At 42.7% G+C, this 144,179-nt stretch overlaps 2 protein-coding genes across 10 annotated transcripts; one reads left to right on the plus strand and one right to left on the minus strand.

The window, feature by feature from the left end:
* The first annotated feature begins 2,419 nt into the window (after positions 1 to 2,419).
* On the plus strand, positions 2,420 to 32,901 carry CNN3 (calponin 3). The gene is made up of 7 exons (XM_002810589.6): positions 2,420 to 2,891; positions 26,300 to 26,421; positions 26,638 to 26,704; positions 27,566 to 27,703; positions 28,039 to 28,155; positions 30,338 to 30,484; positions 31,775 to 32,901. Exons 1-7 carry the CDS (start codon positions 2,835 to 2,837, stop codon positions 32,114 to 32,116), a joined length of 990 nt encoding a protein of 329 aa, XP_002810635.2. The 5' UTR covers positions 2,420 to 2,834; the 3' UTR covers positions 32,117 to 32,901.
* On the minus strand, positions 32,635 to 120,756 carry SLC44A3 (solute carrier family 44 member 3). Of its 9 annotated transcripts, none has more exons than XM_024245701.3 (15): positions 109,230 to 109,378; positions 108,631 to 108,738; positions 105,022 to 105,164; positions 102,000 to 102,136; positions 101,057 to 101,150; positions 91,775 to 91,935; positions 89,608 to 89,697; positions 87,513 to 87,637; positions 84,172 to 84,358; positions 72,117 to 72,282; positions 64,739 to 64,895; positions 62,232 to 62,318; positions 38,623 to 38,760; positions 37,374 to 37,610; positions 32,635 to 35,038 (listed from the first exon to the last, which is right to left on the minus strand). In XM_024245701.3, exons 1-15 carry the CDS (start codon positions 109,254 to 109,256, stop codon positions 34,934 to 34,936), a joined length of 1,962 nt encoding a protein of 653 aa, XP_024101469.2. In that variant the 5' UTR covers positions 109,257 to 109,378; the 3' UTR covers positions 32,635 to 34,933. The 9 variants fall into 9 exon arrangements, with proteins under 9 accessions (XP_024101469.2, XP_024101471.2, XP_024101473.2 ...); XM_024245703.3 differs by having other exon boundaries at positions 62,232 to 62,315; positions 109,230 to 109,374; XM_024245705.3 differs by having other exon boundaries at positions 62,232 to 62,315; positions 102,096 to 102,136; positions 109,230 to 109,360.
* Between the last annotated feature and the right edge of the window lie 23,423 nt (positions 120,757 to 144,179).

Below are 144,179 nucleotides of genomic sequence, written 5' to 3' on the forward strand. Positions count from 1 at the left end.
GGGACACAACCCCCTAGAACCATGCCAATGTATAAAACCCTAAGTCAAAGGTCAAGCAGCGCACTTGAATCTCTCAAGTTGCCCGCTTGGCCGTCTTCCAAGTGTACATTACTTCATTTCATTCTTGCTCTAAATCTTTTCTATAAACTTTCACTCCGCTCTAAAACTTGCCTTGGTCTCTCCCTCTGCCTTATGCCTCTTGGTAGAATTCTTTCTTTGGAGAAGGCAAGAATTGAGGTTGCTGCAGACCCATACAGATTTGCTGCTGCTTTGGTGCATGCGACTTTGGTGCATGCGACTCAGATACGTTCCCTAGTGCTAACAACAGCATTACGTATTCTTACACAATGAGTTAAATTAGAAATGAAGGAAGCCTCTGGAGTACTGATGGAATCCAAGAGGACCAACAATATTTAAATAGTAAGTTCCAGTGGCAATGTCAGAAAGAACTTCAAGTACCTTACGGAGGATAACAGTTGATCAAACAAACAAAGGTAGAAAATTTCACGTTTACTTTAAAGCCATGTAAGTGTACAATGGCATTAAGTACATTTACAATGTTGTGTGACCACTGTCACTACCTATCTTCAAAACTTTTTCATCATCCAAAACTGAAATCCTGTACTCCTTAAAAAATAACTCCCCATAAACAAAATTGATAGTTTTCAAGACAAAATACAATTCTTGAACATTTTGCAATGAATAAGCTAAAGTAGATTAAAATGACTTTGACCATACAACAGGAGCAGTCAGGCTTAGATTGCTGCAAAAAGGCTTTGCGGGCTGGACACCATGATTTGTATCTCAAATCTGGCTGCTATTTCCCACACTCCTATGTCCCAAAGAAATGTGGGTGAGGTCCTGGGGTTGACACACCGTCACTGTCACACTACTGGAAAAACAGCCCAAACTGCTTGCCTCAATGATATTGGGTCAATTGTGTCATCTTTGTGTGGGAAGAATGCCCTAATTATCATTACTCCCTTTGGACAAAATTAGCAAGTCATTTATAAATCATTTCGCTTTCCTCCCTATTTGCCTCCTCCCCCTTCCTTCAGGTTCCATCCCTCAAAGTCATCGGGAAAAGCCTTGGAAACTTGATAGCAGTTTTGTGCACTTCCGGTTCAACTGCCTTACTCACTTTTTTTTTTTTAATTTAAAAAAAACTTTGGATTTTTTATAGAGACAGGATCTTGCTATGTTGCCCAGGATGTTCTTGAACTCCAGGCCTCAAGCAATCCTCCCACCTCGGTCTCCCAAAGTGCTGGGATTACAGGCATAAGCCACCACACCTGGTTCACCTTACTCACTTCTATTCCAGGACGGTTCAACTATGATGTTTTGGCTCCTCTTCTCAAGCAGGTTGCCACACCTGCTTCCATGATCTCTTCTGGCACAGTAGCTGGTATTTGGCAAACATAGGTTTCATCCTGGGATCTCAGGGATTGAAATCTGTCGTAGGTGTGCACCAGAAAGTGGTGGCAAGAGATGAAGCTTCGGAGGAGGCTGACCTCGGCCAGGATTCTTAAGTCTCAAAGTTTCAGCTTTCTCATCCCTCAACGGACATGAAATCTACCTATTTGTAACTCCAGGGAAGTAAATGAGATAATGTTTGGAAGATATCTAGTCTACCAGGCGCTCAGGCGGGGGGGCGAAAGTTCTGTTCCCTGCCCCTTCTCTACCAAATGGCTTTAAAATCAGAATTACGGGTAGGAAATGGGACTGCGAAAACAATGGAGGCTGATTCTGGCCTAAAGGATACTTATCTCTATACAAAGGGCTTCTGATTCAAAGAGGCCCCTGGATTCAAAAACACAAGCAGAGCAACACCACGTGGAGTTTGGGACGAGTTGAATTCCGGATAAAGATGCCTGTAAAGAGGAGTTGATGAGAATCCAGAAAAGCACTTGAAATGCCCAGGGTTTGCATGGCACATTCCCCAGGATTTTTTCGCACCGCATTTAGAGGTTTAGACGGAGTGAGCTCGAATCAGGCCAAAAGCCTTAGGTTACTCCTTGGCGGCGGCGGGGCAGAGGTCAGATCAACAGGTGTGGGAGGCTGCGAGGTGAGGGAAGAAGCAGGTGTCGGTGGAGGCCCCAGTTCCTCTGGCCCAGAGGCTCCAAGACTGCTATTGGTGTTCCAGCAGCGGGCGGAGGAGTCCTGCCCGGCATCTGGGCGCGTTGGGCCTAGAGCCCGGGAAGAGGCAGACGGAGGCGGCGGGTCAGCGGCGGGCCAGCACCGGTGGGCTTCCGCTCCCCTCCGCCGGCCCGGCCCAGCCCGCCGCGGAGGATGCCTGGTGGTTGACGTGAACGGCCTGTGGCTGGGAAGCCCCCAGGCGCCCTGCCTAGCCCGGGGGCGGGGCCGCCTAGCCGCCGGCCCCGGTGGCGTGAGGGCTGGGGCGGGGGCCGGGGACCGCGCGGGGAGGGAGCGGGAGGGAGCGGGAGGGAAAGCGGCCCTCGCGGCCCTTCAATTGGCCGCGCCGCCCCTCGGCGCAGAGGCGGGAGGAGGCGGCCCTCCATTGGTCGGGCCCAGCGGCCAATCCCCGAAGGCCCAGGCGGAGGCGGAGGCGGGGGCGGCCTGTGGGGAACCGAGGTGCGGGCGGCGAGCGAGGCAGCCAGGCGCTTCGGAGCGGACCTCGAGGCTGTGTAGCAGCCAGTTGGACGCAGTCGCCCAGGCACCGCCCGCGCTCCACGGCCGCGACCGTCTCCTGCGCCTCCCAGAGGAGGGAGTTCGAGCATCCCCCGCGGCGGCCACTCCTCGGGGCCAGGAGCGGGGAAGCGAAGTGCGAGAGACCCCGGACCCCAGCGCAGCCTCTTCCCGCCGCCTGAACCACCATGACCCACTTCAACAAGGGCCCTTCCTACGGGCTCTCGGCCGAGGTCAAGAACAAGGTACCCCTGGCTCGGGCGGGCGCGGGGGCCCCCGGGACGAGGGGTGCAAGGCGCGCCCGGGGGCACCCTTGGGCTGGCCTGGCGCTGGGCCGTGCTTCGTTCGCCCCTCGCACTGTGGCTCACCGTTTTCCTGGAGAGGGGACGTCGAGGCGGCGCGAGCTTCTCTGCCTGTCCTGGTCGCGTCCCGTCCCCGGGCTTGCGGGGCCGGCTCCCGGGCACCAGCCTGGCTTTGTTCCCGCGCCGTGGGACAGGACTAGTGGCTGGCGGTGGGTTCCCGGGCGCCTGGAGTCCCGCGGCGCCGGCCTTTCCGGCTGCGGGGGTCTCAGGGGCCGTTTGGTGACTGCAGGACGCGCCCTCCGGGAAGGGGGCGCTTCTGCGTGGCCACTCGCCCTTAGGCGGAGCCCGTCCGCGCGGCCAGGGACCCGGCGAGCCGCTGCCGTAGCCCCCACCATCTGCCCGGGCCCCGGGTGCTGGCGGACCCCGCGCCTCCCCACGGGTAGAGAGACCGCCTAGTGTCCCGCCGACCCCACGGGCCCCGAGGAACGGAAGCCGGTCCGGGACCCATCACAGTCTCCGATCTCGGTGCCTGGGAGGCATTTGGAGGCAGATTGCTGCTGCTGCTTCTGCTGCTGCCGCCGCTGCTTCTGCTGTTGCTTTTGCGGGAAATGGAGACAAAGCCTGAGCGCGCCACTGTGCGAGTGATATCTGCTTAGGCTTGAGACTTTTTATGAAACATTGAGAAGTTTGAAGTACATTAGACTTTCACGACATAAAGGAGTATTTTTGTGGGTTGCTTTTGTTTGAGGCTTGTTTGCTGAGGCGGCTTATAGTTTGGAGTGGTTGGGATTTGGTGACGCTCAGCTTTGCCACTGAGCCCAAGAATGCGTTAGGTTTATCTTTAGGCTTTTTGGCCTGGGAAAGAGATGAGAGGCGTCCCCCTCCCCAAATCCTCTCCTTCCTTCCTCCCTCCCTGCATTCCAAGCCCATGACATCAGGGGTTTCTGGGGGGAGAGACCAGCCAATCGGCGCGGAACTGCGCACAGAACGCTCATTGTCTCCTTTCTGCTGTTCTGGCCAAAGCGCCACAAAGGAGGGCTGCTGTGGTTTAATTCCCATTAACGTCCCGGGAGCCCAGGCATGTCAGGATTGCCACCGCACCGTCCGACCGCTGGTGGAAGGCACTGGCATTGTCAGAGCTGGAACATCCCGGGGCTGCGGGGGGTAGGCGGTGTGAAGCGAATTATGTAAAGAGGTAATGAAGCGCACCGTTGTCAAACCCCAAGGGAGAGTTGTGGCTCTTGTCTCCCGCTGTTAGTCTGCACATCATACTGTCTTTGAAGCAAGGAGTTGATTTTAGTCTGCGTATCTGAAGTTGAAATATTTAGGTCCTTTACCTTTTCAAACTTGTTGCCCGTGTTAGACAACAGTTTGCTAACAATTTTTTTAGAGAGCAGAAAGGTGAGTGGTTTGTGTGTGATTGAGTGCAAACCTCACCAACTGAAAAGTTTGTAACAAGTTACTGTTTCCTTCCTTCCAGGATTTACAAACCGAACTTTAGGAAACTTTTCAGAGGAATGGGCATGTCCAAAATGTTGGACGTGATGTGATACTTTGGCCTGGTTGTGCACATTCATTGTAATTCCCCCCAGTGATTCTTGGCTGGCAGCAGTTGAGTCTCTACTACCTTTTGCATTGTAAATGAGGTACTGATAACGTTGGCAGCCCTTCAAGTGACTTACTTTACTTGGATGTTAATAATATCCATGCTAATTTATTTTTTGCTGACTAATGTAGCAGCTTTTGCCCTTTTCCTGCTTAATACTGAGCAGATCCAAGGAAATGCATACACAGGCTAGGTCGCTGTAATTATTGTAAATGTTTAAAAACAGTAAAACCTCAGTTTTTAGAACCTTTGGAAAGTTAGTTATGAAGGCTGTGGATTTATCCCTTTAAGCACCAAACCCATTTTTTAATAACCCGTTTCATTTTTGTAGTCCTTTCAGACAGTATTCTTTCATAGGAAGTCTTTTGATCTTGACAGCAGAGCAGTCCTGTAAGGTGAGGAGGATTGCTGGGATTATCCAACATCGTTTACAGATCAGTACACTGAAGCTCGGAAAGATTTGCCCAAGGTCACAGAAGTTGGACTGTTCTAAGAATTTTAACTCTAAAAGCGATGTCTTAGTTGAGTGAAGTACTTAGGGATGTTCTACACAAGACTCTGCTGTCTGTCGCCTTCCCCCCATTTTTTTTTCTTTTTTTTTTTTTTTTTTTTTTGAGACAGTCTTGCTCTATCGCCCAGGCTGGAGTGCAGTGGCGGGATCTCAGCTCACTGCAACCTTTGCCTCCCGGGTTCAAGCGATTCTCCTGCCTCAGCACCCCCCCCCCCCCCCCCCCCCCCCCCCCCCGAGTAGCTGGGATTACAGGCGCCTGCCACACGCCCGGCTGATGTTTGTATTATTTAGTAGAGACAGGGTTTTGCCGTGTTGGCCAGGCTGGTCTCCAACTCCTGACCTGACCTCAGATAATTCCCCCTGCCTTGGCCTTCCAAAATGCTGGGACAGGCTTGAGCCATGGCGCCCAGCGCTTCCCCCCATTTTTGCTACCCACATGTCACTTCTTGACATTGTGATTATTTATGTGATACTGTTTCTGATCTGTTCTGGGCCTGGGAATCAAATAGCCATGTTTGCTAGGCCTTTGTATGAGATGCTGCATTTTGACTGAGGCCTCAGGACTCCCAGGTGAAAGGTGGGTATGTGCAAAAGTGACATTGTGTGGTTTGACACCTTTTAATTCCTTCCTGCTTTTTCTTTATTGCATAATTGATACATTGCTTGCATGCTAGATTCTCCCCATCTACCCCCAAATCTCATTTAACAAAGAAGTGTAGAAACATCCTGGGGAGACAGTGTGGAGTGGACCTGGGAGTCTAGCATATGTGAGTTCTAGTCCCCGTTCTGCCAATTCCTGCCTTCTGTGATGCTGGGCAAGCTACTTGACATCTCTCTCCTAGTTTCTGTTCTGTAGAATGGGGGAAAACAATAGTTGCCACCCCCAAACACCATGTTGTGGAGATGTGTCTGGGTCTGGCTTATACCCAGTACTCAGTGACTGTATTGTAGCTATTAGCTCTTAGTAACAGAAAATTAGTTTTTGGTATTATATTTCTAAGATTTGTATGTCCCTGCCTCTTTAAGTATTTGGTTTGTATTAATACCTTTTGGTCTTGTTATATAATATGCTAGCTGTAAAAGCAGTTCATCAATGAATTGAGGAAGTCTCTGATTTTAAATACTTTAATCAGTAAAATTTCAGGGAAAAATCTTTAAGACATTTGATTGGTAAGATGATAATACATGGCAGAACACACAAGGTTACTTTTTTTAATAGGCAAGAAGATGTGTGAAAACAGCCTAAAAAAAAAGCCTAAGAATTCCAGTCTTTCAGTCTGGAATACGAACAAAGTTTCTTTAATAACAAAGAAAAAAGTGACACCAAATGATCAATAACTTGCAGTTTACAAAAACCATCAGAGAGTAAAAGGGCCAGGGAAAATGCGGGCACTGGTAGGGATGGTTTGGTGGAGGATGGAAACACTCATAAAATAATGGGCCCTACAGGTATTCTACAGGTTGAACCAGGCCCTTGAATGCATCTTGGGAACCAAAATGAAAAGTGAAACAACTCTGTGCCTCATAAACCATGAAAAAATATAACAGGTACTCAAGGGAAGCACAGCATTTCCTGGCAAAATGTTGGAGTTGGGGTAGTTTCCTGTAAAGTTGGACGGGAAAAGAGGACGCAGTGAAGCGTGTCTTCATCAGGCTTGGAGCAAATGCCGCAGGAACCTTTCTTACAGGTCTCAGGGAAAGTGGAAAAAATAAATTGACGAATGGGGAGCTGAAATAATCTTACCTCAGTATGTTTTTTTGGGAAGAGGCTAACTGGAATATTAAGAAGCATGGAATTGGAATGCACATTCTTCCAGTCTTCTGCCCCCTTGGAATGTCTGATTTGAGCAAAGCAGCTTCCCACAGGATCTTCTTGGTTACAAAATGGTATTTCTCAACAACTAAAAACCATCTTGAAAGGCTTATTACCAAAATCTTTGGTTGTTGAAGTTAAACAATCATATAGTAATAATTAGATAGGACCAGTGTCTGTGAAGTCCTCCCAGCCTGTTGGCCGGGTGCGCTTTAGACGCACAGCTGCTCTGAGGGTACTTCTGATCAGAGTAACTCAGGATGACCCAGCTATAAATTATACCCGAAGGTGGTTTGCCTTGTCTTGCTGGTAGAGCACCAGAATCTTGGTAAAAATGTGTTGGTGGGCTTAGCTTTTTTCTTTTTAAACTTGAAAGTTCAGAAATTGGTTTTTAATTAAAATCTTTTTTTGTTGGCTTATTATCTGTCTCTTCCCACCAGAGATAAAGCTCTCTTATTCACGGTGTGTCTCAAGATTGATATTTTACAATATAGTTTAGCACATAGCATATGCTCAATAAATATTTGAATATTTGTTGATTTAATTTATTCATCGGGAATAGATTTTGCTATCTCTAGACATAAGAAGTTAGAAATTAACTCTGTAGTCTAAATAAGATAATTCTATAGTGCAAGTGTGGTGATTTTGAAGGGTGTGGTTAAAAAGAAAATATTCTAAAAAATATTTTATTTTTTGATCTCGCTATGTTGCCCAGGTTGGTCTTGAACTTCTGGCCTCAAGTGATCCTACTGCCTTGGCCTGTTAAAGCACTGGGATTACAGGTGTGAGCCACCATTCCTAGCCTTGTTTTTCTTAAGTAGTTAAATAGTTAATATTATATTGAAAATTTTCATCTTTGCTGCTGATTTTGGGATTATTTCTTAAGATAGATATTTTGACTGGGCTCTTTCTTAGACTTCCAAGTTAGGAATGGTAGAGGTGTCCTCTGCAAGGATTTGTCCAGTGCCTGCATTTTCCTGAATACTGCTGGAGAAGGGGCCATTCAGCCAGGCCAGGGACTTTGCTCCTGGTAGGAACCAGCCGTTGCTGTTGGTCTGCTTTAGTTTTTGTTTTCCTGTCTTGACCAAAACAGATAAATAAGATACACTTTGCTGAAGTGACAAGAGGTACCATGCTTCCTCTTTAAAATTCTCAGCCTTATTTACTCTGGAGTTTTAATGAGGATTATTATCAAGCTCATTGATTTTTTACAGTCAAACATTTGTGGAAATTGTTCTGTCTCTAGCCACTCTTTTAGATTTCAGAGACAATCTTGACAATGATGACATTGCTAATACTACCATCAACAGAGGTATAGGCTTTTTTTTTTTTTTCCCTATGCCTGTTTCTCTTCCGGGTTGGGACATGAGGGTTAGTGTTTCCTGCCTCCTTTCCCTCTTTAACAGTGTATCCTTAAAGCCATAATGAATCTGCTCTGCGGCATAAAAAAGTAAGCACAATTGGATGGTTTTGGTTTTTCACCCATCATTACCATTGTATTCAGGAGAGTGAGGAAATGCATTTTCTTCTCTCTCTTTTTTATTTTTTTGAGATGGAGTCTCCCTCTGTTGCCCAGGCTGGAGTGAGGTTGTGCGCTCTCGGCTCACTGCAACCTCCACCTCCCAGGTTCAAGCAATTCTCCTGGCTTGGCCTCCCGAGTAGCTGGAATTACAGGCACCTGCCACCACATCTGACTAATTTTTGTGTTCTTAGTAGAGTTGGGGTTTCACCATGTTGGCCAGGCTGGTCTCAAACTCCTGACCTCAAGTGATACACCTGCCTTGGCCTCCCAAAGAGCTGGGATTACAGGTGTGAGCAACTGTGCCCAGCCCTGCATTTTCTTTCTCAGTGAAACTAGGTGGTGGTTGGAGAAAGCTTGTCCTTAGAATTTGTTGGCAAGTTCCATTTAAATCTAGGCATTACCCTCCTGTAGCATATACCATGTGTGCTGGCTCTCCTTAACTCTGAACTTATTTTATAGCCCAAATGGGCTCTTAACTGTTATTCATGTGTACTTGTACCCTCAGATTTTTGTTAAGGATTCTTGGAACTCATAGGTAGATCCAGGTTGTTTGTGGGGACGAAGTTTATACAATTTGGGGGTCCTCATTATGAAAAATATATAAATATCTTTTAAGTTTTACAAAAACCTATGGCCATGTGAACCCTTTTGAACTTGAAGACTTCCCCATACCTGTCATACAAGGTTCTTGTCAGAGGGATAGTAGAGCTTAGTGGTTAAGAACATGGACTGTGGGAACTGGGTTGGATACCTGGTTCTGCATCTTACTGTGAACTTTGGCAAGTGACTTAACCTGCCTGTCTTGTATGTAAAATGAGGATATCATAACACTCATCTTTATAGGGTTGTTGGGAGAAATCAGATAGATAATCCATGTAAAGTGTGTAGAATAATGCCTGGAATCAAAAGCCCACATTATATAAATTTCAGCCATGGTTTCATTTTGCTGACTGGTTCTCTGCTAATTAGGCTCAGTCTTGTGTTCTGAGCTGCTTTTCTCTTCTGGATGTTGATATTATGTCTAGAACTTTAATATTCATTCACGAATCTGTTTGTATCTGCCTGAGATTTCTGGTGGATAGGGGACCATGACATCAAGCAGTACTACTGTGTTTCATTTCTGTGTCAGGAATGTGATCTGCCCCAGAGTCCTTATCCAGGACTCCACCACCAGGCAGCCTGTGAGGCATTTCCACAGTGAAAGCACCAGGTCTGTAGATCTCCACCATTCTGTCCACATTGCCCTTGGGGCTGAGGACTTCTCTGTACAGCTAGAGGTCTTGCTTACTGGGCATGGTTGTATTCTGCTTTTTCTAACAGGTTGATTCCTTTTAAATAAGATGTATCTTTCCTTTCTTGGTTTCAGATAGGGCTTGTATTTCTCCACAGCTGGCTGGTTAACATATTTTCCTTCAAGTGTTTGAATTTGGTTTGCTTGAATCTGGAGGTTTTGAGTTTATGTGTTCTTATGAAGTTTCTACCTAGACCTGTGTGAAGCAAGTCCTTGAGTGGAGAAGACTAATTCTTAGTTTTCCCCCACAAGGTAGGGAGGGACCAGGAAACTTCAGGGTGTGGGCATGACTGTTAGGTGCTGTGTCTGCAGTGGGAAGGCCAGGGAATTGGAGGCATGAATGCAGAGAAAAGAGGAGGCCTTTTGTGCTTCGAAGGACTCTTCTGGGTCAGTTGTAACCTAAGCATTTATGGTTATTTCCCCTCTCCTGGATAATTTTCCAGGGAACTCTAGCTGTGGAGTGGCCACACTGGGCGGGCTATGGCTTCATTGCTTCTTCCTGCCTCCACTCCCAAATGTTTGGACACTGATCTTTCTCCATTATCTGCAGCTTCTCACCCTTAATGTTACCCAGGCTGTACGAATGGATAGTGTGTGCTTCATTAGTGCACATTTCCCGGTCTCCTTTTGTTTCTTGTGGGAGGAAATAGGAGAGAAAACAATCAATACCATGTGTAGCAAGTCTCTGTCCTGCTGTTGGTTAATTCAAACATGTGATTCCACTTTGAATGCAAAAATAGCAACAGCAATCATATTATGCTTCTAATTGAGTGTAGAAATTATACGTACATTAGGCATCATCTTGTGAGCTTGCTGTGGTCCTTGACCCTTAGCAGCTAAGCTGGAACCCTAGGGCTGCTCTTTAGAGTCCACCTATGGCTAGATGCCTTCCCCTGAATGGTCCCATTCTCTGCTCTGAATACTGGCGTGCATTTGTTTCTGGATTCTCCTTATCTTTCTTCAAAGAATTGGATGTTGTATTTTTAAAAAACCCCATCCCCACCTCTCCCCGCTTACACACACACAGACGCAGTCTTTGCCAGCCAGATTTTCATTTCAAGGTTTCTTCCTCTCTGAGCTTTCCCCTGCTTCTTTTTCTTCTTTAGTGCACCCTTTCCTGCAGCTGGTCTTACATCACCTTCAAAAACATGCATGTGGCAGGAGGTTAGTCTTCATATGGGCCAGCGGGAGAGTTAAAGTGTTTTTAGTCTGAAACAGCTCTGCCAAATCTTATGAACTTTTTTTTTTTTTTTTTTTTTGAGACAGTCTTGCTCTGTCACCTGGGCTGGAGTACAGTGGCACGATCTCGGCTCACTGCAACCTCTACCTCCTGGGTTCAAGCAATTCTCATGCCTCAGCCTCCTGAGAAGCTGGGATTACAGTCACGCACCACCATGTCCGGCTAATTTTTGTATTTTTAGTAGAGATGGGGTTTTACCATGTTGGCCAGGCTGGTCTTGAACTCCTGACCTTAAGTGATCCACTTGTCTCAGCTTCCCAAAGTGTTGGGATTACAGGTGTGAGCCACCGCGCCCGGCCTTATTATGAACTTTTGAACCATGCTGGCAACGCACTTTGGAACTAAGGATTCCTATGGGCTTGTTTAAATCAATTCCTCCCACCCCCTGCCGACTTTTTTTTTTTTTTTTTTTTTTTGAGACAGTCTCACTTTGTCGCCCAGGCTGGAGTACCGTGGTGTGATCTCGGCTCATTGTAACCTCTGCCTCTCGGGTTCGAGTGATTCTCCTGCCTCAGCCTCCTGAATAGCTGGGACTACAGGCCTGTGCCACCATGCCTGGCTAATTTTTTGTATTTTTAGTACAGATGGGGTTTCACTACGTTGGCCAGGCTGGTCTCGAACTTCTGACCTCAGGTGATCTGTCTGCCTTGGCCTCCCAAAGTGTTGGGATTACAGACATGAGCCACTGTGCCCGGCCCAATTAGTCCTTTCTACAACTGGGCAATATATTCATGTGCATTAGTCTGATACGATGATATTGGTGGTGGGTACATTTGGATATATTGTCATGTCTCCATGAGTTAAAAGGACTTTATGTTAAGCCAGAGTCTAAGCATCTTCAGGCAGATAGCATAGTTGCCTGTGCTAAGACTGTGTATAGTACAGAGAGTTCCTGTCTCTCAGCTTGGTTGTGGAGTAGGGATAGGGGAGCATCCAATGATGGAAAAGACTTAGACTTGGAGTCATATCTGGGTCCCAATCCCTGCTGAGCCCACAACCTTTGGACAAGTCATCTCTGCATGAAGACAGTACATCTACCTCAGGGTGCCATCTTCCTTGCTTATGAAAACCACTTGTCTGTATGCAAACAGTTCCAAAATAGAAAAGTAAATAAGCGAAAGTATCCTGTATACCTTACTCCTACTCTAGGTGCTTGTACTGCTTTGAATATTGTTCAGCCATTTTGGAAACTGAATTATAGTCTGTTGTATGGATTTCCACTGATTATTCACTGCTTCCCTACTGGTAGATATTTCCTTTAAAAGTATTTGTGTAGAAAAGTGTGTAACTTTTGACCTAACATTTAAATGTATTTAGGTATTTTCAAATTGCTCTCCAAAAAAATGAGTTCCTACCAATGGTAAGAAAAAGGAGGAGGATCTTTTGATGTTAAAAAAAGAAAAAAGTAACTTGCTTTAGTTTCTTTATTACCAAGTCATGAGTCACTGACATCTGTAATCCCTACTCCATCCCTCATCCCCAGCAGACTCAGGTGGGAGTTGGCAGTGGGATGGGATAAGGGCATCTCTTTCACAAATTATTTGATAATAGTTTTTTAAACAGGAAGCTTGGCCAGGCACGGTGGCTTATGCCTGTAATCCTAACACTTTTGGGAGGCTGAGGTGGGCGGATCACCTGAGGTCGGGAGTTCGAGACGAGCCTGACCAACATGGAGAAAACCCATCTCTACTAAAAACACAAAATTAGCCAGGCATGTTGGTGCAGGCCTGTAATCCCAGCTCCTCAGGAGACTGAGGCAGGAGAATCACTTGAACCTGGGAGGCAGAGGCTGCGGTGAGCCAAGATCGCGCCATTGCAATCCAGCCTGTGCAACAAGAGCGAAATTCCGTCTCAAAAACAAACCCAGGAAGCTTTAGGTAGCTTTAAAATGATATCTTATCAAAATGGCTATCAAATCACATCAAGTAAGTGGTTTTTAATGATATATTGAATTCAAAGGAAGAAATCTTTCCAGTGTCTTGATTGGAATGGCCAGCAAAGCATAGATGGAAGGATAAGTGTTGACATTCATTGAGTTCTTACAACTTATGTGAATTAACTCATTGATTCTTCCTAGTAACCTTCTGATGTAAGTGCTGTTAATGATCTCCGGTTGGCAGGGAAGAAAACTGAAGCAGAGGAAACTTGGTGCATGGTGGAAATGCGCTTCTAATTCAACCATTCAGTTTCCAGAGCCCTTGCTCCTAACCATTTTAATCTGAGGCCAGAGCTCAGGGAGAATTGACATCTTTCAAGACGAGAGGGTACTGAGTCCGGAGAGGGCAGACCAGAGCAAGAAATCCCAGGATAAAGTCCTTTAACAAGAAGCTGGAGGAGGAGAGCTTAGAGGGCCCTCCTGGAAAATACTAGGTGCTACAGAGAGGCCTAGAGGATGACTGGAGACAGGCCACTAGATTTGGCTACTGAGAAGTCACTGATGACCTTTTTTGTTTGAGACACGATCTTCCTCTGTTCCCCACTCCCTGCAACCCCCCTCCCCTGTTTCCCCCCAGGCTGGAGTGCAATGGCGTGATCTTGGCTCACTGCAGCCTTGACCTCCTGGGCTCAAGCAATCCTCCTGCCTCAGCCTCCCGAGTAGCTGGGACTACAGGCATGCACCACCATGCCTGGCTAATTTTTTGTATTTTTTGTAGAGACAGGGTTTTACCGTGTTGCCCAGGCTGCACTGGTGACCTTTAGAGAGATCGTCAGTAGAGCAAATTTCCAGGGGTTAGGAGAGAGTACTAAGTGAGGAAATGGGCAGGCTTGGCATGAAATAAATGACAAACAGGACGGTGTATGAGGCTGGCAGCAGGTTCAATTAAAAATTTGCCATTTCGGGGAAGACGGGGGTAGCCTGTGCCCATTGATGGACCAAGTAAAGGCAACAGCCCAAAACAGATGGTGGGTGGGGGCAAAGCAGAAGGGCAGGAGGGTCAGTGGGAATAAAGGGGCCCAGCTGGGAAGGGGAAGGGAAGAGGACCATGAAAACGCAGCACTGATGTGGAGAAGTCCTCTTTTCATCTGAAATAGGGGTGTCATTTTGCTCCTGACCTTATTATGCTGGAGCCACTGATGTCCGATGGGGAAGAGAGCAGGAATAGGAAGAGATGGCCCAGGCTAAGCCCTCCCTGTGAGTGCACTGCTGATTGGGCTGCCCCTTTGGAGCTTGGGCACTGGTTCACTCTCCTCTTTCCATTGGCCCTTGATTTGGAAGGGATGGGAAGTTGGGTTTATTTTGTTAGAGCCTGGTTGTCTGTAGCAAGCCTTTACTGTATTATCTCCAAGAGACCTTTGTGTCGGGGTGTAGCACTCTGATGGAAGATGTAATGCTTTCAGGGGAACTTATTTTCTCCCTCATCCATGCTCTCAGATTGCATTAAAATTATGTAAAATATGGAGTTCACCTTTACTGTCGATGTAGAGGGTCCCATGTGACTTCATCATAAGATCCTTGCAGACTTCAGGACTGGAAAGGGGAAACCATGTTCCGGCTGACTTTCTTTTAGAGGAACTCTGAATCTTGTAGTTGATTATGTCCCTCTTTGTCTTGGTGTTTAAGAAGCTTGGACTTCAGTTTGCGTCCAGCCTATCTTTGGGTGGCATTTGTGTAGGACTTGGTGGCATGCAGGTGTTTGAGCCTTGCCTCTGACTTCATCTTTTTTTCACACATCCTCATTAAAAGCAAAATGAACCTAATGGCTTTTTACTTAGGGTCTCAAAAAGTACAAAATACCTTTGTATGCTATTTCATAAGGCACAGTATGAATATTTTTAAAAGGAGGAAATGGGACCAGCCTGGGCAACATAGGGAGACCCCATCTCTACAAAACATTTTTAAAAAGGTAGCTGTGGTGGCACATGCCTGTAGTCCTAGCTACTTGGGAGGCTGAGGTGGGAGGATCGCTTGAGCCTTGGAGGTTGAGGCTTCAGTGAACTATGATCATGCCACTGCACTCCAGCCTGGGTGACAGAGCAAGACTGTCTCAAAAAAAAAGAGAAAATGGGAAATTCTATCCTACTTTTTAATGGAAATGTCATGTTTTCTCATTTTCATTGGGGAAAAAATGGTGCTGTTTTGCACAGTTAACATATCTGTAAGATTCCATCAGCATCTATCCCATGTTTAAAATTAGGTTTCCTCTCTGTTCATAGCTGGTTGTGTAAAGCCACCTTTCTCCAATGGACAGACGCCATTGTAGTAAGCAAAAAAGCATTTGCAATCTGAGATCTAGACCTGGATCTAGACTGCAAGAGGAGTTCCAGATTTACTAAGGCTGACCCAAAGGGCTGAGATCCCATTTCTCCTTGGCCCGCTTTCATGCCTTGTCCCAATAATAACCCTCAGTAAAGGAGCTGTGTGGTGTTTTGACTCAGTTTTGGGGTTGGCAGATGGGAGCATGAGGATGAGTGTGGTCAGTGATCTGTGAGATAAGGGTTCCGCAGGCTGGTTGAGACCAGTTCCTTCTCAGAACAATACAGCGAACTTTTGGGACAATGACGTTGAGGTGGATTTCATGCCTTCCTTGAGTCACAGTAGACTGTGAGGCTCGTCCTGTGGAGCGGGCTTGCTGAAGAGTTGATGAGGAGTGAGTGTACATTCTGAAACTGCAGAAAAGTTGCAAACATGTCATGTGCCTTGTCGTTATGGAAAGATAAATGACAGCTCTTCAGTGTTACCCATGCTCCTGACTCAAGAGTTATTTTGGAGGCATCTAGAGGTCCTGCTGAAGAGACAGTGCTTGACAATCTGGAGAGTGGCAAAGAGCTGATACCTACAAATGCGGGAATGAGTTTGTTAGACTCTTAAATATTCTAGTGGTGAGACAAAGAAAACAAAAACTTGAGGAACATCTCTATTTTCATCTCTTTTTACCTGTGGGGCTTCAGCTAAGATCCCCTTTCAGCAAAATCTCTACAGATCTCTAAAATTCAAGACTCGGCTGGCCTCCTTCCCAGTGAGAGAATGTTCTCCAACAAGCTTTCTTGGAGGTCATCTCTTCCTGCTTGTGCTTCATTGGCACTCAAAACATGGTATTTTTCCATGTCTGTTTGCTTCTAGTCCATCTCTCGGGAATTTCTCCATATATTTCCCTGGTCTGTCCTCTGTGTGTCACTCAGAATAAATCAACTCCCTCTTCTATATGACTTCCATCTGAATATTTAGATGGGAGCTAACCTGCCTGTCCTAAACTTCCAGGTCATATGTAGCCACTCCTGGCTAGCCAGTTTCTCATAATAGGCTATATATGGTTTTTTAAATCCTTTCACCACCTAGTTTACTCCTTCTAGAAACTGATGTCAGCTTATCAGTGTCCCCTTTCAGAATGCATCAATCAGAATTGATCATAGTATTGCCACAGATATGGTTTAACCTACCAGAGTACACTGGGATTGTTAACTGACTTCCTTTGATTACAAAGCTTTAGCTCCTTCTGTTTTAACCAGCAGAATCACTTGGCCAGGTAGACAAGGAAACTCTGTGTAGAAGGAGGATTCTAATCCTTGCTTTGTCAAATAGACTTTTCCTGTCTATAAAGTATGGTGATGATCACTCTGGGAGGTTTTATGGCTCACCTGAACTCCGTGCGCACCTGTTTCTTATAAATAATGCTTTCCTTGGTTACCTCATGGGGCTGTTTTGATTTAAACAAATAAGCAATAGTATTTTATAAAGAATTGTATAACTGTGCAGACCAAGATAGTGTTGGCTTTTTAACTTACTCAACTCACTGAGTAAGCATTACTAGTTCTAAAACTTTGGGCCAGGATTTTACATATATTTTGAATAAACTGTGTATTAATGTAAGAAAGATCCTTCTGATTCCCAGTTTCCTTAATAAGTATGCCAAGTAGTTTCCAAGTCATTAATGACCAAAACAGAAGAGAACACATCTAAATCCAAACATTGAGGTACACATCACCACGAGTTTCTTCTGCCATGACATAATCAGCACAGTGGGCATGGTGTTCCTTCTGACTGTACCCTCCTTCTAGGGTTACTAAACTGGACTTCAGGAGTGCCCTAGACATAAGGAACTTTTATCAGAAAGTAACACAATTATATCCCCTAGTGGGCCATCTAAGATTACCAGATTGGCAGATCAAGGAGATGTGACGCCCATAAAAGGTAGTGACATTCAAATGCAGATGCCTTTCCGAAACAAGATAGATCTTTAAATCTGAGGCATTTCCCTAGGCTGGTAATCCTGTCAGTGGGTGAAAATCATGGATTGAGTGCCCACTATGTATCAGGCATGGGCATGAGGGGTACTAAGATGAACAAGAGCCTGTCTTCCCCTCAAGGAGGGGACGTGGGCAGGTGTTCTTGGACACGCCTTGTGTGTCCATGCAGCCTTGATGATGGCTGCCCTTCCCCCCTAAGTGCTTGCACACTCTCTCCCCAAGAGTCCACTCTAGGAGGGCTCCTGCCAGGCTCTTCAGCCAGTAATAGATCCTTGCCCCCTGGGTGGGGATGGAGTGGGAGCAGGCTTCTCTCTAGGTTCTTGTTACTACCGTTTGCCAAGGCTTCTCTCACGGTGAGCTGCTTGATATGCACTTCTTTGTTACTTGTTATTTCTGAGTCTAGATTCTTCTGGGAATCCAGTGTCTATACTTGTTCCCTCCTTGTTTAGATTTGAACTTTCAAAAATCCACTTTAAACTATACGTGTTCTAAGCTTTGCAGTCTAAAGGTCATTTTCTAGACTGAGAAGACAAAATTGACATTCTGTTTGCGCTGCATCTTTCTACCGTTTGTTATACTCTTTGCTTTAGGCACTGGACCAGCTCCTCTTTAATTATATATATATATAAATTTTTTTTTTTTTTTTTTTGAGATGGAGTTTCACTCTTGTTGCCCAAGCTGGAGTGCAATGGCATGATCTTGGCTCACTGCAACCTCCACCTCCCAGGCTCAAGCGATTCTCCTGCCTCAGTAGCTGGGATTACAGGCACTACAGATGTGTGCCACCACGCCCAGCTAATTTTTTGTAGTAGAAATGGGGTTTCACCTTGTTAGCCAGGTTGATCTCCAACTCCTGACCTCAGGTGATCCATCTGCCTTGGCCTCCCAAAGTGCTGGGATTACAGGCGTGAGCCACTCTGCCTGGCTTATTTATATTTTTTTGTGACAGGGTCTCCCTCTATTACTCAGGCTGGAGTGTAGTAGCACGATCTCAGCTCACTGCAGCCTTGACCTCCCAGGCTCAAGTGATCCTCCCACCTCTGCCTCCCAGGTTGCTGGAACCACAGGTATGTGCCATCATGCCCAGCTAATTTTTGTGGTTCTTGTAGAGACAGGGTCTCACTATGTTGCCCAGGCTAGTCTCAGAGGACTCAAGTGATCCTCCAGCGTTGGCCTCCCAAATTGCTGGTGTGAGCCGCTGCACCCGTCCTAGTAGTTTTTGAAGGTTTAATTTCTTGTCAGTCTCACAATATTTGTATATTGAGTCATAATGTTTTTGTATTTACCTGATTATAGACATTTGGAGGGAAAAAATTTGTGCTGATTGGTGCCATATGCTGATACCTTGATCTGAAGATACAGTTGTACCTCTGAGAGGAGGACCTGGCTTTAAAATGCTCCTGGACTTTACTCCTGTTTACCTGAGGCGAGCATGATTTTCCACAGCTTTCAAATGTCTAGTTCCTCCGCATCAAATCTTTAGCACGTTCATGCCATGGAATGAGTCTTAGATTCTGTGGTGACCTCAAGAAAAGCATTCATTCTACCTTGACATCACTGTCCCAAATGTAAGATGTTTTTCTCTAGAATTCGCACTTCTATCCCCCATAAGATACATGCCTGATTTTGTAAGATAGTTCCTTTATCCTTTTTGTCAGCAACAATCTGAAAAAGAATAAGAATTTGGGATGCAAACACATTCTAAGCAGACAGATGAGCTTTAGCAAAGACAGGCAGGAACCAGCCTCAAGAAGAGTGGTAAAGGGAGTGGACAGTGGTGAAGGCTGGCATCCCAGGTGAGCCTGTCTGCAGTGGGGTTTTCTTTGCTATTGCAAACAATGGATTGAACAAGTTGCAGTGGGGTTTGGTTAATAGAATGCTTTGTACCTCGAGCTGATAAAATTGGAGGGTGTGCATGCTGATGTGTGTCAGATATTGCAGTAGGTTCCATTCCTGTTGAACAGGCTTCATCCTCACAGTGGCCCTGGAAGGAAGGAGTCTACCCACAAGAAATGGGGTGACTTGGGTTCAGTTACTTGCCAAGGTCACACTGGAATTGGGAACACAGGGTTTTGAAGTTTGACTTGAAAGCATGTGATCTTCGGTAAATGTTTATAGGATTAATTGTGGAGAGACAGGGTAGATGAAAATGTTGAAGCCTGTTCATTGTCCTTGCGTGAGATACCAAGAATGGCAAGTGATAGTGAGAAGGAAGGAGAGGAGGAATCTTGATACTTGAGATGGAAATCTATTTGGTTCCTATTTTGGGACCGTGGTAGCCCCCATTGTTCTCTATTTTAAACACCCTATTTTATATATATTTTTGTGAACTCTTTAACATGCCGTATTTAATATTTGTCTCTTTCTGCTAGAATGTAAGCTTTTAGGACAGGGACTTTGCCTTTGAACTGTGCCTGGTATGAACTAGCCATTTAGAGGAAGGACAGAAAGAAGGATTAATGGAGAAAGAAGATGAAAGAAGAATCTAAGGAACACAGGGAACACTTGAAAAACAGAAGCTAATGTTGAATACGAGTTTACTTAGAGAGTTTGGAGTAATGCAGGATTATCCTGGTGGCTCAAAACAGGGAGCCACAACTGAAATTAGGGAGACTGTTGTAATCACTGGGGACAATAACCTGGAATTGGCTGCTTCCAGGTTTGAACAAGCTCTGTGATGAGAACACATTGTGAGAAGGAATGCATGTGAAAAACAGTCTTCATTCTTCAGTAGATTCTGGAATGTCCTGGGTGTAATGGGGGCATCAGACAGTTCTTGTACATGAATATCATCACTCTCCCTCATGGCAGGTGTGCCCCCATCTTTTTTTCAAATTGCACTTGAGCTGAATGCTCTCGGCATACATGGAGAAGTACCATTCAACAGCGCAGGAATCGAGCTTTTGGGTCAGCTGTGGAGGTGCTTTTTGAAGCTAGGTCTCCCTTTACTCTTTCTCCCTTTCTGAGGGTTCTGAGGGGGAAGCTTCTCAAATCTCAGAGCCAGGGAGGGGCATGGCTGTTTCCCAGCAGCTGGTAGGCTTGTATCTGCTCTAATGTCTGCCTTCACTGTTAGGACACATAGGCCCTCGGGGTTGTGTTTCTGAAGGCGGTCTTAGTCCAGAGCTCTTGGACATATGATTAATAGTGATATGTGATATGTGTGCCTGTGGGCTGGAAGAATAATTGGCTGAAGGATAGGCACTTCCCTCTGGGAATGGAGTGTGATTTGCGGGAGAGAGACTTGTACATTTTAGTGTATCTCAGTGTTTCTTAACCTTGTTTTCATGATCACTTTCTCCAAGAGTTGTTTTAGACATTGTTCCTAGTTACCTCCTATCCCCTGCTAGATTTAGTACAAAGGAGTAAGATTTTGTTGGGTAGGGTTGAGCTTTGGAGGGTCCTAAGTTTTTGTATTGTCTAAGATTTTTTTCACCATCTACCACAAGAAACACTTTTCACCTCTTTGGGACACTACCCGCCCTGTTGAGAATGCATGTGCTACATACTTGTATGTCATTTAGTTATTTATTTTTGTTGTAAAGACAGAGTCTCACTTTGCCACCCAGGCTGTAGTGCAGTGACATGATCATCAGTCACTGCATCCTGGAACTCCTGGCTTCAAGCAGTCCTCCTGCCTTGGCCTCCCAAAGTGCTAGGATTACAGGCATGAGCCACCCACCTGGCCTATTTTTTTTTTTTTTTTAATAGAGACGGGGCTCCCTATATTGCCCTGGCTGGTCTCGAACTCCTGGACTCAAGGGGTCCTCCTGCCTCAGCCTCCCAAAGTTGCAGGATTACAGGCGTGAGTGACCATGCCTGGCCCAGCCTAATTTTTTTTAAAACAATTATTTTGGAATTGGCTGGGCGCGGTGGCTCACGCCTGTAATCCCAGCACTTTGGGAGGCTGAGGTGGGTGGATCACCTGAAGTCAGGAGTTCAAGACCAGCCTGACCAACATGGCAAAACCCCATCTCTACTAAAACTACAAAAATTAGCTGGATGTGGTGGTGGGCACCTGTAATCCCAACTACTCAGGAGGTTGAGGCAGGAGAGTCGCTGGAACCCGGGAGGTGGAGGTTGCAGTGAGCCGAGATTGTGCCATGGCACTCCAGCCTGGGTGACAGAGCGAGACTCCGTCTCAAAAAAACAAACAAACAACAACAAAAAACCAATTGTTATTTTAGAATTACAAAAGAAAATGAGGGCTAAAGAAAGGTCATGAAACAAGAAAGGACTGATCTGCATTGGAACTGAAGGGTGACTCCACACTGGTGCTCTTAGCTGTCCTGAGGAGAGAGCCGAGGGAAGCTCTAAGCGCTGAAGCTGCCACCACGACCACGACAGGATGAGCCCTGGACCCAGGCATAGGAAAATGAAGAGAAGCGGGTGAAGTTGTCGGAGGAGCGAGAGCGGAGCAGGCCAAGCGCTGAATGTAGGGAGGAGGATCAGCTGTATCTGATGGCCTGGGAGGCTTTTTTCTTGGTCTTCATTTTCTTCACATGTTGATTGTATCTGGCAAGAGGGATGTTGGAGGGTTTCGGGGAGGAGCCTCCAGCAGGTGTGCCTAGACAGTATTCTCCTCGGTCTCTGGATCATTTGCACGTGCGCCTTGACGCAAAGAAGGCTGTCAGGCACTGCTTGGAGAATTTGTGCATGTTTAAGAAAGGAAGGGTGGGCATATAAAAAGAGGGGCTGCTGTGGATTTGAAAGAGCCAGGCAGAAAGTCTGTGAAAGCATCTTGGGAAGGCCAAGAAAATAAATCTTGAAGAAGAATAAAGAAAAGGATGTTTATCAACAACTTGGGAGAGTAATTTTTATTTTATTTTTATTTTTTATTTTTGAGATGGAGTCTTGCTCTGTTGCCCAGGCTGCAGTGCAGTGGCACGATCTCAGCTCACTGTAAGCCCTGCCTCCCGGGTTCATGCCATTCTCCTGCCTCAGCCTCCCGAGTAGCTGGGACTACAGGCTCCTGCCACCACACCCGGCTAATTTTTTGTATTTTTAGCAGAGACGGGGTTTCACCGTGTTAGCCAGGATGGTCTCGATCTCCTGACCTCATGATCCACCCGCCTTGGCCTCCCAAAATGCTGGGATTACGTAGGCGTGAGCCACCACGCCCTGCCAGGAAGAGTAATTTTTAAGTAAATTAGAGTGAAATTTCCATGAAGTATTAATGAGGTAAGTTTAAGCAGTTATTTAAAGCTAACTTTCTTTTGTTGAGAGAAAGAAAATGTCAGCGTTTTTCTGCCAGATGTTGAGAAATTAAAGCTTTTTAGATGAAAATAGTAAATCATTTTTATTGGCCAAAGATTACTTTTTAAAATTGCTCTCAGTTCCTTGATTTTAAAAGATAATGCTGTTTAGCTGGCCTGACTGCATAAAGCTCGCTTACTAGAAAAATATTCGAAGTATTTGGATAGGAGAATCCTGTTGCTTCTTTACTTAAAGGAAACCCTTAGCCCAAACCAACAGTTATTTGATGTGGCTGCATTCCTAGTCTTAATTTTTAATTGATCATATGGGGCTTTAAGTTTTGCATGCATGTACTTAAGAATTTCTTCTGTGCACGTGGTCATATGGTAAGTCTCAAGGACAGCATCACCTGTCCAGAGCTCCCCCCCACAGCCACTCATTGGTAGAGCCAGGATTTGAACTGAGGTCCATCTGACTCCAGTGCTTGATTTTTCTATCTCATCACTTCCTTGACAAGAACTGTCAACAGAGAAGATGAAAACTTCTTACTGGGATCTACTAGGATATTTCAACTTAGGTCTGTAGTAATTTCGTGGTTTGGGGCATGGCACCAAATCTGTTGGACACATTTTGAACAAAAGACACATAAATATGCTTTTAATGTTTTTCTGCTTAAATATTAATTGATGTCATTTGGTATGAGAATTACCATCACCATCCTGTGAAATATCCCAAACTACTCTAACATAATTTTTCTCTACATTTGAAGAAACAAGAGAAAATACTTCTTCAGTTCTTTATTATTTGACCAAATTGTGTAGACAGCTGAGAGTAGGAACGGACCTAGTGCAGTCATCCAGTTGAGGCTTCCTCTTGGATCGAGAGAAGTTAGAGGAGCTAACCCAGGCCCATAGCAAAGATAGATGGAGCCAGGCATGGCGCCAAGGCAGAACTCCTCTCACCCTAGCATATTATGTTTTTCTTCAGATTGATCAAAATGTATCTCCTAGTTGAGAACGCTGTCACTTTTGGGGGAAAAAAAATCACCTTACAATTAGAATTTGCTTTCCATAGTTAATGCTTGAGGAGTACTCTTTTCTCCTTTTCTTCTTTGCCTATCCCCTTTCATACCACCACCTCCAGTTTATATAGCGAGAATTTATTTTTCTAGGCACCCAGAACAAGACCCCACTGTGAAAATATAGTCAAGACTTAAACGTGTCTGTCGGCTGGACGCAGTGGCTCACGCCTTTAATCTCAGCACTTTGGGAGGCCGAGGCAGACGGATCACCTGAGGTCAGGAGTTTAAGAACAGCCTGGCCAACATGGTAAAACCCCGTCTCTGCCAGAAACATGAAAATTAGCCTGGCCTGGTGGTGTGTGACTGTAATTCTAGCTACTCGGGAGGCCAAGGCAGGAGAATTGCTTGAACTCGGGAGGTGGAGGTTGCAGTGAGCTGAGTTCACGCCACTGCACTCCAGCCTGGGCGACAGAGCAAGACTCATCTCAAAAAAAATATTTTAAAAAAAAGTGTCTGCCAATTTTTGTTTTATTTTCTAAAAGTGCCATAAAAATGGGTTTATTTGATGCATTGGAGGAGATATATTATCCAAGAATATTTATCTGAGTTATAATAGGAGTAATGGAGGCAGGGGGTGGTGGCTCATGTCTGTAATCTCAGCACTTTGGGAGGCTGATGCGGGAGGATTGCGTGAAACCAGGAGTTTGAGACTAGCCTGGAAAACAAATTGTATTTAAGACTGTCTTTTATAAACTAACCTCCAGGCCAGACTTGATCCATGAAACACTGCACAGTTAGTTGTCTTAATATGAAAATATAAACTTATTGGATTTTCTTTTGTAATTCTGGTTAAGTAAATCTACAGTTTCCATTATTCTGTCAAAGCTGTAGAGCCATTTCTCCAACTTGGGTAAAGGGTGCAAAGGATCAAGAACTGCCATCTCCCTAATGCCACAGTAATTTAGTGAAATCATTTGCCCTCTCTCAGTCAAAGCAGAAGCTTCATGCCTTGGCGTGGTGGGGAGGGGAAAAGAGGCCCTGAAAACAGCCCAGGAGTGGTCCGATTATGTGCCAGGGGATCGCTCAGGCTCAGGTGCATGGTGAGCCTTCAAGAGGGGGACCTGGAATGTAGACATTTCCACTTACTTGACCTGGGAAACGGGATGTTTTTCCTACCTTGAGAAGTTAAAAGGCTGTTGTGGCTTTTGATGGACACAAAAAGGAACTGTGATCAAGTGTACACTTTGAGTCTGTGTTTTTTAAGACTCAGCATTGGTTTTCATTGTTGGGTGACTTACAGGTAAGCTGGCCAGGTTCGTAAATGTCTATACTGATCCTGGTGATCAGGCTCTCTCTCGGAAAGGACCTGAATGCAGCCCACAGTCCTATATGCTCTGGCACTAGGAACCTAGGGCATTTCCCACAGTTGTGCTTGGTTCCTCCGTGAGTGGTGTAGACTGGAACTTGTGGGACCTCTTTGTGACTAAAATGTCAAGATGCCACTTCATTTCTTGCAATAATTAAACCTCCCTATGTCTTATGGACACAGCAGACATTTCTACCTTCATTTCGATTTCCAGTGATGTAATTGATTCCCAAGCTCATGATCTCTATCTCCTGGGCATTTCCTATGTATACTTGGCATTTTCACCTGTGCTGAATGAGAAGACAAATGATACTGGATCTTTCCTTCTTCCCAGGTGTGGGTTTTTTCTTTTTTTTCTTTTTTTTTTTTTGGCGGTGGGGCAGGAGACAGGGTCTCACTCTGCTGCCCAGGCTGGAGTGCAGTGGCGTGATCATGGCTCACTATAGCCTCAATCTCGTGGGCTCAAGTGATCGTCCTACCTCAGCCTTCCAAGTCACTGGGATGACAGGTATGCACCATCAAGCCTAGCTGAATTTGTTATTTTTAGTAGAGACAAGGTCTGTCAATGTTGTGCAGGCTAGTCTCGAACTCCTGACTCAAGAGATCCACCCAGCTCTGTCCCAAAGTGCTGAGATTACACGTGTGAGCCACTGCGCCTGCCTCAGCTGTATTCTCCATAACACTGATTGACCAGCCCCTTTAAGGGGACTCCAGGACAAGGGATAGCTTAAGAACTTGGGCATGTGATTTTTTTCACAATATTTTGTTTAAATTTTATTTTTTCAATTATTTTAAATTGAGGTCTATGGTCTTATTAAAAGGGATCTTTTAAAACTTGTGTTTAGTAGTTTTACCATGTATAATAGCATAGCATTTGTGCTGGTAAGTTGGCCTTTATTTTTGAATTCTGCAAGTAAAAAGTTAAACTTTCTTTTAGTTTTATCAGATGTTTAGGTGTCAGGTTCAATTCTAGATACTAAGAATCTGAATGAACTGGATGCTTTTCCTTCCTGTAAGAAGTCTAATAGGATAGAGACTACATAAACAATTTAAATACTGTACAATAATTAGTACTGAGGAAAGTGTGTGTGTGTGTTTAGTATGTAGTGTGTATTTGGCTGAATAGAAGGCAAATACCAGGACTTTCCAGTCAACAAAACTATTGGAATGTTATGTATTGGCCAGGTGAGATACTCTGTAAAAAAACTGCATGTGTCAGAATCCTTTCCCCATCTTTTTTTGGAAAAGGGTGATTAATGACTTAAACCTTAAAGTTTGAGTGCCATATTGTAACATACCATTAAATCCTTGTCACTTCCTGTGGATCATGAAATCTGATGTCTCTTGATGGATGTTCTCTCCTTGTCAGTCCCAGTCTCTCCATGTGCTGTTCAAAATTTTGTATGACACTGTCTTCACCAAAAATTTGTTATTAGTTACTGAAGTTGTAACGGTTAAGTTTGCCAGTGAGCTCTATTGAGTGTCATTTACTACACTTCATAGCTGTGGTCTTAATGGCTAGTGAAAGCAGAGCGCGTTGTGAGTCGGCAGTTTCTGGTGCTTTTGTGAAATTCTTCTAAAGTGAGTTAACTTGTATTTCAGATTGCTTCCAAGTATGATCATCAGGCAGAAGAAGATCTTCGCAATTGGATAGAAGAGGTGACAGGCATGAGCATTGGCACCAACTTCCAGCTGGGCTTAAAGGATGGCATCATCCTCTGCGAGTGAGTTACAGCCCTCCAGAGTCTGTTTCTGCTCTTCCAGTTCTTTCCACGGCGTTCTTTCTTAACTCTCCTTCTCAGCCCAGGGTGTCAGACCTTGATATTCTACAGATATCTTTAATGCTTTCCCTTACTGATGCTAAAGGGAGCAACTTGATATTTCAATCCTTGTTTTTGTGTGACTAGTAAATAAGATGTCTCTCATATTTTTCTTTTCAGACTTATAAACAAGCTACAGCCAGGCTCAGTGAAGAAGGTCAACGAGTCCTCACTGAACTGGCCTCAGGTAACAGCCAAACCAACCACCTCTGGTATCTAGTTGGTTGCATTTTATGTAGTGAAAACTTGATTTCAGGTTTGGTTTTTTGGTTTTGTGTTTTTTTTTTTTTTTAACTTTTTGATTACAGTTTTTACATAGACATTGTAGCAGAAATTTGCACATATTTAATTTTTTGCCCTTTTGTAATTGTTCCGTAATTACTTATTTAACTAGTTCTGTAATTATTACGTTTAGCTTAGAAGTTTTCCTATATTTAGTCTGTGTACATTCAGAAATGACTTGACACAGCTTACACAGAGAAATGTAACCCAGACCTTAAGGATAAGGGAAAAAACAAGGCATTCCACATAACTAACAGTGGACTGCAGAACACTGTATCAAACATAATCTTAGTTCATGAGTGTGTATGAGTAAGGAAAATGGGATACTTACTGGTCTTGAACATGTGTTTTGAGATATGAGAGAATGAGTATTTAGTAACCACAAATTTATTCTGAAATTAAAATAACACAAAATGAATTATTTATTAGTATGATTAATTGTATACCTTTTGACAAAATTCCAGGCCTGGACAGCTCTGATACAGAATCCTTTTAAAATATATAAGGAAGATCTTGCCCATAAAAACTGAAAACATGTAACTGCTTAAAAATATTAAGACCATGATGTGACCCACAGTGAGACACACACACTCTTCTTGCTCTTTCCTGTTCCAGAGAGAGCTATGCTTAGTATGTATTTGGTTGAATCCTTGTCAAACAGCTTTCTGGGCAGCATCTTATAACTAGTTATGAAGACTTGGAATTCTTAGAAATTATGAATGTCAATATTTAGCTCCAGAAATTATAAAACTCTTCTTCTTTATAGTTGGAGAATATTGGCAACTTTATTAAAGCTATTCAGGCTTATGGTATGAAGCCACATGACATATTCGAAGCAAATGATCTTTTTGAGAATGGAAACATGACCCAGGTTCAGACTACTCTGGTGGCTCTAGCAGGTCTGGTACGTACATGTCTTTAATGGCTGCTTAACAGATTCACACCACATTGGTGATGAACTGCATCATTGCTCTTTCATGGGGGTTCAGACCAGGTGGGGCGGGGCCTGTCTCTTCTGTAATTAGTAGCTTTGTGGAAAGGCTGCTGACATCAGCTGCATCGTACTAGATAGCTTACTTAGAACACTCACATTTCAAATGATGCAGTATATTACTGAACAGCCTTAAATATTTTTTATCTCTAGTTTGGGCCCCTTTGTCTATGAACATATCATTTCTTTGTTGTTCCTTGTGTGAAACTCTGTTGGCCTTTTCAGTTAGTGTGCATGTTTCTGTCTAGGCTAAAACAAAAGGATTCCATACAACCATTGACATTGGAGTTAAGTATGCAGAAAAACAAACAAGACGTTTTGATGAAGGAAAATTAAAAGCTGGCCAAAGTGTAATTGGTCTGCAGGTAAGTAATGTGGTGTTGCTTATTCAATTACTTATTCAATATGATTAATTCTCACCATGTAAAATATTAAGCCTCTCCTAAGAATAGATAGAAGTACTATAGTACTGGGGGTGGGGTATAGTTTATACAATTTATATCTATTTATAAAGCCCATAAGACAATGATAATTTTTTAGAGGAAACCTCAGGTATGCCACCTGACTTTACAATTATTTCTCCAGGAAATGAAAATTTTTAATTGAATCATATTGTCTTTTTTTTTTTTTTTTTTAAAGAAAAATACACTTTTAAATTTTTTATTTTATCTTTTTTTTTTTTTTTTTTTTTTTTATTGTTATGAGACAGTCTCGCTCTTTTGCCCAGGCTGGAGTGCAGTGGCGCAATCTCGGTTCACTGCAACCTCCGCCTCCTGGGTTCAAGCAATTCTCCTGCCTCAGCCTCCCAAGTAGCTGGGATTATGGGAATGAGCCACCATGCCCGGCTAAGTTTTGTAGTTTTAGTAGAGATAGGGTTTCACCATGTTCTCCAGGCTGGTCTTGAACTCCTGACCTCAGGTGATCTGCCCGCCTCGGCCTCCCAAAGTGCTAGGATTACAGGCGTGAACCACTGCACCTGGCCTGTTTTATCTTTTATATATAGATGGGATCTCACTTTGTTGCCCAGGATAGTCTCAAACTCTGGAGCTCAAGCAATCCTCCTGCCTTGGCCTCCTGAACTGCTGAGATTACAGGCGTGAGCTACCACACCCAGCCAGAAATGTACTTTATAAACTCCTTAATGTTATTGACCAGATTAGGCAATTTTACACAACCTTAATGCCAAAGTCACTTATTTACAGTACCAAATCATGATGTAGCAGCCAAGCCCTGTTAGAATTTGTCAGTTTAAATTCTTCTGAAATACGTAGTTCAGATGTTTTCCTTCTCTTCATTGTTCTCTTCATTGGTCATGGAAACGTCATTGCTAATTCCCTAAATGCTGTTGGCTTTACTCTCCAAAAGCCACTGTACCTGCTTGATACAGTGCCCCTTTCTTGACTGAGTCTGTGCAAGTTAGATTTATTTTTACACAGTACAAAATTGTATTGGTGGTAAGAAACTGGAAACCTAAATTTCAGAACAATAGTCAGTTGGTTGAATTACAACTCCATAAAAGCAAAGTGTACTGTAAAATTATACACTGGAGTTTGAAAAGATAGGTTATGGGAGAAAAAATCAGATCATCAAATACTGTGGTCAGTATGGATTTTTAAAATTAAAAATGCACATACATGTTTTTGTATGTATTTGTATATATGTGCATCTATAGATATATACATAGACACATAGGTTAAAAAGCTAAAAGGATATTCACAAATGTTGACAGTGAATGGATGGTGGTATCATAATGATTTTTTCCCCCCTCCTTTTTGCTTATATGTGTTTTCTGAATTTTCTTCAATGAACAGATTTTATATTTAGTAATAAAGATTTTCTTTAATCTTATTTTTAAAGAAAAAAGATCCAACATCAGAAAAGTGTGCCTAACCAGTGGAACAGGGTGTAATGGTTGGTCCTGAAGCAATACTGTTCTCAGTGGGGAAGAAAAATTAATTATTGTTTCCCTGAACTTTGCTAAGTTCAAATTCCTCATTCCACCTTTCTGCAGCTCCGTCCAAGGACATGGAAGTTACAGGAATAAAATATGGTTCCTTTCTGGCAAAAACGTTGGTGATTTTGAAATTTAAAGAAGCCCTTGTTAAGCTCCCAGAGAAAACACCTGGCATTTGCTTTCACATTTTATGTAAAACATTCCTGGAGTAGAACAGCATATTGCTTGGCCTAGGATTGCTTCTGTTTAAATAACCGAAGCTGGTACCTCTTAATTTGGTTATCTGGGGAAAGAGTAGCAGAGGAAATTATTCTGCCACTGTAATGACTTTTGGTGTGTCAGTCCACCTGTTAAAGTGTGTTTAATTCTGCTATGTATGAGGTTTTATCTATAGTGACTTTCTTTAAAATTTTCTTTTTAAAGTTAGCACTTGAAATTTATTTGTAAACACATAGAACAGTTGGCTGGAGCCTCAGCTCAGTAACTTGTTGGTTTTGCCCCTTCTGTCTTTTTAGTAGCATGGAAAATTTTGTTTGTGTTGTGTATATTGTTGACGTCTGATAATTTGTGCAATTTTATTTTTAACTTAAAAGATGGGAACCAACAAATGTGCCAGCCAGGCAGGTATGACAGCTTATGGGACTAGGAGGCACCTTTATGATCCCAAAATGCAAACTGACAAACCTTTTGACCAGACCACAATTAGTCTGCAGATGGGCACTAATAAAGGAGCCAGCCAGGTAAGCAATACCTTTTTATACTTGTACAAGGTACACTTACCTTATTCTTATTAACCAGAAGTTTAAAGTAGGTATTTTTTTGTATAGTTTATTTAGAGTATATTCCTTCAGGAATGTGGACTTTTCTGGGAAAGCAAAATAATCAAAAGACCTTTTCGATAGCAGCAAAAGCATGATGTGTCTCGTGGTTTTTGTTGGCAGTTAGAACAGCTGGCCTTTCTACCTAGCCAGCAGAAAAAAAGATATGTTTATTACAGTGTTCTTGCTCCAAAATCCAAGTAAAATATTGCTCATTTAAATGCTTTTTTTTTTTCTTTTTTTTAAGGAGCCCTTAATAGGTAAAATTATCTGGTGTTCCACTAAGAAGGATTTAACTAGCATTTCTATTAGATGTGTCAATATAAGGAGATGGAAACGCAACATGGTGAAAATCCGAGTATACCACATCCAAGATAGAAATATTTCCTTGTTAAAAATAGATCACCAGCACCCCAGAAGGAAGTCCAACAACTATTTGAGAACAGACAGGTCTCACATCCAACAACAGCTGGGATAGCGTTTGAAAAACGTTTTCTTAGCGAGTCCAAGGGAGATTTATGAAACTTTGCCTTTATGGAACACATCCTGCCAGGTGTGGCATTATGTCTCTCATAGCTGCCACTCAACCTTTACTTTTCTACCCACTCTCAACCTGGAAGTGTGTGCCTGATGTAAGTAGAGAGATGAAGTATAAGTTACCGTACTCTGAAAAAGAGGGGAGTGGCTGTGAAGTGGCTGGCTCTTCTGTATCTCAGCCTTTTGAAAAGACTCAAGTCCTTAAGATCTGCTCAACATAGTTTCTGTTGAATATATTATAAACTTTTGAAATTGGTAACCCAGATAATGTATGTGGTCCCCATGGGCATTCACATGGAACTTTCTGGTGTGGAAGCATTATGATTTCACATTCTTTATATCTCATCCTCTCTTAAATCCAGAGTAGGTAGTAATGTCTCCATTTTGCAGTTTGAGAAATCTAAAGCTAAATTTACTTGTTTGAGGCCACATAGTAATTTTATAGCAGAGCAAGGATTTTGAAGAAAGGTCTCACCTAGCTCAAAAGCTAATGAATATTGCTTCATGGAAGTGATTCAGTATCAGGATATTTTGGTTAAGCTAGCTTTACCCCTGAACCAAATGAAAGTTCATGTATTACTGTTCATATTCAATGTGAATTATATAATTTATAAATTATTCACAAGAATAGAGTCTAGCTGCTGTTTTAACTTTTATACTATGTTCTAATACCAGGCAGGGATGTTAGCACCAGGTACCAGAAGAGACATCTATGATCAGAAGCTAACATTACAGCCGGTGGACAACTCGACAATTTCCCTACAGATGGGTACCAACAAAGTTGCTTCCCAGAAAGGAATGAGTGTGTATGGGCTTGGGCGGCAAGTATATGATCCCAAATACTGTGCTGCTCCTACAGAACCTGTCATTCACAACGGAAGCCAAGGAACAGGAACAAATGGTTCGGAAATCAGTGATAGTGATTATCAGGCAGAATACCCCGATGAGTATCATGGCGAGTACCAGGATGACTACCCCAGAGATTACCAATATAGCGACCAAGGCATTGATTATTAGATCCACACAGAAGGAGCTCAGTATTTAGTCCATTGTTTTTATTCAGTGAGAACCAAGCTAGCCTTGAGTAATTTTTATCTTGTCTTCCTAAAACACTATTAAGCTTATTGTACTTTTAAGAAAAATTGCCTTACATACATTCCTTTTTCCTTTTTCTGCCTCTTCCCTCAATAGTTGCCTTTTAGTGCTGTAATAGTTAAATCCTACAGCATAATCAATAACTCACATATGAAGTAAAAAGGAATACTGTGAAAGGGGAGTACTCTTGTACAGCCAGTTCTTTTATGCAAAAATCTATGCATTTTTACAATCTTATATTAAACTGGTATTTTCAAACAATAGGAAACTTTTTTTTTTTTTTTTTTTTTTTACAGTTTAGTGTATCTGGTTTCTACATGGAAGACTAAACTCATGCTTATTGCTAAATGTGGTCTTTGCCAACTAAATTTAAGATGCAGCATTTTAGAAATTTACATATCAATGTTTCTACAGTATTGTTTGCTAATTTTTAAATAAAGTCATGATCAGTGTGCATTTGTGATTATATGTGTACTCATTCTCTTACCTAGCGGACAAGATCTTTTCAGAGTGGTGTTTCTAAAGAAGCATGTACAAAAGTGGCCTGTGGACATTTAGGCCTGGGTGATGCATTTGCTCTTGCTGTTTGTGCCAATGTATCAATGTAGAGTTGCTCTGTTTTCTTCAACTGTATTTATTGCTGCATTTCTCAGCATAAACTTATCCCATTGTATTTTTTATAAATAAATATTTTTTTTGAACTTTCATATGAACCACAGGCTGATTATTTTCTGGCTAGCTTCTAGATAGGTAGGGTCAGATTTTTTTTTTTAAAGTACCTTTTTCCTAGGTACTGTTACAAAGTACATTAACATTTTATTTACTCCACACAACACTGCACTCTATGCTTAAGGAGATTGAGGCTTAGGAAAACATTACACATAGTAAATGACAGGATTCAAATCATTTTCTGACCCTTGCTTATTTCACTGTGACTTGGCTGGCCCAGATTCATCTTAAATTCAACTTGGAATAATCTTAAAATCTTTAGGAATACTGACAGGAGCAGTGGGGAATTTTCCTATCTTAGGGTAAATAAACATGAATAAGAAACATGCTAGGTCAGCCATAGGATGTGCTGCTTGATAATAAGCTAGGGTTTATAGTGAAACATAAACCTTCAGTCCTGACAGAGGGAAGGACAAACAATAGCTAGGTGTCATAGTGACAAAAATGCAGTCACTAAAAGAAAATTAGTAACTCACACCTTCCGACATTGTCTCAGCCAAGCCATGTCTTCTAATAGGATTGGCTCTATTAGGTTTGGGGGCGAAAACCGTCTGTTTTTTGCTGAGAGATGAGAAGTATATACACATGGTTTGACGAGCCCACAAAAGTGAAGCCTATTTGCTCATCATTCCACAATGACTAGGTTTAATGCTTCTGGGAAACTGCTTGTAAAGGAAACTATTGGAGTCAACCTAATTCAATGGTGGCATTTAAGAAAAAAGTCATTGCATTTAAAGTAGACCTGAGTTCTCAGGCTGTCCTTGTCATCTTTGACTCTTCAAAGTTTAGGGAAGGGAAGCCTTATATCACACTACCTGCCCTGCCGTTTAAGTCAAATTGATTCTCATGAGGCTGCCAATCAACATGTTAAAATGTTTCTGTTTGGTTAGAGTTTTAAAAACGAAAAGCTCTTCCCCTCACTCCCATCTACATAAATCTCTGAGGTCCAGGCAGAAGTATTTTTAAAAATCTGTCTCCAGGTAATTTCTCAGGTGGGGCTGTGGTTGAAAACCACTTCTTCCAGAATGTCTGCTGTAAGAGTGCTTGTGTATCAGGAGTTTGGATAAATTGTGTGTGCCATCATGGAATGTGATCTGGTGGAGACACATAACAAAAAGAAAGTGGATTCACAGTCATATCAGAGAAGAGCATGGAGGAAAAGGACAGAAGAGAGCGCAAGTAATGCTGCTCACTCAGAGGCATTGCAGAAGCATGATGCTATCAGAGCTGGGTTTTGAAGAATAGGAGTTTGCCATTAGCAAAGAGGAGGACGAGTATTCAGAAAAAAAAGGAAGAGCATGTGCACAGACTAAATCATTGGTTACATTCCTGCCTCTCCTGTACATGCCCAGTTCAGGTGGTAGTTCACGTTAGAGTATACAGTTTTGGCTTTTATTGTCACCAAATCTAAGAATTTTGTACTTTGAAAAGTTAATCCATTTAGCATATTTCCAGGATTGGATGAGTAGGGAAGTATCCTACTCTGTATAAGAGCAACGTTCCAAACTGGGCATGGTGGCATGCCTGTAGTCCCAGCTGCTTGGGAGGCTGAGGCAGGAGAATCACTTGAGCCTAAGAGTTGGAGGCCGCAGTGAGCTATGATGGCACCTGTGCATAACCACTGTACTCCAACCTTGGGAACATAGTGAGATGCTGTCCCTTTAAAAAAAAAAATTCCAGAGATTTCTGCTAACAAAATCCTTATCTTAAAAAGGTTTATTTATTGTGCACTTACAAACTTACCTCAGTTCTTATACAGTGTACTTTTTAAGTTGATGCATATCAACATGGTTTTAGAAGAGTTTTTCTGTCCTAATTTGTACAAAAAATAAACTAATATAGTTCCAGTATTGTTACCTGGCCCAACAATAATGACAAAGACAATGAGGAAAAATAGGGTTTATTAGGTCTTTAAAAAAAAAATTCCACTAACTTTTCTCTAGTGGTTTCTATCCTGTAAATGGCTCTTAGAAGGAAATGTTTTCCAGATACAAATACCTAAATGGGTATCTATCTCACAATGGCCTGGAGTTCTGTTCCTTCCTCATTCCTTAATGAGTGCTTGTCTTGCTGTGCCCTTGTATTGTTTAATTTGTTGCTCCTTTTTACGAAACTCTGAAAAACAAAAGAACAAGTTAGAATAGTATTATGTGTCTGTACTGTTGATAATGAGGGGCCGTAGGGGCCAAGGGAAAACTTCTCCTTTGCCCTCTGACGGTTTGCTGAAGAATTAACTTACAAAAGGCAGATTAACAGGAGAAATGGCATATAAATTAGAAAGCACAGGAGAATCACAGTGATTGTCTAAATGGGGTATAGATAGTTCTGTTTTTGGGAAAGGGAGATGGGGAAGTGTGGATGATTTTATGGGGGTGGTAAATTACTTTTAGGGGAGTTTAATGAGCTTGAAGAACACTTAATGGCCGGGAACAAAGTCTGTTGGGCCCGTAGGGCAGACAGTGGTTTGTGACAAAAGTCTGTCCAGGTGTGTTGACCGAATTTAGTCTTTGTTTCTGCTATATAAGTCCAGTTAATGGAAAACTCAGGGAAGGGGCCAGAGGTGGTTTTTTTCTTTAGTGGGTCTGGACTTTAGGCAGATAAGGGGATTTTATTCAGATGACAGCTTCATCTTGTGCTTTGGGAGAAGGTCAGAGAGACCTTGAGGCTTCTTCAGTTCAGCATGTCAAAGTGCCATATTCTGGAATATCAATTTCTGAGTCCCAGTGATAGCCATTTGCAAGTTCTTGGCCTTAAATTTCAGATAACTGGATCCTTAAGAAAGCTGCTTCTGTTGAAACAACTATTTTAAGGGGTAAATTTCAAGGTGGATTTTTTTTTTTTTTTTTTTTTTTGGGTGGGGGTGGAGACGGAGTCACCCTCCGTCATCCAGGCTGGAGTGCAGTGGCGCCATCTCAGCTCACTGCAACCTCCACCTCCCGGGTTCAAGCGATTCTCCTGTCTCAGCCTCCCAAGCAGCTGAGATTACAGGCGCCTGCCACTGCGCCTGGCTAATTTTTGTATTTTTAGTAGAGATAGGGTTTCACCATGTTGGCCAGGCTGGTCTCGAATTCCTGACCTCATGTGATCCACCTGCCTCGGCTTCCCAAAGTGCTGGGATTGCAGGCGTGAGCCACAGTGCCCGGACTTCAGAGTGGATTTTTAACTGGAAAAGTAAATCAGGGGATGGAGACCTGGCTAGCTACATACCACCATCATAAGCACTTTACTTAGAGTAAATACAAATAAGTCAATAAACAAGTAAAAAGTAAAAAGTGTATTTTGGCTGAGTGCGGTGTCTCACAACTGTAATCCCAGCACTTTGGGAGGCCGAGGCAGATGGATTACCTGAGGTCAGGAGTTCAAAACCAGCCTGACCAACATGGTGAAACCCCGTCTCTTCTAAAAATACAAAATTAGGCATGGTGGTGCACGCCTGTAATCCCAGCTACTTGGGAGGCTGAGGCAGGAGAATCGCTTGAACCTAGGAGATGGAGGTTGCAGTGAGCCGAGATTGCGCCATTGCACTCAAGCCTGGGCAACAAGAGCAAAACTCTGTCTCAAAAAAAAAAAAAAAAAAAAAAAGTAAAATTTGTAGTTTGTTTTATATGGAGAAGGATGAGGATACATTAATTATAAACTGTAGAAGTCGTTGTTAAAAAATTGAGTGCCTGCTGAACTAAAGAGTGCATTAAATGCTCTGTTTAAAGCTAAAAGGGCTTTAACACCTAATTTTTATGGCAACAGAATGAAAGAAAAGTATGAAAATATCATATAACTCAGACAAGGAAAAGAGATGAGACATCATTCAGCTGTTAAAATATCCCTGTCTACCCAGGATAAGGCTAATAAGCAACAACTGTGTTGCAAAGGCTGTTGCAAACAGCTGCCTGCTATTTCCAGATATAAGCAGTATGGGCGCTCCCCTGAGGGTGTGGCTTTTCTCACACTGGTGTGCCTGGGCTAATAAAGGGCCTGAGAATTGCAGATCTGTCAATACCGGCACAGAAGAGCACACAACTGTGCTCTGTCTAATATAGTGGGTATGAACATCATGCTTGGAGATGCAAAAATGCTTTAGAAAAAGAACAACTGTTAAACTTCTAGACCACCCAAAAGGCCAGATCATGCCATAAGCACCAAAGGGACCTGAACTACTGTGTTCAGGACACCTTCTGCCCAGGGTAAGAAGTGCTGCTGCTACTTAGGAATCCATCTGATCAGCATTCTTGTTCAGCTTCACTTCTCCAGGGAGAAGGTTCTCAGAAAGGGAGGTGGGTTCAGCCTTGGAGAGTTCAGCCCAAATCCCACTTTCAGGCCCTGGGGTGGTAGAAGTCTCAGAGCCCTCTAGAAGAGAGAGGCTGGGTATGAGCCTCTTTTGTGTGTGCAGCTTTACAAAACTTTCGAGATTGCAAACATGGAGATTGCAATTGGAAATGAAATGTTTGCTTACCAGAAATTCTTGGTCCATAAAGTAGGGCTTTTCTGACGATCCATCATTTGTTTCCAGATCAACAGCAAAACACAGGAAAAGTGCATCCAGCACGGTTTCAAACACAGATAAAAAACTATGGGCTACTAAGTAGGCAAAAAAAGCTACCAATAACAGAGGGACTGCCCACACCTGGAATGCCCGATTGTAGTTAAAAGCCATGAGTCCTCCAAAAACAGTGAAACACACCACTAACACCTGTGCAAAAGAAGAGTTTGTTGAAAATCTTTATGAATCAGTTGCTTAGATGTTTTTGTCAGTTACAACTAATGGTTTAATATACGTTCCTGTGTGCAACGTGTGTGTGCACTATTGTAAAGAATGCTTGTCAGAAATTTTGGCAGAATGAAATAGAGGAAAAAATGAAAAGCTGTATCAAAAGGAAACCCAGTTAATGGTGAGTAGGAAGGTTATATGTAATTTTATCTGTGCCTAGCTTTTGTATTTATATAAAGGTAATAATATCTCACAAACTTTTTATTCTGCTTTTTCATTTAACACCAAAATAAGCCTATTCACTTTAAAACTTTTTTAGAAACCATCCCTCTTTCTTTTGAGACAGAGTCTCGTTCTGTTTCCCAGGCTGGAGTACAGTGGTGTGATCTCGGCTCCCTGCAACCTCCGCCTCCCAGGTTCAAGTGATTCTCCTGCCTCAGCCTCCTGAGTAGCTGGGATTACAGGTGCCCGCCACCACACCCGGCTAATTTTTGTATTTTTAGTAGAGACAGGGTTTTCCCATGTTGGCCAGGCTGATCTGAAACTCCTGACCTCAAGTGATCTGCCTGCCTCGGTATCCCAAAATACTGGGATTACACGTGTGAGCCACCGTGCCCAGTCCAGGTTTCAATACTCTTTCCATATATTCTTAATGAGAAACCCACAAACGTTCATTTCCTGAGATTAGTAGCGTTTTCATTTTAGACCTGAAAAAGAGGGAATCAGAATGGTAGAACTGATCACAGGTAAGAGAGTAAGACTAGGATTAAAATTCTGGCTCTACCTATTGTAGTACCCTGGAAAGGTTATTAAACCTTCATTTTCTCTTCTGCAAAATAGGGATACCTCATGGGATTGAGGATTAAATGAGATAATGAAGCACAGCACCCACTATAGAGTAAGTACTCAAGAAATATATTTCCCTTTCAAACCAATTGTTGTATGGCTTAATTTTCAGAATCCCAGCCTCCTTTATTTAGTCAAGATATCTCACCTTTCCTAGAAAAATTATGAAGTCTCCAAAGCAGTTAATAGATGTAAAGTGACTTGAGTTCTTGGACAAGATTTTGAATGCATCTTTTGCTGATGTACAGAAATCTGTCCCATTAATAGCAGTCGTAGTATATGCATTCTGAAACAGAAGAGAATTTTTTAAAAGATAATTCTTATAACAATTGTTTTTAAGGCAATATATTAATACAGAGTGTTTGCAAACTAGAGTTGCAATAAACCTACTCTCTCTACCCATAACAAATACCACTTTCAAAGTCCTTTCCAGTCTGATTATATCCATATATATTTTCATATAGTTGCAGCAAATAGAAAAGATAAATAGGCACTTATGGTTAATATGAATGTCCCACTACAAACATGTGGAAATGATGGGTAAAGCATCATTTTTATTTGCTTGTTTTGAGACAGTCTCACACTGTTGACGAGGCTGGAGTGCAGTGGTGCCATCTTGGCTCACTGCAACCTCTGCCTCCTGGGCTCAAGCGATTCTTGTACCTCGGCCTCCTGAGTAGCTGGGATTACAGGCGAGAGCCACCACACCTGGCAATAAGTTATTTTTTAACACACAACAGAGTTTGAGGGCAGGAAAGGAAGTTTAGGTACCAGAAAGCAAGCAGGATCTAATGGTTTGTGAGAGCCGAACCCAAAGGTGCAACAGGCATGCAATTAGGCCCTTGCTAGGGAAGTGAGCTCCTTCAACAAATTCAGGATTTACTCAATTCAGCCTCAGTCAGCCATTCCAGGAAGGTGGTACAGAAATGCACTATGTGCCTGGGACTGTTAAAATTACTAGGGTTTTGCAAAGGCAAAGCAACATCGCCACCTCCCAGGCCAGGGAATAGAGGAGTCCTACAGATAACAAACTTGGAGAAGACGAGGAGCTCACAGGAAAATTTTACATAGGACCCATGGAAATGAATATCACAACAAACAGAATCTACCCTGAGAACAACCTGGAAAAAAAGTAGGGAGGTATGTTTAAGGTACTAAGAAAATAGTGAAAGAAACAGTGACCATAAGGAATAAACAGAACAGTATGAAAAATGAAGAGGCAGAGTAGAAAACAAACTGAATAGAAATTCTAGAAATAGGCCAGGCACCGTGGCTCATGCCTGGAATCCCAACACTTTAGGAGGCCGAGGCGGGAGGATGACCTGAGGTCAGGAGTTCAAGACCAGCCTGAGCAACATGGAGTAATCCCGTCTCTACTAAAAATACAAAATTAGCCAGGCATGGTGGTGCATGCCTATAATCCCAGCTACTCGGGAGGCTGAGGCAGGAGAATTGCTTGAACCCGGGAGGTGGAGTTTGCGGTGATCCAAGATCATGCCATTGCACTCCAGCCTGGGCAAGAAGAGCGAAACTCCATCTCCAAAAAAAAAAAAAAAAAAAAAAGCTAGAAATAAAAAATATACAGTGTAACTGGTATGGTGTCATGATTATATATGTGGCTTTTTTCTTTGTATAATAAGCATTTTTATGTTACTATATGGCTTGTATAATTTTAATTTTTAACGCATATTCTGGGATGTACATATGTGCATGTGTACGTGCATGTGTGTAGCTGGGACATGTTGACTGTTTCAAATGTTTTGCTGTTATAAACAACTATGCAATGAACTCTTGATTTCCTGATTTTAGATAATTTCTTAAGCATAAATTCTCAGAAACAAGATTACTATATCAAAGACTACAAATGTGTGTGTGTGTGTGTGTGTGATTATGTCACATGAGACGATTTCTCAGGTCATTTTTTCCAAAATACCTTCCCCTTATGACTACATTTCAAGACCATTTATGTCTCTTGAAATCTTTAAAAATGCTACTTGCATTGCAGATTACAACAAGAATTTATAACTTTCCTGGGAAGATACATGAGAATACTACCTGCTTGGGTTGTTGTCATTCCTTTTGGTTTGCGTAAAGGATGAAAGTTTTTTATTTCATGATATACAAATTAACCCTTTTGTACACCCCTTCAAACACATCGTAAGGAAATCAGTGTGGAGTGTACTGCAGTAATCAGCCTCCCATGGTGCGGGTATAGAGTAAGTGGAAGAGATGGAGCCCAGTGACAAGCACAGGGTTAAGGGAGCAGGATTAACTGACCCAATTTACCAAACTCCCTCCTCAAGGCCAGCAAGAGAAGAATGTTTGGTTCTTAAAGACAAAAGGCTGGGCCAGGCACGGTGGCTCATGCCTGTAATCCCAGCACTTTGGGAGGCCAGGGGTGGGAGCAGATCACAAGGTCAGGAGTTCAAGACCAGCCTGACCAACATGGTGAAACCCTATCTTTACTAAAAATACTATATATGTGTGTGTGTGTATATATATATATATACACATACATATATACATATATATATGTATACGTATATATGTGTGTGTGTGTGTGTGTATGTGTGTATATATATATATATATATATATATATATATATATATATATATAGCCAGTCGTGGTGGCACATGCACATGCCTATGATCCCAGCTACTGGGAAGGCTGAGGCAGGAGAAACGCTTGAACCCAGGAAGCAGAGGTTGCAGTGAGCCGAGATCGCACCACTGCACTCCAGCCTAGGTGACAGATCGAGACTCCGTCTCAAAAAAAAAAAAAAAAAAGACAAAAGGCTGGAAACCATATCCCTGATAGGGCACCATGCTTGCCTTAGAGATTTTCAGTCAGATGTCAGATGAATTTCCTGCAAAAAAAAAAAGTTCCTTAAGGAACTTTTGGTTTTGGACTTACACAGAATGTGCGTGAAATTTGCTTTGAAAATCTCAAACCAGCTGTTGCTGGAAAGCTGCTCCAGTTTGGGGGCCTGAGTCTTGTGCAGGGATGTGGAAACTCATTTACTCATATTATTTAACTAGGCATCTTCAATCATCTTGGGTTTTCAAAGCCCTGATGACCAATCTATTCATTCATCCTCAAAGCACATCTGTAGAATGGGTGGGTGAAGAATGGCATAATTGTTCTTTTATAGACTGGAAACCAAGACCAAGGGCATTTCCCCCAGGTCCCCTGGTGAATCCATGAGACAGAGACCGTTTTATTTTTATTTTTTTAATTCTAACCTTCTGGACATTACACTATCAATTTTCATTAGGAAAAATTGCTATTTAAAAGCATGGTGGTTACGGTAAGCACAGGCTCTGTAGCCAGACTGTCTCTGTGCTCAAATCCCAGTTCTACCACTGACTAGCTGTTGGTCTTGGGCAAATGATCTAACCTCTCTAAGACCTCAATTTCCTCATCTATAAAATGACTTACAGCACCTACCGCAAAGGGATGTTGGGAGGATTAAAGAACATACTCCCTGTAAAGCACACAGAAAATGTGTAATAAAGAGTGGTTATTATCATCCAGACATCACCAAAGATGATCTCATTTACAACTGGGAACACAGAGGCAACTCTTTAAGCACCTGAGGAGGTGTGGCAGGGGCCTGTGGTTGCTTTACCTATAGGCTTTAATCCCTCCCACCCACAGGGATCCAGGAAAGGGCTTTTTAGACCACATGCCAGCCCCCCGCATCGTCTTACTTTGTTACAGCAGCTCTACCATTGCCGCTCAGCCTCTCTCTGCCTCCTCTCTTCATTCAGGCTGTCTCCAGCCCACCACCCCATCACTTCCCCGCTCTAAACTTCCTAAAGTGCTTCTTGCTTCCCATGGGGAAGCACTGTTTTTGTGGGGACTTCTTTTTCTGCAGATCACTGCCTCGTATTTAGCACCATCTCTCATAAGCAGTAAAAACAGATTTCGCTCTTTGGCTAAAATGGTTAAAATTTAAAAAGGTATTATAATTTCTCATGCATGTGTTGACTCCAAAGAGTTTTGGGGCCCATAAGCATTTATCTTTTCTTATGTATCAGGCCCAATGAAAGAGGGCATTAAAACCACTCTGATAGAGAAATTATATATGCCTTCCTGCAGGCACCATACCACTAGCATTTTACCGGATTCAACCCCAAGTGCAACAGAGAGATCTAGAATTAACATCTGAATGAATAGCGGGAGAAGGGAGGAATCACTCAAGACAGAGGATGCGGATTAAACATTTCTGCAGCTTCAGCATTAGCTAATTTATACTTATTCTGTGTAGAAGCTGCTTGTCAGGCAGCTGGAAGATGGATTGCACTAACATTTTCATCATAAGTCCTTGTTCTGAGCATTTATATTTGCCTGGGATGACAGAACTCGGGATTAACACACCAAGGTAATCTGCAGACTAACAATATGTGGAAATGATTGACCATAATAAGGGTTAGGAAACACGTTTTATTGGTTGTGGAAGTTAAGAGATCCTAAAGGCTAACCTTTAAACAAGCAAGCAGGAGGTAGTGGCATTCGGCTTTTGATTTATTCCCAAAATTCAGTGTGCATACTTCTTTAGCGTCACAAACAGGTGGGTGGATATTTCTGTCTTGAAATTGAAGCTATAAACACACAAGATAGATAAGAGGAAGGATTCCCAAGTTGGCATTGGTAGTATCTCAATATTATGTCCCAATTCTCATTCCCTTGCTTGGGATTCAAGACTCCCTCCAGGTACAGGTGGATTAGTTTTCAGACTTTAATGGACTGGTCACCTGGGACTGCCCCGAGTGGCTAAGAAGCACTGGGGGAAGAACACAATGAGGATGGCCTGTGTGGCTGTGAGGGCTTCAAAACAATGAAATACATAGCACAAGTGCACAAGTGAGGGCCATAAAGAGCAGAGCCACAAGCTGGAGGGAGAGGGGAAGAGAGGGCGCAGAAGGAGGGATCAGGGAAGGCTTCATGGAAGTGGCATGTGAGCTGGCCCCAGTGTTGCCTGTCTCCAGCAGGGTAGGAGGCAGCAGCAGGAGCCAGCAACGTGAGCCACAGACGTGAGCATACCAGCAGGCTACTGGGGGGCCCCAGCAGAGGAGAAATGGGAAACAGGTCTGGAAGAGTCGGGGGTCAGCCCTCGGTGGGTGGGGCTGACGCAGAGTGTGGAGCAAGGGCAGTGAAAGGAAGTTTCAGGAGGACTCATGATTTTCAGCCTATGCCTCTGGAAGCTCTCCCAGGCTGCCCTGGGGAAGTTCAGGTCAGATCTCCCTCATCACCATCTTCTGCTGAGCCACGAAGCTCTGCACCTTCCAAGGCTCATTCCTATTCAAGCCTAGGAGACTCCCCAAGCACCTCCACAATGCCTACGGGGCTCTGCTGGAGTTGGGTGGAAATGCTGTGTGGCCATATGGCCATTGAGCACACCGACCTGCCAGCAGTCATAAGCCAGGGGCTAGGCCCAAAGACTGTGAGTTCTTCTCGGGAGAAAATAGGAGTATTAGGAATAGTAACTCCTCCAGGCACTCTGGCTCCCCTCCACCCCCACCTCGGTGGATGCCTTAGTGATATATCCCAAATGCCTTGGCACAGACCTAATGGTAGCTACAACTTTCTAATTTCCATCTGTGGGCTTTTTCTTTTCCAGTCAGTAGGCAGGTGTGCAACTTCTGTGTGTAAATAAATAACAATGCTAATAATAAATAACAATGGCATTAATCTTGCATGTACTATGTGCCAGGCTCTATGCTACCTCTCCCCGAACACATTCACTCATTTAGTCCTCTTAACTCCAACCCGATGAGGTAGTTAAGGAAACTAAAGCACAGAGAGGTAAAGTAGTGTGCACCTGGTCCCACGCGTGTCATAGATGTTGTGTCCATCTTCCATGAAGTGGACCTCTAACTCGTTCAGGCCCTTCTGCTGGAAAACTTTACTTTGAGCTGTACTTTGTGCTTTTTCTCCTGGAAAGTTCAAAATAACAAAGTGGTGTTCTCATGAGATGCACCATTGAAAACAGCTGAGGATGTGGCAGGATGGCTTAGTGGAAAGAGGCTGGATTCCAGTCATGTTGCCTCCAAAGACTTGCGGAACGGCTTCCACCAAATCACGTCACTTCTCAAGGGCCCTTGCTTTGCTGCTTGGAAAAGACATCGACCAACTCCAATGTTCCATGATGCTTTATGTTTGTGCTTCGTGGCCAGTCACCCTCAGATCATCTCATTAGATCTCATCTGTTTTCACGACAACTCAGTGAAATAATCACCATGGGTGGTATTATTCCCTGTCGCCTCTTTTTTTTTTTTTTTTTTTTTTTGAGAGGGAGTCTCACTCTGTCGCCCAGGCTGAAGTGCAATGGCGCGATTGTATTCCTGTGTTCAATTGATTCTCCTGCCTCAGCCTCCTGAGTAATTGGGACAACAGGCGCCCACCATGCCTGGCTAATTTTTGTATTTTTAGTAGAGACAGGGTTTCACCATGTTGGCCAGACTGGTCTCAAACTCCTGACCTCATGTGATTTGCCTGCCTCGGGCTCCCAAAGTGTTGGGATTATAGGCGTGAGCCACTGCGCCTGGCCGGTATTATTCTCATTTTATAGAAAATTCTAATTATTGAAGAAAATGAGATTTAAGTGTCTTTTTAGGTAAGAGAAAATCTAGATTACCTGTTTAAGTTACTGTGAGAGCTATCCAAGAATGTTAATTGCAGCTTTAACATAGAAAGAGCGTTTTTTTACTCCTGAAATCAAACACTTAGCCAGCACAGCTCAGCCTTTTGTCCATCATGCTGAGTCTGTCCTCTCACTGAACTGAACTGCTTTCTTCTTTTGGTGGCAGAACTGTGAACCTGGGTTTCTGCCGACTCTTCAAAAAGGTAAAGAGTTTCCCTCCGTAGTGGAGGGAAGGTATTTGCCAAAAACCATGCCATGAATAGCCAGCTTTATTTCTGGAACGCCTTCCTCACAGAGTTCCGATATTTATTCTCAAAGCAAGAACTACTAAAACAAACTTGAGAAACTGAACAGTGAATAAATAACACTAGCATTCATACTTTCCTCAGAACTGAAAAATAATACAGTGAAATCCGAGTCCAGATACATCTCCATACATCCAGGGGCCTTCCTTGGACCTACAGTGAAACTGGCAGGAACCGTCCCAGACCAGTTTCATCCTGAGCCCTGTTTTTATCACAAACACATGTGGAGCGAGGCAGTGCACAGCCTCTGGGCCTTCCAGGGCCCTGCATTCACCGTTCAGATCCCTTCAGGAATGCACCGGCCACCAGGATGCAAACAAACATCCAACGAGATGGTGAGGAGGGAAACCAGCCAGTCCCCTGGGGCTGCCGCCAGGTGGGAGGTGGGGTGGAAGAAGGAAGGACGAATATGAGAGCCGCCTATGAAGCCACGAACAGGGTCGTGCTGTTTTGTTTGCTCTTTTGAAACTTTTCTTTTTGCTTAACTTTTAGAATGGCTTTATTATTTCCATGTTTATCATTAAAAAAAATCAAACAACACAGAGACAAAGAAGCAAGAAAGTCACTGTGATCCCACCCCTTAGAAATAACCACTGCTAACATTGCTTGGCCCTCACCCCAGCACCCCTCTGTGAATATACACAGAGGAAGAAAGGCAGGCTGGATACACTGAGCATGCGCTATAATAATGAACTCACACTCTCCGTGGTATTTTAAATAAAAGGACAAATGTTCATTTGACTTCAACAAAAGAAAATGAAACTAAACTGACACTGAAGGGATACCCAAATTTCAGACAAATTGCACCTTCACGCACAAGACATAGGTTTTAAAAAAGTTTTCTGAAACATTAGGAAGTTAGAGTACTTATTGTTTTTTTAACATAGGGTTTTAAGTTTAGGCAGTGTAGATGAGAAAGTTGAGTCCTCTCACGCCGTCTCCTGCATCCTGATTTTAGTGAGTTTCATTATTCTGACTTTGTCAGGGTTTTGAACATTTATAGCCTCTTTGATGATGAAAGTCTCTACATCTAAGTTGTCTTTGTTTGTTTGCTTTGTTTGAAACAGGGTCTCACTCTGACACCCAGGCTGGAGTATAGTGGCTCAATCATGGCTCACTACAGCCTCAACCTCCTCCCAGGCTCAGGTGATTCTCCCACTTCAGCCTCCCAAGTAGCTGGAAATACAGGCATATGCCACCATACCTGGCAAATTTTGTGTAGTTTTTTATACAGATGGGTTCATGCCATATCGCCCAGGCTGGTCTCGAATTCCTGAGCTCAAGCTGTCTGCCTAACTTGACCTCCCAAAGTGCTGGCATTATAGGCATGAGTCACCGCACCCAGACTAGTCTTCGTTTCTTAATGAGGTGTATCCAGCACTGCCACCGTGCCTGCCCCTTCACACACCTGCTGTGGGCCACTGCATTCACACCATCCTGGAAGGCCCTTGAAGTTCCTCCACTCACAGCTGCGGTTCTCTCTGCTGAAATGCCTTCTGACCCCTGGCCTCTCTGTGGGGCTAATATTTGTTGAACAGATAAAGAAAGATGCTCTGGCAAACCAATAATGTCTTCTGAATAATATTTCTTCATATGAAACCCAAATTCAATTGATTGATCCCTTTGTTCTTTCAGCAGAATGTTTGGATTAAAAGGCATCCTAGATATCACCTAGAAAAATGCTCTCATTTCACCAATGAGGAATTGGCAATCTCGACAGGCTGTGGCCAGGTAGAGGAAGTGACAAAGATGGAACAGGAATCAGGTGCTCACAGCCAGTGCTCTTTGTTTTAGATAAGCCTTGTCCTCCCACAAATTCAGAAAAGGCCACATTAGGCAACGGCATCTTGCTGGACTTGATCCTTCATTGATCTGCCAGCAAAGCTCTGCACTCGCCAGGGAAAGCCCACCAGAACGATGATTCCTAATGAAGAGGCAGGTCCAAGTCAGAGGACCGTGTCAAAGTGTCACCTTCATCCCCCAAGCTCTTTCCCAGTTGGAGTGCTGTTACATCCTTTAATCCCATTTGACCTGTGCATAATCAGTGGTGGAAAGGAGCAAATCAGAAGCAAGGCCTGGTTTTCTGGAAGGCAAAATTAAACAGTGGACCTGTGACATGGGAAACACGGAGGACAGGGAATGCCTGGGCTGTTACTGACTTCAAGCTTCCTCAGAAGGAAGATGACATAGATGGGCTTGTCCCGATTAGTGAGCGCCACTCCCTGGTTTCCTCCTCCTTACCCTTATCCTTGGCAAGGAACTCCAGGCAGCACAGCAAAGCCAGTGGGCCACAGCTTTTGGAGCCACGAGGATGACCACATAGTAGTGCTGTCACCCTGGACATGCTCTTCATCCTCTGGGGCTCAGTTTCCTCATTTGTACAATGGGGATAATACCTACCTAATACACAGAGTCCTAGAGAAGATAAACTGAGACTGTGTATGCCAAATGTTTACCATGGTGCCTGGCATACTGGGCCAACTCAGTGGATGTCTATGGGACTTACAGACTTTAGAAGGTTGGTTCTTTTTTTTTTTAGATGGAGTCTTGCTCTCTCACCCAGGCTAGAATGTAGTGCTGCGATCTTGGCTCACGGCAACCTCCGCCTCCTGGGTTCAAGTGATTGTTCTGCCTCAGCCTCCTGAGTAGCTGGGACTACAGGCACGTGCCACCATGTCCAGTTAATTTTTTTTTGTTGTTGTATTTTTAGTAGAGACAGGGTTTCACCATGTTGGCCAGGATGGTCTCGATCTCTTGACCTTGTGATCCACCCGCCTCGGCTTCCCAAAGTGCTGGGATTACAGGCAGGTGTGAGCCAACGCGCCTGGCAGAAGATTGGTTCTTTTTTTTTTTTTGAGACGGAGTCTTGCTCTGTTGCCCAGACTGCAGTGCAGTGGCATGATCTCAGCTCACTGCAAGCTTTGCCTCCCAGGTTCACGCCATTCTCCTGCCTCAGCCTCCTGAGTAGCTGGGACTACAGGCACCCACCACCACGCCCGGCTAATTTTTTGTATTCTTAGTAGAGATGGGGTTTCACCGTGTTAGCCAGGATGGTCTTGATCACCTGACCTCGTGATCTGCCCGCCTCAGCCTCCCAAAGTGCTGGGATTACAGGCATCAGCCACCGCGCCTGGCCGATTGGTTCTTAAGAGAATGTCAACCTTCTCTGATTTGAAGCCCAGAACTGAGGAAATGGCGGGAGAGAGATGGAGAGCAGAAACTGGAACATTCATGTTTTTCATGTGTTGCATGTTTTGGGGAGATAATTTCAAGTCAGGTGCATGCCCCTCCACAAGCACACTGTTGGTGAGCCTAGGGGTGGGGAAGCTAGAGCTGCCCTGCCAGGCTGCTTGGGGAAGGCCTGGTGACAGACAGCCTGGCCAGAAATCCAAAGTCACTGGCTGCTGGGAATAACTATCGTTAAACATAGTTTGGTCCACCTTGCAGTGAAAAATGTTTATAATTTAAAGGCATTTGCTTCAGAGACATTCACTGTAGTAACATATATTTTCTTTCTCTTGAGACGGGGTCTTGCGACCTTGCCCAGGCTGGCCTTGAATTCCTGTGCTCCAGCAATTCTCTCGCCTTGGCCTACCGAGTAGCTGTGACTACAGGTGCATGCCACCACACCAGCTTTTTTTTTTTTGTCGTTAAAAAAAAATGTAGAACATTCATTTACCATCTTAGCCATTTTTAACTGTAGAGTTCAGTAGTGTTAAGTATATTCACATTGTTGTGCAACAGATCTCTAGAACTTTCTCACCTTGCAACACTGAAACTCTATACCCACTAAACACTAGTAGGTATAGCCCTCTCCCTAGCCCCCAGCGCCCTTTTTACATTGTTTCCATGATTTTTTACTACTTTAGATACTTCAAATACTGCATGATTTTATTCATACAGTGTCTACTTTTACTGTATTTGTCAAATACAGTATTTTGACTACTACATTCAGCATTTAAAGTATCTGAAGTAGTCAAAATACCGTATTTGACAAATACAATAAAAGTAGACAAATACTGTATGAATGGAATCAGTATTGAGGTTGAGAAAGAAATCATACTGTATGGATGATTGGAAATACTGAATGGAATCATACAGTATTTGTCCTTTTGTGACTGGCTTATTTACTTTAGCATAATGTCCTTGGGGTTCATCTATGTTGTAGCATATGACAGGATTTCTTTCTTTTTTAAGGAAAAGAAGAAATATACTTGGATACATAATATTCTACTGTATGGCTATATCACATTTTCTTTATCCATTCATCTGCTGAGGGCCCTTGGGCTGCTTCCACCTCTTGGCCATTCAGAGTATGCTGTGATGAACATGGGTGTGCCAATAACTCTGAGAACCTGCTTTGAATGCTTTTGACTATACACTCAGGAACAGAACTGTTGGATCATATAGTATCATATATCCGTTTTTAATTTTTTGAGGAAACTCCATACTGTTTTCCATAACAGTTACAACATTTTACATTTCCACCAACAGTGCACAGGGTTCCAACTTTTCCACATCCTCACCAACACTTACTTTCTGTTCTTTTGATAGTGGTCATCCTGATAGGTGTGAGGTGGTATATCGCAGTTTTGATTTACATTTTCCTAATGATTAGTGATGTTGAGTGTCTTTTCATATTGGCTATTTGTATAGCTTCTCTAAAGAAATGTCTCTTCCAGTCCTTTGCCCTTTTTTCTCTTTTTTTTTTTTTTGAAAAAAATCTCAAAAGAATCTCGCACTGTTGCCCAGGCTAGAGTGCAGTGGCACAGTCTCGACTCACTGCAAGCTCCGCCTCCCAGGTTCACGCCATTTTCCTGCCTCAGCCTCCCAAGTAGCTGGGACTACAGGCACCTGCCACCACACCCAACTAATTTTTTGTATTTTTAGTAGAGACGGGGTTTCACCGTGTTAGCCAGGATGGTCTTGATCTCCTGACCTCGTGATCTGCCCGCCTCTGCCTCCCAAAGTGCTGAGATTACAGGCGTGAACCACTGCGCCCAGTCTTTTTTTTGTTTTTCTTTTTTTGAGACAGAGTCTCACTCTGTCGCCCAGGCTGGAGTGCAGTGGCATGATCCCGGCTCACCGCAACCTCTGCCTCCCAGGTTCAAGCGATTCTCCTGCCTCAGCCTCCCAAGTAGCTGGGATTACAGGCATGCACCACCACGCCTGGCTAATTTTTGTACTTTTAGTAGAGATGGGGTTTCACCAGGTTGGTCAGGCTGGTCTCAAACTCCTGACCTCATGATCTGCCCGCTTCAGCCTCCCAAAGTGCTGGGATTACAGGTGTGAGCCACTGCGCCTGGCCGTCCTTTGCCCATTTTAAAATTGGGGTTTTTTTTGTTGTTGTTGTTAAATTGTAGAAGTTCCTTATGTATTCTGGACAGTAACTTCTAAGCATATATAATTTACAGTTATTTTCTCCCATTCTATGGGATGATTTTCACTCTATTTTCTTGGATGTGTAGAAGTTTTTAAGTTTGATGTGGTCCCATTTGTCTACTTTTATTGTGTTGCCTGTGCTTTTGGTGTCATATCCAAGCAATCACTGCCAAATCCAATGTTCTGACACTTTTCTCCTGTATTTTATTCTAAGAGTTTTGTAGTTTTAGGTCTTTTAGGTCTTTAGTTCATTTTAATTTTCCTATATAAGGTAAGGGTCCCACTTCATTCTTTTGCTTGTGGATATCCGGTTTTCCCAAGATCATTTGTTGAAGAGACTGTCCTTTCCCCATTGTGTGGTCTTGGCATCTTTGCCAAAAATCATTTGGCCACATATGCAAGGCATTATTTCTGTGCTTCCTATTCTGTTCGCGTGGTCTATAGATCTATGTAGCACCGTGTGTCTATGTTTATGCCAGTACCACACCATTTTCATTACCGTGGCTTTGTAGCATGACAGATATTTTCTTTCTGAACCTCAAAGACTATCTGACCCTCCCATTTTAGCTTCCTCTCTCCACTGGATCTTCTGCCCAGAAAGTAGTTTCCCTTGCAGTCAGTTCTAAGTGTGGTTAGAGCAGGTCCAACAAGAAAGGGCAGCTCCTTTGAGTTAGTATTTATTTTTCCTTTATTGCCTCCCTGCTCCTTTTGGTATATGTTAAAAAGCTGTGTGAAGGCAGCATGAACCCAGGGCTGATACTGAGGCCGTGGGGTCCTCATATTCATTCTTCAATCCATGGACACACATGGAAGGTCCGCTTTGGCCAAGCTCCAGGCTGGGGACTGGGGACAGGGCACTAAGCGAGGTCAGGAGCCTCGCATTCTTTGGGCCCCAACCAAGTTTCTCTGTTGTTGCTTTGATGGAAGCGAGACATGGGCATGGCAAACACACCCAGAGCACCCCTCTCCACCCCCACTTGGGTACATCCTGATGAAGTCATTCAACCTCAGCTGTCTTGTTCCTGGGATGAATGCAAGTCTAGCAAATGCTCTCTCTACCCCACCCATGCCAACTGAGGCATTCTGTAGAAGGCAAGAGACAGAGAAGAGGAAACCACTTGAAACACTGTCAAAGCCTGGATCCACTTGCCAAAACTTTTGGGAACTTTTTCGCCCCACCTAGATAAGAAAGCTATTTGAAGCAAAATTCTCTTAGCCACTTCCTCTTCTACTTTTCACAAACTTGTTTCTCAAATGTCTGTAGAGATGGGACTCTCAATGGAAGGAGGAATGTCCAGCCATCCCTAAGACATGTATGATGGTTGACTTTGTGCTCTTTGCTTCTGTTTTTCCTTCTTGTGTATTTTCTCCTTTATCTTCTCTCCACATTCCCCATTCAACCAGGACTCGGGCTTTATGCTCATTCCCCCAGTTAAGGTCAGGGGGCTAGGTGGGGAGTGGAGGCACGAAGACATCCAGTCTTCAATTCTCGCTGGATTTTGTTTTCCAAAATTTAGGCTCTTTAAGCCCTTACCTACCAGGGGAAAAGGTGAAGAAAGAGGTTTCCCAATACAGACCAAACACCTTGGAGCAGCAGGCGAGTGTGCAGGTTTCCTCCAGCCCCACATTAGAAAATGACACTCTCCTGGGCTGGGGGAGGAGGAAACAAAGGTCTATGTGTCCTGACTGAAGGTCCAGGTCTGCCCCCCACCTTTTCTTTAAACACAGCTTGGAGAAGTGGCAAGGCTCTTCTATGACCACTCCCAGGGTCCTGGTTTGCCTGGGAGTGAGGGGGTACCAGAGACACGGGGCTTCTAGGTGACCAGGACAGGTGGTCACCTAGTGCTAGCATATCAAGGCAGATAGGACCATAGGTGACCATAGGTGAAAGATTCCTACTTCCCAAGCAGGACCTGAGTAGCCATAAAGATGGGAAGATGATGTCTCAAGGGCAACCTATATCTGCTAATGTCTGGGGACACCTGAAACCTCATATAACTCCAAGGAGGGATAGCTCAAGAATAACAGATTAAGTTTTCCACCCGTCCAGTGGAATGAGAGCTCAAAGTTAGAAATCAGGTTGAGAGACATGATACAGTATCATCTGCACATCTGAATCTGCGGCTGCTCTTCATAGCATGTGGAAGTCATTCAAAGATGAGACTCAGGTGGTGGTGGCCTGGGGTGTCATGGGAGTCCTGCTTGTAGCAGGACATGACTTAGTGACTGCTAAATCAAAGTGGCATGTATTCCTTCAGCCACAGTGACTCACGTCTCCTTTCATATGCTTTTTTTCTTTTTATGAATGCATTCTCTAGTCTCTGGCCAATCATCACTTCCTTCTCTCAACAAGTCTCAATGACATAAGAATGACAGCCAAGGAACGTGCCCACAGTCACTGCCTTGCTTAGAAGAGTGCAGACTTCAAGGTGGGCAGTCAGACCCGTTGGACAACAACTGTTCCAGACAAAGAGCAATGCCCCAAAGAATCCTGCTCTCCATCCTAAGGGAAGAGGACATTTGGGGTAGGAGCTACTTAATGGTTTCTTTTCATTTTCCACACTAAGTGAATTTGGGAAACGTTGAAGCTAATCTATCCTCTTCCCATTTCTTGAGCACTGGGAGTAATGTTAACAACTTAGATTGGAAAGTTCCCTTTTCCACTCTGAGGCACCTCCCCACTCTAGCCCTTGCCTAGCTGTGATCACAGATGACGGCCCAGCCCGGCCTAGCCCAGGCAGCGTGGTGTCCACTGCACACAATAACCTATGGGTGGGAGGGCATAGGAGGAGTTAGTCTGAGCTGCCAGATCCCCACATTCGAATACTGCTCATCAGAACACAGTGTTTTCACATGTCACCTGCTCCCTTCTTTATGAGGAAACCGGATGTGCTGATTCAAAGGTGGATTTCTTAAAGTTAAAAACCTAGGCAGTCTCTCTCAGCATATTTCCAGTGTACCTAGAACATGTCATGACAGGAAGGCACAAAGAACATAAAGGGTTTGCTTCATGGAGTTCAGACTTATGAAAGAAGGCTCAGATTTACACAAATGGCAACTCCTCGGATCAGCTGACCTTTTCAACTAGTGTTGTTGGAAACAGTCCTAGTTGCCCTTGCTACCATTAACAAAAGGCGAGACCCCAAACTTCCCAGGATGCAAATGTTCCTCACCCTTCTGCCTCCATGAGCATGGGCCTGTCTTCCATATTGCCCAAGAGATGGGGGAGATTTACATAGAGTTCCGCCAAAAGGTACCCCAGGGCAGCTCATGTAGACATACTGTGTAAAGTGACACACCTGTCTGTCCTCCAGGAGGCTCAGAAGGGCAAGGAAGAGAAGATGCAGGATAGGGAATGGAATCAGAATGAGCTCTGCCCACTGTGTAACCTGGTTGAGGCATTCAAGCCCTCTGGACCCCAGATTCTGCTATTATGAGGGGAAGCTGTTTCATGATCTCTAAAGTTCTGGGCTTCTGAGTCCCTACCCTGTGGAAGGAGTGCCCTAGTGGCCTGGTGAAAACCTGGGTTTAAATCCCAGTGTGGCGCTAGTCTTGATTTCCCTGGCTTTGGGTTTCTGTGGTCAGGGACTTCCTTTAGGCTAATGCCTCTCATTTGTTTCAGGGAAGGAGGTGAACTTAAGGGACTGGGCAAATTTGGAGGGAGCAGCAGAGTGCAGGCGGGCTCAGGCCCTTCCTCACTCTCTTTTGGGATCCACCTGTCACCAGGAACATACTTTCTCAGATCCATAGAGAGGTTCACCTTGTTGGCTGGGCCTGGTAAAGGGTGGGTTGGTCATTCTGATTCAGGGGTAAAACATTAACAAGCCGACTTGCCTACAGCTGTTCCTGTGGTAATTTTCCAATCTGGTGATTTCGTATTCAAGGTGATATTTTTAATCTTCATCTGTTTGACTCTTACATCTCACAATTATTCAGAACTTGGACAAGGAAGAGGAAATGACTTACCGGGTCTTCAAAACCTCAAGAGTCAGCTCTGCTACTTTCCTCCTGTCTAACCTAGGTCAGGTTACTACTTAAGCTCTCTGAACCAAAGTATTATCATCTGTTCAAAAAATACTACACAGGCTACTTTGTGAGGCTATAGGTAGTTGATACACATAAAGTAGCACAGTACCCGGTATATAGTAAGTGCCAGTGAGTGGCTGGTATTCTTGTCTTCAGGAGCTGCACACTTAGGAGGAAGTTGAAGTCATTTGCACTGACCACTCGATTGCCTTGCAGGAGTTCCTAGTTGCCTGAGTGCCCTTATATAACTTTCCCTCCCTTTCTCATGCGATAATTCATTCAACAAACATTACTTGCCTCTCCGAGAAGGCACTGAAATTTCATGTCAGGAAGCACTTCAGAGTCCAATTGAACATGGTGGCTGCTCACTGGGCCTCACCCCAAAGGATTGAGCACTAAGGCCCACTTGGAGAAAAGGGCTTTGGGCCTCGCCCTCCTGAGCTCTGAGTCTTGTAACATGCCCACAGCTGGTGGGAGCTAGGCTCCAGAGAGGCTGCTCCCAGGAAAGCCACACTAAGTCACAGCCATATGCCTAGCAGCTTCTGAACCATGCACCGGGAAACATGAGGATTCAGTTTGTTTTCTCCCAGACAGCCTGGGGCCTCTGACAAATAGGTGTCTTAATGCCTTTCTATCTAAAGCCAGGGTAGCAGCATTTGCCACGCAACAGCTGGGTGTGGGGATTACCATTGTCTATAAATGGGCCTTAATGCAAACTATCATATTGACACACATGTGAGCTTCTTTCTGAAGCACGTACACGCGAGGCATCTCTCCAGAGCTGTCACCATCAGCTGGCTGCCCAGAATAGCTCTAAACCAGTCAGCGGGGGTGGAGGATTCAGAACCACCGCTGTCACTGAAAGAATGGCTGTCTGGATGCTATGTGATGAGACTACCTATTATGGCAATGCCAGCTTCTGAAAGAACTGTTTCTTCTTAAGAAACTTTACATCATTTTCCTAATCTAGTGAGATAAACTGCACAATATTTTTACTTTTTTTCTGAGATGTACATGCTGCTCTGGGAGAGGAGAAAGGAGGAGTCACTGGAGATCTGCCAACTGGCTTGGGATGAACCAACCAAACCTGATGTGGAAAAGTCATTGAGTGCTTTAGCTATTGATGGACTACGAGAAAGAGAGTCATTGAAACAGAGCTAACTGCAAGGAAAGGGGCGGGGGAAGAGAATGTTTGGAGATACTACAAAGTTGAGTCTGCCGCAAAGGCTTAGAAGACAGAGATCAACATTATGTTCAGTAAAAACAGTCTTGGCAGGCAGAGCAGGTTGAGGAGAGGCACTATGAGGTAAGAAGGTGAGACAGGTGTATATTTCCCCAGAAGCAGCAGGTTTTTCTCTGCCTTGACCTTCACAAGATTATCTGGGATCTTTCAGACTAGTATATTCATCAGTCAGGAAGACAGGAAGCTGCTGGCATTTCTGATCAAATAGCAAGAGGCAATAATCTGTACATGTACTTACTAGATCTTATCTAGAGGGATGACAAAGGAAAGTAGGCTGCACGCTTTACTCACTGCATCAAGGTGCATCGGGGTCACTTGGTTCCCTCCTCAAGGGGATGCAGCACAGATCCATCAGGCTCCCAGCTATCTTGCATAATAGCCCAAGGCAGAAAAGGGCTGTGAAAGGCATTGGACATTACAGTACACTCCTACTGTTGAGAATGACTGAGCTGCCTGGCATTTGACCAGCATCTCATCACCAGTTATTTTATTTATCACTATATATTATAGCAGAACTACTGGCAGGATCACTCTAAGTAGATACAGATAGATGGCTCCTCTTTGTTCATTCACATTCTCAGACAACTCTACAAGATTCCAGTGCCTCAGAATTGAGGCAACATGAAACATCACTGATTTTTGTGGTTCTAGGATAAGTCCTCACCATGGATACAAGGTATATCATGAAGAGAAATGAGGCTGTCATTTTGGAACACCACAGGAAAACAAACAGCTCATATTTTTTTCCACTCTCCCCTCATTTCCCACACAAAGCATCTCATGGCTTTGATGCTGTGTGGCGGCACTGTGCATGCCCCCAGCTCTGGGCTGGATGCCATGACAAGGGTCAAAAAGCCACACAAGAATCTTGGGGGTCACTGAACCTAACCCTTTCATATTGCAGAAGCTCAGCAAGATTAAGGGACTCACCCAAGTTACTCAAATAATGAAGAGGCAGAGGCAAACTGCTCCTATACCTGACTGAAGTCATTTTTACCTGGAAGCTTCTCCCAGGAGACTGGTATAGATACGGTGGTTCTCAGACTTCTGACACTAGCCCACAGCTCACTGCCTATACCCATTCCCACTTCTGCTGGAAGAACAAAGCATTGAAGAGGAATGCAATGCTTAAAGTGATTTAAAAAAAAAAAGAATGAATAAACAAAAGGCCGGGCGCGGTGGCTCACACCTGTAATCCCAGCACTTTGGGAGGCTGAGGCAGGTGGATCACCTGAGGTCAGGAGTTCGAGACCAGCCAACATGGAGAAACCCCATCTCTACTAAAAATACAAAATCAGCCAGGCGTGCTGGGACATGCCTGTAATCCCAGCTACTCGGGAGGCTGAGGCAGGAGAATCGCTTAAACCTGGGAGGCGAAGGTTGCAGTGAGCCGAGATCACGCCATTGCACTCCAGCCTGGGCAACAAGAGCGAAACTCTGTCTCAAAAAAAATAAAAAATAAAAAATAAATAAATGGAATAATCAACAGAAGTAAAACATCAAGACAAGAATGACTGCAACCAAACAACACAGTCAACTCAAGGCAACACTGGTGGTAGCAAAGTGTTCTTTTTCCAGTTTGCAAATCCCAACTGTCTGCGTGTGTACATTCACAAATTTTGCAGGGTCACCGGGCATTGCCTCGGCAGTTAGATGTCTGAAAAGAATAATGAATTTGACTCCTTAAGAAACTACGTTAAGACACCAATTTGGATTCATAAAGAACACATTTTAGTAAGCTTTAATAACACAGGCTCTACTTTATTGATTGGCAAACAGCTCCTTGCTGTATGCAAAAATGAAAAATCTATGGAATCCTGCTATTTGCCTATAAAAATTGAAAAAAGGATTTTCTAGACTGTTCAGATCAGTTTGGAACCATCAGGAAGAGTCCTGGGGCTCACCAGTGGGTTTCATACTTAGAGGAACATTGACCTAATGCCAACATCATGGCTGGGACAGAGGCCTGTGTCCACAGTGGACAAGAGATGTGCACTTAGGGAGACATTTCCATGAGGAACTGTGTGCAGACCCTGTAAGAAACAGTAAGTACGCCATTCTTGCTGAGTGCTTAGCCTGTAGTCTCACAGTGGGGTTCTTAGCCAGGCCCCTGGAAAGCGCTTGGAGGGAGAGGGGAAGCTGTAAGGTCCCTTTGCCTGAAAGTCTCTGAGAATAGCCAGCCAACACTCCCAGACGCTTTGACCACTAACTTGCCTGAGGAAAGGAGGAGGGGCCAGGCCACCCTGACCAGCCTTTTCTGGATGGATAACTCCTTGATTACACTTACGGTGAGTTCATCATCTTCATTGCTCCTTCACCTTTCCTGTCCTCCTCCACAAAAGTCTGCTGTGTAACAAAATGTGCTCTGCCAGCTCTATTTGTCCAGACTCTGGCTTTGTAAGGAATGGAAAAGAACATCCCCAGGTGGTGGTCATGAGTCCTCCTCTGGCTATTTTAAAAATGCACAGTGGTTAAGGGCTTGGGTCCTGGAGGCAAAACAGGTCTTGATTCAAATCCTAGTTCTGCCACTATGTGCCTTCTCTAAGCCTCAATCTCCCTATCTGTAAATCGGAGACACTATCTCAAAAACTAACAGCTGGCCACGAATGGTGGCTCATGCCTGTAATCCCTGCAGTCTGGGAGGCCAAGGTGGGTAAATCACCTGAGATCAGGAGTTTGAGACCAGCCTGGCCAACATGGTGAAACCCCGTTTCTACTAAAAATACAAAAACTCAGCACGTGGTGGCATGTGCCTGTAGTCCCAGTTACTCCGGAGGATAAGGCAGGAGAATCACTTGAACCCGGGAGGCAGAGGTTGCAGTGAGCAGAGATTGTAGCACTGCACTCCAGCCTGGGCAACAGGAGCAAAACTCTGTCTCAAAAAAACAAAACAAAAACAAAAACAAAAAACCTAACAACTGATATAATGCAGGAAAAGTGCTCAGCATACAACTGGCAAAACAGTTTATTGCCAATACCCACAGCTGTTATTGCTGTCGTTAGTAGCTGGTGATCTCCAGTGGGTGCTCCATACTCAGGTCCACCTCTCCTAGGAAATTTCCCCTAATTACAGAGTCAAATGACCTCTCCCAGTGACCAAGATTCCCCTTTTCTGAACTTCCACAGCCCTATCCCAACACTTAAACATGTGCTTTTCTGTACTGTCATATAAATATCTCATGCATATGCCACTTACTGGTCCCTGCCTCCCAACAACTAGCTTGTCAATTTCTTGGAGACCTGGCTTTTGCACTATACAGTAATGACTCTGTATCACCTCTGTATCACCATGGTCCTGGTCCCTATTATGCCCAGGTAGAAATAGTCTGCATACAGCATAAACACACGGTTGCTGGATGAACGCATGTGTGAGGTGAACATGTAATTTTTTCAGTATGCACACACTCAGTATTTATGATGTAGGGAGAAAAGTAAATGAGAAATTATGAGATTGAGAGTTTCATTCCCCACCTTGCGAGTGAATGCCTGTGCAGCCTTAGGCTGGGTGTTTACAAAATGCCGCAACTGCCACCTGCCTCCCTACTAGGATTTAGTGAAGATGGATTAGGCTTTTAAGAAGCAGTGGGAAAACCCAACCAGCTCCTCGATGTTAAATAAAGATGAGCATCTGAGTTTTGATGGTAACAAATGGATCTCATTCTCTTTCAGGATTTCCCAGCTCCTATTCCACAAAGTGAGGAACATAAAATAGGGTTCAGCCTTTTTAAAACTGATTTCCAGAGACAGAGATGCCACAATGTCCCCTAGTAAGTCATTCCAATGCAAGGAAATTTCTGAAAAGGTGAATCTAAATTCCTTTTCTCACTTTATGCTCACTTTCCTTTGTCTACTGCCAAATGAGGCTGACAGTTGCTCTGATCACCATTTACAATCATCTTTATTCTTAAACATTTTTATTTCACTCTGCTTTCCAGTGGTCGATGTAGACCAGAGGTGACCCTTCCCTCCCCATTAATATTCACATCAATTCTTGTTTTTTCATTCTTCCTCCTCTTCCCAATCTCCTGAACCTTAGGCCTCTGAGCATCACCCATATCAGCTGGCACCACCCAGTTCTACAGGAGTCACCCCAAGGAAAAGACACTATGAAGCTGGTTTAGTCACAGCCTAGTGCACAGGCACCATGATTAGAATCTGAAAGACCTATCCCTGTTTGCACCACTGACTCACTACAGGAGCTGGATCAAGGCTGGCTTAGTTTTTTTGTGAATCAGGGATCATTACTTCCATTGACACAGCTTTTATAAGGAGTCGTCACCTTTACAATGGTCATTAAGGTGTGGTTAACATTAATGTCACTTACGAGTTTGGAAACATTTTGAATTACCAAGGGAAATTGTCCTGGATTAATTAAGGTGGTGAAAGTTCAGAAGGCAGGAAAATACGTATCTCAGGATAACAGGGCAGAGAAAACAAATGTGAAAATGGGACCAGAGGTTTTCAAATGTGTTTTAGCAGCAGAGACCTGTCCTCAAATGAAACCTTCAGTACACTCCCACACTCCCACCCCTAAACCACATAAAGTGGAGCTGCTCTGGCTGCAAGGCCGGGCAGTATAGGCATGGTATGGGGCCAGGGCCCACCCTTCCTCCACCTCACCCATTTCTCTGCCCTCCTAATGTGGTGGTCCCCACGGTGTCCACAGGAGCCTCTAGGCTTCCAGGGGCCAGTATGAAAACCATGAGTGAAAGAGGCATGCAGAAAGTACCTGAATTCCCGTACTACAGTGAGAGGGGATGACAGGTCAACCCTGGGGCCTTGTAGGGCCATATGGCCAACATATTTGTATATCAATGGTCCCATTCATTGCTTTTGTCTTTCTAGTCTATCTATATGTTTCTTAGCCTTTATTTTTCAGGCATATATATTTTATTATAGTTAATACATTTTTGCAATGCATCTCAAAATATTTATGAAGTTGCTGTCTGGATATATACACAACAGCTATAACATCTTACACCATGACAAATGTATTCAAAGGGTTTGGACTGACTTGTTATATGTCCCCCCATTCTGAAAGGTCCATGGTATTTGATTGTGTTTTATACATGCTGGCTTATAGCAATCCAAATGAAAACTAAATATACTCTAAAATGTTCTCCAAGTTTAAGAGCCTAAAAACAGACCTTACTATAAAAGGCTACATTTTTCCCTGAATAACGAAAAGTATTCTAAATACCACTTAAAAGACATTAAACATAGATGGTCTAATTAGTCCCTTTACTTCTAAAGGTACATTTCTTTGGGAGGGGGCAATTATAGGAAGTACTGGTCTAAGTGAGATTTCTGTGAACATTTAAATTATAAAACAGTTTGCTAACTTACAAAAATACTGCTTTGTGTAAATTTGACTAAGGACTATTAAAATCTCCTAAATGCTCTATAGAGGAATACAACATATTTAAATTTCCATCAATTTGAAACATTCAGGAAAGGAAAAAAATCTGAAATCCAAACAATTGCAAGATATAATTTTTATAACTTTAAAGGCATATTTATAGCTTGAAAAGGAAAGACTGGTGAAATCTATGAAAATTAGGGAGGCAATTCTTTTCCTAGTTCAGGAAAATTATAGTTCTTAGAGAAGACACTGAAAATTAGCTCTTAGTTGATATACATTCATTATGCTTAGGGTTTCTAAATACTCCCTCCCCTCTTTATTTCTGAAAAGAGAAAAACTTTCTTTTAGAATTTGAAGCATGGCTTTAACGGCATATGGTTCTAGGGTAGGGTATGCAAACTACAGCCCAGGAGCTAGCTCCATCACACCGCCCGCTTTCCTCTGGCAGGAGCTAAGAACAATTTTTACAATTTTACAACGGTTGAGAAAAAATCAAAATCAAAAAAGGAATATTTCTTGACATGTAAAAATCATATGAAATTCAAATTTCAGTGTTGATAAGTTAAGGTTTATTAGAACATAGCCACATCCATCCCATTGACATTTTACCTATGGCTGCTTTCCTGCCGTGATGGCAGAATTGAGTGGTTGTGACAGAGAGACTGGTCTGAAAGCCTAAAATGTTTACACAGTTTGGCCCCTTAGAGAAGAATTTGCCAAACCTTGACTTAAGAGATGAAGCCCACCTTTGGACCCTTCTGTGTGTTCCTGAGGCAATAGGTAGAGACGTACCTGGTTGAGATGGAGCAGGTATTTGTCAAGACACCAGAAACAGCAGTAGCAGCATCGGAACAGGTACCTGGACAATGCACCATGCTGCTGGATCAGGTTGAGAACAAAGGAACGGAGTCAAAAACAACACAGGAAAGAAGACAAGCAGGCAGTTTCTGAGGAAACACAGCTTTTACTTATGCACCTGGGGAAACACTGGTGGCGTGGGAGAAGTTCTATTGTGTGCATACGACTACTACTAATTATGGTTCTAGTATTACTGAGGAGCAACGTTTCTGCCTTGCGGACTTACGTGTTAGGGGTGCTGTTAGGGAGGTTAGTCCATACTAAACAGCAGAACAAACGCAGGCCTTCTGGTTCCAGTAAAAAAAAAAACCTCTCTTCCCCCTTCATCTGCCCTTAAGTGTCTGAAATGGCACACTTTGCTTTTTCAAACCAAAGTTTATATTCATGAAAAATTCACATCCCAGAAACAAAAAAAACAAATAATGCACTGTAGATACTAGTTATGTGCCCACATAAATAAAGAATCAAGTTTAACTCTGGAGGAAATAAATCCTGTAGTGAGATTTTTTTCGGGACTAAAGTTTGAGGGATAAATTGCTCCTTTGAAATATAACTTGAACTTGTGCATAGCTCAAGAATGAATACTTTAATGAACCTCTTGGGGGAAGGGTGCTTGGAGGCATCCTACCCACTCTCCAGAGTGAACACATCCCTGAAAACAATCCTGAAATAGCCTAGGATGAGGACCCCAGGAATAGCTCAGCCTTATATGGACATTTTCTCATCCCAATGTGAATCAATTGGATGAAACTTGATCTGGACACTTTTCAGCCTGGCTGTGTTGGTGAATGAGCCTATTTAACGAGGGAAAATCACACAGTGGCTGTGTGAAACATTTAAATTGTAGACACGGTGCGGGGCAGTAAGGCTGCTGAGGAAGAAATTTTTTTTTAACCTAAGAAAGGACACATTTTCCCAATAGTGACATCACTAAAAGCAATTTTGGCCCTTGGTCCTTGTGGGATCTGGGAAGTGATAAATAACCTTTTAGACCTCAGTCAGAGAGACTTTGGGCCTTCCACTGACTTCTCTTTTAGATTTATGAAAGGCTGTTTCCCCAGAGAGTTTAAGATGCCTAGCTTTAGGAGGGAGAGCAAGCTCCCCGCCGCTCATTAATTTATGATTATCTATTACCAGTGCGCACACACACATATCACAAATAGATTTAAAATAAAACGCTGTCCTGTTCTTCAAGAAATCCTGCAAGTTTCCTAAGATTGAAGGATTGATTTCAAAATGCAGGAGCCAAAAGTAGCTAGTTTTGTCCTGGATATGGAAATGCCTCTTCAAGTCACCAAAATGTGGCCAAGCAAAATATTAATAGAAATACAAGAAAATATTCTACAATCAGGGGCAACTGCTTAGCATGCATTTCCAGATAAGGAAGCCAGATAATTTTATGTGTTATCCAATCAATTGCTTCTAATTGATAAACTAACTTTAAATCTTGGTTATAGATTTTAAAATATCAACAATTCAGATATCTTTTTAAAAAGTAAATGAAAACAATTCTAAAATACAATGTAAACCTATTGGTAAAATTTCCTGAATTTACTAAGGACACATAGCTATACTCAAAAGGTTGGAATCAGGTAAGTTTGTGAAACTGACCGAGTCACCAACTCTGAGGTGGTGATGGGGGAGAGATTAACATTGTGTGAGAACAGAAGAGTTGGGAAAAGTCCAATCTTCCCTTGTTTGGCAGGCCAGAAATACCATGAGAACAGCTGTTTTCCTGGTGTTCTGGTTTCCACTGGCATTCATAACTAAATGCGCATGGAAATAAAAACTAGGGAGGAGAAATCCCCCAGGCACAAAAGCCCTACAGTTTTCTGTCCTTTGAGCTGAGATGTAGGTCAGCTTGCCCATTTCTCACTCTCAAGCGCATGTGTGCACACGCATATACACACACATACACACTCTCATTCAAACCCTCTCCTTTTCTCCCTCCTTCTTCCTCACACACACCAGGAATTTCCCATGCCTGTCTCTAGGAAACACAAAAGGCAGGCAATATTTTAGCATTAAAACAGAAATGAACAAATATTATTCCTATCTTATGGTGTATTTTTTTTTACTTAAAAAGGCATGATAAATGTTCACAAAAAAACTTGTTTAAATTTCACCTTAAGAGTTCATCCCGTCTGTTCGCCATTTACATAAGAAGGAAAATCAGCTAACTCAGAACTACTCCCTCCCCACGCCATCTCCACTGAGTTGGAGAAAACCCAATAAACAAAACCATAAACAAAACAGAGACTCTGGGAAAATAAAAGGTTTGCTGGGAGAGGCGGGGGATGGGAGCTGAGGAGTGCAGGAGCTTTCTACACGGCCGCTGTCACAGGTCACATTTCTGTCCTGGGACCTGCTGTAGTTTTCCAGTAATTAAGTTTCTGGCAACCCAAACACGGAACGTGCTGTGTATCAGGAGGTAGCCTTACCTGTTCTTTCAGTGCGTTTTGCATGTACATGACAATGATTCTTGGAATCCTCACCACAGAGATTAAAAATGACCCTTTCACAACGGTTCCTTGATGGTAGAAGAAGAGAATGGAGAGAGACGAAAGGATGGGACGATCAGGAGGGTCATTTTTACTTCTGGAAATAGGGAAAAGGACAGCATTTAAAAAACACTTTTTATAAAGCAGCAAAAACTCTCTGGTTCCAATCATCTGTGGTACTAACAACTTAGAAAGTTGTGACATAATAAGCATTTGGCGAACTTTTTATACTCCTTGGTAGCTTCGGTTAAATTGTTTCTTGTATTAATTTAATTCGTTTTGGTGCCACTCAATGCTACAAATAAAACAGAAAGAATTTTAAAAAATTGATGAGTTAAAAAAGTTTCCCTCTTTATAATGCCGAGCCCATCCACCAACCCTTTAGGGTGCCTATTCATCACATTTTCACTTTCAGAATTTTAATTGTAGCACAATCTCCAAGGTTTAAATTACACAGGAGTATACATAAATATTGCCAGCATTCACCTGGTGATTAAAAATCATCACCAAATCACGTGACCAGGATCAGTGGCCAGAGAGGTAACAGTGAGCTCCCGCTTACAGGGAAGGGACAGAGAGCCCTGGGTGCTTGGCTCCTTCACAGCTCTAGGCTCCCCAAATCCTGCTGGTTTCTACTCTGCTCTTTAAAGGTCACTTCAGTGTGGATCATTTACGGGACTTGTCATGACGCAGCTCCCAAGAATGTGTACAAGTCAGTTTCACAGGCAGGGAAAAAAAAGTGAGAAAGAACAGAATGGGCACAGCCATCACTCTCCCCTAAACCTGAAAGATAAAACAAAGGAGTGGGGGCTGATGCTACCCCACGGGTGACCCTCTGAATTCCCGCTGAAGCCAGTTCTAGAAAATAAGGCCTTTCTGAGAAGCAACTTCACAGATTCCAAGTGAAGCTTGGTTTCTTTATAATGGATTATTCTACAACTTGCTCTGGTTGCTAATAAGTCACTATGAATTAAGGTTTTGACAGCAGCCTAGGTTTTGAGACAGGAAAAGGAAGGCAGCCAGAAATGTTTCAAGAGTTGGCAATGGCTGCATTTTGCTGTTACTCAAATCAGCCAGGAAGAAAAAGAGAACATGAAAGTAATATTGAGAGCTGAAAAACTGCAACCCAGTTGTCCCACAAAAAAAAAAGATGTGTGTTTCAACACAGTATTATTTAAAGTAGGAAAAACCACGGAAGCTACTGCTAATAGGAATTCATTTCGATCTGATAAACTAGAAGAGTAGTGTAGGCTAGGAAAATCTGACACACTTTTTTTTCCCTTCCCTCATTTTTCATTTTTTTTAAGGAAGAATGTTTACTTTTCCATTGAGGAGATTTATGTGCCTTAGAACTTATTATGGTGCTCAAGAGGGGAGGCAGGGAGAAGAGGACAACACCTGCTTTCCATCTGGCAGGGAAACACATGATTCATAGGCCTCTGTGAATGGGGGCCTTGGGGTTAGCCCTCCAGGTATTAAAGTTTGGGGTTAGGCATCAGCTTTCTGAGGTTTCACTGTGATGGGGTTAACCACTTCAGGCAGAAGAGTACCTGCACTGCCTCAGCTTCCCTAGTCCATAACACATCCTGGTTATGGCTCGAGGCTCTGCCTGGCTTGGCTGGCAGAAGATGCAGAGGTTCCAGAAGCTGGGTTATCACGTGATGAGAGAGGGAACTTTAAAAGAGGGCCCTTTCAACCCAAGCCAGCTCACAGAGCCAGGAGTCACTCAATACCTGCCCTCAAAACTAGAAACAGCCCTACAGAAAAAAAAAGGCTAATGAAGTGGCGTGTCTCTGAGGCCCCCACCTCCTCTCAGGCTCATTTCCATGTTCAAAGGTAACGTCATCCTACCACCTCTCCCCTGCTGTGTGTGGGGCTAGTGCCTCCAGCTCTGTCTCCCTCACAACCAGCCAAACCTGCCTTCAGGAAGAGGATCTGACGCACCCGGTGATGCTAAACATAATACTTACCTCTGGACTTATTCATATTTTAAGAATTGACCTGGGGGACAACACTGCAGTGTTGAGCATATGGGGCAACCCAGCAATGAGTGTATTAGGAGGCTGGGGAGGACTGGGCCCCCAGTCAGCCTTCCTCATCTCTCTCTAGATCTTCCCACTGGGCCACATCCACCCCAATTCTGTGGGTAGTGGCAATAAGGAAGACACGGGCAGTGTTAGAGGGTAAGGCGACTCTAGCATATGCCCCATGAAGCCCAGCTTCCCCCTTCCTTTGAATGTGTGGCTGCTTTGAGTGCTAATGGTGCCTGGCTCCCAGAACAATGAAGCCAGGTCCCCAAAATACCACATCAATCCAAGCTGTGGGGCAAAGGGTTTAATGGTCCCATCCATCCAAGTCCTCTAACACCTTTGAGTCATGGTACAAAGTACTGTTTTGTAATTTCTAGTCCCATTAGACAACAGAGTGCATACAGCCAGGCAAGCCACATCATGGTCCTAGAGACAAGCTTTAGCTCTAGTTAGATCCAGCCTCGTGCTCACTAAAAACTCTTCTGACATTATGGAGAATTAATTTTGTGCTGAGGCTCCTGGACTAGGTGTGGGCTGCATGGGACAAACGGCCTCCACCGCAAAGCTGGTACCAGCAAAGGACTGTGTGGTCCCCGTAAAGACCATGTCCCTTCCCATATTTCTTACAACAAAATCACTGCAAGATGGGGTTTGGAGGGCTGAGAAGGTTGTATGTTTCTTTCCTATTCTATAGAAAATGAAAATCATCTTTATTAGAAAGAACAGGATTCTTTAGCTGGCCTGGGTAACTCTTGCTAGGTTAGGAAATTCATCTGTCTCTACCTAAATTCCTTAGGGTCTGCTACGAATCCATTTCCTCTTCTCCCTCCGCAGATATAGAGCAGCTGGAAACCATCTTTTGTATATTTGAAAATGATGATGAAGTCACACCTCAAGTGTCCCTTCACCACCCTGAAGGGTTCTAGCTCCTTCCTATCACATCCCTAACACCACCTTTATGGCTCTCAGTTGATCCCTCTTCAAGCAAATGGTTGTAAAAAGTAAATTCTACAGATTGCCCATATCCTGGTACCTGATGGTCTTTGTATGAACTCTTCAGCCCCCGTAGTGCTTAAATGAACGACAAAGATGAATGCACCCTGGCTACATTTAATCCTCACCCTGAGTGCAGGCCAGAAAAGGATACGAAGAATTGTGAACTTTGAAGATAAGGAAAAACCTTGAGGTTTCAAAATTAGGCAGAAAATCAAAAAGGAAGCAGAGTTCTTTAATAAATGGAATAGTTGTGCTACAAATAAATCATTGTGTGTTATATTGTAAATTAATTTTTTAAATCAAAGTAATATGTAAAGTATCTTACAAAGCCAAAAAGCACTGCTAGGCTTAATAGGAAAAACAGCAGTTTTCTTCCCCCATTCATAATTCTCTCTCCCTAGAGATAATATTTTAGTTGTTATTAGAGAACTCACTTCCACACCTCAAAATTACATGTTCTTACTGCTATTTCTTGGTTTTTCGGCTTCAGATATTGTCTATTGACTTTTCTACTATGAAAGATTCTAGTTTTATTTTCTTACATAGCCTAACTCCCCCAATCCCCTCACACTCATGTTCCCATTCTTCCAATGTAATTACATCAAAACTTTTAGTTAATGCTTAGTGTTTGTTATTCATACATAAATAATATGTGCTGTAAATAACAGTCACACTGATCTAAGTAGCATATTCCAACTAGATTCCCTTCCTGTACAACTTTTTTTTTCTGAAGTTAATTGTTTCATATTTTTTTATTAGCTTGGATTTCCATGGGCCTCACCGAATGCTTCACCAATGTGTAATGCTTTTCTTAATGTGTTTGAACACACCTGGTATTTCCTCAGTTCCATTTTCTTTTCATGGTGACATCTCTCCTGGAGCCCATTGTCTACCTTGAACTGGACGCTTTCCACGCCAGCTGCACAGCTACCCTCCTGGGAATTCCTTGCTCTGCTCTGCTCAAGCCTGTTTTCTGAAACTCATGTTTTCCTCTCTGGCTTACACATGAGTTTCAGTGGGGAACATCCCTCCTAGAAAGGGTGAGGGCGGGGAAATCTTGGGACTGCCTGTGCATGACTTTATTCTTCTTTACCCTTGACTGGTAGTAAGAATAGGTATACAACTCTATGCTAGGTGTAGACTGGCTATACAATTCTAGGTTGGAAATAATCTTTCACCAGACTTCTACAGCCTTCCTTCACTGTTTTTCTGGTTCAGAGCTGCTGGTGAAAGTCAGATCCTATTCTGGGTCCTTGATCCTTTGCCTGTGATCTTTTTTCCCTCGGGAAGCTTCTGGGATCTTCTCTCTACTTGTGTCCTCCAGCCCTGGGAAATTTTCTTTGTTAATTTCCTCTCTTTCTTCTTTTCTTTGTTCTGTATTTCTGGAACTCATATTAGTCAGATAGTGGGTCTCCCAAATTTATCCTCTTTTAATCCTTTCTCTCTTATTTTGTGTCTCTTTGTCTTTTTATTCTACCTGCTGAAAGAGTGCTTCCACTTTATATTTTAATCCTTCAATAGAAAATGTTCACTTTTGTAATCATACTTTTAATTACTCAAGAGTCTTGTTTTCTCACTATGCCCTTCTTTTGTTGGTGGGAGGGGATCCTAGCAATATATCTTTGTTCTCTCTGATAATATAGTTTGTTTTGTCGTTTCCTTTTGCAGCCTGCATTGTCTTTGTTTTCCCTAAGCTCATTTTATTTGTTCATTTTGATCTCTTCTTTCACTTAGAGGTGTTCATCATGTTTAATAATCACTGGTAAACAGTTCAAATTGAAGAGTGAGGCTCTCCAGAATGACCTGGAAGCTCTGTGTGAGGTATGTTACTTGTTGTCTGATGAGCTTCACTGTTTTGCTAGAAGTCAGGGAATCCATTTCACTGGGGGGCCCCATATGGCACTATCTGTAGGTCTTTACTTTGGGTTAGGCAGTTTCTCCACAAAAGCAACCTCTAACCTCTTCCTAGGGAATATCAAATGAGCTGCCAACATTCTGGGAGCTGAACTGTGGAATGTGGGGTGCTGGTGTGTGTGGGGGGCCTCACTTCAGTGTTTAGGCTTTCACTTACTCCCCCTGCTTTCAGTACAGAGACTTGCCCCCAGCCTCAGCTGTACCTGATACCCCAAGTCCAGGCCCTTTCTGCTTTCTCTCTCTGGAGAACAAATTGTCCTGTCTTCAGCTGGTGTGGAATTTGGGGGTCTAACTACTCCTGAGGAAGGCTTTCAGCTAATCTTCGGAAATACTTTTTATACTTGAATTCCTGAGCCTCTCTGGGATTCTGTGGCTCACTTCAGGCTGCATCTTATTTGTCCTCCTCATGCAGCCAACACACACGGACAGGCTGCTTCCGCTTCCTCCAGCGGGCTTAGGGCACCGCTCCACCTCCCTCTCTTTGGCTCTCACCATTTGGTTGGTGTTTCTTATCTGCTGTCATTGTCTCTCTGTTTCTCACTGTCCTGGTGTGTTTGTGCCTGTTTCAATCTTTCATGATTTTTTGAGTGGCTGGAGAAAGGGAAGAGATTAGGAGATAAATGCATATGCTTCACTGGAAGTCCAAATTAGAAGTCCTCATTGAAAATGCTTTGGTTTTGTTATTCTAAGATAACACAAAATTACTGTCAGGCAAATATTACCTGCTGGCAAATTTGGTTAGAATACTCTCTTTGCTCCCCTACCTGGGAGGAAGCAATACACACAACCCACCCTCGGCTGCTTGGAGGTTTTCAATGCCAAGGGCAACAGCCCTACCCTGAGTCCTCTGGAGTCTCTAATGATGGAGGCTCCGGAACTGCATCACTACATTAAAAACCCACAGTGCTGGCCGGGTGTGGTGGCTCACGCCTGTAATCCCCAGCACTTTGGGAGGACTAGGCGGGTGGATCACAAGGTCAAGAGATCGAGACCATCCTGGCCAACATGGTGAAACCCCATCTCTGCTAAAAATACAAAAATTAGCCAGGCATGGTGGTGGGCGCCTGTAGTCCCAGCTACTCGGGAGGCTGAGGCAGGAGAATCACTTGAACCCAGGAGGCAGAGGTTGCAGTGAGCCAAGATCGTGCCATTGCACTCCAGCCTGGGCAACAGAGCAAGACTCCGTCTCAATAAACAAACAAACAAACAAACAAACACCCCACAGTGCTCCTTATCATCAGGAGGAAACTGCTGAATGGCAGGAATCATCCCTGGCAGACTGTCTCTCCCCATGAAGCTCATGTTTCTCTCTCATTTGGTCTGAGAGGCTGGAGGAAGATCAGCCCTATGAAGAGTAAACTTCTCTTTCTGAGCCCAGTCCTGCCATTGCCCTGGCTGGGTTCCTCTGTCCTGTGGGCTGTCACTGCCCCGGGGTGAGTCACACACACACAAGAGGTAAAGCGTTCAGGGGTGTGTGTGTTTGTGTGTGTCCTCAATTGCTTTCATGATGTGATAGGGATATAAGCAGAGAAGTGTGTAACTAATTCACTGGTTCTTAACTATAATATAAATTATATTTTGTAATTATATACAATTCCTTTAGGATTAATTTTTTTCCCCAAGCAAACGTTATCTGATTTTGCAGAGGACAAAGCGAGGCTCACAGAATTTACTGAAGTATATTCAAAATAGATCAGTAATTTTTTTGTCTGAAGTCAATTAGGATGGATATTCATAGGGGAGTTCGACCCTTCCTTTTTTTAAAAGAAAGGTAGCCGGGTGCGGTGGCTCACACCTGTAATCCCAGCACTTTGGGAGGCCGAGGCAGGTGGATCATGAGGTCAAGAGATCGAGACCATCCTGGCCAACATGGTGAAACCCTGTCTCTACTAAAAATACAAAAATTAGCCGAGTATGATGGCGCATGCCTTTAGTACCAGCTACTTGGGAGGCTGAGGCAGGAGAATCGCTTGAACCTGGGAGGCGGAGCTTGCAGTGAGCCAAGATCGCGCCACTGCACTCCAGCCTGGATGACAGAGCAAGACTCCATCTAAAAAAAAAAAAAGAAAGGCTACTCCATAGGCAGAGCAGCCCCTTTTTATCTTTCAAGTCTAAGCAATATGATCTCTTCTCTGTTTGGCTTCTTTCTAAATTTTCTAGCTTAAAGTAAAAAGGTTGGAAATGTGACAGATTTAGGGTGTAATATTTCTTCTCACCACCAAAAGAGCATACAGCCCAAATTTTAGCTTAGTCTTTTATTCTTGCCAACTCCTTTTAAGGGGCTAGGTCAACATTCCCAAATATCTTTTGAGATATTAACATGAAGCACATAGATAAACCACATAGACAAACCAATAGAAAAAAAACACTGGACCTACCTGTTGAAATAACAAGTAACCACTGCCCCAGCTATAGTCATTTGCTGGCACGCAAGGATGAATTCACTAGTCCAGATGAGGCCAATTAAATGGTACGACCACATGTACCGAATGCCCGAAAGGGGCTTATATTCCACTTGGCCACCTTCCATAACCTGGGCAGCTCCTAAAGTTTCAAACACAAACATGCTTTACACCAATGTTTTCCTAAGCATGAACCACGGTTCAACAAGCCATGTTTCTTTATGCTTGGCCTTTGGCATTACATAAAACAAATGCCAAAGTCAAGTACCCACCATAATTTAAAATATACAAAAATCAAAATCAAAACCACACATTTAACTTCTAAATAACACCAAAGGTGATAATTACAGTGACTATTGGTAGGCAATTTCCAAGACACCTGACATATGCTATAATACTCATCCCACTTTGTGGATGTGAAAACTGAGGTTTAGAAGAGGCAAGTAGGCTGGGTGTGGTGGCTGATGCCTGTAATCCCAGCACTTTGGGAGGCCGAGGCGGGCGGATCGCCTGAGGTCAGGAGTTCAAGACCAGCCTGATCAACATGGTGAAAGTCCACCTCTACTAAAAATACAAAAATTAGCCAAGCGTGGTGGCAGGCACCTGTAGTTCCAGCTATTCGGAAGGCTGAGACAGGAGAATCGCTTGAACCTGGGAGGCAGGGGTTGCAGTGAGCCGAGATCACGCCACTGCACTCCAGCCTGGGTGACAAAGCAAGATTCCAGTCTCCAAAAAAAAAAAAAAACAAAAACAGAAGAAGAAGAAGAGGAAGTAACTTTTGTAAAGTCTCAGAGCTCAAAATTAGTAGAAGGAGAATATAAACCTGAACACGTGCGACTCTAAAAATCCGTAGTTTTCCTACCACACGACTTTGTGATGCAAACCAAACTCGGCACATTGATGAAACCACACAAAGCTTTTAGTATCACATTACAGAATCCTACTTCACCAAAAATTTAAACTTTATAAAAGAAACAAGGGTCTTTTTTATCTCAAAAGGATCTATTTCAGATTTCATTTCAAGAGCAAACTCTCTTAGCACATTTAAAATGTCTACTGGGCCTCAGTGTTAAGCTTCCCAGGTTCAGATCCCAGCTTTACCCCTTTGTGGGTAACCCTGGACAAGTTATTTGGCTTCCTGGAGTTTTAGATTCCTTATCTGGAATGCCTGGAGGAGTTTTAGATTCCTTATCTAGAATACCTATTTCCTGGTGGTATTTTGAGCACGAAGTGGGAGTACTTGGAAAGTACTTGGTATAGTGCCCAGCCCATAGACATATCGCGCCATAAGTGATAATGGTTTATTACTATCATTAAATTTCAGGAGCACAGTACTACTTTTAACTGAGGCCAGCAAGGTCGCCGTAACAACTTTTTGCCATTCACATAGCTATACCCTGCTTTCTTTTCTCTTCTCTAAAGAAGTCCTTGAATTAGCTGTGCTGGTAAATCCACTGGTAAATCCAAATTTACTCTGCTGGTAAATCCACTGGTAAATTCACTGGTAAATCCAAATCCCAGGTTTGTGGCTGCATATGATTTCTAGATCTTTTCCCACTATGGATTTTAAAACAACTACTACTGGGAAGAAGATGCGTGCTCTGGTCTTTGGTGAAACCTATAGCTTGAAGAACATTTAGAGATTGTTTCATATTTCCTGTCATAGCTATAAATTGACTTTAGGTTTGTCATTCAGGAGTCCTTAGATATTCACAGTAGGGTCTGTGTGAAGGAAAGGGGAGGATATCCGTGCTGTAGATCAAAAACTGATTCCACTGACTAAGGCTGATCTCAATTCCCAAGCTCTATGTTCTGCTGAACAAGAGTCACATTGTAAGAAACAGTGGAGCAGCTTGATTTACAGAGAGGTTAATGTTTTATGAATGCTGGGCTCACTTTGTCTTCGAGGCAATCTCTGTTTTGGGTAAGGCATGGATAAATGCCTATGCTTTTCTAAAATGGGGTGATTCAGGGCATGCTTCAGGAAACATTCCCAATTCCAGAGGAGGTGGCCCCTCCCAAACAGAGTGCCTGTTAGGTAGATGAGGTCAGTGGACTCTGAGAACCACTCTGGAATATGAGAAGTGCTCTGAGCCAGGGAAGAAGTACCTGCTCCTCCTACAAGGCCCAGCAGTATCAGTGACAGATTATGCTTTTGCAAAACTAGGTTTACAATATCACGAATAGTTTGCGGGTGGAGAACATTTCCACAGAACAGGAAGGATGATTTCTTCAGACAGGCAAAGGTAAGTGTGTCCTACAGGACCTGGACGCTAATGGGGGCCAGACTCTCCTCTCAGCTGCCCCGTGCTGTCAAGGGCACATATGCACACACCTCCCAACCTGGCACAGTCAGCGGTGGGAGCAGCTGAAGTGATGAGTCAAGATCCGCTTAGACATTATTTGGCATTCCCCCAAAGAATGGCATTTGGCATTCCCCAAAGAAGCAGAATCCGCAAGTTATTTTTGAGTGATCACTATTGTTTCTGAACATCCTTATCAAAGCCATCTTCTATTTGTTCCTGGGGCTGTTTAGGACTTTCCTTTAGGGCAGGGTTTCTCACCAACATTGTGGACCAGATCTTCTCTGGGGCTGGGGCTGCCCTGCGCACTGAAGGGTGTTAGCAACATGCCTTGCCTCTCTACACAGATGCCAGGACGCTCTCCCTCCCCTCCCACAGACACGACAACACAAAAATGTGTCCACACATTGCCAAATGCCATATCAGGGGCAAAAAGTCACCTGGGGGGGCTGCTTGAGAACCATTACTTTAGACAAACGTTCAGGGGCGCTCTGGCTTCAGGGCGAAAGCCGGGAAACAAGTTGGATCTAGCTCAGAGTCTGCGGTTGCAAAGCCTGTGGGTGGGGCAGACGTGCTTAGGCACACATGACTGCCCTCTCCTGGATGGCTGTGTCAATGCAGGCAAGATCCCCTCATCACATGACAGTTGCTTTGTCTCTATGGACTGGGCACTACAGCTACTATCATGGGTAGCTAACGGGTGTTAATGGGAAGTAGACTATGGGTAGATCCCAAGATATGACAGATCTCAGGGGATGGTGGTGGGAAGAGCACTGAATTGGGAGAAGGCTTGGTTCCAGGCTCAGCTTTGAAATGTGTGACAAGCAATGTGGGCCACAGCTCTCTGATGGTGAAGATGAGAGTAGGCAAGATGAACTTGGGACAGTGATTACTGGCTTGGGCTTGAGAGTCACACAGGCTGAGAGTCACATCTCTGCACTGTCCCCTGAGCAACCTCGGGCAAATAGTGGGACTTTTTTTGAAATCTGCTTCATCACTTGAAATCGAAGAATAGTAATACCTACTTCTCACACCCTTGGTGATCTCGTCCTGTCTTGTGGCTTTTAGTGCAATACACATAGCTGCTATGAGTTAAGTATAATAAACAGGTAAGGCTCTTAGAATAGTAAGTGCAATAGGGTCAGCTACAGTGAGTGCCACACAGGGTTAGCTATAAATGAGATATAGGTAGATAGAATTCCAATTCTGAAATTAACTTACACATTTATTGAGCATCTACTCCATGCTGGTATTATGCTGGACCTCAGCTATTAGGAGGAACAATAAATGATGCAAAAAAAATCAGAGAGAGGATACCATCTGAGTTACTATCAGAAACTTACATGCTCCCATATTGGTCCATTAATTTCCCCTTCTGCACAACTGTTTTATAAATTCCCCCTTCAACCTTCAAGAGCTTCCTTCCCATCCTCACTCTCAGCCAATGATCTTACCTCCTGTTTCACCGAGAAAACTGATGCAATCAGAAAACCTCTGCTAGTGCCGACCACCTCACACCTAACCTGCTATCAACACAGGTCCATAATCTGAGTCCTCTCCTAGAACGTGATATTAATAAATGGCCCATGATCCTATGGCCACACTTCACCAGATCCCATTCTTTCTCACCTGTGTGAACATAACTCTTCAATAATTTTCACCCTCTTCATCAAACTCTTTCTCGCTATTGAATCATTCTGAACTATCTCCCATCTTTAAGAAAAATCTACTGTGGACTCTTTCCTCTTCCAGCTTCCTCCTCATTTCCGTTCCTTTTAACAGTGAAATTCCTCAAGACTGTCTATACTTACTCTTTCCAATTCTTTTCCTCCCACTTTCTCTTCACCTACTCCAATCATGGTCATTCAGTGGTCAATCCTCAGTTCTTCCTTTAGCGGCAGCACTTGCCACACTGGACCACGCACATCTCTGTGAAACCCTTCACCTGCATTCCAGGGCCCCACACTCCACCCTTTCTCCTTCAGCCCACTGGTCACTCCCTTTCAGTCTTCTCTGTTTGTTCTCCCTCATCTCCCGGGCATCCTGAAGTGCCTCAAAGCACAGTCCTTGGATTTCTTCCCTTCTCTATCTACATTCATTCTAATCTCATGGTTTTAAATACTATTAATTTGTTCCCAAGTTCCTAAATGTGAATCCTAGCCAGGACCTCCTCCACTAACTTCAGACTCAGATAGCTAACTGCCTACTTGACATCTCCATCTGGTGGTCTAAAAGACATCTCAATTAAAGCAACTAAAAATTAATTTCTGATCTACCCCTAAAATGCTATACTCAAATTCTTGCCCCATATATCAGTTTATGGTAAAGTTATCTTCCAGTTGCTCAGGCCAAAATCCCTCAGAGTCCTCTCCAACTCCTCTTTCATGTAACCAGAAAATCCAATTTGCTCCACCTTCAAAATAGATGCAGAATCCAATATGTCACACCACTTCCACCATTATGACCTATTCCAAGCCACCATCCTCTTCTTACTGAATCACTGCTATTAAAATGTAGTCAGGTCAAGATTTTATTCTGCTTAAAATCCTGTAAAGACTTCCCAACTCAGGTTAGAAGCCAAAGTTCCTCCAAAGGCCAGAAAGGCCCCAGGATCTGACTGTGTGCACCCTGACTCCCCTCTGAACCAAGCTCTCCCTCACCCACTCTACTCTCGCTGAATAGGCTTCCCTTGCTGTACCCTAGAACTCTGGCCTCTTGTCAGCCCCTGTGCCTGGGATGTTTCCCCTTGCTTTAGATGGTCTTATGGCTCTGCACTCACCTACTTCAAATCTTTCTGCATCATCACCTTCTCAGTGAGGCACCCCCAATCGCCAAATTTAAAATGACACCCTGCTCCCTCATGCATTTTCTATTTGTCCTTTCTGCTTAATTTTTCTCCATGCCACTTATCAACTTTTAAAGTACTATAACATTGACTGACTTATTTTATTTAAGGCCTGTCTCCTTCTACCCTCCAAATTGGAAGAAAAGCTGTATCTCCATCATTTTTAATAGGGTCTGACACACAGTAAATATTCAATAAATATTTGTTGATTGAATGAATGAATGGATATATCTTCCTCAAGTAATATATTCTATTAAAGAGATTTGGAGACAATTTTCTAGAGATCTTCCTTTAGAGCATCAAAATAATCTGATATTCATAGTGCAGTTAGCTGTAAGTCTGGATATTATTAGCAAGCTTTAAAGCATTTCAAAAGACTAAGGTGATATAATGATTGCTATAGATGGCAGTTCCTTATGGAAGGCAGTCCAGCTGGTTGAGATAATTCCCCAAGGGAAGCAGGCCTAATTTGGAGGGGTTCTACTTTCTAGCACATTCTGTGCACTTGGCCTTGTCCAGCAAACTGGCCCAAGGGTCCTGCCAGCTCCAGCCTGCTGACATTCATCCTGCCTGTGTCTCCCACTGGCTTCAGCTTCTGCTCTGACAGCATGAGGATTAGGAAAAAAGAGAGGAAAGTCTCATTGACAGGCAGCCTGCAATATATGAGTTCTTCATGTATCCATCTCATTTCACAACCATGACACTGATGTGATGTTATTCCCTGGGTCAGCACCCCTAACTGAATCCATTCAGGTATGGAACTGAGCTAAGAGACACAGAAAGAAAAAGGCATGGTCCTGGCCCTCACGTGTTCTTCCTCTTGTGGGATGACAATACATCTTGCTTTATTGTTCATAGCATTTATCACTAAGGGATGCATATTTCCTTATTCACTGCCTGTCTGCCCACCCACTAGAATGTCAGGCCTGGAGAGCAGAACTGCTGTCTTGTTCACTGCTGTATCTCAAGTACCCAGGGCATGTAGTGTGACTCCAGGGCTGACAGGGCAGGCATGAGATAAATAGTTGTTGAAAGAATGAAGAATATAAAATGTGCAAGAAAAAAAATGGAGGAGAAATATCTATGTATGGCTGAGAAATTTGTAGGAGATTTTCCAAGAAGAAGAATACTCAAACCAATCTTGAAGAATGACTAGTTTGGGGAAGCAGTTTAGGGGGAGAGTTGGGGTGAGAGTTGGGCAGGTGAGGGGATTCTAGAGGAAGATTCCAGCAGGAGCAAAGGTATGCAGATGTGCATGGAGACTGCTTTCCTTTGCACCTGCCCAAAGGGACCAGGAACTTCTGAAATGCAGGAGCTGTTTCAACTCTCTCCTGTGCAACCTCCCTTTACTCTTTTCCTAGAACAAGACTGGGCCACTAGCAGGCTTTTGCAAAATAACTTCAATTATCTTCTAGATCTCTGATAACTTAAAAAAAAGACAATTTTCTTCTAAATTGTGTTATTGAATGTGCCAGAGAAAGCAAAGAATAAACTACAGAGCTGAAGGTACTAGACGTTCCTTGGTCAACATTAATTCCTAACATAAAAAATACATACGGTCCCTTATTTGCAAAGCAAAGCTCTTGTCTCATCTCAGCCTCCTAACATCCTTGTGGGGCAACCTTACATCAGTTTTCCATTGCAAAAATGGCAAAAAGGAAGCACAGAGGCAGAGCCAGCCTGGGTTCTAGGTCATTTGATGGGAAACTTATGGAAAACCCTCTGTCTGACCCTGCTGCCTCCTTTCCAAGCCCACCCCTTTGTGTATCCCAAGTACATGGTGTATTCTGTGTGCGGCCCTGTGATTAAATCTTCTAACTGCAGCACAGACTTTGAGGGAAGCCCTCTCCCTGCCAAAATCCAATAAGGGCCTCTTCTATTGTACAGACTCTGGAGCTTCCATACCACCTTAATGACCACTGGGGTGACCAGGTCATCTGAGCTCTTTCCAACCCACCAGATTACCAAGTTTACCACAGTTTTCACTTTTTCCTATTGGATTTTAGTAATTACTGTCATATTGCTGGTAACAGACAAATCCCAATGGACTACTAAATGTCATTGTTGGGTGGTGCAGGATGGGGGCTTGATATGACTTGCTGAAAAAAAATCCCCAAACGAGTCAGAATTTGTCAACTAGTTAAAAGAATGATTAACAGTCATTAGAAAAATAGCACATCTGGGCAAAAATGATCAACCCAAGTTCGCTCCTATCTTTCTTTTTTTTTTAATGCAGTAAAAAATAGTATTCATTCAACCATCTGACACAACTTAAGCAACTATTTGTGTGGCTCACGCCTATAATCCCAACACCTTGGGAGGCCAAAGCGGGTGGATTGCTTGAGCTCAGGATTTCTAGACCAGCCTGGGCAACATGGCAAAATCCTGTCTCTACAAAAAAATACAAAAATTAGCTAGCCATAGTGGCACGTGCAGCCCCAGCTACTGGGGAGCCCCAGCTACTGGGGAGGATCGCTTGAGCCTGGGAGGTTGATGCTACACTTGAGCCTGAGCAACAGATTGAGGCCCTGTCTCAAGAAAAACAAACAAACAAAACCCAACAAAAAACAAAACGCAAAAACAAACAAACAACTATTTATGTACTGAGGACGCCCACACACAAAACCGGGCGCTAACTGAAGAGTGTGTCTGTCCCCGCTGAAGCTGCCTGTGGGACGTGGAATGAGACAATCGGGCACTGTGCAGCGGGCTCGCCACTCGATCACCTGGCGCCTCTTCATAAGAGGTGAAAGCGGCTCAGAGTCCCTCTCAAGTGTTAGCTGAGGCATCTTCTGAAGATCAAAAAGTGATGCAGCTGCTGATCTGCCCAGCCCCAGAGCCAGGCTCTCTGGCACTGGTGAAAAGGCCTCTGAGAACAAAGGGGACCCTGTGCACCTGGGGGGGCCACAGGCAGGTGGAAGGAGGGGACGGGTGATTTGGTTTCTATGATGCCTGACCCCAGCGGGGTAGGGATGGGGGGTGGTGGCTCTGGGTAGCACCGTCTTTCCTGAAAAGCCTAAAATCGACCTGCTCATAGATGCCTCCCATAGGTACAGGGCACCCAGTTTCCTTTCCTACCCCTTTACTGTTCTCGCTGTTTGCTGCTTGCACTGACAGTGTATCGTCACACTTCACTGTGTGATCCTGAGAGGTGGCTGCAGAATGACACGCTACCTTCAGCCCTGAAAAATAACCTCCAGGTCTTTCTGCAGTGGAGGCTACTAAGCCCTGGGCCCAACCTAGGTCTAGGCAGGGACACAGGCTGGCAGTTAAGGGGCACAGTCTGGCAGTTCATGCCCAAGTCGGCCTTGGGGCTTGTTCCTTTCTGACTTCACTGGCCTGGGCTCTTCCCTTGACCTCTGTGGCCAGGTCCTCTCCTTGTGCTGTCTTGACCCCCACTGCATCCCCCTTTGCCTCTTTCTGTATTTTCTGACCTGGCAATCTCCAGCCTGCTCTCTAAGAAGCCCTCCCTGACTCGCAGCATGGGTTACAGCCTTGTTCTGGTGTTCCCGTAGCTCCCCAGATTTCTCTGATCATCACATCCATCAACCTTCGCTGTGATCACACATTTCATTGTTGGACCATCCTGCTTGACTGTAAGTACTGAGGGCAGAGAGTCGACCTCAATCCTGTTCCCTACCTCTCCCTAATGCCGTGCTCAGTGCCTCATCCCCACAGCGCCCACCAAATACTTCTGAATTAAATTAAAACCATTCCTGCTCCAAAACATCATGCGGTCTAACCATAGACACAGTTCCCCTTATCCAGATTCACAGCCAACTAGGGGCCCCTGGGCTGGGCTGGCTGCGCCTAAGGAGGTGGGAAGATGAGGGTCCTTCACTGGTCCTGAGCCATGTTTCCTAAGACCTCACTGTTTCTCTGGTGATTCTCTAGAGGCAAGGGTTCAAGCCCTACAGTGCTGCTGCCCAGGGCCACTGCCACCACCTCCATCACACCTCATCCCCAGCTGGCTCTAGCAGTCAACCTCCAGCCCCAGACACATTATGGGCACAGCCCACATCCACCAGCCAACTGCTGTGGTCCCTGATACAGCTTCATCCTGAGCAAACTTGAAGAGGCCTATTTTTTTTTTTTTTTTGAGACGGAGTCTCATTCTGTCGCCCAGGCTAGAGTGCAGTGGCGCGGTCTCAGCTCACTGCACCCTCCGCCTCCCAGGTTCACGCCATTCTCCTGCCTCAGCCTCCCGAGTAGCTGGGACTATAGGTGCCCGCCACCATGCCCGGCTAATTTTTTTGTATTTTTAGTAGAGATGGGGTTTCACCGTGTTAGCCAGGATGGTCTCGATCTCATGACCTCGTGATCCGCCCGCCTCGGCCTCCCAAAGTGCTGGGATTACAGGTGTGAGCCACTGCGCCTGGCCTAAAGAGGTCTATTTTTATTTCCTAGCTTTGGATCCCAGATGCAAGGGAGGTGTAAGGTAGTGGAAAGAGCGCAGGCTCCATTCCAAAGCTCTGGAGTCACAGCACATCATGCCTCCCAGCTGTATGACCTCCGGCACATGACTTCCTCAGAACCTCAATTTTCCTGCCTGTAACTTGAACATGACAATACCCACATCACACGGGGACTGTGATGCCTGGGGGACAGAACATAAGAAAGCATCCAGTACAGAGATTAGAATCTAGGACATTTTCAACAAAGGCTTGTTTCCCTTCATGCACCGGGGCCACTGCCCTCCCTTCTGACCAGGGCTGAGCCCACTTCAAGCTCACTAGAGGAAGACCATCCAATGCTGAGACTTCACTTGTCTCACGATATCTATTCTCCCCTCTTTTCTTGGTTATAGAACCTGTGATTTTTAAATGGTGCGTGGCTGCCCAAAATGAAACTACATTTCCTGGTGTCCCTTGCAGACAAGCGCTGCTATGTAACTGGGACCTGGCTGATGAGGTGTGGGTGGAAGCGCCACCTGTGACTTCTGGGAGGGGCATGCTTGCTTTCCTCCTTGCCACCCTTCTCAAGGTCGGAATAAGACATGACAGTGGGAGCCTGAGCAGCCTTTCACTATGAGGTGGAAGCAAGGGCAGAGGCTGCAGAAGAAGAAAGTGGGTGCCTGCGTCCTTGAGCTCTAGGGAACTAGGCTGGCATGGATCCTTTCCGTGTGGACTTCATCTGTGTGACAGAGAAATTACCTTACATCCTACTTTAGCCACTGTTGTTTTGAGTTTTCTTTCACTTCCAGACAAACCTCATTCTGACGGATTATACCCCTTTGACCAATGTTCCTCCCTGGGTAATTATCAGAAGTTCACTGCAGGCCTTCAGCGAGCTTCCAGGGAGCCCCCAGTAGAAGACTGCCCCTATGCCCCTCTGAAGGTGGAAACGTAGGCCTCCAAGGGCCGTGCCTTCCAGGGAGCCTGCTGACGATCTTGGCACTGTGGCTTCAGTTAGCTCCAGAGGAGAAGGAAGGGGACTGAGTTTACTAAAAATCTATTATATGGCAGCTGTTCTTACTTATATGACTGGAGCCAGTAAGGGACAAGATAAACTTGAGAAAACGTTAAGGAACTGCATCAGTCTTGCTGATTTGACATCAGCTGTGGTCCTTATCTGTCTGGCGACAGTGTCAGGAAGCCACTTACTCTTTTGTACTTGAATCCATGTGTACTGAATTTGGGCCTTAAGAAAATCAAATAGAGGAGTTAGAAAACATCTAGACAGTGCCACTCAAAGTGTGGTCCACAGACAAGCTGTCTGATCTCACATTGTTAGCGAGATAAAAAGCTTGTGCCAGAATGTCGATCAACTGCATCACTAAGCACATTGTTTCTCAGCTGACATTGTTTTTTCCACAGCAAGACTTTCTCAATGAAGGAAGCAATGGAATGACGTCCATTCTAGCTAAGCTCCTTATCTGGCTTCAGACTGCACTCTGAATAGTGCTGCTTTAGAATATGCTTGCCCTGTTATGGAGCTTTACAAAAACATATACTAGGTCCTACCCCAAACCACATGAATCAGAATCTCTGAGGCTGGGGCCCAGATTACTGTATTTTAATAAAGCACCAAAGCTGATTCTGAGGAATAGCCCTGGTGAAGAACCACTGTGTGGATATGAAAAAAGGATGGAGGAGAGAATCTTGTCTTTTCAGGACCAAGGCATGTGAACTATGAGTTTGCTTTAAATGTACACTGGCTCTGCTGGGCATAACACTTTTTTTTTTTTTTTTTTTTTTTTTTGAGACAGAGTCTTGCTCTGTCACCCAGGCTGGAGTGCAGTGGCGCGATTTCAGCTCACTGCAACCTCCACCTCCCAGGTTCAAGAAATTATCCTGCCTCAGCCTCCCCAGCAGTTGGGATTACAGGTGCACGCCACCACGCCCAGCTAATTTTTGTATTTTTAGTACAGACAGGGTTTCACCATGTTGGTCAGGCTGGTCTCAAACTCCTGACCTCATGATCTACCTGCCTTGGCCTACCAAAGTGCTGGGATTACAGGCATGAGCCACAGCGCCCAGCTGCATAACATATTTTTAATAGAGTCTTTCCTGGGTTCTTCTTTATCACCTACTGATTTGATAGGGGTTGGCAAATTACCTTGGATAAAATTTATACCTGGAGACATCTGGTAATATTCTTGCTGTTGGCCTTTCTTCATATTGTAGATTTTCCTAGAGCTTTCAGTCCTTACTGAATTTATTCTCTCATGAAACACAAACCCAGCTTCTTTAAAACCAATACAAAAGAGGTAAAAGAACTTCCCACTTTTCCCCATGACAGAGTCCCAAGCACCATCACTGCTGTCATCAGACACCTCTGGCTCAATGAGGGGTTAGGTGCCTACAGAAACAGGCCAGTGGTTCCAAAATGGTCTTCTGTGTATGACTCTAAGGTGATGGAACCCACACCCACTGTCCCTTACCTGCAGTTCCCAGGCTCAGCAGCACAGCCACCCAGAGGACCCAGAAGAAAATGAGGATGGCAAATGTCCACAGTGGCTGGAACAGCAGGAAGGGAGCACTGCTGATGGCTTTATTTGTGATTTGGAAAAGCTCAACTGTCAATTTTATTCTCTTTCTGAGAACAAAAATCAAGATGAGCAGCACTGCCTGGTGAGAAAGGGATTTAAGTAAATTACTTCCAAATAATGGAGAACTGGGTAGAGCTTAAAGCAAGCCCTACTATTATTATGACATCTCAGCAAACAGCTCTTTTAAGATTGTTACTCACTACTTTGTTATAATTTTACAGATGCATTCGCAAACACTAATTGAGCATCTAGTAAGTGCTGGCCCCTGGAATAGATCTTAATAGATGTAATAGCAAACAAGACACAGTTCCTCCGTAAAGGGCCTTGTAGTCTGCTCAGTGAAAAAGATAAAATGAGAATAAGGTCTTCTAATGTCAAGGAACTGTCTTATATCCTCCCCTCCACATCCCACAGAACCCAAGATATTGCAAAAGGCAAGGGAATATGAGTATAAGGCAAAACGACTCAAAGCCACGTTCTGTGCCTTCTTCTAGCTTTCCCATCCTGCATATAAACATTTACAAATCTCATATTAACGAAACAAACCATTCTGCACCACTCCATCCCCATCCAGCCACTGCTGTCTCTTACTGTTTTCATGGCCGAGCTTCTTGGCTTGTCTACACCCATCATCTGTATTTCCATACCCCAACTCGTTCTTCAACCACCCACAAACATCCAGACACCAACACTCTTTTGAAACGGCTCTCTCTGAAGTCACTTCATGTGACCTCCTGAATGTTAAATGCCATGGAAACATTCCATGTCTTGCTTGACTTCAGCATAGCATTAGATCCCTTGTCCACTCCTCTTTTCTCAAAACTTTTTCCTCCCTTGGCTTCCGTGATCTTTCTTTTAGCTCTCCTACTTCTTTAATTGCTGCTTCTTGAGATCTTCTGGGGGCATCTCCTATTCCTCTGTGCTTTCAGCATCTTTCCTAGATGCTGACAACCTCCAAATTAAAACCTCCAGCCTCACTTTCCTCTAGGTGCTGGAAGAATAAGCACATCAGTTATTGACAAGGCCATGGATGTCCTACAGTATGTCAAACTCAATTTATCCTGAGTCAAATTCATTATCTTCATACTAGAACCTCCTCTTCCCCCTGTATTCTTTATCTCCAGTGGCCCTAATTTTTCTGGACTTTCCAAGAGTAAGTTAGGTTCCCCTCTTGTGTGCTCCCATTTTATTCCACACTTACCCTATTGTACCATTTAACATATTCTATAAATGTTTTCTCGTCTGAATTTCCCATTAGATTAGGCTCCTAGAGAGCAGGGCCATTCTTATGGTCAAGGACTGGCAAAGTGCCCAGTGTAGTCTCAATCACCTCTGGTTCAGTTTCCTCAATACCTCTTATGCCATCCTTTCCTCTCTATTTCCACTGCTGATGCCACAGCTCAAGTCTCAGCCTCTTTCTTCTAGACTCCAATAACCTCATTAGCTTTCTGCATTCAACCTCCCTGGACAACTCCCCCCACCACCTCAATCCCTCCTCCACTCCACAGCTAAGGGGACCTTTGTAAAGCACAAAGACAAAGATGGTGTTTCTCGGCTCAAAATCCATCTACGGCGCCCCAGTGCCTCTGGAGAAAGATCAAACCTATCATCATTGCAGATCAGGACCTTCCTGACATGACCCTCCCTGCACCTGCATCTCAGGCTTCCATCAAGGGAACTTCCTGCAAGTCACACCTCTGCCCATGTGACCTCATGCATGCTGTGCCCTTGGCCTGAGATGCTCTTTCTCTTCCAGCTGTGCTGGAGCGTTTCTGCCCTCAACAGTCAAGTGGAGGAAAGACAGTCAGATGACAGTGGATAAACTGTGCAGAAGCTGCTCCAGGATCTGGGAGCACAGCCTCTTGACCACGCAGGGAGGGGTGTCAGGAGAGGCCCGGCGAGACACCCAGAGGAGACCCTTCAGTTGTAAAGGCTGAGGAGGAACTTCCATCTGGGCTTTTCTGAGGATGAGTGAACTAGCTCTTCTAGCAACTGGAAATTGGTAAGAACTCACAACAAATGAACAGGAGGTGAGCTGGGACTCAATTCTGCCTTCTAGAGTAGCCCCTGTGCAGAACTCATGGACCCAGGTGAAAACAGCCTCTCTGCTCACACGGCCTCTCCTCTCCCTAACCTTGCCCCGGCCCTGAGATCTGGGTGGCATAAATGGTGCAGTGCACAAACACAAAGGGAGCCCTGTGGAGTGTAGACGGAGGAACTGGACCATCCCCAGCCCCCAGCCCTGCTCCTCTTCCCCTGTGCCCAGCCTGGGGAATGGGGAAGCCCTTTCATCTCCAGCCTCCTTTGCAGACTCTGTTGAGTGTCTGGCCTGGTCCCTGCCTGAGGCGAGAGCAACCAGGTGCTTTACTTTATTGTACCCTTGCTCCCTGGCACATTTTATGTGAAGATCACAAACCCAAAACCTCACTGTGGAAAGGAGAAAATGTGAAAACTAACACATATGGGAATAGAAGGATTTCCTATGAGAGAATTTTGTTGGTGTGAGAATCTGCATTTGCTGCAAGATTCAACAGGCTTGTGGGAACCTCTGGCTGCAGCTGCTCCACAAAACAGTCAGTAACCAACACACCAGCAACAACAACTCTGGGTGACCCGAAGCCAGTGTGGGGCCCGCCCCAGGGCCTTGTGATTCGAGCCTTCCTAATGGCCCCTGGAGAAGGTCCTGAATGACATTTGGTTGCCAACCACCCACCACCAGTAACTAATACCTGCTCCCTCAATATTCTAAGTTGGCCTGTTTTCAACTAGAGAGTTCACTGAGGAGGCAGCAGGTTCTCTGAACACCAAAATAACCCAGTGGCCAGCGGGTTTGGAAACAAAGGGCTCTGTGTGCTAGAGGGCAGCGGAAGTTGAGCATACGCTGGCAAAGGGGAGCTGCACCTCACAAACAGGGAATGGGAACCGCTGTAAGCCTGCCTCCACCCACCCACCATGCCCACCTTGTAGCCCCTCGGGGTTGAGAACAGTGCAACAGCAAGGATAACACAGTAGTCTCTGGGAGGTGGCAGAAATGACTTGGGAAGAACTAAAACCTTTTTTTCTTATTTTTGGAGGGTTTTGAATTATCCCTGTACAGGTATCTCAAATCCCAAGAAGGCACATTCTGAATCAAAAGAAAAACAAATTCTAGTTGTTTTTGGCTAGAATTCAATGATTTGGATTTCAGAGTTCTGGCTGGCTACCTGACCTACTGCTAGAAGAGCATTTCTTACCGTGATGCCTGTAGATACGATAGCAAACCCCAGCACGCACTTCATATTTTCCCTTTCTGTGTCCAATTCTATGCTGAGATCATTGGTATAGTCATAATACAGCCACCATAAAACACCGCAGACAACTAGAAAAGAGAACAGTAGCAGAGCTCAGGGCACGCGCCATGAGATAACCTTTCCCCAGCACACAGAATCACACAGGAAGTCCAGCCACTGCCCACCAGCCGCGTGGCACTGCTCTGGCAGTGGGTCCCAAATACCCAGACCCTACAGGCAACTGCTGCCCTCTGGAGAAGCTGGGCAGAGCCAGGGCAACCCATAGAGGACCCACAAGTTCTGGGATGATGCTTGTTTTGGGATACCCAGGATGGTGACCCCAGAACACAGGCGCCTAACCCACAGGTTGGGTCTGGATGCGAGCAGGAGGAAAACCCCATGGACGGAATGGTGAGAGGGACAATGCCAGAGCTCACTGTCTAAATGTTTCAAGCAAGCTCTGCTGGTGATGACTTCTGTGGGAGCCTGGATGTTGGCTGCTCACCCACAAAACCGGGCAAATTTACATGGCCTGTGGGAATCATGAAGTCAGAAGCTCATTTGGAAGATGCCCTGACGCTGCACGTACTCCACATTTAGGTACAAAATACCACCTTATGCCATTATCCACAGTAACTATAGGAAGGTTGGAGTGGACAGGAAGAAACATCCCTCAGAAGTCATTGTGCCTGTCCTCCAACACAGGGCTACAGGGCTCTAAGTTGCTGAAGGCAGAGCTGATGACTCAGGGGAATGAAACACGACAATCACATCAGTTTTTGAAAATTAAAATATAGTCATCCGCTGCATGATGACATTTTGATCAACAATGGACTGCATATATGATGGTGGTCCGTGAGATTAATAATACTGTACTTTTCTGTGTTTAGATGTGTTTAGATACACAAATACTGACCATTCTGTTACAGCTGCCAACAGTATTCTGTACAGTAGCATGCTGCGCAGGTTCGTAGCCTAGGAGTAATAGGTTATACTATGTGCCTGGGTGTGTAGTAGGCTCTACCATCTAGGTTTGTGTAAGTGCACTCCATGATGTTCACACAATGAGGAAATTGCTGAGTGATGCATTTCTCAGAACACATCCCTTCCTGTCATTAAGTGACATCTGACTGTACCCCACACCAGTTGGTAAATGGCTGCTGCCTTGAGCCTCCTGCGTGCCCTTGTCCCTTGGACCTCTTTCCCAACAACTGCTGGTGAGATCCACAATCCAGCAACCAGGAGGGAAATATGGGCACAGTACAGGGTCTCCAGGACTCTGCTTCCATGCAGGCCTGTGTGTCTTCCGGCTGGTCAGAGCCTTTGCATGACAACTGTGGGCACCCATGTGCCAATGGGTGAGGTGCGCGTTCAGAAGAAATCCTTTAAAATGCTCCCAGTGGGTACTGTGATTCTCTTTTAACGTCATGGATACAGGATCACGCTATTGGAAAGCTCATCTCAGGGGCAGCATAGCATAGCAGAAGAAACAACAGATTTGGCTGGATGTGGTGACTCATGCCTGTAATCCCAGCACTTTGGGAGGCAAAGGTGGGCAGATCGCTTGAGCTCAGGAGTTGGAGACCAGCCTGGGCAACATGGCAAAACCCCATCTCTACAAAAAATACAAAAATTAGCTGGGTGTAGTGGCATGTGCCTGTAGTCCCAGCTACTTGGAGGGCTGAGACAGGGGGATCGCTTGAGCCCAGGACGTTGAGGCTATAGTGAGCTGCGTTCGCGCCACTGCACTCCAGCCTGGGCAACAAAGTGAGAGCCTGCCTCAAAAAAAAAAAAAAAAAAAAAAAAAAAAAGAAGAAAAAAGAAAAAGAAAAGAAAAGAAAAAAAAAAGATTGGTCATTAACTTTGCACTGTCTGTGAGACACAGCAACTTCCATCGTCCTCCCTGAGGCCAAGTTTTCTCATTTGTAAAGTGACGGGGCTAGGTACTCTTTAAGACTCCATGTAGCTAGCTTAAAAATGCCAACTTTTAAGTTCTATACTTAATGGAAAGGTTTTTCATTTAATCGAAAAGAAATCAGTCAAGTAGAGAAATACTTACACAACAATCCCAAAATAACCAATGAAATGAAAATGTGAACCAGAAGGGTGGTGATGAATCTGAAGGTAAACATCATGGCCAAAGACAAGGCTGAAAAATTAAGCAAAACACATTAACCTCAATAGCAACAAAGGGTAGGGGAGATGATGGTAGCACTGCGATGACAAAACCCTCCAGAACAGTGACGGCTGAGGATAGTATTCAATCTCTAAATATCTTGGGATATCTACTAAACACTAAATAAAAATAACAAGGTATACGTGGGGCAGTCTCTGATGCACCATTCAATCAAGTGTGGTAAGCCTGTCTCTGAAAGTCCTAGTATTCTTCTCAAAAATAAAAAAAATTTGGCCGGGCATGGTGGCTCACGCCTATAATCCCAGCACTTTGGGAGGCTGAGGCGGGTGGATCACCTGAGGTCAGGAGTTCGAGAACAGCCTGGCCAACCTGGCAAAACCCCATCTCTACTAAAAATACAAAAATTAGCCGGGCATGGTGGCAGGCACCTGTAATCCCAGCTACTCGGGAGGCCGAGGCACAAGAATCACTTGAACCCGGGTCGCAGAGGTTGGCAGTGAGCTGAGATTGTGGCACTGTACTCCAGCCTGGGCAACAGAGCAAGACTCTGTCTCAGTAAAAAAAAAGAAAGAAAGAAAAATTTTTTTAATAGCAATATTATTCTCAAATGCCCAAATCTTTTTTTCTTACAAGTCCAAATGAACCATTTAAAATTCTTATCACACTTAAATCTTTTGACTTCACACTGGGCTTATGTAAAGTTCTAACTTTACATGTTCTAAGGTACTCTTATTAAATATGAAAGATTAATAATGTCTTTAAAATGAAGAATTTAAGATCCTAACCATGAAATAAGCTGTATGTACTTTTTTCGACATAGGAAATCAGGATTGCATCTAGATCAGAGTTACGTTTAGTAAGGTGGGTTTTGGGATCACACAGATCTGGGTTTGAGTCTTAGTTCTGCCACCTCTTCTCCTAGGTGTGCAACACTGGCCAAGTCCTAAACCTCTCTAAGCCTCAGTTTCATCTCCTATGAATGGTACTGGGATTCTGATGAGGTTTTAATGAGTGAAGAATAAGTACAATGCCTGGCACATGGTAAATGCTCAGTAAACGACAGCTGTTAATACCATTATGACTCTAATAAGTACATGACAATGTCCTTGCAGGGACATTAGGTCATTATATAAGATATCAGGAATAACCTGAGGTTTTTTTGTTATATATTGTAACCAAGCCAGTATTTGGGAGTCAAAGCATCTTGTTTGAGTCAATTGAAGTCATTTTTAGCCTAAGTAAGAAGTCTGAAAGTCATAATAGTGACTAGTTAAATATCCCCAAGCATTCAGGAATTAGGAACCTTTTAGTAATGAAATTGTGGAAAACTCAATTTGTTAACTGTTAGAAATATGTTAACCTCTGACCAAAGAGTTTCTCTCTACCAAGAGGTTTGCGGGCTGCCACTGGAAAGCGAGGAGACAATAGGCTCTTACCACTGTCTAAAGGGGCAGAGTGTATTAACCTGTTCGAAGAGAAAGTTGGCTCTTGATTTCAGCCAACTGAAACATAGAAAATGGGAACTCAGAAGGTCAAGAGTGGGTAGCTGCTTCCAGAAATGCCCAGAGAAGGCTCAAGGCCTTGACCTGTCTATAACCCAAAGCAGGTATGTCCCTTAGGGGATCAGGATACAGCAGGCCCTTGCAGTCTGACTCCATTTAACATGGATGCACACATGTCCTTGCCCTGCTCACCAAGCAGCTTTCTGATCTGGCTAACGTACAGGTGGAGGCATGTTTGGCCAGAAGACATGGTTTCTGGTTACCCTGACAGTTGTATTTTTCATGTCCCATCCACAAATTGGCAATCTGCTTTATATACCCATCCCCAGTGAGGAACAGACACTAGGACATGGTCAGTATATCAAGGCAACCCTACCCACTGAGGCTTTCTGCCAGAGGGCCAGCTGTTCCTCTATTCTTATTGCCCCCATCCCACTTAAATCTGAAACACCGAAAATATCTATTAAAAAATACAGAGTTTTATATTTAAAACAAGAGGCTAATTTTCATTGTACAACATATATAAAAGTGCTAGGAACTTTGGCATTCCATAAACAACTACTAAAATTAACTTAACTGAGAATTACCTAATGCGAGGATACACAGGCCAAGGATTGTATCTCTTCCCGACATGACTCCACTTAGAATTCGGTGGAGGGTGTCAACATCATTTATCAAAACAGATGCAAATAGGGAGTAGCACTCAGGTGTTTGAGGGACACATCGGTTAAATAAGGGAAATGACTTGCTAAAAATAGAAAAAAAAGATGGCAAAAATGTTTATTTAACATTTATCTTTAAAAGATGTCTATTTAACATTCTCAATAACCAAAAAAGCTTAAGAACTATAGTAATAGAGAGGGGTCTAGCATGCCATTTGCAGAGCACACCTTAGAAAGCCAGGCAAGTATGCTCTGCTACATCGATTAGTCGACGTTCTGAAAAGGAAGTTGATTATGGGAACTCACAGAAACCAAAAACCTAAACTTGGGGAGCAACATTTTTAAAAATAAAAATTGCACATATTTAAGGTGTACAATGTGATGTTTTGATATATATAAACTATGTGAAATGATTGCTACAGTTAAGCTAATGAACGCATCCATAAATTCCCATAGTTATCATATTTTGAGAACACTGGAGATCTGTTGTATCAAATTTCAAATATACAATACAGTATTATGAACTATAGTCACCATGTTCTACTTTATATATCTAGAATTTATTCATCCTATGTAACAGAAACTTGTATTCTTTGACCAATATCTCTCATTTCCCCTGCCCGTATCCCTGATAACCACAATTCTATTCTCTGTTTCCATGAATTTGACTTTTTTAGATTCCACATACAAGTGGGATCATGCATGGGATTTGCCCTTACGTGCCTGGTTTATTTCACTTAACATAATATCCTCTGGTTCATCCATGTTGTTGCAAATAGCAGGATCTCTTCTTTTTTTAAGACTAAATACTACTCTGTGGTACGTGTACATATACTATGTTTTATTTATGGGGAACCACTTTTTTTTTTTTTTTTTTTTTTTGAGACAGGTTCTGGTTCTGTCACCCAGGCTGGAGTACAGTGGCTTGATCATGGGCCACTGCAACCTCCACCTCCAGGTCTCAAGCTATTCTCCCACCTCAGCCTCCTGGGTAGCTGAGACTACAGGCACGTGTCACCACGCCCAGCTAATGTTTGCGTTTTTTGTAGAGACAGAGTTTCACCATGTTGCCCACGCTGGGCAACATGAGCTCAAGCGATCCACCCGCCTTGATGTCTCAAAGTATTGGGATTACAGGCATGAGCCACTGTGCCCAGTGGGAACCACATTTTTCACTCTCCTGTCTTAGCCCTTCTTAGACACAAACTACCAACTCCAACAAAAGAATTTTATTTCTGTAAGGAACTATTAGGGATGTGAACTGGATGAGACAGAAGCTGTGTTAAGACACTATTAGCTTAGTTCCGTCCTGTTTAGGAAGGCATATGAGGCTTGAGAGCGTGGCTATGAACAGTGGGTGCTCAATAAATGGAGAGTAAATGTATGATTGATGCTGCAGTTGATAACTGCCTTGGTTATCAACCAGATGAGAAAGTTGACCTTTTTTTAGCCCCTTCCTGAAATGTAAAAAAGCCTAGAAATATGCATTCTAATGAATCTTCATGAGGCCACTGATACCTTCACAGGGTCCTGTTCTTCTTTCTTTCCATGAACCCCAAATGGTGGAAATAATCCCAACCAAAGACGTGTCAAATTATCTTAAAAGCTGCTCAAAACCCAATCACCAATCATTTTGTGCAAGGTATAAGAATGAAACAAAGGAGAACCCAAATGTTAAAAGATTTCATTGCCCTGAAGAAAAGAAATGACTTCCCAAGCTTCTAATGAAGCACAACATAGAACACGTGGAAGAATCTTTCTCCAGAAGTCTCAATATTACAGAAACAGTTCCTGAGTCACTGGATAGTGGTTCAAGAGAAGAGTAACACAAATGGTATTTTTTGTAATTACATTTTTGAAGGGGTAATACATTCACATGGCTTAAATTCCAAAAGGCACAAGAGACCAAACAGCAAGAAATTGCCTTTCCTTGTCCCTGAGCTACTGAGTACATTTCCTCACAGGCACCCATGATTTTTGGTTTCTTGCAAACCATTCTAGAGACTTTTATTAGCATATGTAAATATCATAGGAAGTTTAAATGGAATTTGCGGCTGAGCTCAAAGATAATAAAAATTCTACTCCAAAATGAGACCCCAGACTCCCCCATTCAGGGCATGCCAAGAGAGGTGGAAGAAAAGTGGTTAGATTATTCTCAAACCCACATCCACGCTGAGAGCATAAAAGAGTTGGAAGTTGATAAGCAGAGCATTTTTAAAAGTAAACTTTAAATTTCTGAATGATTTTAGAGTTACAAAAAAATTGTAACGATGGTAGAGGGTTCCTCTGTGTATCCTTCACTCACATTCCCCTAACGTAAACGTCTTACATAACCACAGTATATTTGTGAAAATTAAGATTTAACATTGTCACTAAACTACTAACTAAACTACAGCCTTTATTTGGATTTCACCATAACATCCTTTTTCTATTCCAGGATCTAATTCAGGATAGCACATGGTATTTAATTGTCATGTCTCCTCTGTGGTCATGACAGTTTGTGTTTTTGTAGAGACAGAGTCTTGCTATGTTGCCCAAACTGGTCTTGAACCCCTGAGCTCAAGCCATCCTCCCACCTCTGCCTCTCAAAGTGTTGGGATTACAGGTGTGAGCCACTGTGCCTGGCCTGTGACAAGTTTCTTAGTTTTTCCTTGTTTCTCGTGACCTTGACATTTCTGAAGATTCATAGTCAGGTATTTTGTAAAATGTCCCTTAATTTGTAGAATTTCTCTCATGTTTCCTCATGATTAGACTACAGTCAACAGGTTTTTGGGAGCGCACCACAGAGGTGAAGTGCCTTTCTCATAGAATCCTATCAAGGAACATGACAACACTGGTGAAGTTGACTTTGATCACCTGGTTAAGGTGGTACCTGCCGGGTTTCTCCATGTAAAGTTGTTATTTTTCTCTTTTCCCTCTCTATCCTTGGAAATGAGTCACTAAGCCTAGCCCACTCTCAAAGGGAGGGAAATTTCACCTCTTGGAGGAAGAAGTAAAGATTTATCCCTTTCACCGGGAGCAGTGGCTCATGCCTGTAATCCTAGCACTTTGGGAGGATGAGGCAAGTAGATCACTTGAGGTCAGGAGTTTGAGACCACCCTGACCAACATGGTGAAACCTCATCTCTATTAAAAATACAAAAATTAGCCGGGTGTGGTGGTGTGTGCCTGTAATCCCAGCTACTCGGGAGGCTGAGGCAGGAGAATTGCTTGAACCTGGGAGGCACAGGTTGCAGTGAGCCGAGATCGTGCCACTGCACTCCAGCCTGGGCAACAGCGTGAGACTGTTTCAAAAAAAAAAAAGAAAAAAAGTATTTATCCCTTCTCCCCATTTATTTATTTATTCAATTATTTATTTATATCAGTATGGCCTCATCAACATTTATTCTTTTCTTTGGGTTATAATCTTAATTGTGTTATTCAATCTATTCCAGCTTTGGCCACTATGAGGCATCTGTGTCCTTTTGACAAGACCCATTCTTTTTTCTTTCTTGAGCACTTCCTTACTTTCTGATGCTACAGGATGATGATACCAGACGTAGCTGGTATTTTCCTTATCCAAGTCCTAGAACCTGCCATTTCTCCAAAGAACCCTTGAAGATCGATGATTAGAAACCATGATCTGGGTATTGGGTATGGTGGGGTATTACTGATTCTAGGCCTTATAATCGATTCTCGTATGTAATTTCAGAATTGCTAACCATTATACTGTATTGTTTAGGGAATTTTTAAAAAATGAAAAAAACAATTGTTAACCAGTAGCTATGTGATAAACAAATGTACTATCTGGAGTACAGTGTTTATGTACAGTTCCTTTTGTCTTTAGCTTACAGTATCTAGTCACAAAGCTGTTTTCCAAAGTTACTCACATCAGCTCCTTATTAGTAATTTAATTTGTCACCCTCTACACTCTATCCTAAGATCCTGACATCTTGATTTTAATTTTTATTTGCATATAGTAAAATCTACTCTGCACAGGTGATGACAAGTACAGAGAATCATTAGAAGAGTAATTTTTGAAGAGTTGAAAATTTTTTTTTTACTAGACTTGTCATGTGACTCCATCCCCACTCCCAAGGGGAAGAGGGTGAAGGGTACTATTCCTAAGTCAGATGAGAAGGGTTTCATGGAAAACTCAGAGCGCTTAGGGAATCCCCTGGCTTAAGGTCTGAGCCACTCCAAGAAATCTGGAGGGTGAGCGGCTTTAACAGCAGAGCAGAGAGCTACAACTGGGGAGTTAAGAGCCCTCAGGGCATCTGTCAGGGCAAAGGGTGCAGAGGGCTTCCTGGGGTCTAGTTGTGGGCTGCATGTGCACAAGTCCCAGTGATGGGGTGCCACTGATCGTGTCTAAGACAGCCCTGTAGAAGGCTGTGGGGACCCTGGCAGAAGGAGCTGGAAGTGGCTGCTCTCTGAGGTAGCTAATTAATGCCTCAGGACTGAGGAAAGCCTCTCACATGACCAGCCAGAGCACAGATGCATTAGACTACATGAAAGGCACTGCAGCTGAAAGAGCCCCAAACAACCCAAAACATGCCCATGAGGGAAAGAGCTGGCCGGGACATCTCCCAAGCCCAGAGAATGCTGGTGCTAGTATCAGACAAGTAAATGTGTTCCTGCTACTCTTTTCTTCCTTCACTTTTGCTGCACCAGCCCCTTAGACAAAACCTGTTTGAGCAAGCTGGGAGAGGAGGGGAGGAATAAACAGAGGAGAAGAGCAGCTGACTACAGCCTCCTTCCTGGACTGTGGCCTTCCCACTTGCTCCTGGGCCAAGTGTGCAGGGGGCAGAAGTTTGAACCTCCAATCAAGTGAGAAGTTTATCACATTGGGCTGAATATTTTTTAATTTTTTAAAAAAATGTTGAGACAGGGTCTTGCTCTGTCACCAAGGCTGGAGTGCAGTGGCATGATCACAGCTCACTACAACCTCAAACTCCTGGGCTCAAGAGTTCCTCCCATCTCAGCTTCAGCTAGGACTACAGGCATGTTCCACTATGCCAATCTAATTTTTAAATTTTTTGCAGAGACATGGTCTCGTTATGTTGTCCAGGCTGGTCTTGAACTCCTGGCCTCAAACAATCCTACAGCCCTGGCCTCCCAAAATGTTGGGATTGCAGGCATGAGCCACTGTGCCTGGTCTGGGATGAACATTTTAATTATTGAATTGAAAGTGTCTGTTATAACTTAAAGTGACTCAGTATGTATTACCTAAAAGTTACCAGAGAAGCCTTGGGAATTGCCTGTGTTTTTATTTAGGGGCAGAAAAAACTAGTCCCACTGAATAAATTTAAAGAGACAGAGAAAGACAAAAATTAAATCGCTTTCTGACCACATCCTGTAAGTCATGCTTGATGTAATGGTTATACAAGCAAATATATACCTAAATGTATATATTTATAGGTTTATATACACGTATATTTCCACTTTTTATGCAAAAGACAGTATACTGCACACTGTTCTATTATTTGCTTTTTTTTTTAAACTTAATACACTTCAGAATGTAAGGAATTCCTCTTATTTTTACTGAGGCAAAATTTATATACAATGAAATGCACTGATCTTAAACATAAAATTAGAGACTTTGATAAACATATACATCTATGCAACTACCACTCCTTTTGAGATTTAGAATATTTCATTAGCTGGGGTAGGGATGCATCTTTTTTTTTAGATGGAGTTTCACTCTTGTCGCCCAGGCTGGAGTGCAATGGAGTGGTCTTGGCTCACTGCAACCTCCACCTCCTGGGTTCAAGTGATTCTCCTGCCTCAGCCTCCCCGAGTAGCTGGGATTACAGGCGCCCACCACCACACCCAGCTAATTTTTGTATTTTTAGTAGAGACGGGGTTTCACCATTGTTGGTCAAGCTGGTCCTGACCTCAGGTGATCTGCCCACCTCGCCCTTCCAAAGTGCTGGGATTACAGATGTGAGCCACCACACCCGGCTCACAGGGATGCATCTTTAGGCCATGGCCTGAGGTTTCTTCACCACTTCTGCTTTTCTTCTTCCCATTAGCAAAGCCACTCAAACTTGCAGGAAGTCATTGGGTAAGCTGCCTGTATATTTAGATCACCATGTATATGGAATTCAGCTGAGCAAACCATGCAGTGACATGCACAGGCACCTATGTGGGAGGGTAGAACTAGAATTTACTGCGGGGAAGATACCCACGCCTTTTAGATTTTGAATACGTGAGGGACTCAAAATACATTACCATGTTGAACACCAAAGTGAAAAAAGATCTATTTGCTTGTTATCTTCTGCAGTGCTTTTTCACTGCTCTTAAAAGCTTATACCTAGGTCCACAAACTTCTTGATATTTAGCCATTACTCTAAAAGGGTACATTATACCTCACATGACCGACAGAGGAGGAAGAAACAATCAGTTCAGTCAAAAAGAAGTATTTAGAAAATGTTCTTTGGCCCTATAGCCACCCTTCTCATGTTTTCCAGCTTTTCAGTCTTGGCACTGCTATTCCATGATAAATATGATCATTTTCACCTTAAACAAACACTTGCTTGTGCAGGAAAAGGGAATGGAGCCCTTGAGGCTATTTCTCTCTCTCTTTCTGTCCAAAAAAGGCCACTCAGTCAAGGGTTTTGTCTTTACTTGAAAAGTTAGTATTGGAAACATTTGCATTTAGGGTGAAAAGGACTAGGGCCAGCTTGAGAGTGAGAAGAAATGGTGCTATTATGACACAGGGTACGGAGACTTTTTCTCCCAGCTTGATGTGAGTCTAGGAAGGCCACTCACCAGTCAAAATAAAACCAAGTCTTGACTCAAACACAGACGCTGCTTGGGTTTGAAGGCCAGCTTTTCCATTTGCTGCATGTATGACCTTAAACCTCTCTGCATCAGTTTTCTCAGTTGTAAGATAGGGATGAAAACAATACCTACAATATAGATGTTTTCTGAGGCCCAAATTATGTTAAGGGTTTAGAAAAGTATCAAAAGCTCAATAAATGTTTGCTATTATCATCATAAGTATCAAGATATAAGCTTCCTGTGGAATTACGGTTGCCATCCCATTTATAGTAAGAAGAGAGTTTATCCAACTCTGGTTAAATTACAACCTTAAAAATTCCATTCTCTTTCAATTCCGTCTGTAGTTACATCTACAGTTACAAATTGTGTTCTTAAAAAAGTCCTCCTCTCCAAGTGCTAGAGAATTTTCCTTCCACCTATTGCTAAAACATTCTAGTTTTTTTTTTTAAATTGGGTTCAGTATGTTTCATTAAGATGTGTTTACGATACCTTACATTTTACCAGAATGTAAAATATCATCAACACATTTACAATTACCAGAATTTTAAAAATAAGATATTATAGGCCAGGCATGGTGGCTCATGCCTGTAATCCCAGCACTTTGGGAGGCTGAGGTGGGCGGATCACGAGGTCAAGAGATCGAGACCATCCTGGCCAACATGCAGAAACCCCATCTCTACGAAAAATGCAAACATTAGCTGGGCGTGGTGGCGTGTGCCTGTAGTCCCAGCTACTTGGGAGACTGAGGCAGGAGAATTGCTTGAACCTGGGAGATGGAGGTTGCAGTGAGCTGAGATCGCACCACTGCATTCCAGCCTGGGTGACAAGAGCAAGACTCTGTCTCAAAAAAAAAAAAAAAATTATAGAAAAATGAAATGGGTATTCTCCTCAGCAAATAGTTCTCTCCTCCTTCAATTACAACTTGGAGTATTTATTTTTGAAAAGAATATCACAAAATGGCTATTTTCTGCCTCCAATGTGATTAAAACCTACTCAAGTCTTTTTGTGTTTGTGAGCACCTGCTAGTTCAGCATTTTTCAAGCTTCACTTGCAACCAGTTAGAAGACTATGAAATACATTATTTTTAAAAAGGCAACAGAATAGTAACTAAGAGTGTGAATCATATGTAATAAGGGTAAATGTTGTTTTGTGAGATTTCTAGTTTTGTTTTATATACGTAAGGACATATGAAGGTATGTGCATACAGGAGTTGGGATGTAATAAATTTCTTACCGTAAGTCCCAAACAAGAGTTCAATAAACACCATCCTAGAGGATTGGAATAATGCTTTGTTTTAATTAAGTCATCATTATTTCTCAGTGATTTTTCAGAGAGGTCTCCTACATTGTAAACACACTCACATTTTTCAAAAGAATGACAATTCAAAATCAATACAAGTTTTCCTTTAGTACATCTCAGCATCATAATGGTGGCAATAAACACTCATTGTATGTTTCCCCTTAGCCTTCTCAAAGGTGTAAACATGAGCCATTCGCCATGGCAATGCAACCACTGCTCCACCATTACAACTTTATTCTACAAATATTTGTAAGGTGCCTACCATGTGCCAGGTAGCACACTAATTTACAGGGGTGAATAAGACCTTGCAAGGAGCCCACCAAGTGTACTCTTGATAAGGACCTGTGCTTTCTGTTTTCATTGAGAAGAAAGGTGTGGTGATCACTTGGCCTTGTCCATCTGGTCTGTTTCTTATGAAGATATCTAGAGCAACAAAAACTAACAAAGTCTAATTATGATAAAAAGCCAAAAGTAAATGATTTCTTTCTTTTTTTTTGAGACAGAGTCTCGCTCTGTCACCAGGCTGGAGTGCAGTGTCGCGATCTCGGCTCACCGCAACCTCCACCTTCTGGGTTCAAGTGATTCTTCTGCCTCGGCCTCCCAAGTAGCTGGGACTACAGGCACGCACCACCACCCCCAGCTAATTTTTGTATTTTTAGTAGAGATGGGGATTCACCACGTTGGCCAGGATGGTCTCCATCTCCTGACCTCGTGATCCACCTGGCTCAGTCTCCCAAAATGCTGGGATTACAGACGTGAGCCACCATGCCCAGCCAAAGTAAATGATTTCTACTTTGCAATAAATAGCTGGAGTAGAAAAAAATACACACTAATTTATAAAATCACCCTGTTAGTAATAATTCATATGTTACTTCTTGCTAGCTGTAGTGTTCTTTGAAGACTACGTGTATTTTTATTGTTTGTTGAGTTTTCTCCTTATTTAGCCTGATTTCTAATCCACTGTCCATAGGCATACTGCAAATAGTCCCTCCATGTTTTTATCCCTGGCCTCCATAGACTGTAAGCTCCCTGCAGGCAGGGGCTCTTCTGATATCTCCTTCCCACAATGCCTAGAAGAGTAACAGATGCACACCAAGTACCCAGTAACTTTTGTTTAGGGTTAAGGAAAAAGTATGGAAGCTTTTACCTTGGAGGAACTGGTAGCCTGGGACACAGTGAGTCTGCTTTTGGACTGTGGGTGTAGTTGAAGGAATTCAAACTATAAACACACAGGAAGGACCCTGGAAGCAGAACACACAGACATTATACCTTCTTTCCAGGTGAGTCAGTAAGGAAACCACAGCCATGTTACCAAACCAGAAAGGAGAAAGGATCAACTACAAGGTCTATGGGTGACAGAAACACAAAAGTAATAGGCATACAATCTGAGGTCTAGTGAGGGCCTCTCTTCCTTACTTTCTCTTCAAAACCCCAAATTCAAAACTAAAAGTTATATGAGTGGTCCTAAAATAATCTTAAGCATATTTGAAAACAATTTCTTGTAGAAGCTTGATAGTTTAAACCTGGCTTTGCAAATAATTTTTAAAAATCTGGCAAACCATTTCTCAGGCAGATAAAATTCTAAACAGTGGACCCAGTACAAGGTATTTTAGTTATACGAGTGCTTCTGGTACAACTTGTGATATCCCACTGCTCAGTGGAAGTATCTATTGGCCCCGAAAATCTCACGAAAAGACCAATTTGTCGGCAATTCTACCCGCAGCCTGCACATACATCTCTAGGACCGGATGTGCCCACGTGCATGGAGCTCTCTGACTTCCTTCTGACCCCGCCTTTGGGTCTCAAACGTGGGCTGTCTCCTCTCTCTCTCTGTGGATGACCATTCCCCTGCAGTGGCAGGGAGCATACATGGAATAGCTAGGGCTTCAGATAAATCCAGATAGAACAAAAATAACCTGAACAAGCTCAAGAGAAAATGCTTACGGCCTTTTCCACACAAGAAGAGGCATCCACAAGGAAGTAAAACTTCCAGCTTTCCAGAGAAAGAGAGTCAGGATAAATGATCTCATCTAGGTCCCCACAGCTTACCCCATCATGGGGAAAAGAACAAACCAGGCCTCAGTGCCTACCACTGGTGTTTGCAAAGAGCTGGACCTCTTCCAGGGAGTCAAGCTGCTCTTCAGGGCAGTTGGATACACAGAGGGCCATGCGGTTGAGCCGCGTACCTTTGACTTCCAGGTTGCAGGAATTCATAAAGAACACGTGTCTAGGAAATAGATGAAACAGAAGAATGTGTTAGAGCATTGCCTCTCACTGGTCTTAATTGTGGGCCTTAAAAAATATCCACATGCTATCAAATGCAGGGATCACCCAGGCACACTTTCATAATTGTTTCAGCATAATTGAACATTTATGATGCCTACTGGTGGTCATCCATGAAGCTGTGCAGCTTGGAAACTATCCAAAAACGTTAACAAAGCTTTATTTCTCCAGATTTAGTGTTGTCTAGGGGATAGCACTAGGGAGTTACCTGAGAAAATCTGAGGAAAAGAAGCAATTGATTAAACTGTCCACTGATCGCTAGATCAGGCCAATGCACAAATTATTCAATGGACTCCACGGAGAACACATTTGTACCGAAGAGTGTTCAAATGCGCTTCAGAGAATAACTGAACACAGGGAAGTGAGAAATGGAAAGGAGGGGTCCAAGGCTGGGAACCAAAGGCTTGTCTTTCCCCCCTTCTCCTAGGTTGAGAGCCAGGACACTCAGGAGAGCCCTCCTGCAGCTCCCCAGGGGCAGGGTAGAGGGGGGACAAGAATGAAACTGGTGTTGCCATCAGCAGGTTATGCTTTAGCAGCCACAGCTTCCGGACCCTTGCCCACCACTTATTCAGGCTCTGAGACCCCAGGAATGGCACAGGAAGACCCTGTAGGCAGCCCTCTATGGGAGAGACCTTGAGAAGGGGTCCCAGAAGGTTTTTTTTCCCTCCTGTTGGGGATGGGAGAAAGGTGGTGCAATAGGAGATGAGGAAAAGATTTCCTGGGTGTGTGATATACATATTTTTGAAAAAGTTTAAAAATTGTGTTAAAATATACATAAAATTTACCATCTGAATCTTTCTTTTCTTTTTTTTTTTTTTTTTGAGACAGAGTCTTGCTCTGTCACCCAGGCTGGAGTGCAATGACACTGCCACCTCTGCCTCCCAGGTTCAAGTGATTCTCCTGCATCAGCCTCGCCAGTAGCTGGGACTACTGGTGCCCGCCACCACACCTGGCTAATTTTTGTATTTCTAGTAGAGACGGGGTTTCACCATGTTGGCCAGGCTGGTCTTGAACTCCTGACCCTGTAGATCTGCCCGCCTTGGCCTTCCAAAGTGCTGGGATTACAGGCATGAGCCACCGCGCCCAGCCCCACCTGAATCTTTCTAAGTGTACAGTGACATTAGTACATTCACGTTGTTGGGCTATCATCACCACCATCCATTCACAGAACTCATCTTCCCAAACTGAAATCTGTACCCATTAAACAATAGGTTCCCACCCTCCTTTCCTCCAGCCCTTTGCAATCACCATTTTACTTTCTGTTTCTAGGAATCTGACTACTTTACATATTTCAGATAAGTGGAATCATACAATGTTTGTATTTTTGTGACTGGTTTATTTCACTTGGCATGACATCCTCAGGGTTCATCCCTATTGTAGTATGTGTCAGAATTTCCTTCCTTTTTAATATTTCATTGTAATGTACATATCACATTTTGATTATCCATTCAACCATTGATGGACACTTGAGTTGCTTCTACCTTTTGGCTTTTGAGAATAATGGAATGTATACTCACTTCAACCAGGAATGACTGTTTGTTGACACTGCATTATGAACACAATGTGAAATGGGAGCACATGGGCATCTAAGTCGCCCTTCCTCCTCCTGTCTTCTTTGTAAGTAGCTCTACGAGTGCAGGAGAAAATGCTCCGTAATTAGTCCATGCCCAGAAAGAGCAAGAGCCCCCTTAGGAGCAACACACAGGAGGATAAGAGGCTTAGTCTGAGATTTGTATTTGATGACTCCAAACTTATACTCAGGATTTATTTAGATCCTTAGGATTTCTCTTCTAGGAGCTACTTTTATTACAGAGTCTTAAAAATGCTTTTTTGGCCGGGTATGGTGGCTCACGGCTGTAATCCCAGCACTTTGGGAGGCTGAGGTGACAGATCACAAGGTCAGGAGATGGAGACCATCCTGGCTAACACAGTGAAACCCCGTCTCTACTAAAAATACAAAAATTAGCCAGGCCTGGTGGCGGGCGCCTGCAGTCCCAGCTACTTGGGAGGCTGAGGCAAGAGAATCTCTTGAACCCGGGAGGCGGAGCTTGCAGTGAGCTGAGATCTCCCCATTGCACTCCAGCCTGTGCGACAGAGTGAGACTCTGTCTCAAAAAAATAAAAAACAAAAATAAATAAAAAAATCATTTTTTTGTTCTGTCATGTGAAGCAAGAGCTAAAATCTTAAAAATTCTTACAAGGCAGTCTCCATCTTAGAAGCTCATGGTCAGGGATTTCTCTCCCCTCCAGGGAATGCCCATCTCTTCTCTCCCCTTTCTGTTTCCCTGTGGGAGGTGGGGTAGGGGAGTCGGGGGAAGAATGCAACACCGCAGTGCCATAGCTGGGGCAGGGGTGGGACACAGGTCCCCAGCGTTCCAGATGGCATTCGGGTATTTCCACATAGAAACAACATGTGGATGATGTAGGGTTCAAACATATACGATTGGTAACATGATTCTGATTCATTATGGAGAATAATAGCAGCAATTAATGTTTATTATACTTTAGTTCATGCAGTGTCTCATGGATCCTTAAAACAACCTTGTGAGGTAGGTATAATAACTAGTTTAGAGAGATGAAAACTAGGCTTTGAGAGGTTAAGTACTCTGCCCAAGATCACACAGCTGAAAAGTAGCATGGGCTGAATTTGAACTTAGGACTATGATTCTAAAACTTGTACTCTTACCTGTACTATACACACAGGCTTCCTTTTTATGAAATAGGCTGATAGAGTTTTGAATGGGAAAAGTTTCCAGGCTCTAAATGATGAATTTATACAAAGTTTTGAGGTACAGCTCCTTACAGACTGGGGACTTACTTAGATACTTACTTTTTTAGGGTCATGTCCTGCCCTGAAAGGGGGGCCCCTTCCACGGGGGAGTTCTTCTTGCCACACACATTGCCAAAGCTGTCATAGCCGAAGAGGAGTCTTCCCGCGGCTCCAGCCACCACCGAGTAGCCCATGATAAACACCTGGCAAAACCGGAGGCATATGAGAGCCTGGGCAAAGGGCTGAGCACACGGTGCCCCACACCCCTGCAGATGCTGATATAAAATGGAGCCTGGTGGAACGTGAAGCTCTCCAGCATCACACCCCTTCACTCCGTCAGTAACAGTAACAGTGTCAGCAACTCCAATCTATCAGCATCCTGCTCCTCTGCTACTTATAAATTTAGGTAGAGAGAGAATCTAACCTACTGAAACAGATTTCTCTCCAATTTCTTACCTCTTTGTGCTTTTTAACCTTTTCCTTAAGAGTCTATCATTTTTCTTTTTGGTCTAACTTTACTGGGACAATTCAATTTTTCTTCCCTTGAGGTTCTTGCTTTATTTAAGTGCTTCAGGGCTATGCTAATTCTTTCTCCAAGGTTTTTTTTTTTTTTCCTACTACTTTTTTTGTTTTTCTTTTCTTACTTTTAAGGGATTCTGCAGAAGCAACACAGTTGATATGTACTGAAACACTGTTCACCAATCTGCAAATAGTGTTTTGGAGTAACTGCTTAAGACATACAAAATAAAGGACCACAGGAATTCTGTTGGACAAGAACATCTTGCAATCTATCATCATTTTTATCCACTCTCATAGTGAATGTGGAATATTTGAAATTTCAGTTCAAACAACTGTGCCATTAATACATACTGACAGGCTCTCTGCCAAGATTGAATATGTATCTTCCCATAATGCAAACTTAGTAAGTTTCCCAGTACTGTATACAATATATAGGATATCATTTAATACTCTATATTGACAAGTTCATTCCAGGAGAACAGATATAATACACTATTCATTAATATATAGTATTGATACCTTATGCTGCAAAGGTACATTGTCCGAAATTCAAATACCTTCTAGACATTCTGCATTTATTACTAATTTAGAAATAAAAATAACAAACATTCTTCAAGTGCCCAGTGTGTGCTTGAGACTTTGTTACTGGGAGACACAGGAATGACCAGAACCTACTCCTTGCCCTCCAGGAACCCAGCCTAGAAGGCAAGCAGGACTTATGGGCTGCAGACCTCCTGGGGAAGGAGGCTCCCTGTCCTTGCCCACTCTCCAAGATCCTCCTAAGTCTAACTGGTCAGATTCTAGAATGAATGGGTCACCTTTGCTAGTAGTGTGTGTCACTCACCCTTTACCTAAAGGCTGTGGAGTAGGTGTGACTCTGTTTGCCAATGTGGCTGGCATGGCAAGCTGACCGCACCTTGACATGCTTGTCTTGTCCTTTTGAGTTGGAGTGTAGTAAGGTCTTGACTGTGTTTGGACTTAGAGGGAGGAAAGGGGTCAGATGTGCTTCTGCCTAGCTCACCAGTAATCTAATAACAAAGTGATGTATTCCATTTACCATCATTCTTTCCTTTGTAAAGCCTGTGGTGAAGAATGGAAAGTTTTTCTGGGTGGGAGAGGTGAGAGTGGTTTTTGAGGATTCCTGAGTCCCTGCTAATAAAACTATGACTTTATGATTATTATTTTTTATGTTTTGTAGAGACAGGGTCTCGCTTTATTGCCCAGGCTGGTCTTGAACTCCTGGCTTTAAGGGATATTCCTGCCTTGGCCTTCCAAGAAACTACTACTATAAACCTTCATTGTCCTAATTTCAAACATGCAATTGTGATTCTCTATGAGAGGTGATATAGGAGGTGTGTACACTGGTCTAGTGGGGCCACCAAGGTGGTCACTGTCAACCGTGCCTGCAAAATCAGGAAAATGGAATCTTGAGGGATGAATAGGAAAAGGCAGGGTGGGAGAGGATACTGGAGGGGTAAGTAGAGGCAGAGATAGTCCAGACTTTGAGACTTTTTTCCTTGTGTTTAATGCAAATATAAACACAGGCTGGTGCTGCATTTGCAAGAACCATCTCTGCTTATAATTTCAGCTCCTTCCCCCAAGACTTTGTCCAGCCCTAACTCAGGGCACACCATCACCAGTCAGGACATCTGTCACAAGACCTGAGAGCTGAACAACGGAGGCAGAAAAAAAAAAAATCCAAAAACAAAACACTCCTTGCTCTGTTTTAAATACCTGCAAATAAAAAATGTTGCAAAAGACACTAAAAGCCAGTGAGCTAAGAAAGGACTCTAACTCTTAAAACAGAATGCCGTAATGAGAACTTGGATATATTAAAACCTTCAGACTTATTTTGCAAATGAAATGTAATTTTAAAGCAGTTTCCAGCTCTGTGCCACCTCTCAGCTGGTTCACAATTCTTCAGGCTGTGACAGGTCATCTACAAAGCCTTTCCCCGGGATTCTCAGCTGCTGGGCTGAGATTTTGGTAGTGAGGTCCTAGGTTGAAGCTGTGGAGGGGCTAAGGCAGATCATTAAATCACAATAACAGCTTGAGGTCAAAGCTGCCAGGCACAAGGCAGGCCAGCTGCTCCCTGCATTTATACAACAGCAGTCTCAGATAAAAACACCAACCATCTGTGAAGTTAAGCAGAAGGTATTGTAGGTGCACTGTCTCTCCCAGCTCCTAGGGGAGAGTTCCAACGTAAGCAACAAAAAACATCTGATTATGTGTTTCAGACCTAACCTTCCACTGTGCCTGTAACCAAGCCTGTCTATGTGAAACGGGTCACAAGTGAACAAATGACTTTCTTACTTGGAAAGAAGAACAAACATGATATTTTAGGGCCTATTCAGATGGAATTCTTTTCAACAAAGGTAATTACTATCTGGTAGTTATCACCCTGCTCTATAAATTAATCATTTACCATGCAGCAAATAGCATGCCTTAGCCTGGCATGGATGATTTCGTGAAAGTGGCCTTTGAAAATGTCAGGTGAGACGTTTTCTGCTGTTACCTACAATTCTAAAATAAATATAAAAGCAGCAAGATTCGGCTTCCAACAGACTCTCTCAGGATTATAACCGCACAGCCTGATGGAGTTTACCAGCAATCATACATACCTCAAAATTAGAGTGGGAAAAATCATTCCTTGTTAGCTATGGTTAACAGTATTGGTTGCTAAACACAACATATCTCGTGTGTGTGTGCGTGTGTGTGTGTGTGTGTGATGTTCAGCTAAAGGAAATGCAATTTATTTCTAGGCTTACCCTGGCTTTTCCTTTGTTAAAGGTGCACCAAAAGCTTGAGGAATATTTGATTTGGGGGTGTGACAGGTGGTAAAAGAACTTCTGTTTAGTAAGTTTGGATAGTAAAAGGAGACACATTGGCCTTACTAAATAGCAATCACATTGCAAACTGTTAATTCCCATTTCCTAATGGAGTCACCCCTTAGAACATGGCCTGCAGCAAAAAGACAGCCTTTCTAGCGAGTCTAGGACAAGAATTCTCCCGAGTACTAACTGATGTTTATTGTGGGTTAACGGCAGAAGTCTCTCACTGCACACCAACTACGATTTACATTTGGGACAGAGTTATTTCCAGACGTGCACACACACTCTGGCCTCTTTCCTACCAAGCACCCACACTTACCAAACCAGTCCAAAAGAGAAAGAACAGGAATAACCACGCCGTATCTGTGCATTTCCTATAAATCTGGGGTCGCCACTCCCTTTGCCTAGGGGCTCCTTCTGCAGAAACCTTCCAGAAAAAGGGAGAGTTGAGAAAAAGAAGATAAACAAGTGGACTCAACCTGGAAACCGAACCCAAATCTACTCGAAGAGTGGTCAAAGTAACCAATCTTTTTCTAAATTTTTAAAATTAATATTTTTTTTTTTACGTGGCCACCTGAAGCTCTTTCACACAGCCTTTGAACCACCTGCTCTGTGCGGAGCGGATGTTAAGCCCCCTGCCGCCAAGTGCTTACCTGGAGGTGCACCTGAGGGCGACCCCAAGTTTGCGCCCCGCGGCCCGCGTCTCCCCCGCCTCCGCCCCGGCACTGGAGCAGGGTCCAGGGTCCTCCCCGCCAGGTGGCCCCAAGGTACTAAGCGGGGGCGGGATCCTCGAGGCGCGGGAAAGGCGGAAGCGTGCGCGGGAAAGGCGGACGCGTCCGCAGGGCAGGTGAGTGCAGGAGGGGGACCCGATCCTTCGCCGGGGCTCCTCGCACGAGAGCCGAGGCTGTGAGCGCTTACCGGGTACTCGGCGCCCAGGCAGTGCATCGTGCGCTCGCCGGCGGGGGCCGGTGACTGGGAGCCGCCGCCGCCTCCCGTACGCGGAGACGCAGCGCCCGCGAGCCGGGGCTGGGGCTGGGGCTGGGGCCAGGGCCGGGGCCGGGGCCGGGCCGGGGAGGGGCGGGCACGGCGCAGCGCCGCCTCCCGTTCGCCTCTGCGCCTGGCCCAGCGACTGCGGGCGCTGCGGTCCACTGGGTCCGCCTCTTCCCGGCATGGGTTTCTGCCCAGCTCACCCGCTGTCAGCTGGGGTCCTGCTCTGGTGGGAGGAAGAGGCTCAGACGCTTCCCTGCCCTCTCGCCTCAACCACCTCGCGGCAGCGGCTCCCAGGATGTGCACTTTGACAACTAAAGCTGAGCCGGCGCCGCCACGGCCTTGGGCGGGTGGTCGGCCTCTGCCCTGAGCAGGAAGTAGAAAGTCTCAGCAGACCCTTCCTGAGGGCCGAGCAACAGTGTAGTGGTGTATTCCACATAGCAAACAGGTAAGCAGCATTTACCGTGTGCTGGATTCTGTTCTCACTGCTGTTGCTATTCCTAATCTACGGAGGAGGGAAACTGAGGCACGGCCAGCGGTGATGCAACTTGTTCGAGGAGACACAGTAAGTTGTGGAGGCAGGAGTCGAACCCAGACACTCCGGGAGACTGGCGCTCTCGAGGTGGTTTACTCTGACTTCTCTCCCACCTTGCCTTAGGACAATCATTGCCTGACTTCGCAATTGAAATGATAGTGTCCACTGAAGCGACTGGTGGCGTAGTTTTCCAGGTAATGTCAGACCAGCGCAAAAGCACTGTTGGGGTGAGGAATTTAAAAAACGAAAAACAAAAAAAACTGCAGGCCGACCTCCCCCCACCTCCTCTCAATCAAGCCTCTACCCTTCCCCCTGCCACCCTCAGGGTTGCTAGGTTAATTGCTTCATTTAGGTGCTGCTTCTCCCTAAGGGTAGAAACCTGACTGGAGGAAAGATCTGGGTAAGTGGCAGTGGTTCTCTGGTGCCAGCGATTTCCTTCTGGGCTCACACCACCCTCCCACTGCAAACTCACTGGGCCTTCCGGGATGCATGTTTATCAGACAGAGTAGGTGAAACCCCAGGGGAACATGAATTCATAGGACAAAGAATTAGACACTGGAGGAGTGCAACTACTGTTAAAAGGCCACAATTGAATACGCCATCTGAAACTGATCAGTAGAACAGATGGACCAAGATTTTTAAATAAGCATGATAAATTTATTTAAAATGAGTTATGATATTAGCAATATGAATCAGGAAAAAATATGAAACTAAAACAGATATTAAGCATAAAAATAATAATTAGAATGAATATTGATGCTACGTATTAGTAATGTGCAGTAGTCTAAAAGATGCAGCTGATGATGAATTAGTAATTGGAAGAGCACTTTCAGCAAACCTCCAGAGGCAGTAGAAAAAGTTTTAAAAAACAAGTTAGCTTATTTGTAAATTTTCTTGCTTATACCTAGGATAAAACTAGAACAGAAAGGAAGAAATATAAAAACAGAGAAGGGGAAATATTTGAAGATATAATGGAGATAAATTTCAAGGTAGAAAAAAACCTTCAGATTGAAAAGGTTTATCTCAAGCAAAATATTTCTATATGTAAGTATTTAAAAGCATAACTTTGAACTTATTTTCTATTAAGCCATATTGTCATTAGAATGTGAGAATGTATTAATAATAAAAATATTCTTATGAAAGATTCATTTGAATGACATTCTTGGAGGACATAATCAAACAAGAAGAGAAACAAATTCAGGAGATGATACAATAGATACTGCACGAGAGTGGCCAAATATTTAGGCTGAATTTGTTGTTGTGTTAGAAAAAAGGCCAGGAACCACCCAAGTGTCCAGGAACTGGTGGGTGGCTATACATAACTGTGATGCATCTATACAATGAAATACAACTAAGCATTAAGAAGGAACAAACTTCTTACATATGCAAAAACATGGATGATCTGAAATGCATGTTAAGTGAAAAAAAGTCAGATATAATAAGCTACTCTATGATTCCATTTATGTGACATTCTGGAAAAGGCAGAAAATAGATCAATGGTTGTCAGGTGCTGGGGGTGAAGGGAATCTGGAGAAACTTTCTGAAGTGATGGAAATATTCCATTATCTTGAGAATGGTACTGATGACCCAGTGGTATCTGTTTGTCAAAATTTGTAGAACTGTACGCTAGAAAAGGTGAATTTTATTGTATGTAAACTGTATTTCATTAAACCTGACTTACAAAAACTCTTTTCAAAAGTCTAGAAACAAAGAACAGTATATTTATGACTCAGACCTAAAATTATAGACAATATCAATATTGTGAGGGGTGTGGGGCTCAGGAATGAGAGGCCAAAGTGATAGGACAGTGATCTAAAATAGTGCCATTCAAAGGGTGGTTCACAAAAATTAATGGTTCTCAAAGAGATAAGGAGCTTGTACCAGAATGCATATCAGCTATGTCATAAGCAAACTCTTTGATTCAGCTGACACTTTCGTAGGAAGACTTTCTCAATGAAGGAAGCTGTGTGTTGATTTACATTCGGGCTCAAATCTCATTCTGGAATGGATGAGATAAGTAACCTAGTACTACTTAGAGTACTTAGAGTAGTACTGGGTTAAATTACTATCATATGGGAGGAAGATGAAAAAAATTGTTAACTTTAATAAATCAATAAGGATAAATATTTGTGAATGTAGGTCTTAAGGGTAACTACCATTAAAAAAGAATAAAACATGTAACTTTTAAAGCAGTGGAAGAAAATTTTATCGAATGAAAGGCAAGAGAGCAGAGGAAAAAGGAATAAAAAGAAAGTGTAATAATTAGAATATATGAAATTTGATAGCAGAAATAAAATTACTAATAATAATTTTTACTTTCAGAGTACCTAATATGTTCCAGATACTTTTCTGCGTGTTTCTTATTTGATCCTCATAATAACCTTATGAGAAGGTACTATTACTTTCATCATCCTCATTTTATAGATGACGAAACTGAGATTAATTAACTTGCTAGAAAGTGGCAGAACCAAGGCCTGAACCCAGGTGGTCTGGATCTAGAACCCATGCTTAGAACCATACTTAGAGCTATTCTATGCTGCCTCCTAAATAGAGCAGCAATTACAATAAACGTAAGTGGCTTAAACTAACCAATTAAAAAAAACAGTCTTTCAAATTGAATGAAAGCAAGGGATTCAGCAATATGTTTTCTACAAGAAACTTGTGTAAAACAAATAGACACTAAAAGGTTAAAAGGCTTGAAAAGGATATAGCGCAAACGTGAATCAAAGAAAGCTCATGTAGTAATTTTAAAACCTGACAAAATAAAAGTTAAGATAGAAAGTTCATAAGGGAGGTCATAACTGTGCCCAACAATACAGCTTTAATATTTATTAAGCAGCAGCTAACAGAAGTTTAGGCAGAAACAGATAAATCAGAATTATAGTTGGAGATTTTTAACTAGCTCCTCTCAGTATCCAATAGATCAAGTAGACAGTAGATACTTCCTCTCCTCTCCCAACACACATACACACAGAAAACAAATATACAAGTTCTGGACAATTTAATTAATAAACTTGAGCCATTAGATATTTATAACTCATATACATTTCCATCAAACAGTGAATACATGTTCTTTCTCTTTTCAGGTACATGTGAAACATTAAAGTAAAAACATAAACTGTGTATTAGATCTTAAAGGAAGCCTCAATAAATTTCACAGTGCAATAAAATTAGAAGTAATGAATAACAGTATGTGTGGTGGACAGATTTTAAGGCCCCTATGATTTCCATCTCCTGGTGTTTACACCCTTATGTAGTTCCCTTCTTTGGATATGGGTGGGACCTGTACCTTTCAACCAATTATGATGGTTAATTTTATGTATTATTTTGAATAGATCAGCCATAGGGTATCCAGATATTTGGTCAAACATTATTCTGGGTATTTCTGTGAGTGTGTTTCTGGATGAGATTAGCATTTAAATTGGTGGACTGAGTAAAGCAGCTTTCCCTCCCTAATGTGTGTGGGCCTCATCCAATCAGTTGAAGGCCTGAATAGAAAAAAAGGCTGACTCCACTACCCTAGTAAGAGGATTCTCCTGCCTGATGGCCTGAGAACTGGGATATTGGCTGTCCATTTACAGCATCCTACTGGTCTTTGGACTTGAACTGGAACATTGACATTTCCTGGTTCTACAGCAGCTTCCAGCCTTTGGACTTAAATTGGAACACTGGTTTTGCAGATTTTGGACTTGCCAGCCTCCATAATCCCATGAGAGTCAATTCATTATAATAAATCTCCTTATAATTTCTATCTGTCTGTCTATCTTATCTATCAATCATCCATCCATCCATCCTATTGGTTCTGCTTCTCTGGAGACCCCTAATACACCAAAAAAATACAGTAAATGTGATGGAAAGTCATTCCCATGATTACATGACATTAAAAAAGAAAGAGAACCTGGTTAGATTGTGCCCAGTCTCCTGACCAACAGAAACTATAAGATAATAAATGCATGTTGTTTTAAGTCACTACATTTGTGGTAATTTTTCATGTACAATAAATAATACAGCAGATGTATTAGTTCATTCTTGCATTACTATAAAGAAATAGCCAAGACTGGGTAATTTATAAAGAAAAGAGTTTTAATTGGCTCACAGTTCTGCATGCTATACAGGAAGTTTAGTGGCTTCTGCTTCTTGGGAGGCCTCAGGAAACTTACATTCATGGTGGAAGGTGAAGGGGAAGCAGGCATGTCTTACAGGGCTGGAGCAGGAGAGAGACATGGGGGAGGTGCAACATACTTTTAAATGACCAGATCCCACAATAACTCACTACTATGAGAACAGCACTGAGAGGATGGTGCTAACCCATTCATGAGAACTCAGCCCCTATGATCCAATCACTTCCCACCAAGCCCAGCTTTCAATACTGGGGATTACAATTTGACATGAAATTTGAGTGGAGACACAGACCCAAACCATATCAGCAGAATAGCAAAAAACAAAACCCACAAACAAACAGAAACCAAAAACTACCCAAACCTCATTTGGAAACCAAAAAACATCTTACTAGACAACATCCTTGAGTCATAAAGGAAATTAAGAAATATTTAAAATTGAATGTTAATAAAAATTCTACATGTCAAATTGGGACACAGCTAAAGTGCCAGTTAGATGGAAATGTATGGTTATATCTATCAGGAAACAAAAGGTTAAAAATAAAGTAGCTAAGCATTCAACACAAGAAGCAATGGCATACACAGTGAAACAAGAAGAAAGCCAATAATAAAGATATGGGCAGAAATCAGTGACATAGAGAAAAGTAGAGAAGATGAATAAAACAGAAGTCAGTCCCATGGAAAAGATTAAGAAGACCAAACTTTGGCAAGACTGATCAGGAAAAAAGAGGAAAGACTCAAGACAGAATAATGGAGGAAATAACAAAACATATTAAAACATTTAAAAAGTGTTATGAACCCTAATATATGTAAACCTAGATGAAATGGATATGTTCCTAAAAATGTAAAATGCCATAATTGGTATAAGAAGAAATAGAGAATTTGAATAAACCACTAAGTGTTTGGTAAATTGAAATGGCAGCCAAATATCTCTCCTAAACTCCCCCACCCCAACTCAGATCTAGAGGCTTTTAAGGGACTTTTAAGAAACAGTTAATTTGTATAACATGCAAGTTGCTCCAGAAATAGAAGTAGAGCAAAAGTTGCTCAGGTCATTTTATGAGGCCAGCATCAACCTGATACCAAAAACAAGTAAAGATTGTACTGGAGAAAAAGAAAAGGAAGAAAGAACTATTATTACACTTGTGAACTAAGATGTCATTTCAAATAAACTTATTGTTTGTTTTAAAAAAATCCAGTTTTAGGAATTTCCTAAAAATCCATTAGAGCAATAGGCTCTAATGGTTAATAACTGTCATCAGGATAATACGTAGATCACTCAACTGGGTTACCACACGACTGTGCCCTTCAAAACTCACTTCAACTCCCTACCCTTCATTGTGCTCGCCAGTTCTCAACTTATTATATAACAAACTGGCCAATTAAATCAGCATCCCTGCCTTGAAAAACCCATCTTATGCCAGACCCCAAAACCCTTATAAATATCCCATCCTTGAAAAACATTGAATATGTCTATATTCATAAGTTCTCAATAATACTAAATGAAAATAAATCCTTATTGATTGCCTCTAGAAAATTCTAGGGACCAACTCATTTCAAAAACTTAAAGGGAAAGAATCAAACACATATTCTGCCTCTCTTATACGAACAATACTTAAGGGTAATCAAATAATCAATGAAGGAAGTTTCTCTTAATAGACATATTGTGGCTTATAGAAGCAGAAGGAATAAAAGAATTAGGATATCACAGTTTCCCAAACATTGTAAAAGAGAGGCAGGCAGCCATCAACCTCCTCCCAGGGAAGAACGTATCGCTGCCTGTGAAACTGTCATGCCAGAAAAATCCAATGGAATCTGATTGCCAACTTTACTACAAATATAGGAAATAGAGGAACAAGTCAAATGACATCTCAGGGATGCCACCGGCAAAATCAAGAATGGGAAAATTGATTTTGACATTGTGTTTTGACAACAATCTCCATCACAACAGCAAAAAGATAACAAGAAAGAAAAGAGGATGTAGAAAACCTATAGATTAAAAGAAACAAATATTTTAACTAATTACAATGTGTGGACATTGTTTAGATCCAGATTAAACCCAGTGAAAAAATGAAAGATCATTTAGAGGACACTCTAGGACATGTAAGCACTGATTGGATGTTTGATGATATTAACTAATTTATATTAAAGAATTTGGGGGTCTGATGATGGCACTGGGGCTAAGTCTAAAATAAAGGAGTCTTTATCTTTTAGATTTACATACCAAAAATGATATGCTCTCTGGGATTTGCTTTTTAAAAAATCCAGGGCAAAGGAGAATGGTTGGAGGTATGGGGAAACAAGATTGACTATCCATTGATAATTGCTGAAGTTCATTAAACTTCATTAAATTGCTGGGGGTTCATTAAACTATTTTCTCTACTTTTGTTATTTTTCAAACTTTACGCACAGACACACATGATGACTGTAGGGTCCGACCTGCAGGCCCTGACCCAGCAACAGATGAGAGACATACACTAACACAGCTGTCAGTCCAGCTAAGGGGCTCTATTCTGAGTCTGGAGCATTGCCCCATAAGTTGGCAAAGTTTGCATTTATTTAGTACAGATTAAATGACAAAGGTCTTGAGTAAACACCACTAGAGGGTAATTAACATTGCCGACCCCCCCCCCCCACCCCCCAGCAGAGAGCAATTATGCACCCGAGGTTGATCAGTTTGGTCTTACATGAGTAAACAAGCTATTTAAACTCCACACATTCCCTTGTTATTTGCTTTTTTGCTATCAACTAAAGGTAAAGAGGATTAGGCTGCCTTCAGCCAAATCTGTTACTGAAGCCGTGCAAACCCCCCAGCCTTCCAAGAAGGTTTGTGTTTATTTTCTATAACTATCTTTATAATTTTTCCTCTACAATTTTTCCCACCACTCCCACAGATGACGACAATGCATGCCACCTCCTGAGCTTCCACTTGGGAAGTAGACATGCTTAACATTTCTGTATGGATGCACCTGCTCTTGAACATACCTACCTTGTTTCTTTTGTTTCTGCCTTTTTTTACTCCTGTCTACCCCCCACAGCTTGGGCACTCATGCCTGACCCTCTCTATTCCTCACTGAGGCAACATCATTGCCTAGCCTTACGATCATTGTATCTTCATATCTATTGGCCCAGCTAAGGTGCCAAGCTCTCACAGTTTCCCACCCTCAGTCTCTTCACTCCAACCCCATGCAGGCCCCTGGAGCTTCTGTAGCACTTTGGCCTTAACAGTTTTTCCTCTTCTCTGTGTGTTTCTTCATCCCGTACCTCACATTCCCCTCCTGCCCATCTGTTCCTAACTTTCTCATGATTTTCATGTTTGTCTTATATTCTAATCTGCATCTCTTCCAAAGACCTTTGGCACCTTTTTTTTTTTTTTAAACTTCTAGATGCTCTCTGAAGATGCTGAGATCTCACTTCTGTCCCAGTCTGGTCACACAAAGATGCAGTTAGGGCCACTCAGGTTGCCTGCTTTGCTTTCAAGTGTCTGACCATTACCTCTTTGGGGCAGGTCTCCCAGATGCAGACTGAAGCTTGACCTAAGCTTCAGCCTGTGAATCTTATTGACACTGTACTTTGGGGCCAGCATGTAAGAAAGGCCAGACTTCCCACCCTTCATCCCACTTTTCCTAGGCTTCCTTCCCCTCCTTGTCAGCTCTTGTGGCTGAATTCCCACCATGCTTTGGGCCTGATGCCCTCTGGAAAAAATACCATGATGTTAGACTCTGATGGAGCAATTTCTCTTCCAAGACTAAGAAGGGGCTCACCTTACAAGAGTCAGTTATCAGAGGCTCCAGTGCGGGCAGGATCACTGACTCAGAAGGACCAGATCCGTCCCCATCTTGCCTTTCCTGTCAGCCATGGGGGCTTATACCTCAGACTGGAAGCCAGAGATGAGATGAAAGATGCAAGAGGTCTTGGGTCTTTGTAGTTGGTCCAGAAATGGCCCAAGATGTACTGGATAGATAAGGAGGCACTGGGGAGCATTTGGCTGAGACAGGGAGGGAAATGGAGGGAAGGAAACCAAGCAAGGTGTGTGTGCAAAGGACTCCCAGCTCTTTAAATCTGGATCCTGGTCATTTCAGGATGAGGAAGTTTCAGCCTCGAAGTCCTTCTTTTCTCCTTGAAATCTTTAGATTAGAAATATGGTCTCTGGGGGAACCTTGATTAATTTTAGCCTATCTTCATTCAACAGGATTGACTCAGCACTTGCTTTGTGCCAGGACTTGGTCCAACTTAAGGGGCACAAACACCAAGAAGGAGTATTTTCCCACTCCAGCGAGGTCAAGCTCAGTTGAGGGTTAATGATGAGGCAGGCTGATGCGGGTTCTTTGCCCAGTCCCATGGTTCCAGGAAGCCTTCCTGGGAGAGGGGGACTGAGTTGAATGGTGCAAGATGAACAAGAAATGGCAAGACAGAGAAAGGTGGGAAGGGCTTCCCAGGCAGAAGAAACAGCGTGGCTAAAGGGCTAGGTGCATGGAGCAGCAGGGGACCCCCAGGCATGTAGTATCACTGGAGGATGAAAATGAGGGGGAGAAGGAGGGAGGGAGAGAAGGTACACTTCTGAGGGCAGAGCTAACTCAGCCGTTAGGGCCCAGCGTGCCACACCAAGAAGGTGTTTGCTTTTCTGTGATTGTATCTTTCTCATTTGCACTCACTTTGTAGAACAGCTTTTAGAAAATGCTACCCTGTCTTGGTTGTGCTCAAAGGACTGGAAGGAGAGGGGCTTGTGTTCCCCTTGTACCTCTGAAGAGCAGGGAGCAAGGGTAGGCTTGGTGGGGGCAGCAGGATTCCAGCAGGAAAATTGTTTTTTTTTTTCGAGATGAAGTTTCGTTCCATTGCCCAGGCTGGAGTGCAATGGCCCGATCTTGGCTTACTGCAACATCTGCCTCCCGGGTTCAACCATTTCTTCTGCCTCAGCCTCCCTAGTAGCTGGGATTACAGGCATGCGCCACCACATCTGGCTAATTTTTGTATTTTTAGTAGAGATGGGGTTTTGTCATGTTGGCCAGGCTGGTCTCGAACTCCTGACCTCAGATGATCCACCTGCCTTGGCCTCCCAAAGTGTTGGGATTACAGGTGTGAGCCACCATGCCCACCCCCAGCAGGAAAATTCTTAGGAGGAGGTGAGGCGAGGGAACAGTATAGCTACTAGGCTCCCTTCTTAAATGTGTTCCTTGGAACACAGTCTCTCCTTTAGCCCTGAGGGACTTTCAGTTTGGTTAAAAAATTTTTTTTAGTTACAAAAGATTTTATATGTCACATTACATTATTTATGTTAATATATTCTTTTGCATATATCAAACATTGCATAATAAAAACTGTATGTAGTACACATGGGGTATATACTAAGTTATAAGGCATAATGACATGAACACACCTGAACTCACTACCCAATTAAATAACTAGAATATTCCCATAATGCTTCTCCTTGGGCACAACTGCTAAGCTTTCAATCTCAGAGGTAACCACTGTTCTGAGTTTTGTTTACCCCCTTGCTTAAACATACCTTTTTTTTTTTTTTTTTTATTTGAGACAGAATCTCACTCTGTCACTCAGGCTGGAATGCAGTGGTGTGATCTTGGCTCACTGCAACCTCTGTCTCCTGGGTTCAAGTGATTCTCCTGCTTCAGCCTCCAGAGTAGCTGGGATTACAGGCACGCACCACCATGCCTGGCTAATTTTTGTATTTTTAGTAGAGATGGGGTTTTGCTGTGTTGGCTAGACTGATTTCAAACTCCTGACCTCAGGTGATCTGCCCGCCTCGGCCTCCCAAAGTGCTGGGATTACAGGCGTGAGCCACCGTGCCCAGCCTGCTTAAACAAACTTATTATTTTAGATTATTTCACTCCTTAAATAACATAATTTAGTTTGCTTTTTAGGGGATATTATAAAAAATGATGGTGTATGTTAGGGAGTCATCTGGAACTTTTTAACTCTGCACTTTTTTTCATGTGTGGTTTTAAAGTTGAGGTTGGCTAAACATTTGGAACTTATGGACATAAAGATGGCAACAATAGAAACTGAGGACTATTGGGGGAGTGAATGAGGAGAGCAAGGATTAGAAAACTACTGGTTATTATGCTTATTACCTGAGTAATGGGATCATTTGTACCTCAAACCTCAGCATCATGCAATATAGCCGGGTGACAAACCTGCACATGTACCCCCTAAATCTAAAATAAAAGTTAAAAAAAAAAAGAGGCTAGGTGCAGTGCCTAATGCCTGTAATACCAGTCTTATGGGAGGCTGAGAGGGAGGATTGCTTGAGGCCAGGAATGCAAGACCAGCCTGGGCAGCATAGCAAGACCCTGTCTCTCGCTCTCTCTCTTCTTTTAAGTTTAAAAAAATAAAAAATAAAATAAAATTGAGGTTGGTTCTTTATAGACTAAACCAAACAATCTAACCATAGACCCTCTGACCGTAGTATAGAAGGATAGAACAGTCAGACTGCTAAGTCCTTGAATTCTACTGAAGATAAGATGTATGAACTGCTGGGGACTGGTTGGTCTAATTTGTTGGCTTTCTTTTGTTTCACCATTTCCATTTAGTTGGATATTAGTGGTGTTTGTATGTTAATCACATCTATTGTCTCCTACATTTCTGCATTTGTGCAGGGCAGAGCCTTCCTATGAACAACCTCAAGAAATTTCCTACTTACCTTCACCAAGTATTTCTACCTGTGTCTGGGATGCCTCTCGCTGAAGCACTTGCTGGCACTCTGAGACACTCTGAGTACCAGTCTTGAGAGACCATTTTCTTCTTTCTGTGTCTTTTAATGAGTAATGAGAGCTCTAGCGGGAAGGCATTTAGAATTATTCTTTTATGGTGCTGGAGACTGAACAGAAGGGAGATTATGACCTGGTCGTCTTCTGTGTTCTAAGGAACGTGAGACCTGGAGGCGCTACTTGAAGAAAATATCCTGTGGTTAGATATGGTTTAGAAATATTGTTCTGTATCCCATTTATTGCAGTGTTCATCAATATACTAGAGATTTGACCAAAGTACCCGTGTGTGTGTGTGTGTGTGTGTGTGTGTGTGTGTGTAACAAGTATTAACACTGGCAAAAAAAAAACCCCAGCAGTTTTGGGTAGTGCTGTTAAAGACTACATTTTTTTGACGACATGGGCAACTTAATTTGTTTTGAAATATGCAGGGTCTTAGGTAAGTGGGTGGAATGATTGTCAAGGCACTTGAAAAGCCCTCCTCTATCATGCCTACCCTACCTGATTAATGTACTAAAATGCTGTCTTAGGACAACTTTTTAACACACATTGGAGAAAAAATTAAAATACAAATGGCCCTGGGAGAGAGCATTTGAGTAATAAATCCATAATAAGATATAAATGACTAATGCCAGATATGTTTCTTATCACAGGTTTTTAGGGGAAGAGAGCTACACCGCAAGGCCACCAGGGCTTCTGAAGGCTGAGAACAGTGAGAGCGGTGTCATGAAAGGCAGGGCAGGGGCCCACAGGTCAAACCGCAGCCTCTGTTTATCCTTCCCAGAGCCAGTTTACTGCAACATTCAGCAAATTTTATGACCTGCAATTCTCATTTGTTTAACTGGAAATGTAAAACTACATTTGCATTTTTTTTCTTTTTTTGAAATGGAGTCTCACTCTGTCGCCCAGGCTGGAGTGCAGTGGCAACCTCCACTGCCCGGGTTCAAGTGATTCTCCTGCCTCAGCCTCCTGAGTAGCTGGGATTACAGGTGCCCACTACCACGTCCGACTAATTTTGTATTTTTAGGAGAGATGTGGTATCACCACGTTGGCCAGGCTGATCTTGAACTCCTGACCTTGTGATCCACCCACCTCAGCCTCCCAAGGTGCTGGGATTACAGGCGTGAGCCACCACACCTGGCCTGTGTTTACATTTTGATTGCCAAGATACCATCTATTTTTGTTTTTTGCCAAATATCTGAAATAAATGTCAACATTTTTTTTTTTTTTTTTTGAGACGGAGTCTCGCTCTGTCCCCAGGTTAGAGTGCATTGGCACAATCTTGACTCACTGCAATCTCCATCTCCTGGGTTCAAGCAATTCCCCGCCTCAGCCTCCCGAGTAGCTGGGACTACCTGCGTGCACCACCACGCCTGGCTAATTTTTTGTATTTTAGTAGGGACCGGGGTTTCACCATGTTGGCCAGGATGGTCTCAATCTCCTGACCTCGTGATCCGCCTGCTTCAGCCTTCCAAAGGGCTGGGATTACAGGTGTGAGCCACCGCGCCCAGCTGAATATCAGCATTTTTAATAGATACAAGTATAAGCTTCTAAAAGGCAGGTTGAATTTTGTTTTCTAAAATTTGTTTGCATTTGGTAACCTTGTCTATTTGGAGTACATGTGTAGTGTTGTAAAAACAGGAAAACCACTAACTTCCAGCACAAATGTACAAAATTTGATGCACTATGATTTTAAATTTAGATCTTTTAAGGGGGAAGTTTGCCTATTTATCCTGAACTTTATCAGTCCAACTGTTACCAGCCATGGATTCTTGGGCTTTTAATACAATAGAAATTGACCTGAGGCCAAAAGAGTTTTCCTAAACAAGGCTTGACAGAGAGAGACGGAGTCTGGCTGGCCCCGGAGGAGTTAGAGAGGCAGTTTTAAAGGGGCTATGGTGAGAAAGTGATGTTTAGATATGTAGAGGCGGGGAACTTTTAGCCCCTGTGCAGTTCATAACATGCTTCTTCACGTGTCGCATGTCTCATTAGCATGTTCAATCTTCACCCCTGGGTGTGATTTTTCCTAGCATAATGAAGCTAAGGTTAAAGATTACTCCATTCTTCTGGCCTTGAGGGCATGCGGGAGATAGGGTTAACTCCCTTGAGTAGGATTTATGGTGAGAGCTGCTTATTTTAGCTTCTTCAAGGTCCTCCAATCAGTGGGTATGGCACCTTGAACAAGATTTATGGTGCAAGGTCTGAATGGTCTGATTGGGGTTCCCACCAGCTTGCAGTAAAAGTCCTTGGTGGGGCATGGGGGAGGAAGGCCCAGTCCCATCCCCACTCTGTCTCACAACAATGTTATCTTTTTCTGTTCTGAGTGAGGGAAAGCAGAAAAAGAAAGGGAGGAGGGAAAGAAGAGAAGGGGAACATGGTATCAATGGAGGAGGAGCAATTACTCATCTGTGTGGAAACGAGGCACCAGCTGTAGGACATATGGCAAATTTCCTCTTTCTCTGGACCTCTTTGTAAAATGAGAGAAGAGAGCCAGGTTTTTCTCGATCTCCTTGCAGCTCTGAAATGCTAGGATTTAAAATCACATGGCACGTGTATGAAAACTAATTATCCAAAGTAAGTAGAGGGAAGAAACGCTAGCAGAAATGAGTGAAATAGAAAACAAAAACACAATACCGATGATCAATAAAAATAAAAGCTTGTTCTTTGAAAAGACTGGAAAAATAAAAAAGGCAAGCCCCTGGTAAGACAGATCAACAAAATAGGTTGTAGATAAAATGTGCAAAATACCTGGCAGGTAAGAGGTAGTCTCCTAATGACAGGGATGATGACACTACCTCCCTATTTTATTTTTATTTTTCTCTTCCATCTTCTTTATTTTTCTTCCTCTTATCTTTTACTTTTATTTGTGTTTCCCTCTTTATTCCATATCCGTGACTTGGACACTGGCACTCTGAGACACCTGGGTAACGAAGAGGTTACTAGCCTTCCTGCCCTGGTAAAACCCTGGCATTGAGGGCTACTGTAGTTGCCACTTCCTTACAGCAGATGGCACTGCAGGCCAGTGGCTGTGTTGTCAAACAAGACAAATTGTGTGGTTTTTTCCATTGATTCTAAGGTATTTTCCCTCATCTTTATTTTAATTAATTATTTTTTTTGAGACAGGGACTTGCTCTGTTGCCTAGGCTAGAGTGCAGTGGTGTGATCATAGCTCACTGTACCTTTGAACTCCTGGCTCAAGCAATCCTCCTGCCTCAACCTCCTGAGTATCTAGGACTACAGGTGTGCACCACCGTGGTCAGCTAATTTTTAAATTTTATTTTTTGTAGAGAGGTGGTCTTGCTATGTTGCCCAGGCTGTTTTTGAACTCTTGGGCTCAAGCAGTCCTCCTGCCTTGGCCTCCCAAACTCTGGGATTACAGGTGTGAGCCACTGCACCCAGCCGACCATCTTTATGTTTTATTTTTCGCATTTAATATTTCCAAATAGTGAGGCATCTTATATTTGACATATATATTTATTGTGGTGTTTTATGCTTCCCCAAAGCTATTATTACATTGATGTCCTCATTAAATCTTACAATTGTCTTAAAATGAAAGACATTCAATATTGTTATGCATCTTAGCACTGTCTGGAACAAATTGATATCCTGTATAGACTAAAAGCACTGACTACAAGTTCTTACTGAAGAATTTTAAATGGTGCATTATTTAGTTGTCTGGAAATCACTGGACGTTTGGAATTGAGCTGACTCAGGGTTTGAAACTAGGTTCAGACAGTTGCCAACTGTGTGATCTTGGGAAAATTACTTGTTCTCTGTAAGCCTCTGTTTCCTCATCTTTAAAATGGTGATAACAATGGCTAATTTGGAAAATTGTTATTGTTTGCCTACCCTATAACTTGGCCCCAAACCAACTTACTGGTTTGGCTATTATTATTAGTTTTTGAGACACAGTCTCGCTGTGTCACCCAGGCTGAAGTGCAGTGGCACAATCTCGGCTCACGGCAACAACCACCTCCTGGGTTCAAGCGATTCTCCTGTCTCAGCCTCCCAAGTAGCTGGGATTACAGGCACGTGCCACCACGCTTAGCTAATTTTTTAGTAGACACACGGTTTCATCATGTTGGCCAGGCTGGTGTCAAACTCCTGGCCTCAAGTGATCCACCTGCCTCAGCCTCCCAAAGTCCTGGGATTACAGGCATGAGCCACTGCTGATTTGGTTATTATAGGTTCAATAACCCATAGCTAGTGTTATATAAATTTTAAAAGCCTAGGTTAACAATGAAATAGGAAACAGACCTGTTTAATTTGTAGCAAATTAGGAGAATGTGCGTGTACAACGCAATGAATCAGCTGATTTGACTCAAAGTCCATCAGCTGATTGACTTGGGAGCTGTGGGTCTCGGGCCCTTGTTTGGTGCACAGCCTAGATGGCACTGCTTTATCACCGCTAGCAGTGTGGCTCCCAAGACAGAATCTCCTGGGGCGTTTCTGAAACAGGCAGATCCTGGGCCCACCCAGACTAGATTAAGATCTCTAAAGGCAGGGCACAGAATCTGTCTTAAACAAGTTGTATGTATCATTTATAGGAACGCAAAAAAGCAATAACTATGACCTAGAATACGAATTCCTATAGACTAGTGCTGCAGATATAGTAATATTAATTTGCTTATTGGATAGTGGGAAAACAAAACAATCAGGCAGCTCTGGCTCTTTTTGTCCTTTCTGCTCCCCGCCCACCCTGAGTTGTGCATCTTTCACAAGTTGTTGCACTTGCAGGAGCTTCTACTACAGTCATGAACGGGCCTGGCGTGACAACGATGCCAGAGAAGAACTGCCAACTCCATTGTGTGAGGCTGTCAGAAAATGAGACTCTAGATTGGTGAGCAAGAGTTCTAGATAACTGAGGTTAACTTTTTAAAAGTTCACATTTGTTATGGGCTGAATTGTGTCCCCCCAAATTCATATTTGAAGTCCTAACCCCTAATACCTCAGATTTATGATGCAAGGTCTGGATGGTCTGATCGGGATCCCCCCAGACCGATCAGCTTGCAGTAAAAGTCCTTGGTGGGGCATGGGGGAGGGAGGTCAAGTCCTATCCCTACTTTGTCTTACAACAATGCTGTCTTTGTCTGTTCTGAGAGACAGAAAGCAGGAAAGGAAACGGGGCCTGTAAAGAGGTAACTAAGTTAAAACAGAGTTGTTAGGTTGGGCCCTAATCCAATTTGACTGGATGACCATGGGCGCTCCCTTCATAGAAACCTTGTACATGTAGAGGGCTGATCCAGGCACAGTTGTTTTCTAGGACACAAATTAAATGACAGGCAACAAGGCCATGGTGGGGTAAACCACAGACAGTGCTGGATATCAGCTCAGGTTGGGACAGGAGAGGGCTCCATGGCTGACAGCAATGACAGATGTGAGTTCATGTTCACTGCCAAAAAGCACAGCTGTTGTCACAGGGCTTACAGCAGCACTCGGAGCATGAAGAATGTAAACCACTGTGTCTTTTATGGGTTGATATGTCTATTTACTTTTATAACAAATGATTTAACAGACAAATAACATTATAATGAAATAGATCAGTATGGCTGCTTTAAGTAGGGGGACTATGTGTGCCTCAACTTTCTCAAAGGCATACAGTCATTATTAGTAACAAAAATGATTGTACTAAGTGCTAATTTTGAGGATTATTGTGAGCAATTTGTGTGGGGTGGTGGTGGGCAGGCCTGTTTGCCCCACACTGAATGTCCCAGCCCTGCCTGCTGCCTCAAATCTGTCCCAGGGTCTTATTGTGTGTGGGCCTCTTGCTGCTCCTGCCACATTTCTGCTCTCCAATGTTCTCTTCCCTCTTACTTGCTCCTCAACCTTGCTTTGCTTTTCTTTTTCCTTTTATCTCTCATTCTAAATTTTATAATCTTAGTTTCTCTGTTTTTAGAGCCATTTCTAACTAATGAGAATATCCTTCATTTTGTCAACTAAGATGGTTGTATAAGTTTCTCTTACCCAACCCTCCTCTACATCTTTGGAAGATTTACTGAGTATTCATTTCAAAATAATAAAACTAAAGAATGTTTTTAATACTCACAAATTAAAGATATTGGAACACTACTAAGTGTAAATAGCACGAAACCAAAAAATATTTTATTCTCTGCATTTGAACAGCATGGAAAGTCTGTGGAATCAAGTGTCACATCTATTTAAACCCCCCTCCCATACAGATTTTATAATAATGCATTTTATTATAGCTACTTTCATCTGCTTATATTCAGTTCTTCTTGGATTTTTAAAAAACGAGCTCCTGTGCTTGAAGGCTTTCAGGGCAGGCTTCAAGGGCAGGGGTGGTGGTTGTTCTGGACAGTTAAGGGCAGTTAGGGTGGCACAGGCCAGAGGGAGGTCATGACCCATGGACCAATAGCACAGTTCAGACAAAGTGCTTCTCAAATGGAAATGATTTGGCTTTACGGATCCTGTAAGATCATTTAGATGGTGTCAGGCTGTCAGTCTGTTCCAGCTGTAGATGCCTCTTGCTACCAAAACACAAAAGTGACCTGGAGAAGCAAGAGTGGGGCCCATTAGCCAGGCTGGGCCAAGTGCTCCCTGTGGACGGTGACAGCAACTCCCACTGTGCAGGCCCAGGGCAGAGCTATGGGGGAAACAGTAGTTCCCTCTCCCAACTGCTTGCCAGACGCTAGCTGGCTCACAGCAGCCGGTTCCCTGGGGCAGGCTGGGACCAAGTGAGGTAGACGAGGCACCAGGGGGCCTGAGAGCAGATGCTTCCTTAAATGTGGACACTAGATGCCCAACTCACCTCACCCCAGTCTCAGCCCTGCTCTGGCAACTTTTAACTGCCCTTACTCCAAGTACTCATAATTCAAACCAGGAGATGGAGCCAAGTAACTTGAAAGAGAGCACAGGGCTCTCAAGTGGTTATTAACCAGATGAAACAAATGACTTTGAGAACTCTGCCGTTCTAGGTAGAGCATAGGCCTCTTAGGCAATGCTTCTGTTAACTAATTGTTTAGTAAAATGAAAACTGATCTAGGATTTCTCATCTACCCTAAATAAAAGTCCTATTGCATTATGTGTGGCTGTTCGTTGTCTAAGGAAATGTGAAGATACAAACTGAAACTAAAGTGGGGGCAGAATGGGAAACAAACGTAACAGATAGAAATAAAGGCACAAATTTTAATGAGTAATGCAAAAGAAGGCTGGAATAAACAGAAGGCCCATCATGTCAAGAAAGGAAAACATTGTGAAGATAGGACTTGTTTCAAAGTTAATTTGTACATTTAATGCTATTTCAAACTAAATCCATGAGGATTATTTCGTAGAAGGCTTGGCAAAGTATTCTTAAAATTTACCTAAGTGTATATTCAGGCAATTTATTAAATTCAAAAGGAGACTGGGTCATTATGGGAGTACTTGTGTTATCAGTGCACGTGATAGGGTTACAGTGATGGAAGGATGACTTCTGTGGAGCACACTCAGTGGCCTAAAGATACTGTATATTACATACACTGTGCAAGAATTAACTACGTGTTATAGAGAGAAAGACTACATAAATAATAATAAATAAAATTCTTGTTGGAACAAAGCTACGCATAAATAAATGAATAAAATAATAAATAAGCAGTAATAATAAAAAGAAAGTGTATAGGTTCTCAATTCACATCATGGCTTGAAATATATTCGGGTTGAATGAGAATTAAACAGACATTGTATCATAGAAAAACTTCACAGATGTAAATTTTACTATTTGCCAAGTTTCTAGACGATGAAGGACTAAGTTTTCAAGTAATAGAAAATCATATTGGAAAATACTTGACTACAGACATAAATTAATGTAAAATGATACGAATTCAAAACTAGGGATTGTCATATCTACTGCAAATAGTTTCTAAAAACCTTGTATCTTTATTCTAAGGATCATAAAAATTTTAGGGGAAAACAACAGAAAAATGGACAAAAATGTTGGCCAATTTACAAAGGAAGACATGCAGACACAGGAATAAATTATCATATGAAAGATGTAAACTGATATTAAAATGAAAACAACAGTGATATAGCATTCACTGACTTAAATGTCTTAAGTACTGTATACACGTTAAAAATAAAATGATCCAAATGTTGAAGAGAGTGCAATGAAATAGTATGCTCACACTGAGAAGAAATTGGTTTGTGTTTAACATATGAATACCGCAAATTTTTAAATTTTCCTCTGTCGCTGCATAGACCACTGGAAAGTTGATTCTTATTTTGGCTTAGCCCTAATAAATGTACTTTAGTACATCCCCATGTGAAGTGCAGTATAATGGATGAGAGCTCAAATTCCAGACTTTGTTTTGTCTCTTACTGGTTTTGTGAATTTGAGCAAGTTATTAACTTTCTAGGCCTCCATTTTCTCTCTTTTTTTTTTTTTTTTGAGGCAGAGTCTCGCTGTGTCACTCAGGCTGGAGAGCAAAGGCGTGATCTTGGCTCACAGCAACCTTAGCCTCCTGGGTTCAAGTGATTCTCCTGCCTCAGGTTCCCAAGTAACTGGGACTACAGGCACCCACCACCATGCCCAGCTGATTTTTGTATTTTTAGTAGAAATGGGGTTTCACCATGTTGGCCAGGCTAGTCTTGAGCTCCTGACCTCATGTGATCTGCCCGCCTCGGCCTCCCAAAGTGCTGGGATCACAGGCATGAGCCACCACACCTGGCCTAGGCCTCCATTTTCTTATCTAGAAAATGGGCATAATAATATTTACCTCTGTGCTGCAGAAATTAAATGAAATTATATACGATGAATTTAACACAGTGCTAATACGCAGTAAGTATTCAATAAATGCTAGTTGTTTCTTTTCTTACTTTTCCCTTTTGCCTGGATTTTTCCACTTAATCAAATTATTTAACTGTGTTTGCTTTTGTAAACTGCTTCAAATCCTTTTTGGAACCTGGCTGCACATAAATTAATCCATATTACCAGTGCTTTCTTAAAGCATTATACCAGTTTATGATGCCAATCCCAACAGAAGAGAGTAATTAGATAACAGGGTCAGTTGTAGTACAGAGTAGTTTGATAACAGGTCAGTTGTAATATTGTAACTACTATCCTAAGTCTTAAAAAGCTCATGACCTTTGATACAGTAATTCCATTTTTTGGATTCTACACATGTTAAAAAAAACAATTTTACATATGTAAAAAGATTAAAGTTTTCATACAAAATTTGTACAAAATTTATTTATAGTTCTGTTTATAATAGCTAAAACAATCAGAAAGTTCCTTAAAAAAGAAGTAATTAAATTATTCACTCAAGAACACTTTACACAGTTATTAAAATGTTTTTGAAAATTATATGATAGCATGGTACACACTTTTCATATAATATCAAGTGAAAAACAGTGATTAATTGTGTCTATAAATTGTCTAAAGCAATCTAAGATAACTCTACAAAGAAAAAGACTGAAAGGAAATATGCTAGTGTGTTAATAATGGACTTTGAGAAACAATAGATGATTTCTAAATCCTTTTTTTCCATGCATTTCTGTAATTCCCCATTTTCTTTAATAATGAGTCTCCCCACCCACACACAAGGCCATTTAAGGTCCCTGTTTTTAACTCATGGATAAACACAAAGGACAACTCAGTTTGAAGTGTTCTTTGGACATGATGTCATCATTATTTCATGAGAAATGGAATCGTCTAAGGTATGATACTGAGACAGAGAGTCGCTTTCAGGCCTGTATAATGGGACAATTTAATACAGATTTCTGTTAGTAGACTCTAGACTGATAGAGTGAGAGAAAGCAGAAAACCTTTTACGGAAGGAGATTGGAAAGCAAAATCTTTGTACCAGTCTCTGAAGTCACAGAAAGAATTCCAGAATCAGGGAAATGAAATTTCAGAGCAGAGTTCATTACCTGATTAGGCAAAAGACCCTCAAACTGAATTTCTTGAAAGAAGTAAGCACAATCCAAGGAGAACTTGTTGTTACTGTCATTCTAAGTATTTTTTTTAACCTAAAGTTATCAAAATAAAGACACTTTAGAACCCTAAGAGAAAATTATATACTTTTAATTTTTATGCTGTCTTGTCTTTTTCTGATTATAAAATTTAAATATCCAAAATGTATAAAGAAGGAAATGAAATTTGCTCGTAATCCCAGCACCCAGAGAATGGCCACTGTTAAGATTTTCTGATGTGAAATCTCTCATTCTCTCTCTGGTATAGATAGAACTAATATTTCTTTTGTGCTTACCAAATGCTTGACACTGCTTGGAGAATTTTACCTGTATTAACTCAGCTCATTCTCACAACAATCTTCTGAGGTAGGTACAAGGATTATCTTGTGAAGTTCAGTTTTTTGACCAAGATGGTGTAACGCTGGAAGTTGCAGAGCCAGGATGTGGGAACCCGGAAGGTCATGCTTTGCCTGTACTCCTAACTTCTCTTTTCTATGGCTTAGATTTATTATAAATACAGTACATATTTCCCAGAATGAGATTATGCTGTGCCTAATGTTTTGTTCTGTAACCTGCTTTTTCTTTTGATGTATCTGAACATCATTCCAAATCAATAGATATCAATCCATTTCATTATTCTTAATGTCTGCGTTGTATTTTGTTTCATGGATAATGTATTTAACTGTAACTCATATGGTTGGATATTTTGATGTTTTCACTATGAAAGACATCAGTGAAGTGTACATCTTTACATGCAAATGTGCATTTGAGAGGTTATTTCAAAAGAATAATTTCTCAGAAGAGTAAACACCCAGATCAAAGTGAAGCTTTTCAAGGCTGCTGCCAAAGGGCCCTCGAGAAAAATTGTGCCAATTACATTCCCACTAGCAGCCCAGGGGAGTGTGCTTTCCTCAACATTCTAGAGTGTTTTTCAAATCTTTTGACTCACTGGAAGACATACATTTTGTATAGTGACCCACCTACACACACACACACACACAAGTATAACTGAAATAAATTTTAATATTTTCCTGACTAGGCGCAATAAACTTTCTCTCTTTTCTCCTCTTCCTTTTCTTTTCAAAAACATTTTTTAAAATACCAGATACGGTGGGGTTAAGTTCATGATCCATGAATGGGTAGTAACTCATGTTTTGAAAAAACACTATGTTAATGCTTGGATAGTAGGATTCTTTTTAGTATTTGCCTATTTGACAATGTGAGATAATGACAAGTTATTATCCTATTCTTTAATCACTAGAGAGGCTGAGTATTTTGGAAAATGGTATTTTTGGAGAGAGTAAACTAGAGTTCATTGTTTCTCAACCTTCAGTGCATATTAGAATTTTTAAAAAGAATCCTTTAATTAATTTCTGGACCAAATAATCTCTAGATTATTTGGCTCAGGTATCAAAATCTGTGGCTAAGGCTGAGAATACATGCCATAGATTACTAAAATTCTTTTAACTGTTCAAATAGACTCTGTTTTTGCCCTTTAGACACCATATATTTTAAAAACATCATAGTCATCTGAAGGTTAATTCAGGGTTAAGTATGGAGTTAGGGAAGGATTCTAATTTTGACTTATGAACTGTTAGCTGCATAAATCAGAGTTTTTAAAATCCAGTGCATATTTGGATCTTATTCAGTGGTAAATTATGGTGAAGAGATTCACATTATGGGAGATAGTTTCGATTCTCATGAATATAATTATACTGTGGGAGAACCAAGGTACTATTTAGTATTTCAGAGTTCCATCAGATAGAGAGTTCCAGTTGCCTACTGGAAATTCTACCTAGATGGTCCTCTGAAACCCCATATTTAATGTGTCTTGCCAATAGAATTCTTAGCTCCCTCCTGCCTTTTCCCAAACCCATCTTCCTTCCTCTGTTTATGGCCCAGTGGGCAATAATATGCTTTGCAATAAGACAGAGGTTTCTTTACATTGTGGATACTGGAAATGTACCATTTGGTGGCCCAAACCAGCCTGCAGTAATGCGGATGGGGGTGAGGCAGTGGTCTGCTGGCCTGAGCCCTGACCACTGGGATTTCAGCTCTGAAAGCTTGAGAACGCCTGCCTGGGACAGCGCTCCCTCCCTCTTCCCATTTTCTTTCTTTTCTTTTCATACAGAATCTTGCTCTGTTGTCCAGGCTGGAGTAAAGTGGCATAATTATAGCTCACTGCAGCCTCAAACTCCTGGGGTTCAGTGATCCTCCTGCCTCAGCCTCCTGGAACTACAGGTGCATGCCACCACACCTAGCTATTTTTTTTTGTTTGTTTTCGTAAAGACTCTGGCCTCAAGTGGTTCTCCTGCCTCGGCCTCACAAAGTGCTGGGATTATAGGCATGAGCCACTGCGCCTGGCCCCTCTTCCTGTTTTTTTTTTTGTTTCTCTGTCGTGCATGGAGAGGACTGCAGGATAGAACGGACACTCGGGTGGTTCTTAGAGGACCAGCCTCTGGTACACAGGACTGCAGTGGGGACATAAAGACAGCGGAGTAGTGAGTCTATAGCAGATGTTATCTGGATGACTGGCAGAGGTGAGAGATTTAAATGACTTCCCAAAGGGCTGGACAAATTGATGCATGGCAGGTGACTAAGAGGAGCTGGAGTTGAGTCAAAGGTGACCATTCTGGTCTTTCCACAGTGTTTGTCCTTGGTGTGCTATTGGTCATACTGGCAATTCCCAAGTCTCCAGGTTTCTCTATTACTGCTCCTTTAGAAGAGTGCCAGAGTAGAAAAAAACTTTAACCTTGAGCAAGTTATCTAACCTTTCTATTTCATCTATAAAATGGAGTAATAATATACTGTTGGGTCTGTGAAGTCCCAGCACAGGGCCAGGCCCTTGCCAGGCACTCAGTAAACGACAGCCCTTTAGAAGGAGCCAGCTGTGATGGTCAGGATCAGACCCTCTCCACACATCCAGGTAGGCAAGTGCCCGAGATCTCAGATGGTCAATTGGAGTGCCCAGCAAGGGGGCTGGAGAGTGGTGGGGTGGTGGGTGGGCTGTGAGTCAGCCCATGGTCCCTGTCATCTTCTCCTGCGGTGTCCAAAGTGCTCCCCACTAGAGCAGCACAGCTCTGCAGAGATGCAGAAGAACAGTTATGGATCCAGTCAGATGATGGATCAGCTGTTCAGCTTTTACCTGCTGTTCACCCAAGTTTACCTACTTGGAAAGAGAAGACTACCAGCAACCTAGAGAAAGAATAGGAAGTCCAGCCATCTTCCAGGCTTTGAGTCTCAGATTATGGGAGTGCGGATTTTCCTCTGGTTGTCCATGGTCACTAGAGGTCAATGATCAAGTCATCCAACCCAGACATCAGTTATTTAGAGCTGGAAAACAGAAAACAAGGGAACACTACATCCTGTTGGGTCACATCCTGTTCACGATGACAGGAAGCAGGGCAGCAGACCAAGACGGGTAGAAAAACATGACGCTTACGAGGCATTTGCACGCTAGATGTGCACGTGTGTTTTGGTGTACAGTTTTTAAAGACACTGTGAATCAATGCCCATATTACGCTTTTGGAAATTCTCAAGTTTCTTGTCAAATAAAATTGGCTAAAAGCCAAGTCTTTATTATCTGACTGTGCTGGGCCTAAAACCATGCCAATTTAAGAAAGAGAAAAATATCCTATTTGCCATCTGAAAACTGATCACAAAGGCACTGAGTGTTTCCCCCAGGAATAGGAATGCAATGTTGGGAATTTCTCAGTTACACTCCTAGTGAGTATGAGATTGTGAGTCTTGCCTGGAAACGGGAAGGTCGTTGGCTTTCTCAAAGGGAAGGGATGGATTATCCCAGCCGTGGGCATCCCATAGTACATTGCCTGAGAGGCATCAGGCTGGTGTGGAATTGCAGGCACACAACCTCCCTTGCCTGAAACGTAATGCGTCTTTCCTTCATTCAGCTTTTTAGACTCAGGATGGCAGAAGTCCCTTCCAGCCCTTTCCCTTCACCTCCACTGATTTCATTCATTTTCCATTTCTTCTTCTCTCCCCTTCTCTTCTGTGTGTTTTGGGAAAGATAATGGCTGCATAACGGCTCCCAGGCTGCTTTTTATGGGGTTGGGATTAAGGAGAAAGTGCCATCTCTTGGGTTTTAGGTTGATAATTAGCATCCTTCAGGAAGTTCTATGAGAAACCCCCTCCAGTTCTGGACTTTCTGCTAATTCAGGACTGCAGTGCTTCTAAGATATCTCAAGCATTCAGGATGGTAGTTCTCAGACTTTCGGATTATTGATCCCAACAACCTGTCTTTAAGGTTTAAAAACCATGTATTTTGCAATTTGTTCTCAATGGCTTGCTGGCTTTCTTCTTGGGTTTCTTTTCATTCATGGTAAGTAATTGTGCTAGGAATGGGCCACAGTCACTAGGAAATTGTCTCTTAGGGTCATCCATGCCTCATGGGACTGGGTGGGAGGGAACCTTGTAGGTAGGTAGGTCTGCTAAAGTCTTTGCCTATCATTCAGTAATTTTAGATGTTACTACTTAGAAAAAGAGATAGAAAAGAATAATATTGACTGCTAAGATCTACACATGGAGAGTAGGGCTTTTATTCTAAAAATTTTAAATTATTGAAATCCAGCACAAATGTGATGCATAATTTTTATCCCAAAATAAAATTGTGTTTTCATTTGTGCATGTCACCTGCTAGTTCTTGTGATATGGACTTTTTTTTAAACCTATGTAGAGTATTATCATGAATATTTTAAATTTTCACCTAAATTTATGTATCAGAGATTAAAAAAAAAAAAAGAAAATGGGCGGGGCGTGGTGACTCATGCCTGTAATCCCAACACTTTGGGAGGCCAAGGCAAGCAGATTACCTGAGGTCAGGAGTTCGAGACCAGTCTGGCCAAAATGGTGAAACCCATTCCCTACTAAAAATACAAAAAAATTAGCTGGATGTGGTGGTGTGCACCTGTAATCCCAGCTACTTGGGAGGCTGAGACAGGAGAATCACTTGAACCCAGGAGGCAGAGGTTGCAGTGAGCTGAGATCACGCCATTGCACTCTAGCCTGGGAGGCAGAGTGAGGCTCTGTCTCAAAAAAAACCAAAAAAACAAAAAACAATTAGACCTACTGTTGGTGCTGATGGATCAAGCAGCAGAATGACGCCAGTAAGCAGTGGCCTTCCCGTCTGGTTTTGCCTTTGGGGCCTTCAACATTTAGTATTTCAGCTTGGCCTCTAAAAAAATGGGAGCTTACGAATAGCTACCTTACAAATATATTAGGTGGAAAAATAATTGGTGTGTGATTCTGGGGCCACCAAGATGCAAATATGTGGTATCAAATGCATCAATACTGACAAAGCGTTCCAATATCTGGGCAGGCCACCAGGCAGAACTGCCTCCTTCAGTTGTTTATGTCATTCACTTCTTTCTTTTCTTTTTTCCCTCAGTTTTCAGCCATTCCTTCCTCAAAATCCTGCTCAAGTCTAAGAGCAAGGATCCTACTTGCTAACTGCCATGTGCTAGGCAGGGTGCTAAGCACTTTACTCATGTATCTCATTTAGTCCTACTACGCCACGAGAGAGATACCATCATCCACACTTTACAGATGAGCAAATGGAACCGCTAGTTAAGAATCTTGCTCAAGGTCACGTCGGTAGTAAGGGATGGAGCCAGTGTTCTCACACAGATCTTTGCAGTCAGCCCTTTCTAATTACAGATCAGGCTCTTTTGCAACACTGCACTGCCTTTCAATGTGGAGCCTGGGAGAGAAATGACAGAAAAAGATGTGTTAGAGTGGACTGTTTATTCTTTGAATGATCTCTGTCTCTCTCTTTTTGTTTATTTTTCTTTTGTTTTTGATGCTTGAATTTACTGTCACCGCCTACAAACTGGGGACATTCATTATTGGATATTACTGATTAGAGAATGTGGTTTTATGTAATAAGGAAAGGAATTTCAGAAATGTAAACTGCAGGAAAAGAAACACAGCAAATTTCCAGATGTCTGGGTTCCTTTTTTTTCCTTTTGTAAATGATTTGGTTGGTTCTATTTGGAATGAAAGTTAACTGCCTAGAGGATAAAAATATCCTCTTTTGTAGTTTTTACCTCGAACAGCAACAACAACATATTATGTGTTTTCATGGAAAGATCTATTTTTAGAGAGAATGCAAGCCACTCTCAGCCCTGTGAGTAATAACTGTTTGGCACAATGATACTTACAATAGATAATCACTCTAAGTCCTTCTTTGAAAGCCTTATGAATTGTTCTTATTACATAATTTGTACGTGTTATTCTTGATACATGAAACCTCATTTAATTAAAAAAAACCCCAAAGGATATATGTATAGAGCTTTGGGAATTCCTTTTACTTCCTGTATAATGATTCACAATTTAAATATACCACATTGGGTGGAGGAAGTACCTATCATGGTCTTATGAAAATAAAAACTGTGAACCAGGAACAGAAACTGCAGATTGCTGCATGCTCATCGGTCCTCCTGTAGGTGGGCAGTGGCCTCCGTGCACATTATGTGAAGGCCATGAAATGAAACAACTGCTGAATGGTCAATGGAATGATCCTAGGGAGAAGGAATGGGCTGTTTTCTCTTGGGTGCTTAAATTAATGACATTTATTTTTTATTTTTGGTATATTTTTCCCTAGATTCAGAAGTTTAGCCACTAGCTTTAAAAAGCCAGAATTGATCCCTACTCTCTGACGTATTCAAATGGCTAAACAAAATAGAAAAAGTGACTAAACTATAGAATTCTAGAATCTGAGAGTCATGGTTTCCTAGAATTATATAGATGAATGCAAGAGATATCGTAGAGATGATTCCTGGGTTAGGTGGGTGGTCTTCAACTCTGAGATTCTGTCATTTGATGACTTTTACTCTGCTAGATCTGATAAGTTTCTTCTGGGAGACAATTTTTCTGCCATTCAGAATCTCAGAGAGGTTTTAACCAAAGCAGTGTCTCAATAAAAGCCCCGTGTCAGATACTCTCCTTTGTAGGGAAGCAGTGCTGACAGTAGCTAGGAAGAACTGAGTGGCCTCAAACAAAAAGAAAAGGAAAGCAAGTTTGAAAGATATAACTGTCATTATTTCCTTTGGAGAGATAATTATCTTGACATAAAAGTTACATTTCATGTATAACCCACCATTTGTAAATAGAGTCATGGGTCTGCTGCTAGTAGACGTGGGCAATGAACACTTGCCAGAATTGTGCGTGTGTTTTGCTCTGAATTTCGTTGCATAGACTAGTAGGTATAGTTTGGTTCAGATTTCATCCAGCTGTATTATTTGGAGTGATAATTTCATCAGTGATGCAAATAAGTTGAAATTTATAGATTTAGAAAGAGATAATAAGCATGATTTGATTTGGGTTATATGTTTTGTGAAAATTTAAAAATATCTTTTAAGCCACCCACAGAACTTTCCAAGTATGAAGAAAGAAAGATTTGCAGTGTGGCCAAATGGGCCAGTTAGTTTTACCTAGGATTTTAAGATTCTTGAACTCAGTCCTTGGGTGGCTCTGGATCTGGAAGGGTCACAGAACAGGCTCCAGAGAGTAGCTTTGCAAAAAATTTAATTTCATCTCTAAATTAATAAAAGTGAGAGTTAATTAGAAATTAGAAGTCTTGTGATGAATTTCTCAGTCTTTAAAATTCAGTGATCTTGGCTCCAAGTAATCATTGCTATAGATTTGGAAGATGGTACATAGAAGATGGAATAGTACCTGCACTTCATGATGACTGTGAATTCTTTTGTTCTGACCCAATGACTGAGCCCTCCCAGGTGAGATAATCAGAAGACAGCAAAGGTTTTGAAGGAGAGGCATGCAACAGAAACTTCTGTGCTTTCAAAATAAATTACAGGTTGAGGAAGGCAAGTGGAAAGCTTTTGTCCAAATTGATTTTCATATTAGCAAGGATGATTTATGCCTGGGGAAAATTAAAGCTCATGAAATCAGTATGAATTTAAGTCTACAAACTCAAGTATGCAAGAATTAGCTCCATTTTAAAAAATGACTTTATTGGGGTTTAATTTATTAGGTTGTTGCAAAAGAAATTGCAGTTTTGTCATTAAAAGTAATGGCAATATATATGTATTCTGTACAACTTATCCATTGTAACTGCATAGTTGATTTTTAGTAAATTTCCAGATTTGCTACCATAACTACAATCCAGTTTTAGACCACTTCTATCACCTCCAGAAGATTTCTCTGTGTCTGTTTGCAGTCAATCCTACTTCCCACCCTCAGCCTCAGGCAACCACTGCTCTGTTTCCTGTCTTCATGGTTTTGCCTTTTCTGGAAGTTTCATGTAACTGGAGTCAAGCAATATGTTATATTTTGTGCGTGGCATTTTTCACTTAATAATATTTTGAGTTTTACCCATGCTGTTGCACATATTAGTAGTTTGTTCCTTTCCATTGTTTAGTAGTTTTCCATTATAGATAAGCAACAATATGCTTATTCATTCATTAGTTGATGGACATTTAAATTGTTTCTAGTTTTGGGTTATTGTGAATCCTGCTGCTATGAACATGTGCATATGAGTTTTTCTGTGAACATACGTTTTCATTTCTCATGACTGGACACCTAGAAGCGAAATTGCTGGGTCATGTAGTAAATGTGTATTTAACATGTTGAGAAACTGCAAAAATGTTTCCCAATGTTGCTGTACCATTTTATTTTCCCACCAACAATCTATGACTTAGTAAGGTCAGTCTTTTCTATTATGGTCATTCTAGTGGATGTGGTATTAATTTGCATTTCCCTAATGACTACTAATGTTGGGAATCGTTTCGTATGCTTATTAGTCGTATGTGTTTCCTTTTTTGATAAAATGTCTATTTACATTATTGCCCATTTTAAAAACTGAGTTGTCTTTTTTTTTTTTTTTTTTCTTTTTTTGAGACAGAGTCTCACTCTGTTGCCCAGACTGGAGTGCAGTGGTGGGGCAATTTCGGCTCACCACAACCTCCACCTCCCAGGTTAAAGCAATTCTCATGTTTCAGCCTCCCAAGTAGCTGGGACTACAGGCGCCTGCCACCACACCCTGCTAATTTTTATATTTTTAGTAGAGACAGTGTTTCACCATATTGGCCAGGCTGGTCTCAAATTCCTGACCTCAGGTAATCCACCCACCTCAGCCTCCTAAAATGCTGACATTTACAGGCATGAGCCACTGTGCCTGACCAGAGTTGTCTTTTTAAATTGATAAATAGATGTATCTATTTTGGGGGTATATGAGATATTTGGATATCTCAGATATTACATATACTGTGTAAGGATCAAATCAGGGTAATTGGGATATCCTTCACCATTATCATTTATCTTTTCTGGATGCTAGGAACATTCAATTTATTCTCTTCTAGCTATTTCGAAATGTACAGTAGATGATTGCTAGCTATATTCACCCTGCTGTTCTATCGAACATTAAGTCTTATTTCTTCTATCTGACTCTGTATTTGTACCCATTAACCAAGCTCTCTTCATTCCTCCCTCCCCTCTATCCTTTCCAGACTCTGGTAACTACCAGTCTACTCTTTGTCTTTGTGAGTGCCACCTTTTTAGCTACCACATATGAGTGAGAATATGTGATATTTGCCTTTCTATGCGTGGCTTATTTCTCTTAACATAATGATCTCCAGTTCCATTCATGTTGCTGTAAATGACAGGATTTCATTCTTTTTTAACGGCCAAATAATATTCCATTGTGTATATACACCACATTTGATCCATAGACCTATTGATGGGTACTTAGGTTGATTCCGTATCTTGGCTGTTTTGAATAGTGCTGCAATAAACACGGGAGTGCAGATATCTCTTTGATACATTGATTTCCTTTCTTTTGGATATGTACTCAGTAGTGGGATTTCTAGATCACATGGTAGTTCTACTTTTAGTTTTTTGAGGCACCTCCATACTGTTTTCCATAGTGGCTGCACTAATTTACATTCCCACCAACAGTGTATGAGGGTTCCTTCCCCTTTCTCTACATCCTCACTAGCATCTTTTTGATAAATGCCATTTTAACTGGGATGAGATGATATCTCATTGTAGTTTTGATTTGCATTTCTCTGATAATTAGTGATGAGCATTTTTTTCATATACCTGTTTGCCACTTGTATGCCATCTTTTGAGAAATGTCTATTAGATCTTTTGCTTGTTTCAAAATTTGATTTTTTAAAAACAATTGCATTGCATTCCTTATGTATTCCAGTTATTCACCTTTTATCAGATGGATAGTTTGCAAGTATTTTCTCCTATTCGTGGGTTGTCTCTTCACCTTGTTGATTGTTTCTTTTGCCATGCAAAAAGCTTTTTAGCTTGATGTAATCCCATTTGTCTATTTTTGCTTTTATTGCCTGTGCTTTTCAGGTCTTACACAAAATAATCTGCCCGGACCAATATCCTGAAGCATTTCCCTAATGTTTTCTTCTAGTAGTTTCATAGTTTCACGTCTTAGATTTAAATCTTTAATCTCTTTTGACTTTATTTTTGTATATAGGAGAGATAGGAGTCTAATTTCATTCTTCATGTTTGTCTTATATTATTAAGTTGTAAGAGTTCTGCATAGAAGTCTTTTATCAGAAATGTGATTTGCAAATATTTTCTCCCTGATGGTGGCTTCTGTTTTAATTTTCTTAGTGATGTCTTTTGAAAAGTAAACACTTAATTTTGATAAATTCCAGTGTAATTTTTTTTCTTTTATGGATCTTGCTTTGTGTCACATCTAACAAATGTTTGCTTAACCCAAAGTCACAAAGATTCTCTGTTTTTTTTTTCTAGACATTTTATAGACTTAGGACTTACATTTTAACCTATGACCCATTTTGAATTATACATGGTAAGAGATGAGGGTCTAAGATTTTTTTTGTTTTTTTGTATATGAATATATAATTGTTCCAGCACCATTTATTGAAAAGACTGTCTTTTCCCTCATTGAATTGCTTTGTCACCTTTGTCAAAATCAATTGACTGTAAGTATGAGGATTTATTTCTGGACTCTATTCTGTCTGTTTGATCAATTATGTCTGTCCATACACAAATAGCATACTGTCTTGATTACTGTAGGTTTATAGTAAATTTTGTTAAAGTCCTCCAACTTTGTTCTTTTTGTTCAGTTTTTTTTTTTGGTTGCTCTCAGTCCTTTGAATTTTCACATAAAGTTTACAATCAGTTTGTTAATTTCTACAAAAGCAGGGTCTCTGGATCATATGGTAAGAGTATGTTTAGTTTGGTAAGAAACTGTCAAACTGACTTCCAAAGTGGTTATACTATTTTGCAATCTTAACAGAAGTGAATGAGAGTTCCTGTTGCTCCACATCCTTACCAGCATTTGGTGATGTCACTGTTTTGGACTTTGTCCATTCTAATGTATGTGTAATTGTATCTCATATTTTAGTTAGCAATTTTTTAATGACATATGATGTGGAATATCTTTGCATATGCTTATTTACCATCTGTATATCTTCTTTGGTGAGGTATCTGTTTAGGTCTTTTGCCCATTTTTAAATCAGGTTCTTCATTGTGTTACTATTGATTTTTATGAATTCTTTGCATATTTTGGGTAATAGTCTTTTATCAGATATGTCTTTTGCAAATATTTTCTCCAAGTCTGTGGCTTGTGTTTTAATTCTCCTAAAGGGTCTTTTGAGTTTTTAATTTTGATGAAGTCCAGCCTATTAATTTTTTTCATGGGTTATGACTTTGCTGTCATATCTAAAAAGTAATTGCCAAACCCAAGGTCATCTAGATTTTCTCCTATGTTATTTTCTAGGAGTTTTATAGTTTCATGCTTTAAATTCAGGTTTACGAGCTGTTTTGAGTTAGTTTTTGTGTTTAGATTTTTATATTTGGCACAGGGATGTCCATTCATTCCAGCACCATCATTGAAAAGATCATCTTTTTTCCAGTTTATTGCCTTTGCACCTTTGTAAAAAATCAGTTGACAATATTAATGTGGGTTTATTTCTGGTCTTTGTATTCTATTCCATTTATCTGTCTATTCCTTCACTATGCCACATTATCTTGACTACTATAGCTTTATAGTAAGTGTTGAAGTCAGGTAGTATTAGTCATCTGTCTTTTTTCTTCTCCTTCAATATTTTGTTGGTTATTCTGGGTCTTTTGCTTCTCCATGTGAACTTTACAATTAATTTGTTGATATTCACAAGATAACTTGCTGGGATTTTGATTTGTTTTGCATTGAATCTATAGGTCAAGCTGGGAAGAGCTGACATCTTCACAATATTGAGTCTTTCTATCAATACACATGGAATATCTATTTATTTAGTTCTTCTTTGATTTCTTTCACCAGAATTTTGTAGTTTCCTTCATATAGCTATTGCACATTTAAAACAAAACTGATACCTAAGTATTTCATTTTTTGGAAATGCTAATGTAGATAATATTGTGTTTTAAAGTTCAAATTTTACTTATTCATTGCTGGTATATAGAAAAGCAATTGACTTTTATATGTTGACCTTGTATACTGCAAACTTGCTATAATTGCTGATTAATTCCAGGAATATTTTTGTTGATTGTTTTGGATTTTCTACATAGGCAATCATGGTTATCTGTGAACAAGCACGGATTTATTTATTCCTTCTCAGTCTTTATGCATTTTATTTCCTTAAAAAATCACATTATGTTAGGACTTCCAGTGCAGTGTTGAAAAGGAGTGGTGAGAGGACATATTCTTGCTTTTTACCTGATCTTAGTGGGAAAGCTTGTAGTTTCTCACTATTGGGTATTATATTGTAGATTTTTTTGTAGATATGCTTTATCACCTTGAGGAAGTTTCCCTCTATTTCTAGTTTGCTGAGTGTTTTCTTAATCATAAAGGGGTGTTGGAAGGCCCTTAAATTTTTGTTAGATTTATTTCCTACCATATGACACACAAATGTCTTACCAATAAGTCTAGTATAATTGCTACTTTTTGCTCACTAGGTGGAATCAGCATTCATCAATGTAATAAACCAGTGGTCTTATGGAAAGGAAAGATGATCAAGTCCCTGCAGACTATAATATAACATTTAGGTCTGAAGGGTTGATATACCCCAAGGTAAGGCAGTTAAGGTGTATTGCTGGCTTTGCCAACTAAAGGCAAATCAATTCTGGTAGTCTTTATTAATACATATTGAGAAAGAGGCATTTGTCAAACCAGTAGCTGCATACCAGTAATAGGGCATGTGTTAATTTGCTCAAGCAATGAAGCCTTATCTGAAAGACCAGCTGAAATTCAAGTCACCACCTGATTAAGCTTACTATAATCCACTGCCATTCTCCAATATGTATCTGTCTTCTGTACAGGCCAAATAGGCAAGTTGAATGAGGATGTGGTGAGAATCCCCCCTTGTGCATCCTTCCAACATTTGATAGTGGCACCATTCTCTAGAATCCCTCCATGAATGCAGTATTGCTTTCGGTTTACTGTTTTCCTAGGTAGAGACTATTCTAGTGGCTTACAATTGGTCTTTCCTATTGTAATGACCCTCACTCCACAAGTCAGAGAACAAGCATGGGGATCCTGCCAGTTGCTGAATATGTCTATTCCAATTATTTACTCTGGAACCAGAGAAATGACCACTGAATGGGTTTGCAGACCCACTGGACTCACTGTAACTTGAGCTAA

Source organism: Pongo abelii, chromosome 1, assembly GCF_028885655.2.
Source record: "Pongo abelii isolate AG06213 chromosome 1, NHGRI_mPonAbe1-v2.0_pri, whole genome shotgun sequence".
NCBI classification, from domain to species: Eukaryota; Metazoa; Chordata; class Mammalia; order Primates; family Hominidae; genus Pongo; species Pongo abelii.

What these genes read in the sequence shown, in the direction of transcription:
- SLC44A3 (XM_054530994.2), bottom strand. Translation starts at nt 109,256, where the DNA reads ATGCACTGCCTGGGCGCCGAGTACCCG. An exon ending in CCTGTGTATCCTCGCATTAG is followed by an intron (nt 89,698 to 91,774) that starts GTAATTCTCAGT and finishes TTAATTTTTCAG; the next exon opens with CCTTGTCTTTGGCCATGATG. An exon ending in GTTACTTGTTATTTCAACAG is followed by an intron (nt 64,896 to 72,116) that starts GTAGGTCCAGTG and finishes CCCTATTTCCAG; the next exon opens with AAGTAAAAATGACCCTCCTG.
- CNN3 (XM_002810589.6), top strand. Translation starts at nt 2,835, where the DNA reads ATGACCCACTTCAACAAGGGCCCTTCCTACGGGCTCTCGGCCGAGGTC. An exon ending in CGGCCGAGGTCAAGAACAAG is followed by an intron (nt 2,892 to 26,299) that starts GTACCCCTGGCT and finishes CTTGTATTTCAG; the next exon opens with ATTGCTTCCAAGTATGATCA. An exon ending in TGGTGGCTCTAGCAGGTCTG is followed by an intron (nt 27,704 to 28,038) that starts GTACGTACATGT and finishes GTTTCTGTCTAG; the next exon opens with GCTAAAACAAAAGGATTCCA.